Here is a 108905-nt window from a genome sequence, read left to right on the forward strand (position 1 = left end):
ATATATATACACATACACACACACACACACACACACATACCTCTAGGTGTGCAAAGGATGACCTGTTGTCTTTACCATCTGTTTCCTATTATCATTCTCGCTACTTTCCGTTTTGTCTATACTTGTTTTAAATGGAAGACTTAATCGTTGTTCATATGGTATGCATTTGAGAAGCCACAAAATGAGTGAATGGTTGCTATGGATGCTGGTCCTGTGGGATTGGGTCAGGAGTTGAAGCAAGAGTCAGACTCTCGTTGGGCCCAGATGGAGAGCTGAAACACTTCCTCTCCTTCTCACTCATCCTGTCTATTTCTCTCCCCCACCCTTCCAGGACTTACTGTCCACTCCCACACTCCTCTGACAGATGTGAGATACACCCCAGGGACTGGCCATTACAAGTTTTAACATCTGAGGTTTGGGTTTTCATTAGTACACTTGTCTGTGCGTGTATCCACATAGGAAAGTCTGCTTGTATGTATATGTCTAATAACATTAAAAATAAAAAACTAGAAAATTGAAATTTAATCTTAATTGCTACCAAAAAAACAACAACAACAACAACAACAAAAAAACATTATTTGTAAACCTTTCATGCTGGTCTGCAGCATGCATGACGAGATGCAAACGTAGCAAAACAAACAGTCTTTGTTTAAAATTTGTAAAATTTTGGAGAACCTGCAAAACCAACATTATTCATAAACAAGAACCGATAAAGGACTACACATGGCAAACATAAAAAGACACAGGTGATAATAAAAAGTAATGGTAGAAACAAACAAGGACCTAATCAGTAACAAAGGAAACCAAAACTAAACAGAGCAGAAAACAGGAACTAAAGGAAACAAGACAGAATATCACATTATGAGTCCATAGAATGGTACATAAACCTGACAAAACCAAAACATTAATTGAGGTATTTCGTGCAGCACAATCAGTACAGGATGATTTAGGTGTTGAAGTGTGATATTTTGCATTGTTCAAATCCCTAACTCTTAGTAGGAACAACAATAATGTTTCCTTAGCAAACATTGTTAACAAATCAAGACATTTTGAAGCCACAAGTTTCACACATTTTTAAAAAATACAACTATGAGAAGTAATGTCACAATTTTGAGATAATGTTCCAATTGTGAGATATAAAGTAATGTTTTGAAATATAATGTCCCAACAGAGTGCAACAGTCGGATTCTGGAAGAAAAAACTGCATTCATTTTCTCCATAGGGAAATTGATTTTTAACGCTAACTTAAACCTTTAAAGACAGACCTATTGTGAGCTAGAAAGTTGTTAATCCATGGTATTTGATTCTGCTTAAGCCATCAGCCTGCATTATTTCAACTTATTTTTAAAATAATTCTGTTTAACAGCGGAATGATGAAAAACTACATTATGCTATACACAAAATTACACCAATCAGAGAGTCTAAAAGAGCAACACGCTCCAAAATAGTTGTTTAGCTCTGCCCACTGCCACACACTCAAAATATTTAAATGTTTGTATATATGCAGTAAACTTAAAATATATATATTGCTTTTTTAATATATAATCAACATTTTTAAATGAGTAGTTTTTTTTTCCATTTTTTATTTTGATTATGCTATTCACAATGCTTCCCTCACTAAAACCGTTAAAAACATGTCTTGTACCTTTGTCTTTTTGTCCAATTTTCAGAAACTCTTTTGCTTCAACTCAAAGATTGTGCAGAGTTGTGATTCACATCACATTTAAAAAAAAAAAAAAAAATCCCTATGGGAAAAATGAATGGAAAAAATACTTCCGGAACCAGCGCAGCTGAAAAGGGGCGGGCACTGTTGCACTCTGTTATGATGAGAAATAAAGTCGCAATTATGAGCTAAAGTTGCAATTGTGAGATATAAAGTTGCATTTGTAAGATATACAGTCACAACTACGAGAAATAAAGTTGCAATTGTGAGATATTCAGTAACAATTACAAGGAATAAAGTACAATTTCAATTGTGAGATATAAAGTCACAATAACAAGAAACAGTCACAATTATTAGAAGTCACAACTGTGAAATGTAGAATCACAATTTCAAGAAATTAAATTGTGAGATATAAGAATGCTCTTTTTGTAAGGATGTTTGTGAACGTATGTAGAATTTTTTCATACTCCTAGTCACATACTCATTGAAATATTATGTTTATCATTACAGGTATTTCTCACCCTCGATGTGAATATGAGGCGGTTTTCTATCAGTCATTTTGGGGCTTGTAAAGAATCTGTTTTGATGTGCTATCATTAGAAAGATAAACAGAGCACTAGCAGATATAAAATGCTAGCATACTTGTTCTCCTAATTTAGTTGTCCATCACCTTGAACAGACAACATGATTACTTCAACAGGAGAATTAGTTTAATATTATATTGCTCTCCTCTGGGGAAATGACAGCTAATCGTTGCTCTACTATCATTTGCTTTGCCACGCAGCAGTTATGGTTGCATCTAGACACCCCCAACATAAATTAATCACGGCGAAATAATGCGAGATGTCACTAATTCCGTGAAAACCACGTGCGGCGATGACAGAGGAAATAATGTGTGCGCATTAACAGCATGATTGCGTTTAGCATGCTTTCGCTCGTGGTCATTCACCGTGCAAACTTCATTTCGACGGTCTGACAAGATTTTTCAAAATATCACTCGTGAGATTTAGGTATAACAAAACACGATGAAAAATGAAGGCCTTTTGGTAGAAGCACACAGTGTTGTGATGTTTTTCACATGTTCGAGCCACCGTGTTTGTTTACACGTTGATGTATTGATTTGTTTTTACTATTTGCTTCAAAGATATTTCCCGAATGCACCGATCATAGCAAAGGTAAGAGCGGTTTGAGCAGGGCTTTGTGCTTGTGTTTGGGGTCATTTCCTCATATTGATCACTTGTATCGGCAGAACTGGGAGCCACCTGACTAATTTCTATTCAGCAGAGCTGTTGAGCACCATAACAGTTTGGTCCGATATAGCATCCACAATCCCTATATCTCACAAAACAAGCACATATAACAAGCATGCATGACTCTAGGAAACTGCATTCAGGTTCAGACATTCAAAGGCTTCAGGGAGTTCAAATGAAAAAATGTGTGACGGGAATCAGGCTAATTATTTTTGAACAATGCCAGTGACTGGCTGACCTCCACTTGTATTAAGTGGCTACATTTCAGTGTAGCACAAAAATGAAACCTTGTTCTTCCATTCTCTCTCTCTCCTTTCCTCTATGCACCTACCCTTCTTGCCGCGATATCAAAAAACAATGACCCCGGGCTAATTATTAGCAAGCAAGTGCCAGCGCGGGGGTAGGAGCCTTTGTTTGTGGCTTGATTTTGACATTAATGATGGACTGGAGAACAAACAGAGGGAGTGTGTGTGCATGTGTGTATGTGTAAATGAGTGACTCGCTGTGGAGATACGGGACGCGGCCTCTAACCACAAGTCTAGCAGAAATAAACACGTTCAGCCTTGACTGAACAAACAGCCCCTTCAGCACTCTATAGTAGAGAGAAATACATTGTTAAAAACCAAATATAAGCAATACAGCTGTCATACGAAGAGGCCAAAATGTATAATTTTGCTGCCAGGATATATAAACATAATTACAACAATATTTAATTGCAGCACAGCTTGTAAAACGGAATTTTTTGAAAGAAAATAATACTTTTATTCAGCAAGGATGCATTAAATCGATCAAAAGTAACAGTAAAGACATTTATAATGTTAGAAAAAACTTCTATTTCATGTAAATGCTGTTTTTAATCTTCTATTCATGAAAGAATCCAACATTGACAATAAGAAATTAATAAGAAATAAGCAGCAAATCAGCATATTAGAATAATTTCTGAAGGATCATGTGGCACTGAATACTTAAGTAATGATGCTGAAAGTTCAGCTTTTAAAACATTTTAAAATAGCCTATATTAAAATAGAAAACAGTTATTATAAATTATAATATTTCACAATATTGGTGTATTTTTTGATCAAATAAATGCAGCCTTGGTGAGCATAAAAGACTACTTTAAAAAAAAAATTAAAAAATCTTACCCCAAATATTTGAATGATTTGAAGTGTATATAGCAATTATATATATACAGTATTTTGTATGTATACTGCAAGCAATGGAGTCAAAATGTATTCTGCCAATAAAAGAATTAAGAAACACAAAGCATGAAAAAACTATACTTGCAGATTTGAACTCTGCAAAAACGTTAATTTCAAAGGGTCTTCTGAAGTATTTCATTATTTTTGAGCACTGTTTGGAACAACACCAACATACACTATATTGCCAAAAGTATTGGGACACCCCTCCAAATCATTGAATTCAAGTGTTCCAATCACTTCCATGGCCACAGGTGTATAAAATCAAGCACCTAGACATGCAGACTGCTTCTACAAACATTTGTGAAAGAATAGGTCGATCTCAGGAGCTCAGTGAATTCAAGCGTGGTACCGTGATAGGTTGCCACCTGTGCAATAAGTCCATTTGTAAAATTTTCTCACTACTAAATATTCCACGGTCAACTGTTTTGGTATCATAGCAAAGTGGAAGCAATTGGGAACAACAGCAACTCAGCCATGAAGTGGTAGGCCACGTAAAGTCACAGAGCGGGGTCAGCGCATGCTGAGGCGCACAGTGCGGAGAAGTCGCCAACTTTCTGCAAAGTCAATAGCTACAGACCTCCAAACTTCCTGTGGCCTTCAGATTAGTTTAAGAACAGTGCTTAGAGAGCTTCATGACCGAGCAGCTGCATCCAAGCCTTACATCACCAAGTGCAATGCAAAGTGTCGGATGCAGTGGTGTAAAGCACGCCGCCACTGGACTCTAGAGCAATCCGATGGACGAGTCTGGGTTTGGCGGTTGCCATGAGAACGGTACTTGCCTGACTGCATTGTGCCAAGAGTAAAGTTTGGTGGAGGGGGGATTATGGTGTGGGGTTGTTTTTCAGGGGTTGGTCTTGGCCCCTTAGTTCCAGTGAAAGGAACTCTTACCAAGGCATACCAAGACATTTTGGACAATTTCATGCTCCCAACTTTGTGGGAACAGTTTGGGGATGGCCCCTTCCTGTTCCAACATGACTTGCGCACCAGTGCACAAAGCAAGGTCCATAAAGACATGAATGAATGAGTTTGGTGTGGAGGAACTTGACTGGCCTGCACAGAGTCCTGACCTCAACCCAATAGAACACCTTTGGGATGAATTAGAGCGGAGACTGTGAGCCAGGCCTTCTCGCCAACATCACTGCCTGACCTCACAAATGTGCTTCTAGAAGAATGGTCAAAAATTCCCATAAACACACTTTTCCTGTTTAGTTCCTGTTTCTTTGGTTGTCATAGTTATTCATTAGCTGCATCCCAATTCAGAGGCTGCATCCTTCGAAGGACACAGACTTCAAAGGCCACACATTTAAAGGCCATGAAGATCGGAACGAATGTTGTTAAATGGGACGGTCAGGCTACTGAGGATTGTTCTTGTTGTCTAGCAACTGTGACAGCTGCCGTTGATGAGTGGCAGTAACATTTGTACTGGACTTTTTTGAAAGTTATATTAAACTGTCTGAAAACAAAACAGTGCTCACAAACTGTCTAAATATATTCACCATGGACCATTTCTGTATATGATAAAGAATATAAACTATATACACTGCTCAAAAAAAAAAATTAAAGGAACACTTTGAAAACACATCAGATCTCAATGGGAGGGAAATACCATGCTGGATATCTATACTGATATTGACTGGGTAATGTGTTAAGAACGAAAGGATGCCACGTCGTTTGATGGAAATTAAAATGATCAACCTATAGAGGACTGAATTCAAAGACACCCCAAAAATCAAAGTGAAAAAATGATGCAGCAGGCTAGTCCATTTTGCTGAAATTTCATTGCAGCAACTCAAAATGGTACTCAGTAGTTTGTATGGCCCCCACGTGCTTGTATGCATGCCTGACAACATCAGGACATACTCCTAATGAGACAATCGATGGTGTCCTGGGGTATTTCCTCCCAGATCTGGACAAGGGCATCACTGAGCTCCTGGACAGTCTGAGGTGCAACCTGGCGGCGTCGGATTGACCAAAACAATGTCCCAGAGGTGTTCTATCGGATTTAGGTCAGGTGAGCGTGGGGGCCATTCAATGGTATCAATTCCTTCATCCTCCAGGAACTGCCTGCATACTCTCGCCACATGAGGCCGGGCATTGTCGTGCACCAGGAGGAACCCAGGACCCACCACGTAGGGTCTGACAATGGGTCCAAGGATTTCATCCCGATACTTAATGGCAGCCAGGGTGCCATTGTCTAGCCTGTAGAGGTCTGTACATCCTTCCATAAATATGCCTCCCCAGACCATCACTGACCCACCACCAAACTGGTTATGATGAACGATACAGGCAGCATAACGTTCTCCATGTCTTCTCCAGACCCTTTCACGTCTGTCACATGTGCTCAGGGTGAACCTGCTCTCATCTGTGAAAAGCACAGGGCGCCAGTGGCGGACCTGCCAATTCTGGTATTCAATGGCAAATGCCAATCGAGCTCCACGGTGCCGGGCAGTGAGCACAGGGCCCACTAGAGGACGTCGGGCCTTCAGGCCACCCTCATGTAGTCTGTTTCTGATTGTTTGGTCAGAGACATTCACACCAGTGGCCTGCTGGAGGTCATTTTGTAGGGCTCTGGCAGTGCTCATCCTGTTCCTCCTTGCACAAAGCAGATACCAGTCTTGCTGATGGGTTAAGGACCTTCTACTGCCCTGTCCAGCTCTCCTAGAGTAACTGCCTGTCTCCTGGAATCTCCTGAGACTGTGCTGGGAGACACAGCAAACCTTCTGGAAATGGCATATATTGATGTGCCATCCTGGAGAAGTTGGACTGCCTGTGCAACCTCTGTAGGGTCCAGGTATCACCTCATGCTACCAGTAGTGACACTGACTCTAGCCAAATGCAAAACTAGTGAAAAGCAGTCAGAAAAGATGAGTAGGGAAAAAAATGTCAGTGGCCTCCACCTGTAAAACCATTCCTGTTTTGAGGGTCATCTCATTGTTGCTCATCTAGTGCACCTGTTGTTAATTTCATTAACACTAAAGCAGCTGAAACTGATTAACAACCCCCTCTGCTACTTAACTGACCAAATCAATATCCCAGGAGTTTAACTGACTTGATGCTATTCTCTGATTAAAAAGTGTTCCTTTAATTTTTTTGAGCAGTGTATAATTGCATCTTAGTAAGATACAAGTCAACATTTGAACCGATTTAAAGTTGTTGTTTTTTTAGGGGTTTAAGCACATATCTGAAACCCTATTGTAATTGTAAGGATTTTTATTATTTTTCTTCTGCTGTAAAACTGATGCAGACCAAACCATAAGGCCTAGAGACTTGAAACTTGGCCAGATGATAGGTCTCAATTTGGGGAGAGACTGACAAGGTATGACCCCGATTGGCCACTAGGTGGCGCTACAGCAATCAAAAGCGCAAAACTGCTCATAACTCCTAGACCGCTTGTTGTAGACTCAAGTTGAAATCCCCTAGACTTATTGTTGGGATCCTTGGCTCAAGATGAACAAAACGTCTGCCTGGAAATAAAATAATAATTTTAATAATAATAAAAATAATAATTTTATTTCTACCTGGAATTTTCCGCCATTTTGAATTTTGTCCAAAACCTACTTTTGCGAACTAGTCCTAGGTTTTTCACCCGATCGGAACCAAACCAGCTATAACTATGCAACTGTTAGTCCGATTGATTTGAAAATTGGCATGCAGTGTCTTGGTCCAAGGAGCCATGATTGTCTATGAGGACATTGGCGTATCTCAAAAAACATGGCCCCCATTAGCCAATGAAATTTGAGCACCTATTAGACAAGGTTAACGGAGGCCGATCAGAATGAAACTCGGTGGGCATGTTCATCTCATGGTCCTAGAGGCCTGTAAGAATTCTGAAAGAAATCGGCCACTAGTTGGCGCTAATCAGTTTTACATCTCTGTAATCATGTGGTGTTTCACATCCACACAATATTCATATCATTTGATAGATTTCCTCATACTGAACAACCTAGAAGAACTACTGCTGTCAATCAAATCGTTCATTAAATATTCACAATTATGTAAAAAACTTACTTTTGCAAACTAGTTCTAGGTTTTTCGCCCAATTGGAACCAAACAAGTGCAGTACAATTCTCTGGACTCTCCAGATCAATAATTATTAAAAATTATTAAAAAGCTTTGGATAGCTATAACAGGGTCATTTAGAAAATAGGCATGGCAAAGTATACTCAATAGCCTATAAATCATATATATGGTAAATTGCCTGTATTGGCTGTAAATTGTCTTTTCCTTCTATGATTTAATGGTCACATGCTTGCTAAATAAAACATAATGCTTTTTTTATGCATTGGCTTAAAGGCCTTAAAACGCTTGAACCCCGATAATTGCTGCTCGCATCTATATTTTATATTTACATTTGTATCATTAGATATTTGAGTAAGTTGAAGCCCAATACTTGCGTTTAAAAGTGTAATTTGACAATTAGAATTGGGACAGCCTTTGTCACGCCATGTTGACGCAATCGGCCTTCAAAGGTTGCAGCTTCTGAATTGGGATGCAGCTATTGGTTTCAGTGATTAGAATCTCACCTGTTCCTCATCAGCTTAAACCCTCATTTATATTCTGTTCATGGGCTGTGTCCGAAATCGCCCCCTATACCCTTAAATAGGGCACTATTTGAGGGGTCAGCCATTTATAGTGGCGTCTGAAACCATAGTGGACGTTATTGAGTGCACTCATTCAATCCCACAATGCACTGCAATAACAAGAGTACAACTGATGTACACTCAACGTCTAGAGAATACTCATAATGCACTGAGGGTCGTGCCAAGTGAATTCCTGCGACGCCTGCAGCTGAATCATCCATCCATTTTCCAAACTGCTGGTCCAATGTGGCTACAGCGTAATATCATACAGGTAAAAAATCCTTTTTAATTGATTATTAAATTGTTTATTTAAGGTTTATACACGCTAGTTTCCATGACAGGGTTGAAGATAAATCTTTTCATTACTCTTTTCATGCAGCAGCCATATCACCCTGTAGCCCAAGACTGGTTGCCCACTGAAGCTAAGCAGGGTTGAGCCTTAGTGAGGCCAGCAGGGGGTGCTCACCCTGAGGTCTGTGTTGATCATAACGCCCCAGTATAGTGTTGGGGACACTATACTGTCAAAAAGCACTGTCCTTTGGATGAGACGTTAAACCGAGGTCCTGACCCTCTGTGGTCATAAAAAATCCCAGGATGTCCTTCGAAAAAGATTAGGTCAATTTGCCCATTGACCTCTGTCCATCATCATAGCCTCCTAATCATCCCAATATATACTGATTAGTTTCATCACTCTGTCTCCTCTCCACCAATAAGCTGGTGTGTGGTGGGCATTCTGGCGCAATATGGCTGCCATCGCATCATCCAGGTGGATGCTACACATTGGTGGTGGTTGAGGAGATTCCCCCCTTCCATATGTAAAGTGCTTTAAGTGCAGAGAAAAGCAATATATAAATGTCACAAACTATTATTACTACTGGAGCTGCCGGTTTCTCAAGTTTCAAATGATTATTAAACAGCAAGCACAAACTACGCCAAAACGGCAGCCCTTCCTACACACTCAGTGTCCGAATTCACTCACTTGTTTTCATTCACTCCTTCAAGTGGACGATATTAGTGGAGTAACGTAGGGAATAGTGAATGAGGGTATTGGGGGCGATTTCGAACACAAAGTGTTGAAGTTTTATGCTGGTGTTTATCTGTATTGTTCCTGGTGATAATTAAATAGAGAGTGAGTTTGTCGTTCTTCTGCGTCAAGCATCCTTGTTTGGATTCTCAACTCAAGCCTGCACATGACAGCCAGAGGAAGTGGTGAAGAGGAACAGAGGAAAGGAAATTCAAGTTTCAAGGTCAGCAAGACTCCAGTAGGTTATAGCAGAAGGGCAGAGAGCATGAAATCATACGTTATGCTGATAGGGCTCGGATTCTCTCAGGCCAGGCCACACAGCTCAGCTGGGACACAAGAGGAAAACACACAATCAAAATAATTGAGCCAGAGACCTCAGGTCGGCAAAAGATTATTTACATGCTCATTAATAATAAATAGGATAGACTGGCATGAAATATGGAGCTGTGTGAGGGTGTGTGAGTGTTGTTTGAAATCATGTACTTATGAAATGTGTGTTCAAGGTTAAACTCTAAGCCCTACTTGAACAGTATGTGTTTATTAACAGCAGGTGGTTACTCAGATTAACACACAGGTGCGTCTTAAAGGTGTAAGGAATGCAATCATCTCTATATCAACATGTGAATCTTTATCCTCATGTCTCCCCATACAAATAACATTCATAGATCATCTAAAAGTGTAAATGTTTTTGCAAATTGTCAGACACAAAAGCTAATTTCTTGTAGAAAGCTCATTTGCATATGCAATTCTCACCCACTGATACTTTTAAATAATAAAATATGTTGTTGAAACATTTGTTGAAAGTGTTTCTTCAACTATGGGCATTTTCTGAACTTTTTTTTTTTTTTTAAAACACACAGTATTTATATTCTGATCATTTTTTTTAATTGGTCTGCTAACAATGTCCAATTGTTTACATATAGGTATCACAGAAGAAATCTGTGATTTATCATTTTTCCCCCTTGAAATATCTTGAACATTATCACTACAATGTAATCTCCATCACATTTAAAATGATGTTAAATCCAATCCAAGGCAGTTTTAAATGTGAGAAGAAACAAAAGTTAATCAACCCCTGAGACAAAAAAAAAAATTAAGTTGAAAAAATACCCATAGTTTACATATTAACATGCCTAGCCAACATACGAAATGCTAATTATCAGTGAAAATGGCTATATTTATATATTTCAACACCTTATTGTATCCAGTTACTCAGCAACAGTTATTCTCTATCATCAGAGTTGTCAGAGTTATTTTCTATCATTATCATAACGTAATTATGGACGTATAATCTAATAAAAAATCCTGGACTCATTTAAGTTGTCTGATGCAAATTTTGTTTAGCCCTGCTCCTCCCCTAATTTAGTTGGACATCATGGGCAAATACTGACAGGATATTTTTAGATCCTGTTTGAACCCTTTTGACAGATTAAGAAGGAAAATCTGCCCTGATGTTTATCTGATGGAGAAAAGCATCCCAGAGATGTTAGAGTGAAACTGGCAAGGCCGTCTGGGCGGCGTTCAGAGAAATCTTTTGGTTAGCGGTAGGGCAGCCCTCTCTCGATCTCTCCTTGACCCAATAAAGCTGCTTTATCAGACATCAGCGGTGACCGTGTGAAAGTTGGCCTGGATAAAGCAAAGGAATGAAACCCTGGAGCCCCTGATTGATGGACTGGACACTTGTCAACGCTTGAGATTATAGAAACCCTGGCTCTCATCACGCGACGCCCCTTTTGGGCCGCAAACAGAAACATCCAGAAGCCTCCATGCCAATCCTGCTTCTCCTGTGAATTCCCCCCCAACTCCACACAGGAATTCCAGACTGTGGGGAAATTAATGTTCGGATCTGGCATAGAGGAGGGTAATGCAAAGCGCTGCCAAGTCATCTGAGATCTGCCTTTTTTTTTTTATTTTGTTTGCTCCGTCCGTGAAATGCGGCTGATTCCCAGCTCCGCGTTTTCGGCTCCCAGTCAAATCCCAGCCGTCTTTATGGATTCTCCAGATCTCATTACAGTCAATGAGCCTGCAAAGACTTTCAGATCAAAGTGAAAGACTTTTAGCACTGGTGAGAGAGAGCAAGAGTAAGCCAAATCAAGTAATTATAACCAAGGAAAAGCATATCAGGAATACCTGATAAATAAATATTGGTCAACAAAGTTTAGCCAAGGGAAAAAAAAAATCAGCCCCATGCAAACAATTTCAGGGTCCTAGATCTATAGCGGCTTCATCTGAATAACATTTATTATTCACAGCCAGACACAAATTTCCAAGTTGCAGAAGCCTGCGAGCCATTATGCGATAAGACAAACGAACGCACGGGCCTGACCTTGAATAAATCGGTAGGGCTGGAGGAGCTTCGGGTGAGCGTTCGCCACACGAGTGTCACATCTCGATGTCGGAATTGAAATGAGGTTTTGTTTATAGACTGAAGCTGTCGGGGTTACGGATGAACCCGAGGAGTCATCCGTCAGATTGCATATGCAAGGCCGAGCAGAAGGAACTGTAGCTTTTTACTGATTCATTGTGTTTTACCATGGGCTTAATCCTCTGATCTAAAATGTATGGCTTGTATCTGTTGGAGATTAGCCCGACGGGACGTGTTGCGAGATGCGAAACAGAGCGAAGGTCAGGAGGGAGCTTGTAAAGCAGAGGGCACAGCCAAACACACAGATATGTCGAGCACCTGAAAGAAAAAGAGAGAGCATCTTAAGACCGAATATCTCAACAGCCTGATAAAATGTTACATGGATCCGTTGGCTTCATTCCTCAGAGTCAAAATGCTAGTCAGTGTCAAAGCCAGACCTTCCGCCGTGTTGCCGTCAAATATTTGGATGCGAGAATGAAAAGCATTTTCTCATTACGTGTCAAGCACCTTGTAAATTTGTTTAAAAAGGTCTGCCAGACTGTTCCAGTGATTTTACAGAGCCAAGACAAACTCGAAATGTGCTGTGCAGACTGTTGAGTGATCGCTGAAAATAATAGACATTTGGCTCGAAGTCCAGAGATATATTTTCTTTAAGCTACAGAGCATTTCCTCCTTTCAAAAGAGGTGAGTTAATGTTATGTGTCTATGTTTTAGAGCTATTAAAGTTGGGTCCCTACACTCTGAGACACACTTTACGGGTCATTCCTGTTACACTGTACATTCTCATGCCCCCATTATATATGGTTTTACACATTGGAAAAAAATACTAAACTCATATTACTTAGTTTTCTTTTATCATACCACTATTAGTAAGTTATATATTATAAGTTCCAATTTGTTCCAAATTTGGTTCCAATTTTCTTGGGAATATAGTTTTATTTAATTTCAAGGTTTTCCTGTCATCAAAATCACTTTTCCTGTGAGTTGTTTGTAAAACCCCTCTAACTAAAAAAAAATCACTTCCTTAATATCATCCGACAGGAAGTTACATCATTTTTGGTGCAAACTATTAACAACAGATGTGGTCAATTGTGGAAAAAACCTCATTTGGATTTTCTGATAAAATTTGTGATTGCGATTTAAAATGCGATTTTAAAAAATGTGCTTGTTTTCTGTGCTTGTTTGTAGGGATGCACAATCTGGCCTACATTTTGTGATTAATATGACTATCATCATCATCAATATTATTATTATTATTCATATTTTTCAGTACAACTGTAAAATTTAAATAATAATATTTATGGCAGTCTTAATGTCTTAGCAGTAAACCATCAAGCTTTTATTTTGGCAAAAATTCTTCTCTATAAAGGCCCCGATATACTTCAAGCGAATTTCTTTTTCTTTCTTCGTTTAGAGGTAAAACGAAGTTCGAAATACGTGAGCAGTGATATACTGTAATCGAACATCTGACGCCGCCCACACTGCTAAAAGCGACGGTTAGATGAATATGTAAAAATGTTGCGCGCTTTCCTCTCAGTAACTAAATAAACACAACAAAATTGAGAAACTAGCAAGGATTTTTTAATAAAGCATAAGCATCTGATCATGACAACATCGATATGTTTGTTTGTTTTCCAAAAAGGTCTCTTTGGCAAGCTGTTCTGAACTTCCAAAACAAACTCCAAACAAACTTCGTTTCAGCCTGATTTTGTTCAAAATGACGTCACATCAGTTCGTTCTTTGGTTTCGCTTGAAATATATCGGGGCCTTTAAGCTTCTCTTTTTTTGATACCAGCCAGTTTATAAGCGCTTCTAATACAAGAATGGGAAGATGCTTGGCACATGCTGCGTTCAAAAAAGCACAATTTAAGTGTCCCAAACTCACAGCACATGCAGATTTGAGTTTGTGTGGAGCAGCATTTACTGCTAACCGAGCCACACTGAGACACCGAAAACACCAGATCATGAGCTGCTCACGTGTAAAAGAACATAGTGCCGCGCTTCGCTCTGAAACGTACATTTATTTAAAATCACAGCCTTAGCGGTTCAACAATTACACTGAGACATATCAAGATTTTTTTTTTCAGATTAACAGTGTGGCCTTAAAGTTTAAGGTAACTTAACCAGAATATTTCTAAAAGCCTGGTTTACCCTTTTAAAGAAATACTTCTTTAAATTGTAACACAGGCCTGTATGTTTAATTTACATTCAAACCGTGCTGCATCATAGGAATGACATTGCTATAGTACACTTGTCAAGTGAGCATGGGTAGTAAGCCCACAGTTGACCAATCACAAGTTAGACACACAACCTCACGGGCAGACTTACTGTACTGCACCAGCTCGCCTCATTGCTTTGTTTGGGCCTCTTCTTGAGGGGGAAAAAAAAAATAAAATAAAATTTCTGCACCAGCACACTAATAACAACCCACTACCAGACTGCAACCCACACACATACTGCACTCCTCTCCCTCACTGCCTTCATCTCTTAGATCCCCTTGCTTGCTTCATCTCCAAGTCCCTCCATCCAAACCCCCAATGCACTCAGCATCTGCTTGCAGGATGAATAAATCAGTGCTTCTTCCCGGCTGCGGTCCCCTGACTGACAGAGGCCCGTCTTAATTGTAGCTGAAAGCCGGCTTTCTCTGTGCTAATTAGCAGAATGCGCTGCTAAATGATTTAAAAACTCGGGGCTTATACGAGCCCTGCCGATCATCACTTATTCACATGGAGCGCGGCACTTTGTGAGAACATGGCGCCCGAGGTAAATTAATTTACTCCAATTAGCAGGCCCTGTCAGCGCGCATCAATGTCTCTTCCTAGACATGCCTCTGAAAAAATAATGCACTTGTTTTGTCCTCTGCTTTGGTTACATCTGGTGCGCAGTGGAGGGGAATCGGGTGAAGCAACCGTAGGAAAACATACAGCCCTCGTCTTGGACGACTAAATACCTCCATAATACCACCCGAGATGAAGTGGAACAAGAAGTGGTCACTCTAAAGGTGGGACTTTCAACCACATGCATGAAGAAATCAGAAAAATGTGGTATTTTACTATCTGTAAAAATGGACAAAGCAAAATAAGGCTTTAAAAAGTCTTTCTAAATGTGTAATTGCACCAAAAACACTTAGTTAGGGTGCATTTACACAGGACGTGCTCTTGCAGACGGGGTTTCGAGAGGTAAATTGAAAAAACTAAACTATTTTTTAACATGACAACATGCTAAAAAAGTAGGAGGATAGTAAAATTAATAAACTTACGGAATCTACCGCAGCAAATCTACAGTATTATTTTTTTCCTCATTATAATTACGTTGTGGTATGTATGCAATTTACATTTTCACATAGAACAATGTTTAAAGAATCAAATCTTAAAAAAGGCATTTTTTTTTTTTTTTACTTGGAATTAAAGTTATAGAAAATTACATGATAATAATAATAATAATAATAATAATAATATGATATATAATGTGCATATTAATAATAATAATTGTTGCACTTTATATCAAAGAATCCTGAAAAAAATGATCATGGTTTCCAAAAAACAATCAGCATATATGTATGTGTGCGTGTGTGTGTGTGTGTGTGCGAGAGAGAAAGAGAGACCCTGGACCACAAAACCAGTCATAAGGGAAAATGTTTTGAAATTGAGATTTATTCATCATCTGAAAGCTGAATAAATAAGCTTTTCATTGAAGTGTGGTTTGTTAGGATAGGACAATATATAGGATTTTCTCAATAATTTGATTTTTTTGCACCCTCAGATTCCAGATTTTCAAATAGTTGTATCTATTTGAAAATCTGGAATCTGAGGGTGCAAAAAAAATCAAAATATTGAGAAAATAGCCTTTAAAGTTATCCAAATGAAGTCCTTAGCAATGCATATCCACTCACAAAAATACATTTTTGATATATTAACGGTATGAAATTTACTAAATATCTTCATGGAACATGATCTTTACTTACTTAAAAATCGATAATTTTGACCCATACAATGTACTGTTGGCTATTGCTACAATATACCCGTGCTACTTTATATATATATATATATATATATATATTTTTTTTTTTTTTTTTTTTTTTTTGGAATTCAATAAAACAGAATCTAAAATATTATGTCTATGGAAAATAATGGAGTATAAATAAAAATGTAATAAGTATTACATTGAACTGAAGGATAAAAAGTAAGCCAAAAACACAGAAAAAAATAATAGACGAAGCATGAATGTCCCCTTTGCCAACAGTTGTTCTGCCAACAGTTGTAGTTACAGAAAGTATTGCCACATAGAATTTGTATACTCAAAAGGCAACAAAAACTTCCCCTAACCATTCATCATTAGGAAAAGAATAAGTTTTGTTCTTTTTTCTCTTTTTTTTTTGCCTGGCAGCGCACAACCCTTATATCTCAGTTACAGTCTTATCTCAAGAGACCATAATGCTGCTCACTTCCTGTACCGATTTTAATTTCTGCAAATGCATTGCAGAGGGCAAATTCCTCTTCCTTACACAGGGATTTGACATGTCACTGACAGCTGAAGCAGCAGAGATTAATCTAGAGTGAGTAGACTGTTGAAAGCTGCCTTTGCCTGCTAATGATCGAGGCGACTGCAGGTAAGGAGAAAGAGATGGAAAACACTACAAGGGCTCATCTTTTTCTCATCCTCCACTACTACTGAAAGAAAGTTGATGTACTTCTTCTCTTAAGAGAGAAGCCAGCACGCAGCGCAAAGGTAAGTGCCAAAAATGGCTTCATCCGGCAGGATTCAGACAAAGGCTCAGGACAGGTTTGCTTGGAATGCCTTCCAGATGATGTCAGACTTGAGCACAGGCAAACATACAAATCCAACCCGGGCGTTTTAGAGTTATTTATGATTCCACTACGACGAATCTTGTGAGTGGTGATTCTTTACGTGGCCCCAGGGATCTCAAAGCATTGTGGGAAGCCCACATGTTATATATTGCATCCTTGTTTTACGTGGAAATTATGTTTCAACAAATGCAGCGCCTGATTATGGCCCTACCCATGATGCATCAGAACCTAGCTGCATGTGCAGTGTTTCTCCAATTCTTTTTCTACACTAAAGTAGTGAAGTAGTAAAAGAACACAACAGTCAGAAGACCACAGCTGAAAGAGAAATAAGGGAGAAATCACTTTTAAATTAGGCACATATTTCACACCCCACTATAGCTTCCTGATCCTGCTGCTAAGGTGTGGACAGTGTGAATAAAACTGACATTGATAATATGTTCTCTTCAAATATGATTGCATCCAAGTATGGTGGAATTAATATTAGATCAACACCTTGAACTCTTCATCATGTTCTCCAACCATTCCTGAACAATGTGTGCATGTGGCAGGGTGCATTATCCTGCTGAAAGACACCACTGCCATCAGGAAATACTAGTGTCATGAAAGGGTGAACCTGGTCTGCAACAATGTTTAAGTAGATGGCACGTGTCAAATTTACTTCCACGTGAATAGCTGGACCCAGGGTTGCTCAGAACATCTCCCAGAGCATCACACTCCCTCCACCGGCTTGTCGTCATCCCACAGTGCATCTGGCCGTATACGGCCGTCTACGTGATTTACAAGAAAATGGTACTCAGTCGACCTTCTTCCACTTCTCAAAGGGTCCAGTTCCGACGCTCGTGTGTCCATTGTAGGCACTTTCGACAGTGAACAGGGGTCGTCATAGGCACTCAGATTGATCTGCAACTACACAGCCCCATACTCAGAAGAGTGTGATGAACTGTGTGTTGTGACACATTCCTCCCATAACATAAGGGCTGAAACGATTAGTCTACATTATCAACAACGCCGACAATAAAAAATTGTCAACAAATATTTTTGTTGTCGAATTGTCTTTTGATCTCATATGATCTATTTGAAGGGCCTGCAATGACGCAGTTTGACCAGTGGGGCGCTGTAGCGCAATACTGTAATGCAGCCCTCCTGGATCGAATCCAATCCACCTTATTCCTGACCAGCGTACTGCGTTACGAATTATGGATTCCACTTCCGGTTTGGGGAACTTCCATTTAAATAGACTGAAACGAATCGTTTCAAATCATAAGGTTGCCCTACAAATAAAGCTTATCCGTCAGTTTGACTGAATGAGCTGTCAATTTTTCTTTCATGTTTTATTTTCAGACATCATGAGAATAACGTAACGCTTGGTATTTTAACGTAACATGTTATAACAAGAATATCTATGGCAAGAGCTCTTTTCAGTCGCTGCTTTTTATATCCTCGTGATTATTTTCTTTTGTCCTTTTGCATACCGCTGTAATAGTATGAGGGACAACATACACTGTACATTTGTGGTCTGTTCTCCCGATATAATTTACAATATCCCATTAATAATTCACTGGAATGCACGAAGAATCTCTCGTTTTTCTCCTCAAAGCCTCACATCTCTTTCCAGGTTTGTTTCAGAGGTAAATACAATTTATTATCTGTAAAAATGATGGAAATCACTTTGAAATAGTATCACGCAATGCTGAAGTTCGTGAACATTTTTTATTAAGGCAACGTATATTACATAATGCAGATATATCACTATAGTTATTTAACCCGTCCGTTATTGCTGTGGAAAGAATCGCGCTTTTTCATGGCCTGTTGAAAATACCTTGTTGATGCTTTTACACTTTTAAATGTCCTTTTAATGTTCGTTGATTGAAGGGTGAGTAGAATAATGTCATCTCATTGTACCCAGTTTAAAAATAAAACGTATTATTGCATTCATAGAGCGAGCCTTTCACTGACTGTTTACAGCTTAACGGAAGTTACACTCATAATTCGCGCAAAGCGTCATATGGCGTAGGAATAAGGTGGATAGAAGAAGACACGGAGCTTCGGAGTGCATAGTGCAAACGAAGTCGAACCCGTAAATTTGTGGGAGTTTAACATAGCATAAAACATAATGTTTAGCATAACTACAAAAAATGCTGTCATGCAGGGTCACCAACTCTCATTCAAACTCACTGTTCGCGACACGTCCATTTTCTCACGCAGTGAAAGATACATAGCGGAGCATAGAGGACACAGACAGCGCGCCGACAGATAAGACAGATCAGGTTACTTTTTATATAAAACAAAGTCTTAACTTTTAAATTCTGTAAATTTTACTACGGGATTCAAACAATACATGTGGTTTTGGCGCTCTTTAATGTGGAGTGACAGATCGCTGTAGCTCTTCCTCTTTTCTGCTATTACAGCACGAAATAAACATGAATGAATATTAAAAAGTATGTTGAAAGATAAAGTACAATTTACTGAAATGAATCCATCTCTAATGTAATCACTTAATCAGAGTTTCAACCGCAGAAAGACCACAGTAAAACAGCGAGCAAACAAATATGTCACAAAATGTTACATTTACCTCAGGAAAGCCATTCAGTGACCATAAACTCGATAGTTAGTAAAAAGAAACAAAAGAAGAAATCTAGAGAGGAGCATTTTTCAGAAATTTTTGCACAATATTACATATTCATATTTTTACTCTCATTAAAAAGTTATTACAATTCCCAGACTTAATAAAAACAGTACGTCATTTTAACAGTATTTTTAACAAATTCATTAAAAATACACTTTCAAAAGCTGAAGTGATTTCCTTGTTTTAATTATTAGTTAAAGTATAACTCAGTATTTTAAATTGCTAGTGGAATAATCAAACAAAGCATACTGATTAACCAGTATAATAATTGATGATTAGTCAATTAATTGTTCCAATAATCGGTAGATTAATCGATTATCAAAATAATCGTTTGTTGCAGCCCTACATAACATCATTAAATTTTGTGTGACTTGTGCCACAGTAGACCTTCTGTTGGCTCTGACCAAGGCTACGTTCATACTGTCAGTTTTTGGGATTGACAACCACATTTACTTACAGGTATGAGTCTTGAAATGTCTCGTTCACACAGCAACTTACAGTAGCGTCTGGAACACTGCCTGTATGAACGTGTAACGAGTCTCAAGCCCGTATTCTCTTACTAGTAACCATAACGACAGTGACCAACGTAATATTAAATGGCGACGTCCATAAAACTGAAAAGTATTATCACTTTTGACATGACGAGACTAATTGAAATGCGAGTTCATCCATCAAAACTTCATTAACCAACAGCAGCATGTAAACACGCGCTAGCTGGAGTCATGCCTGTTGTGTCCTTTGCGCATTACACGTCATTTGAATTTGGAAAAGAAACACAAAAACTGATGGGAGCCGCTCCGGTGGAGAACAGTGACTGGATCTAACACCTTCAGATGACACAAAGCTCATAATTCTGTTGCAGCAAGTTACCGAAAGCGAAACAACACACAAAACACCTTGGAAGAACGGCTCTCTCGCACTATATAACGTGACAGAAAACTAGTTGTCCAGTGTGGAGAATGCAGGGTGTGAGTTCGGTTTTAGAATGCGGTTGTCACTCCCGTAAATAACCGTACTGTGTGTGAACGTAACCGTATTAAGGACTCAAATACAGTATATGTATACTTAACCGTATTAAGGACTGACAACTGTATTCTGCTGCTGTGTAAATGTGGCCCAAGTCCTGAAAAGTGAAGCCAAAGCATCTCGATCGCCCCCAGGTGGTTGGTCCCAGTATACGTCATAAACCCTCTCCATGTAATTTAATGGGACGTGAGACAAAATGAACAATTAAAATACACTTCAAATATTTTTTTCCAAAAATGGTTTCTATCATTATGTAGTTTTTATCACGCTGATGTAAGTTCAAGTGTTTGTTTTTTTAAATAAGTTTGGTTTTAGTTAGTTATTTGATGCTATTAAAACAGGGGTGTGAGGTCATGATTGACAGTTGTGATTGACAGCTTCTCTAAACGAAGTAGTCAATGACGCATCAACTGACTTTTTTCGGGATTTTCAGGAGGAGATTGGAGCTTTAATTTTAATTTCCACATTTCCATAACTGTTTATTTCACACCATACACATAATGAGTTGTTCTACAGTAAACTGTACTTAAACAATTCTGCGGGAGTGTGGGCGGGGTTTTGATAGTGCACGACTCCACTTCATGCTCACTACTGCGCACAATCAGGTCCCAAATCAGCACAAGATGTCAGCTCCATATTAGGACATTGGCGGCTTCACTTTTCCACAATGGAAGAGAGACGGGATAGCCTTCATTGCCCTGGTGCATTAATGAGCCTCCTCAGACCACTGTTGGTAAATTCTTACCACTGCTGACTGGAAGCAACACTCATCCTTTCCGTAACAGTTTGGCCCTCATCAAAGTCGCTCAGATTTTTATTCCTGCCCATTTCTCCTGCATCCAACACACTGATTTCAAGAACTGATTGTTTGCTTATCATCTAATCTACCCAGACGTGTTAGGAGACGTTCAACAATAATCGCTATTCACCTGTGACTGGTCATAATGTTTCGGCTCATCAGTGTATATAAAAACTAAAATTAAGTGAAACACTATCATAGGTTCTTTAATATTGTTCCGAAGCATAAAAAATTCAGAACGAACCTTCTTACTGTTGTCATTTCTTCTTGCCCTTTCCATAAAACAATCCAGTGTTCATTTTTGTCTGAAAAAAACTAATTATAATCATGTTATTTACAAATAAATGCAATTATATCATGATAAATGCCTCCAAATAATTTAATAAATGTAATAATAAAAAAGTGATAATCTATAAAAATTCGTAAAGAGAAATTTTATTGAAGTACAGCTTTGTCATATGGTATTGTTAATATTTTCTATAAATAAACTGTTCAGTAGACAGCAACATCTAATTAACCTATCAAAAATGCAGTAAAAAACAATCATAATGTAGAAAAAAATCATATGGCTACACTGTTCCATGTTTACTGATGCATCCTCCACAGTAATGGTGCTCCCTGTCTTGATGATCAACTGAGCAGAAATTAAATCATGGCTTGTTTTTGGCCAGCTAAACTCTGAGCAAACAAGCGTCCAAACATCTGCATTAGCATTTGGCAACTGTGGAGTTGCTGTTTTGTAACCATGATCGTCTTCTGGCCCATGGTGTCTTTGTTGTTAAGCACATTTGGCTTTATTCTAAGGGCAACACCTTACTCATCCTCTCATCTTCAACATGTTTGCAGATTTAGGGGTCTTTGGAGGAGCTGGTTGGATGTGGTAAGCAGCATGTGTGTCAGTCTGAGGGCTTGTTGAAACAGCGATGTAGAAAAAGATATGACACACTGACAGAGGAGGACTCACTAATAACATGAGAGTGGGAACATTGACTTATAACACATCCAAACCTAAATTACATGAATCAAAAGGACATTAAACATTACGAGGCACAGTCCAGATTCTTTATTTTAATGCCACCCAAAAAGTGTTGGCTAGAGAGACTTAGTTATATCTATTTTGAGACCAACATGAAAAACAATAATATGTATAAAAGGTTTGTGCAAAATTCAGAATTTAAACATTCTTTTGAATTAATGAGCATGAATTTAAATCAATTAGTCACACCCCATAGGATGTCGAATTGAAATTTTAATTGGTAGAACATTAAGGGGAATTTAATGATGTATTAATATTTGCAGATTCTTTGTTACATATGATATTGTTTGTCATGTGTTTTAATGCATTATACTTTCTCAAGGTGTAACAATGAATAGATAAGTATTATAATGTATTATAACTGTGGTTACAATTATTCATGAAACCAGACAATGCATTATTAACGCATTCAAAATACTTTTATAATGCATTATACACTGATAATTGAAGAGTAGTCAGGAACTCACCACGCCTTCAAACAAGTCCAAATGAGGTGCGTAGACAAAAACATCCAAATAGTGAATCATTTCAAAAGAGTCCGCACACTCCACCGAAGAAGAAAAAACATCAAATGCGAGACAAAAACAAGATTTTTACTGAAAAAAAAAAGAGCAAACGTTTCGGTCACATGCAAAAATTACAATGCTTAGTTCAGAAGCCATCTTAATTTAAGAAGTCACATGATCAATCGAACCAAACTATAACAAATAATCCAAACAAATTATTTACCGTTATATGAAAATAATCCGATGTAAAAGAAAAAAAAAAGGAAAATTGTTACAAAAAAAATTATGACTACAAAGTATATCAACTGCAAGTCTAAAAATATGTATATAAAATTACCACAACATATTTTTTAAATAATTATCATGATATGAATAAATTACATCAAGTTAGGGAACAATAACTGTATTTTGGAGTAACTAGAAGATATAATTCATAGAAAACATGATAATAGAAGTTCTTTATTTAATCCCTTTGGATGTACACAGTCCATATTAAATAAATTCACTTAGCATTACATTGTAATAATCTTTTGTTAGAGTCGCCACCTCTTCTTGATCTAGTCAGTCTCTGAATACCACAAAATCGCATGTCAGTAAGCTTGTGACCAGCATCTACAAAATGTCTGGCCACAGGAGAATGGATATCTGTCCTTCTTATAGAAATTCTGTGCTTATTGATGCGGGTCTTCAGTTGGCGGTTGGTCTTACCAATATATTGTAGACCACATGGACACATAATAAAACAGATATAAAAAAAAAATAAAAAAAGATGATGAGCAAGTAATAGTCTCTCTGATTTTGTCTGTTTTCTTAGTGGTGGTGCTCATAAAAGAGTTAGTTTTGATGGCATTTTCACAAGCTGAGCAAATCTTACATGGAAAAAAAACTGTGATAAGCTAAAACATTATGATTAGTTACAGGTGAAGTGAATATCATTGATCATCTCCTAACAAGGCCACTTATTAAGGTCGGGGTAGATTAGATGGTAAGCAAACAATCAGTTCTTGTAACATGTTGGCACTTTTTGTAGCCCCTGATGACCCCTGTCCACCGTAGAAAGAGCCTACAATGGGCACACAAGTGTTGGAACTGGACCTTGGAGCAGTAGAAGAAGGTCGCCTGGTCCAATGAGTCCCATTTTCTTTTACATCATGTGGACAGCCATGTACGTGTGCGCCATTTACCTGGGGAAGTGATGGCACTAGGATGCACTGTGGGACGACGACAAGCCGGTGAAGGTAGCGTGATGCTCTGGGCAATGTTCTGCTGGTAAACCCCGAGTCCGGCCATTTATGTGGACGTAAATTTGATACATGCCACCTACCTAAACATGGTTGCAGACTATGTACACCCCTTCATGACAATGGTGTTCCCTTGTGGAAGTGGCCTCTTTCAGCAGGATAATACACCCTGACACACTGCACACACTGTTCAGGAATGGACCAACAAGTTTGATCCACGGTGGCTCCACCTTGCAACCTACAGGACTGGAAGGATCTGCTGCTAATGTCTTGGTGCCAGATACCACAGCACACCTTCAGAGGCCTTGTAGAGTCTATTTATCGACACTGTTTTGGCAGCACATGGAGGACCAATAGCGTATTACGCAGGTGGTCATAATGTTTTGGCTCATCAGGCTTTAAATAAAGTGTTACCAAAATAAATTTATTTTATTACAAATTACAATTATATTTATTTAACAATTCAATTCACTTGACATAAAATATATTTGATTTTAAATTTTTTTGTGCATTCTAAAAATTCTACTTATAACTTAAATTTAAATTACACTTCGGCATGTTTGTTCAAATGGTAATTCAAATTCAGATACTCAACTGGAAATTAAAATGCATTCTCAATTGAATTCTGAACACTGCACAACTCCGATGTGCCCAACATAAGCATCACTCATCGCCTTCATCAAAGCTGCCCTTGCTGCAGCGCTTTCAAGAGCTCTCCAAGGTGCTGAAAAGGCCACTTCCTTTTACCTGCGAGGCCCACTGACTCCATGTAAGCCCGTCATAGCACTGCAGAACCTCTTTTGCACTCACTCTTCATCTCCTCCATCCTGAGCAGAGGACGAGGCTGAGCAGAGGGAGTCGCAAAAGACTCCGGGGTGTCTTTGTTTAGATTAATGACTTTTGAAAATGCAGCAGTCTCACGGATTCATGGCCAGTGCCCCACGTTGAGCTCTTAAGGGGCTGCTGCAGAAGCAGGCAGACTGACAGTTGGACTGTCAGCATCATTATCTGGCTTGAGTCCTGCCATTAAGGTGGCAAAGAGCTGAAGGGTGTCACCCTCCGGAGCAGAGATTTAGCCTAAAGCTCTCATCTGTGCAGACAGCAAGCGAAGAGGACCCTCCCAGGTGAGAGCGCCGGGGTGAACCCGGTTTCATTACCTTTCTGCACTAGTACATCGACCTGTTAGTAACCTTACCGTGACAGGGAAAGAGACTCTGTTAATGCTTCTCAGCTCTTTTGTCTCAGACTGACAGGCTAAACTGAAGTGAATATGTGGAATGTAGCAACAGTTTGTGTCCAAACAGGTCTTAAATTATGATTTCTAGTTGCATTAAAGGCACCTTTTCATGACAATAGGCAAACACCATCTATAACATTAATATTATTTTTCATGTTGCCAATACAATACACAATATGATTATGAAATATACTTCACTTAGATCATCCGACTGCAAACTGCAGGTTGTGAATCAGCCTTTAGTCATCGTTTCCGAGCTGTGGATCTTTTCATTGAGCAGTTGATTTAATTAGCACTTTTAAAAGTATCTCAAAGCATATTTGTTCACTTCCTTTAAGCAATTTAATTTGTGTTTCTCCTTAGTTTTGTATTTTACTATTATTTTACTCTACTGTTCAAAGGTCTGTGTTCAGTGGGGTTTTCTTTTCTTATCTTTTTTCTCTCTTTTGTGAATAGTCCTTTAGTTAATGGTGTTGTTCCACTGGTCTTAAACAAGCAGTGGTTTAAAAACCAGGCCTTGATTTTACAGAGCTGATTAATTTTCATCCAATTTCTAAATTTCCAAATTTTCATTAAAAAGGATCACATTACTCCAGTGTTATCCTCTCTCCATTGGCTGCCGGTTCAGTAGGATCAAGAATAAAATTTTAAGATTTTTTTATTAAGGAATTAAGGAATTAAATAAAGGAATTAAATAATTAAGAAAATAAAGAATATATATATATATATATATATATATTTATAGGATTTTTTAAAATATGCACACATTCACTCTTATTCGTATGTCTAATATGTACAAAATGCAAAATGGTTCTTGTCTCTTCACATTCAGTTATGATTTACATGAATCATGTAAATAATAGCATATTTTGATTGAAAATGGTGAAATTTGAACATTTCTATTATAAAACAGCTACTTACATCTTACGATGCACTCTTTCACTGCTAAAACTAATGCGTAGGAATTCGCACTTGTCTTCTGTGAACAGGAAGGCCCGCCATCTTTGATTTGATTGGCCATCTAAATCATTTTGACATTGTAACATTTAAAACTTTTTGTCCACCTAACAACATTTGGCCATTTCTAATTATTTGGGGGGACTTGTCTCCCTTAAGGTCTATGGTGGTTATGGTCTAATAAGAAGTCAAAGGGTGATCAAGCTTTCACAGTAGTTGCTCCTAAATTGTGGAACCGTCTTCCACTCTATATTCAGCAGGCTCCATCAATAGAAGTTTTTAGGTCTCAGTTGAAAATGTATCTGTTTAAAGGATTAGTTCACTTTCAAATGAATATTACCCCAAGCTTTACTCACCCTCATGCCATATTCAACTTATGGAACTGACACGATGCCAGTTCCGTTTTTTCCATAAGTTGAATACGGAAGGCAGTCAAGCTAGATATTTTACTTCATAACTTGTTAAATATGGATTTTTTATTTTTTTTTTTTACACAAACGCATCGCTTCACTTCAGAAGGCCTTTATTAACCCTCCAGAGCCATGTGAAGTACACGTTTATGATGCATGGATGGATGTGGATGGAGACATTTTCTTCAGCTCAGACTCGTTTGGTAACGCATAGTGCCATTATAAAGCTCGGATGTGTCAGGATATTTATTAATATTTCTACGATTGTGTTCATCAGAAAGAAGAAAGTCATATACACCTAGGGTGGCTTGAGGCTGAGTAAAGCTTGGGGTAATTTTCATTTGAAAGTGAACTAATCCTTTAACTTAACTTTTGAAGGAAGGGGTTGTATACATTATATACATGTATACAAATTGTATACATACGTCACTCAGTCGTGCGTGTCTCGTCATATCCGTAAATAGAGAAAAGTTGCTCAGGCTACTTTTGACATGTGTTTGGTGTTGGAGTTGCATAGGTTAGTTGCGAGAAAGGTTGACATGGAGCATCTAAATCTCCAACCTCCGGGGAATTAACCATTTTAAAAAACACAGAACAGAGGAGAGTCTGCTGGCAAATCAACATTGGCTTAGCTTTTTAGAGATGGCGAGAACTGAAGGATTTAAAAAATGTTATTACTCAACAGATAAGTTATTTTTTTGATAAGATAAATTGCCATATGTAGCTCTCTAACAGAGTTACATAGTGTACCTTTAAATATTGTGAGCTATAAAGCCAAAATTCCCAGTTTATTTTTAGGTTGAAATGGACTTCCATACTTCAGTTGGCATTATAACATATAGGCCCGGTTTCACAGACAAGGCTTAGCCTAAGTCAGGATTAAGCCTTAGTTCAATTAGGATATTTAAGTAGCTTTTATAAACGTACACTAGAAAAAAACATTACTGGTATGCATCTTGAGACAAAACAATGGCTCTAACATATTTTAAGATATGTCAGTGCAAGTTACTTTCAGTTAAAACAGCTCAAACATGCATTTTAGTCTATGACTAGCTTAAGCCTTGACTGTGAAACCGGAGGATAAAGTAGCAACTCTGAGAAAGGTGTAATTGTGAGATAAATTCAGATTATTCAAATTTAAGTTGAAATTTGTATATGTGAATCTTTATGTGCATATTTGTCTTTTGTAAAGCGCTTTGTAAACATTAAGAGTTGCTACATAAATAAAGTTTTACTTACTTTTACAGGTCTCAGCATAATTTCCAGTCATCTCTCACCTGTTAATTAAAAAGAGGAAGAGATATGAAAGGTTTACATTGTGAAGAAAACTACTTTCCAATCTCATTAACAAACACAAACTCATCCCTGCTTGATTTAACCAAATAGTTCAATTGTATCAATGTTTGTAACTGATTAGAATAAGCTCTAAGCTGTACAGATAATCCACAACAGCAGACAAACCATCAATTAAGTTCATTCTTGTAAATACTATGATCTTCTCAACTCACATATTCTTCTTGTCAGAAAAAGCAGCACTGATGTTTGCCACATATCAAGGCTGTGTTGAAATCAACACATTATCATACACTCCATAAACAAGTCACCTCTAATTAATCTTCTCCCTGTAAGACTCAATCACATTTATGGTAAGACTTTAAATGTTTCGCCGCAGCTCTACAGCACAAAGTAGTTTGAGGTGGTTGGTAGTGGGAGTCACAGCTATGTAAATCAGTGGCTCTGTGGTTTATTTTTGTTGGCAAGAACTCATGGAGGCACGGCCTATCCAAATGTGTGGCTTTACAGTTGGAAGTGGTCTCAATGAAGGCCTCTGTGAAAACCTACTCACCAGGAGTGGTCAGAATTAAGTGTAGAAAATGACACAAGCCAGTTAGCTTTTCCACAGGCCCGGCCACATATGGCAGCAGTTCAGATGCGAGGCTGCCGCCACCGCTGCCGCTGCTCGGGAACGGTCGATCCAGAGCAGCTGGGCTACACTGTTTAGATTAATAAGCTCAACGTGGAACACATTAAGCACTAAGCGCTGACCATGCCAACTCCGGAGAGGACCGTAATGGCTTCAATATTACCGGGGCATGTATGAAAGAAACCTTACATTAATTCATTTAAACAGCCATTTACATCCTGTGGAGAAGAAGGCGGGTGCGAGTGCAGGCCACGAGAGGGTCGGGCAGTGATCTAGTCTCGCTGTCATTGTAATAGGGTCACTTTGACGCATTGGGCCAAGACCAGTTTGTCTGATAATGGTCTCGTTTAGGATGAAAGCGTGGAGCAGATTGTGTCTGGAAAACTTAAAAACTATCAAAAGTGACATAAGTGTGAGTAGCAAAAACTAAAAGACATTTTTTTATAAAACTACAACAATGCTACAACTTCTGAATATTAATTTTGAAGCCAAATATTCTGGCTGAGTGAGATGCCAATGAGGAAACAGTGTTATTTTATTATCATTGAGATGCTATAATAGTTTTTATTGACATTTTGAATTATTTTTAATTTTAATATTTTTAATTTTAATTTTCGTTAAAGTTCTATTAATATTGTTTTTGTTATTTATTTGTATAAATATAGTTTTTATTCATTTTATTTTAGTACATCAAGTTAACCCAGGTGAAAAAAAAGTACACTTCCATAATGTACTTAAAGTGCTTTATTTTTCACACTAATTTTGTACTTAATATACTAAAAATTCTTGATTCTTAAGATAATCTTAAGAACCTCTAAGTGTACTTAACTGTGCTATTTTGAGACACCATGAATATGAACTAAAATGTGCTTTTAACATACTCTGTATTAAAATAATGCATTTAGTTACCACTTGTAGTACTCTTGAACCCATAGTGTACTACAAGTGGTAACTAAATAAATTTTTTAATACAGAGATAGTACTAAATAGAGCACTTTAAAGGGTTAGTTCACCCAATAATGAAAATTCTGTCATTAATTACTCACCCTCATGTCGTTCCACACCCGTAAGTTCATCTTCAGAACACAAATTAAGATATTTTTTAAAATCCGATGGCTCAGTGAGGCCTGCATTACCAGCAAGACCATTTCCTTTTTCAATGCCCAGAAAGCTACTAAAAACATATTTAAAACAGTTAATGTGACTACAGTGGTTCAACCTTTATATTTTAAAGCAACAAGAACACTTTTTGTGTGCCAAAAGACAAAATAACGACTTTATTCAACAATATCTAGTGATGGGCCATTTCAAAAGACTTCTTCATAAAGCTTCAAAGCTTAACGAATCTGTTGTTTTAAATCAGTGGTTCGAAACACCAAAATCACGTGATTTCAGTAAACAAGGCTTGGTTACATCATAAGCGTTTCGAAATTTCAATAGTTCACGTGACTTTGGCAGTTTGATATGTGCTCTGAACCACTGATTCGAAACAAACGATTCGTAAAGCTTTGAAGCTTCATGACGCAGTGTTTTGAGATCGCCCTTCACTAGATAATGTTGAATAAAGTCGTTATTTTGTGTTTTTGGAGCACAAAAAGTATTCTCGTCGCTTTATAACATTAAGGTAGAACCACTGTACTCACATGAACTGTTTTAAATATGTCTTTAGTACCTTTCTGGGCATTTAAAAAGGAAATGATCTTGCTGGCAATGCAGGCCTCACTGAGCCATCAGATTTTATCAAAAATATCTTAATTTGTGTTCCGAAGATGAACAAAGGTCTTACGGGTGTGGAACGACATGAGGGTTAGTATTTAATGACATAATTTCATTTTTGGGTGAACTAACCCTTTAAGTACATTATGGTGTACTTTTTTTTTTTTTTTCACCTGGGAAACTATATGTAAATTAAATGTTACCTTGGCAACTAGGTTAAATAACATTTATTTTTTTATTTTAAGTAACAAAATTGTTTAATTTAATGGTTTTAGTTAACTATAATAACCCAGCAAGGAAACAGTTGCAAAAGTAACAGGTTGCAAAACTAAACTCCTGTTCCAAAATGTTCTTTGCAGTCGCCCCCCAAAAACCACGCAAGAAATCCTCATTGTGTCGCAGTCTGCTTTGAACCGTTCTCTTGAAGGCGTCCCTTGCGTAATTGTCAAGATGTCCTTCAGCAGCGATCAATGGGGCATCCAGGCATAAATGGAAGGCAGTTTCGGAGTTTTGCGATGATATGAATTCTCCTCAACGTCCCATCTATCAAGATAAAACAAATGCTGCTCATTACTGAGGAAAAAAAATACACCAGCGTTCCAGCAAGGGCAATTTTGCCTCCCCAAAAACGTGTGGGAGTTTTTAATATTGTGGAGTGGAGCGTGTGTCACCCAGGGACCCACTTCAGCTCTTCATCAATCTGCCGTTCCCCCCCTCCATCCCTCTACCTCCACCCCCATGGACCTCGCCGGAGATCTACAGACAAATCTGTGCCTTATCGTTTTAGAACAATGCTTCTTACTGCTCACCAGAGAAATGTCCTATTTGATTTCAGGGGAAGTAAATGGTCTTTTATCTGTGGTATAAAATTGGTTAAGTTTTAGCACCAATTGTCTACCCTTGAAGAAAGAGAAAAAGAATATCTCACAGATTTAAAAAGACTAGGATTTTGAAAGTTTGATTGATGTTTCAGTCAAACAAAACCCACCGTTTTTATTTTAAATGTGCAGGCTGTTACTGTATTTATCAAGGTGGCGCATGGAGACAAGAAAACTCAAAAAGTGGGTACCCAGAAAACGAGGCAGGTTCATTTCACCTCTTATACTGGCCTACAGTTTGATTGATTTCATACAAATTTTCCGTTTAGATATTTCCATTTACTTTCCAAACCTAAGTGAATCATAGTCGAGTAAAACCCTTACCTGTCAAAAGAACAGACCATAGACTAAAACTGGGGTTTTCAAGGGGGGCCACAAGGGGGTGCTAGGGGTGCTGTGGAAAAGTTTAGAGAAATAGTAATAAAGCTTCTTCATATACACTGACTTTACATTATTGCCATTTCACAGAAAATTTAAAAATACATTTCAATTGGTGTATAACGTACGACAAAAGATAATGTCAACTTAATAGAAAGTAAACATTTTCCAAATATTTTACACATTTATACAATTTAGCTTTTTTTTTTTACAGTATAAATGGGTCTTTATAAATGGCTTTATATTTTATGAAGGAGTTCCTCACAAGAATATAATCATATTTGGGGGTCTGTTGCATCAGAAAGTTTAAACACTCGACATAAGGGACTTGATTTTGGTCATTACTCAAAAAGTGCTAGTTCCAGCACTTTGCTGTGTACTTGTACTCAATTTGATTAATCCAAATACATTCTCTTAAATCTCTACGATCCCTTATTATTTTTCTCAAACAGTTTCCTTACTATCTGCTGTTGAAGTCTAGGTATACTGATTTAGCTTAGTCCGGAACTATGCCTCATTCCCCTGGGCTTTTGGGATCTAAGCCATCTGGTTAGCGTTCTCACAGTCCATTTCCCCGTGCTCCGCTCTCCACAACACTGGTTGAGAGGAACTAATGTGAAAGTGAGGGAGAACCATTGAGCACAAAAGCTCATTATACATCTACACCAGGCCGAACAGCTTTTGCTGGGTCACACACCAACAAAAAAAGATAAACGTAGGTTTTATTTAACAACCAGAGGAAAGGACTGTTTCCCGTTGACAAGACTTCGCCTTAACCTTGTGCTTTTCTCCTTGGCTTGTCGTAAGTTTCCTATCACAATGTGGTGGAAAATAGCCCTGGAAAGAAAAGGATTAGAGATCCTTACAAAAAAAATCATTTCCATCTGGACAAAGAGAGGTGGGGGGTGGTGGGAGGGAGACATAGGGAGGGGTGGGGGATTTCTTCCCAAAAAAACATCTGGAGAAGCAATCTGGTGTAAATAAGGAGACAGCAACTCACTGCCCACCCAATAAATAACACACAGGGAAGGAGCTAGTTCACAATCTGGGCTTCCCCGGAACATGACACTGAATTAGACTCAGCCAGCAAGTATAGGGAAAGCTGGGAACGGGGTGGACACAAGTGCGCATACAGCGTGTGCTTGCGTGCATGTGTCCGATTTGCCTATCCTGGTTTTGGCTGCGCGACAGTAACTGGCTGGTAACGCACATCCTCCTCTCGTCCACACAAAAAAAGTATCCTGCCTTCTTGGGTGACTGCATGTGCCAACACTCTCAAGCAGAGGTAGCTGCAGAGGTACCATGCTGGAGAGAACACAGCTCCAGTCTGCCCCCGTGGGACTTTCAGCGCCTCTCTCAACTAGAAATATTTGTTTTCTCTGTTCAGATAGTGGTTTAGGTAAACAGCATATTGCCTGCTCAAGTTGGCACAAACATGGTTTGTTAATTACATTTTCCATGCCAGACAAATATTCAAAGTAAGGCACATATTTTTTTGTATGATTTGTGAACAAAAACAAATATTTTTGTATCACAACAGCAGTTTTTTAATCATTTATAACTGCTAAATGCTAAAATACGTTCTCATAACCTAGTTTAATATGCAAAGACGACTATAAGTAAACCGTCTGAAGGTTGTTTTACCTGAAACGTCTCAGTGCCACTGTCAAAACATGTTTGTTTGAGCATCCCGACCAGCACTACACGGCAACATTGGCTCAACCAATGGTGTGAGTTTGGGGGAGTGGCTATCTGTTTATACGACCAATGGTAGGTTCAGTTTGGGAATTCTGAGGAATTTCAGCTTTCCTATTTAAAAGTTTTGGGGGCAATAAGATTCATATTAAAAAAAAATTTAAATAAGTTTCTTATGCTCCCCATTTATTATGCACTTCAGTGTCACATGATCCTTCAGAAATTTTGTGGAAATCGTGATACTTTTTTTTCAAGATTCGCTGATGAATAGAAAGTTCAAAAGAACAGCATTTATTTGAAATCGGAATCTTTTATAACAATACAAAAGTCTTTACTGTCACTTTATCAATTTAATGCATTTTTGCTGAATAAAAATATTAATTTCCTAAAAAAAACTTTACTGGCCCCAAACGTTCGCAAGAGAGTGTATATTTACATATATTAGCAAATGCAAAACACTGATACAGTATGTAATAAATTGCACAAAGACACTCTTGCCGTAAAACATGATGCCGCATTCATGATGAATGAATTAAAAATTCTCTTTTCTATTTAAACTTAATATTGTTTCATAAACTTCAGTCACAAAAAAGTAAACTTTTAGTTTACCTATTGGCTGAAAAGCTTCAGCAGCCACAGCATGTGCTGGTTTCTTGCAGCAGAAGAGAGCTGTCTCATGCACACTGACTCCCAGTGCCCAGCGGTGGCAGAGACAGAGGCAGATGGCACAGGCCCGGGTCTAAGGAGAGGAGCACAGGGTGCCAGGGCTGCACGGGCAATCCAGGAGAGTCTCTCCAGGAGCAGTAGGGCACCTCTCTACATCTATCAGGGCCGGGGTGTTAATGAGAACGACGGAAGGAGGAACGCAAGGGAGGGAGGAGAAGAACAGAAGAAGGACGCATTGATAAAAATGACAAAAGAACAGATGCAGGTGAACAGGTAGAGAGAGAGGGAGGAGTGGAAGAGGACAGGTTAAATGTCACTAATGATAGCTGTGAGATTACTAGAAGTACGTGAGTTGGGAACATCAGGTGCATAATGTACAATGGGGGGAAAAACGTAAAAATTTCCAGACTTGGAGTTGAAATAAAAGGGAAAACTCAGAGCTGGTCTTCACCACAGGAGATCATGCTTATATATCCCATCATTCTTTGCTCTTGCAGCCAGGTGTGTGTTTTTGTGTGAGCAGGCCCAGCAGAACATCACACATGCATTATGGGATGCTGAGGGGGCGGGAGCAGGAAGGGGACAAGAATCATGAATATTTTATACAACATGAGAGGGACCAAACTGGGGTCGTCAGGAGATCATCAGCTGAGCCCATCAATATTACATGACACCTCCACATTTATTGTTCATGGAAGGGGTGAATGTCTTGGGAAGGGATTTCATCCATGTATTCTTTTCGGATGAATCAGTGGAAGTCGAGGGAGGAAAGTTTTATGGTAGGTTAAACTTTTTCTTGTAGATTTTTACATATACATGGCTGGTCAACTTGACATTTAGCAGAAACGCTCTGCTAGATATAAGATTACAACTTTCTAATTCTCAAAGTCGAAACTGCAGCATGCTGATGGCATAACGTGATGTCTAGGGAAGCCTTTGCCACCTGCTGATCACAGTTTCCCTTTCACTAAAACACACCAGATGTATTTCGCCTATTAATCTCGATTATGCAATGCTAAATATTGCAAGATTTTACTTCAAAGGCTTTACATGGGAGTTAAATAATAAAAACAAATGCCAAATTAGCATAAATCTACACATGCACAATCCTGCATTATTTTGTCAGAAAAATATCACATGCAATATAAAATAAATTTTACATGTTTAAATTTTACATTATATATATTATTGTTATAATATTAAAATAAATATTTTAAATGAATACATTTAAATAATGAGAAGTAATGCATAATGAATAAATATATTTTAATTAAACAACATCACATTTTCTAGAATTTACTTACCATTTGTTCCCCAAATTCTTCTGAACAATCCAGAGTTTCGATATTTTTATAAGCCTGCTGGAAATCAATAATTGAGCAGTGAAGTATAGCATGCTGTTAGATTTTCAGGTGAGGGGAAGAATGAATATTTATAATTCTGTATTCCTGTAGCGTTCAGGTAGTACACCGTGGTAATGAGAGGACACATCGAGCAGATCCCGGGAAAAAAAAAATAATGAAGCTGTACAAGAACATGAAAGAAACATCTGAAGGCACTTTACTCACCGAGTATGTCCTGTGTTTTATTTGCTGTTGTTCAAATCTCTGGTTTTAGGTCAGGACAGTGCGGTTTTCATCGGGAGGTTAAATTTCTCAGGCTGTGGAGGTCTATGACGAACTCCTGTGAACTGATACAGCTCACCTGCTGTATGAGCGATATTGTGGTTCATTTGAGTGATACAGTGAGCTGAAAATGAGAGCACAGAGTCAGTGTGTTTCCTCAAAATCTCTCTCCACTTCTTTGTGTGAAACAGAAACTTTGTGGCTGTGTGTAGTTTTATTAGAAAGAACATTGACTTTTCAATTCACACATAACTACGATTACAGACGTTAAGATGCAGAACTGAATAACAAACTCACTTAGAGCAAATCATAAAATGTACAAGAACTGATCAGAGAGTAGCATACCAAGCTATCAATAATTCAAACAACAATCGTGCCATAAAACTCCCCATACTCACACTCAAAGTCTTGTCCCCAGCTCTCTCTCTCTCTCTCTCTCTCTCTGTCTTGCAGGCTGAAGTGTGGGCCCCTCACCTGGCTTAGATCAACAGAAGTTGCTCAGCAGGTTCTCAGGTTCCCCGTGTATGGCCTGGGTCCACAGCTCTCATAGGTCATTAAAGGAGCGGCATGCTGCTAGCTCTCATACAACCGCTGCTGGGTCACTGTACAGGATGGACACACACACACACACACACACAGACTTAGACCTGCTCATAATGAAACTCAGAACTTACAAAACAAACCAGCTGAAGAGTGCAGGGACCCAGACATCATTTTAGAAACGGTATATATGTGTATATATGATGAATGATCTACTTAGATATTTTAAATGATTTTTTTTTTTAAAGTTTTTCCATATATATATATATTGTATTATATTTTAACTGCTTAGACCCCTAAACTTGTTTACAATCTGATATAAAAACCAGGAGGCTATATTTAATTGATCTGTACAATCAAAGTCTAATTAGTAACTCAATTTATAGAGCGATAATCACAACAACTATTGCCAAGCAGACCGCTGGGAGCAATACAGCATGTTTTCTTCCAGTTTCATTGCAGTTCCTTGTACCATCCAATTTCATATACGCCGCCTGATAAATTTATCACTTGCGGTTTGACATAAATAGTTCACAGAGTACTCCAGTTTTTACACTAGTAAAGATGACCTTAGACAGTGTTCAATGAAGTCATATTAACACCTATCCAGACAACATAACAGCACAACAGACACTATAGCACATATATATTTAAGGAGCGGAGCAGGTTATGAATATTTCGCAGTGTTAAGTTTCCTATTAAGCGTTGACATTTCACTCCTCACTGTAGGTGGTACTGGGGGAAAATGACAGGTTGAGGAAAGGAATTTCCATGCAAACTCTATGTTTTTTTTTTTTTTCCTTTTCTCACATCCGGTGTGTGCATGTGTTAGAGAGATGGGGGGGGGGAGCACATAGATCTTAATATATTTTAGTTTTAGCTTTGTTCTCATGCAGACACTAATAAATGCATTCAAAATTAAAAACACTTAAAAAGCACTATATATCATAGAAATAATCAAGTAATACATCTATTTCCACCCTCTGAGTTTACCTGTAGTAACATTCAATGCATAATGCCACTAAATTAAATTTATAATGTTAAAAGACACTGAACTATTTATATGAAAAAGAGAAACTAGACCAAGCATTACTTAAGAAAGAAAAGAAGAAAACAATCATTCAATAATTGATAGGACATAAAATGATAAAATGTTTTAAATGCTCAGAATTGTTTGTCTGTTTTTCACATGTCTGAAATGGTTGTATGAAGTTTATTGATGCGTGTAATGCATTAATAATTGATGGTGATGTGGTCTCTAACCTCGCTACTATAGTAAAGCACAGCGGGAGCTCAGATTGGACATGAATGCCATTCACCAGTGAAAATAACATCTTTCAAAGCATAAACAATATCTTATTGTTTTTAATTGATCAAGTTTGAGCATTTTATTTAGTTTTGTCCAATTTTTTTTTTTTTTTTTAAATAAAAAAAACTCTCCACAATATCAGTCGTGTTTTAAGCGTTCGAACTCTTTACGTCACATTAAAAAAATACACAGTGTTTTGTCGCCATCTAATGGAATATTTTAGGTAATCATATTCTTTACAAATTGTAGGTGTAAGTGTTGTGCGTCATGTTTGGAAGAATTGGATACATGTTACTTTGCTTATCGTTGTTATATTTACGATAAACACACACACACACACACACACACACACACACACACAGTCTGGTTCACTATCCTTGTAGGGACTCTCCATAGACGTAATGGTTTTTATACTGTACAAACTGTATATTCTATCCCCTAACCCTACCCCTAAACCTACCCATCACAGAAAACTTTTCTGCATTTTTACATTTTCAAAAAAAAAACATAATTTAGTATGTTTATTAATCCATTTCCCCCATGAGGACTGCTGGCCGGTCCCCACAATGTAGGTGATTTCAGGTTTTACTATCCTTGTGGGGACATTTCCTAATATAAACCTGTATACACACACACACACAAAATTGTTGTCATTCCTGACAATTAAATTCTGACAATGAATTATATGGAATTTTCTTGAAACTCTAATTTCCTGTAACTCTCTTATTTACAAACGATCAGTGAAAGAAGATGAACATCTTAAAATATTCATTGCTACAATGTTTTATTTTGTATTATTTTAATATGGGGGTTAGCAGCAAAATGCAAAGATGTAGCACAGGTTTTAAAGACCCTAATTTGTCATTTTGGAGTTTTTTTTGATTTATAATAAGTAGCCTATTAGTCAAAATTAAACGAATATTAAAATGAAATAGGCAATTGATGAATTATAAAAAATAAATCAATCAAAAGAACAGAACAATAGTCAACACTGTGTGTAAAAATTGGAGAGAATGGAACAAGATTTTTACTTCTCGCACTGCTGAAGGCGGCGTTCAAATGATGACTTCTTTCACATAACAAATTTACATTTCTGTAATTGGAATAAAATTACACTTTAACAGGGTAGCATGCAAAATATGGGACACACTGACAAAGCTAAATACTATGTTGTTAATTGCAATTAGTTGATTAAAAAAAATGTTTACTAGAATCAAATGAAGATTAATTCAACAGGTAGGTGGGACAGGCCAAAATGACCGTTTAAGTAGGATTCAGATATTAATGTCTCTTTTAGGTCTTTATACTAGGTATAAAGGTATAATTTATGTTAGGTAATAGTTTATTAGACATATCTAAAAGGTCTAGGTGTACAAAGCATGTGTTTTCCCAATGTTAACAGGCTCAACCATTCCAGTCAGACTGTGAAAAATCTGGTCTGTGATCGCCACTAGATGTCGCGCTGCTACAATTAATTGGGAGTACAAGCCTTCAACATTTTTTGAGTGGAAAAGTAGTACGAAATTCCACAGGTAATAGAATTAAAACAATAAATAACATTTGGCTTGATGCTCAAAATATGATTTTTTAACGAAAACATTCGTCCCTTGAGAGAAAAAAAACCGTCATTAAAGAAAATTAGCAAAGGAATGTGTATGGCACACATTTTCCCCTCAAATTCTCTCTCCCTCTATTCCAAGTAATATGGTCTCAAATTTGCTTTGCAACACGAGTGGCGCGTGATTTTGCAACATTACGGGGTTCATGTGTTCGGATATAGCAACATTTCTAGGGAAGATTTTACAGTAGGGACTAAACAGTAAACCATGGCACCAACCGTTATACTTTTATCTTTGTTAACTTTTATTGTTGTTTTAGTTGGAGGAGTAACTAATTCACCTTCTCTTAAAAAATCATCTGCTGCATCATATAATTTAAATGACACTCAGACAACCTCTGCAACTGCAAGCGCGAGAGCCCGTATTAAACACAGAACCACCGGCACTTATGGAAACATCTCACCTACTAAGGTAAGCAGATTCTCCAAGAAGGTCAAACCCACTGAGGCGACCACCAGAACTCTGAAACCCACTGAGGGTGGCACCAAAACTCTGAAAGCCACGACATTTAAACCCACCCAGGCGACCACCAGAGCTCTGAAACCCACGACAGTGAAACCATTCAAGTCAACTAAGGGAACCACAACAGCTCTGAAGCCCACAGTGAAATGGACTGAGGTGAGCACGAAAGCCCTGAAACCAACAACAGTGAAGCCAACAGTAACAGCCACAAGGTCGACGACCACCCCAGTGCGCTTGCACACAGAGGACCTGAATGAAAACATTGATAAAAACGTGGAACGGAGAGTTTGGAACACAAAAGAAAGTGAAGAACCACCGGTATTTGGTAAGTAAATGTGATTTATAATTACACTAATAATATAATGCAATTATAATTATATAAGTATTGCAATACAATTTGCAGTTACAATTTTATCAATATAAAAATATATAATTTGATCATAAACATGATAAAGTAGAAAGGAGAGTATCTATCTATCTATCTATCTATACATACATACCCCACCCATCCATCCATGCTAAAAAAAAAGATAAATAAATAAAAAAATAAACTCCAAGATTATCAGTTCATAAATATGCATGCAAGCATTGTTACATAATTCGGGCCATATTCAAACACAGCACTAATAGTCCTTTTCCTGTTTCAAAAGCCAATTAGGTCACTCAGTCAGTGAACTAGTTTTCTCCACTAAGGAAACAAACCACAGAGCTGAAGAGCATGATTTTCCATATATTATATTCAACTGCAGGAATTCTATGGTCAGAATTATGAGAAAATCTCTTGGTCATGTACCACATGTTCTATCAAGTTGACTAAAATGATGATGTGTGCAAAACATCTGCTAGAAATATAAAGCTACAGTTGAAGTGTTTATTATGAAGACAGACAACCCATTCAAGAACAAATCAATCATCTTAATGAAACGCCACAAGCAACAGCTCATCTTTTCAACTTCTCAATTGATCTTTTATGTTCTGCAGAAACAAACACAGCAGAATTGGGGTGTTTTAGCTGATTTGTAGGGGGAGGTGTTTGTGTAACAAGCCCAATTACAGTCAGACCTCTCCAAACACCTCTTAAATACAAGCCCAGTGGCATTTCACTCCACAGCCCTGCTTTCTGTCCACTTGGAGCATAAAACAATTTAAAGAGCAACAGGACAATAGTCCAGGTCAAAGTAATTGGCCATCTAAACATCAGCAGTGCCAGGAAATCTCCCCCCTTTCAGATGAATTGGTAAGGAATGCTGACTCCACAAACCATCAGACTGACTCACCCACAAGAACCAGATGTGCTTTTCTCTCACCGAGAGCCAGATCACTTTTACATGATGTCCGGATACAAAAGTTTAAATGCAACAGGCACAATCAGCTACAATAATGCTAACCAGTTACTAACAAGACATTTCTGGAAATGCTATCCAAGCATTTTGCTTATTAAACAGTTCACAAGGTTAACTGGGAGATCTACATATAAAGATAAGTTAGTGAAGAGAATCTTTAAAGTCCTTAAACTTGCATAAAAAGAGCATGAAGCCCCCACCAGCAGCAGTTAATGCATATGGAAATTATTCATATACAATACGAGCAGGATTTCCTGCACAAAGAATTTAAATGCATACTGTAACTGATTTGATTTGAGTTAAGGCATTTGTATACTATATATTACTGTACTGTAAATTGTATAAATACTGTATATTTATAATAAATATTATAAACTAAACATCCTGGCAGGATGTGGTACATCACATGCAGTTAGTAAGTGTTGCTTTTGAAAAAAAAAAACTTTGTTTACAAGACAAAGTTACGATGAACTAGTCAAATTGTTTATTATAGCATCATAAAGCTTCTGTATAAACTAAGGAAGGAAAGGGGGTTTCCAGTTCATTAGAGTAACACAAACCTGTTTAGAGAGGATGATTGTTGCAAGTATACATAAAAAATTAATACATAATGACAAATTAGTAAAATCTTCAGGGGTATTTTATTTAGGAAAAATTAACATAGGAATGAATACTTTTTTAATGAGAGTGCCCAAAGCAGCTGAGTCAACCCATGTTCATATTATGACCAGTTTTGTATTTAATTTCAAAAAGTTGTTTTAGAGGGCCTGTAAAGGATGTGACCTTCCAGTGGAAAGAATTATCAGAATATCAGAATTACGAGTTCCAAGCACATGAACTACCAAGCAAAGTCATGTTTACACGTGGGAAATCAGAATTCTATGATACACAAGTTGATGAGTTGTGGCATTGGAGGGGGTGTTTGAGACATGGCGGAAACACTGATCTGATATCACAAGACTCAACTAATCTCTGCAATTCTCCAGCTGTGATCCTTGGAGAGTCTTTGGCCACTCAAACTCTCCTCCTCACTGTGCATTAAGACAATATAGACACACGTCCTCTTCCAGGCAGATTCGTAACATTTTTAGTTGATTGGAACTTGGAATAGACTTGGAATGAAATGCTCGAGCATTTAAAACAGGAGACGACATCTCATTGATGATGGAAATGGTCATTTTCAATGCTTTAGCTATTTTCTTACATCCATTTTCTATCTTGTGAAGCTCAAAATAGAAAATGGCTGTAAATCGTCGTTATAATGAATGCCTGACTCAAACATAGATCCTCTCCTCTTACAAAGTTAAATTACAGGCCACATCCATCTCATTCTAAACCAATTTTGCAAGGGTTTTCACACATTGGAGTAGCAGTATACGGCAAGGATCCTAAAGGCTTCAAAAAGACACAGGACAACTACAAAAGACAATACAAAAAAAGAGAGAGAGAGAAAGTATTTGGAAAGCGGATGGGACAAGCTGAACTCCTCAAACAACAGTTTCCTGTCTGCCTTGCAGCTGCACCAACTGTAAAATCTTATGGATGGATTACTAAAATGTTTTTAGAAATTGCATTCAAAATCGACTTGGCTCAAAAATCTAAGGGGCACATGATGTGATGCTTCTGCTATCAAAATCATTTTCTCTGTTTCCTTGCTGCTCTTTAAATCATATCTCTTTTCTTTCTCAGAGTGTCCTCCTTTGGGTCTGGAGTCTCTGAAAGTTAAAGACTCGCAGATTCAGGCATCTTCTTACAAGCGCATGGGCCTGGGGCCACACAGGGGCCGACTCAACATACAGGTGGGACACACTGCAGAATAAACCTATATATAAACACACACTACTGTCTAAAAATTTGGGATCAGTTAAGTTAAATTAATCATTTTATTTAGCAAGGACACATTAAATTGATCAAAAGTGACAAAGACATTTATAATGTTACGAAAGATTGTAATAATATTTCACAATATTACAATATATTAACATAACCACTGTTTCATTGTTGTTTGTTTTGCAGTCTGGTGTGGAGGATGGGGATATCTATGACGGAGCTTGGTGTGCCCAGTATAAAGACCAGAACCAATGGTTACAGGTGGATGCCAAGAAGCTCACACGGTTCACAGCAGTGATACTACAGGGTCGCAGCTCTATATGGAGGTACTTCATATCACTATATATTTCTCTACCGTAATATCATAATTAAAACAAATAGTAAGTTGCAATAATAACAACATGTCACTCTTATTCTGTAGCTTGGACTATGTTGAAACCTTCAAGGTTCAGGTTAGCAATGACACCATTAAATGGAAGCCATGCATGAACGGGACAGAAGAGGCGGTATGTTGTTCTCTTTATCAACTGTATTTTTAAAAAAGAAAGAAAGAAAGAAAAAAAAAAAAGGTCTTATTTAACTTTCTTTATTTACTTTCTACACTGCCAGTCAAAAGTTTGGAATAATTTTTCATGTTTTTGCTCACCAACACTTTATTTGATGAAAAATACAGTAAAATAGTAATATTGTGAAATATTAATAGAATTTAAAAGAACCGTTTTCTATTTTAATATATTTTAAAATGTAATTTATTCCTGTGGTGTCGAAGATGAATTTTCAGCATCATTACTCCAGTCTTCAGTGTCACATGATTTCTCAGAAAAAAATTCTAATAACTTATTTTAAAAATCATTAAAAAAAAATCATAATTGTTCCAAACTTTTGACCAGTAGTGTATATTACCCAAAATAAGTTGCCATTTTTGCAGCTTAGTTTTAAAGTCCCCCTGTACTCAATAATTTCATCCATTAAAACTCATCTTTGATCACCAAAATGACATATTTAAACATTTTTTCCTATATATAAAACAAAAATTCCTTTATGCCTTAAAATAGCTTGAATGTAACTCTACACCCTTGCCTCATTTAATATACGCGGAATAATGAATATGCAAATTAGCCCCCCCTCCACTCTCTCACGCCAGCTCAGAGATCCACTCGGTCAACTTACTGAGGTAAACGCTGCACAATGGTATCACTCTTTACAGCGTCGAACACGTAATGGTAATTAATATGATTAGCCTTTTGCTTGACTGTTATCAAACAACCAATAATGTGTTGCTAATGTTACACAAACCATGTTCCCGTTCGCCATGTCAGAGACAGACAGCTGCCCTCTAACAATCAGTATCCTTAGAAATGCTTTGAACAACTCAGAACGTCAGTGGAAAGGCATATAGTTCATCATAACATCATAATATACATCATACACCCGTTATATTGCTAAATCTACCCGATTTTTCATATCAACAGAACAATATACTGGTATAATCTGGCTTCTCTTGAAACTCCCCTGCTAGTTCGCTGTTAATGATATGCTAAAGCCCACCAGCACGTTGACATGATTGGTTACAAGGTAGTTTGACATCACAGACACCAGAGATTTCAAACCACGGGTTTGAGACTCTTTTTTTCACTGTAATTAAGGAGAAAATACTCAGCAATGGTGTTTACATATGAATTTACACATGGTTTGTCTTAAAGCATATTAAAAACACCACATAGACATATAAACAACATTAAAAACTTGATTTTCATCACAGGGGGTCTTTAAATCATCTTTTTGGACTTGAAATTGAGTTATGAGAGTTAAAGTATTTTCAGGAAACACAGATCTCTGAAAAAAAAATGAAAAATACAATTGTTATTTTTCATTTTTTTCAGAGATCAGTGTTATATAACATAATTATGAGGCTACATTACAATTTTTATCTAAAATAAACCCCCTTTTCCTGACAGTAGGTCGTGCCATTCACCTCTGCTGGTGTATATTAGCCTCAGTATCTTTGTGACATCATTATATCCATTCAGTTTCCAGCTGGCACAGGGTCTTTTGTACAAACAGAAGTTGGAGGCAGGCGCTGGCAGTAGTTGGCAGGGTTAAGCGGCTCTTTTGAAAAGAATAGCCTGCCCACTGCGGACACCACTGTGCCAGCCTCTCGTGTGCCCTTCTTGGGCATAGACTGTGCCAGCTGCCACTGGCAAATGTCACTTGGATCACATCAATAGGATCACTCACCAGAAGTGATCTTGTATGCTAACAGGTGTTTGAGGGGAACAAGGACAGCGAAACACCAGTCTTGGCCATTTTGCCCGAACCGGCGGTGGCACAATACATACGCATTAACCCTCAGACCTGGTTTAAGAATGGGACCATCTGCCTGAGAGCTGAAATTATGGGCTGTGAGCTGCCAGGTATGCCAAACACAAATCTTTCACTGATCTCACATATGGAAGGTCTTTCTTTTACACATCATAAATCTCACTCCCCTGGCCTCAGGTGGTGCACTAGCAACTGATGCTAGAGACTGTGGTGTTTAGCATCCTTGATAAGGGCCGATTACATACTACTGCAAATCAAAAATGGCCACAGTAAAGGCCTGTTCACACCAAGGACATTAACTATAACGATAATGATAAGATATAAATCATAGAGGAATGATATAAATCACTTTCAGAATTATTTTTTTTTCCAGCTGATGAACGATAAAAACATTGACAGCCGATCAAAATCGATTAAAGGGTCAGTTCGCCCAAAAATGAAATTTCTGTCATTAAGTACTCATTCTCATGTCATTCCACACCCGTAAGACCTTTGTTCATCTTCAGAACACAATGGAACAAAAAGTATTTGTCGCTTCATAACATAAAAGGGATAGTTCACCCAAAAATGAAAGTTATCCCATGATTTACTTACCCTCAAGCCATCTTAGGTGTATATGACTATCTTCTTTCAGACGAACACAATCGGAGATATATTTAAAATTATCCTCAGTCCTCCAAGGTTTATAATGGTTGTGAATGGCTGCCCAAATTTTGAAGACAAGACAAATGCATCCATCAATAAAAAAAAATTAATCCACACAACTCCAGAGGGTTAATAAAGGCCTTCTGAAGCGAATTGATGCGTTTGTGTAAGACAATTATCCTTAATTAAAACTTTATAAAGTAAAATAAAGAGCTTCCGGCGCGACAGCCATGTGCATTCGACGTACATCCAAAAAGCGCTAACTTCCATGACGTAGTACACAATGCCATGACGTTCTACACTACGCCATGACGTACTACGCGTTATAGTGTAGAAAGTCATGACATTGTGTACTACGTCACTGAAGTTAACGCCTTTTGGACATACGTCGAATATACTTTATAAAGTTTTAAATAAGGATAGTTGTCTTACACAAACACATCGATTCGCTCCAGAAGGCCTTTATTAACCCCATGGAGTCATATGTATTCAGGACTAAGGATATTTTTAAATATACTGTATCTCCGATTGTGTTTGTCTAAAAGAAGATAGTCATATTCACCTAGGATGGCTTGAGGATGAGTAAATCATGGAATCATTTTAATTTTTGGGTGAACTATCCCTTTAAGGTTGAACCACTGTAGTCACATGGACTATTTTAACAATGTCTTTACTATTTTTCTGGACCTTGAATGTGGTAATTATGTTGCTTTCTCTTGGGGATCGGAAACATCTCGGATTTCATCAAAAATATCTTAATTTGTGTTCAGAAGATGAACGAAGGTCTTACAGGTGAGGAATGACATGAGGGTGAGTAATTAATGAGAGAAATTCAACATTTTTGGGTGAACTAACCCTTTAAGCTTTAAAGATCTCTAGCATTTAAAGGAGAAGATGACAAAACTGCAGTTACTTTATCGTTCGTTGGTGTGGATGCTAATATAGTTATCATTATGGTTATCTTTATAGTTAACATTCTTGGTGTGAACGGCCTTAATGTTAATGAACTGTACATTGTGTTTTAAGATCCAAACAATATCTACCCATGGCAAGCTGAGGAAGGCACCAAGGACAAACTGGACTTCAGACATCATAACTACAACGAGATGAGGAAGGTGAGAAAGATGAAGCCTTTAGTTAGCATGAAATGGTGCAAAACACTGACATACTGACCATTAAAAACAAACATTTTCCAAGATTGTCACATCAGTATGTGAGTGCTGCCTTGCGGATCACTTGCGGTCAGTCTGACCACCATTATGCAACAGTGTCTACATTAGCACAAGCCTGTGGGCAGGTAACAAAAACCACATTTATATACACACAGAAAGTTAAAAGCAAGGAATGTTTTAATATATTCTCCAGTCCTGGATCCTTGTTTCCTCTGCTTTGTCATACACTCCTGTTCAGAAGTTTGAGATCTGTAAGATTTTTTTTAATGGTACTGAAAGAAGTCTCTTATGCTCAATGCTTATGCTGTGTGCATTTAATCAAAAACCAGTAATGTGAAATATTATTACAATTTAAAATAATTTTGTTTTAATACATTTTAAAATGTAGTTTATTCCTGTGTTGGCAAAGCTGAATTTCCAGCATCATTACTACAGTCTTCAGTGTCACATGATCCTTCAGAAATCATAATTTGCTGATTTAGTGCTCAAGAAACATTTCTTATTATTATAAACGTTGAAAATGGTTATGCTGCTTAAGATTTTTGTGGAAAATGTGATATATTTTTTTCAAGATTTTGATGAATGGAAAGTTCAAAAGAACAGCATTTATTTGAAATAAAGATATTTACAATGTTACAAAACATTTCTACTATCACTTTTAATTGAATTAATGTGTCCTTAGTGTACATTATGTGCATCATCATTTTTCTTTCAGCTCATGAAGTCTGTGAACGAGATGTGTCCTGATATCACCCGCATTTACAGCATTGGCAAAAGCTACATGGGCCTTAAACTGTATGTGATGGAAATCTCAGACAATCCAGGCAAACACGAGCTGGGTGAGTTTGAGTCCCACACAAGTTAACCTACCATTAACTATAGAGGGTATGCATTGATGTTACTTTCCTGCTGGAACACACCCCCTCAGCTGGACTGAGTGACAAAAGAGCCTGCTGCATGACTGGATGTAATGCGTAAACACGAGTAAAACAAACGATTATCAGTTTAAACCAAAGGTTGGACTTGATATAGTGTTCCTTACAACTTACCAAAGATCCAGTGATCCATTGATATTGACATGCAGCCAGGAATCTTGTTTCCAGACATTTATATGTGCCTGATTTCGACGCCGGGAAAATACATAAAGCAAATTTGCCTGTGAACGCTTTATATAAATACAATATAGGTAGGTTTAAATCTGGGTGATCACTTATATCAATATCAATGAATATATGCACATATCGTCATATTGTCTAGCCCTAAAACTCACATAGTTTCTGTCAGTGTTTATTTAAAAACATCCAATTATGCAGAATATAAGATGGTAAATATTTAATTGATGAGTTGTCAATACAATATATAACAATACAACATATAGGGTATGATTTTACCTCAAAATTCAACATATTGACACAAAATGATAACTGCAAATCCACGTTTCGCTGCCTGGAGTGCAGTTGTTTCTGTGAACTGCATTTGCGTCTCTTTTTTTTTTTAAGCTTTCGGCAGTCTGTAAAAATTGACCTCAGGTTTCTTGTCAAATCTATTTGTACTGTCAATCGCACAGCTCTTTCCTGTCTTAGGTGTGTTTTTCGCTGCATTTAGACTAAAAACCAATGCTGCCACTCAGTCTTTTTGCCACTCAGTGGGCGTAACCGCAGTCACTCCCGCCGATGGTGACGTCACGTGCATACCCCTTATACAGTGTTTAATCATGCATTAACCTAGCTAATTTAAATTGCAAACATTTATGATAAATCTAATAATTTAATTTTTGAATTTGAAACTTTCATCTGCTTTAAAATAATGTAACCTTTTATGGGATAAAACTTTCTTTAAAAAAAAACATTTTCTTTTCTTTAGCTCACTTTTTCTAAGTGTTTGAACTATACTGATAAAAAAAAAAAAAAAAAAAACTCAGTAAACTTGTTTTGTAAGTAAATTTAACGGCAGACAACACCAGCCCTCTTTAAGCTATAGGATTTTAATGTTATAATTCTTTGTACCTAAAACAGAATTATCAAATACCCTGGTGGAATATGCAGACTTTTGAATTTTCAATGCAGATTTTGGGAAAATCTGTGGAATTCCGGAATGTCTCAATGGATTCAAACATGGTAAAATATGTTGAACTAAATAAACATGTAACAACAAAGAGTATGTGGAATTTTGTGAATAACTGGAGTTCAGATTCTGTAGAAATCTGTAGAGTTTTCTGTGGCGATCTTTAGGCACAAATTCGACGTGGGCGCAGTTATCAGTTTTTATGCTGTAATGAGAGCAATTGGAACATAGCCCGAAAACCCTCTGCCTCTCTTTCACTCACTCTCATTCAGTCTGATTTGCCCTGTCTATTTACACTGGGCAACTCTAGTGTTTGCATTGGCCTGTGGGCTAGAGGTTGGTTCCTCGGTGAGTGAGGTTGCCAGCTCTGGCAGTGGTATACTCGTCTCCTGCCAGCACTCATAATGCAGGCTGGAGCCAGGGATGCAATCGCAGAAGGCCATGGCGGCAGACCTCAAAAAGCGTCTACAGAATGAAAGTGGGAAGAAATAACCTCACCCGGTGTTATAAAATCATAGAGCATTTCACAATTGGATCAAAGCATGTGGCGATTCTGTTTAAGAGGAAATTTGACTTGATTAATCTAAAGTCTCTACGGGAACAGTGGAGAAATGCCAGCCTACAAGAAACCACAAGTTATGGCCTCTTTGGAAATAGGTTAGCTTTATGTTGGCTGTGCTTATGAAATGAGAACAGTATGAAAGTGCATTGGTGTGCTCTAGTGTTACAAGCCACATGCATCATGTCTGAGGTCAAATAACACACCTAAATGTCATTATTGTTATAACTGCTTTTTCGCAAGACATTGACAGTCCTTTCGTATTCAATTTCATTGTCTGATCTCCACCCAAATGAACCATTCATCTTTTCAAATCTGTTTTGATATATAAATATAAAGAGACAAAATGAATGCAACAGTGACTAAACACATCCTTGATTCTCGAGTTCTATGCCTCAAACCAAATCGACCAGCTCCGTCAATGAATCACAATATGAAAAAGTACAAAAAGGTATAAAACTGTGTCCTTAACATCTGATGGAATGAACTACAATGGATCACTGTGAATGAATGATAACTGAATCAAAAATGATGGTATTTCAAACAACTGATAAATAAACTCAGTAAACTTGTTTTCGAGTAAATTTAAGGGCAGACGACACCAGCGCTCTTCAAGCTATAGGATTTTAATGGTATAAATCTTTGTGCCAAAAGCAGAATTATCATTTGATATTATTTGATATGCTATAAGCTGTATAAACACACACACACAAATATATGAGTCATTTGAGATAGACTAACTCGGTTACATCATGCACAGTGCTCAGTGCATGGTGCACTGTTTTCCGTTTTCAGATCTGCTTTATAGATGAATTGAAGTCATTTCATATTTGATGATCTTTACACAGTTATTGAACAGAACTGAATCAACACTGAACTGACATGAGCAGAGCAATGACACGATTTTCTTTTTAGAGCTGCTTTACAGCAGAAATGAACTCTGTTTGCATCATTGAACCATTATTTTCCTGTTTATCCCTGTAAAACTGCTTTGAAACCATCTGTATTTTATAAACCTTTATTTATATATAAATAAAGGTGATTTGACTCAAAAAAATTAGGCTGAAATTAAATTAAATAAAGGAAAAAGCAAATTAACAAACCATCAAATAATAAAAACCTGAGTTCATGACACATGTCTTGAAAGGTTTATAAGTTATTGGTCCTTTTTTTTTTCTTCTATGGAGAATGATATTTTACTTGAATGATATTTTACTACACAGGAGAGGAGACATTCTCATTTTTTCCTAGCCTGTCTGATGGGTATATCATCTTTTTTTGGTTGCACACTCGATACGAATCAGTCGCTTGTTGTTTCAGGGTTTTCCAGACTTGTGCGTTTCCTGTCTGCATTTAAAGGGATAGTTCACACAAAAATGAAAATTCTGTCATAATTTACTCCCCCTCAAGTTGTTCCAAACCTGTATAAATTTCTGTGTTCTACTGCACACAAAGAAAGATATTTGGAAGAATGTTTGTAACCAAGCAGATCTCGCCCCCCCATTGACTGCCATAGTATTTTTACTATAGTAGTCAATGGGGGGCGAGATCTGCTTGGTTACATTCTTCCAAATATCTTTCTTTGTGTAAAGCAGAACAAAGAAATTTATACAGGTTTGGAACAACTTGAGGGGGCGTAAATGCTGACAGAATTTTCATTTTTGGGTGAACTATCCCTTTAAATCAATGGCATATCAATGCTGTGTTCTGGATGTGGGGGTCAAAGTTCAGTTAGTTACTCCTCTGGAAATTCCTCCTCTTTGGCGGGATGGATGATGTTTTCTCAGTGAGGCTAACGAGAGCCAGATTGCTAAGACTGAATGGGTCAACTGTTAGCCAGATAGTGCAGAGAAAGAGGAGGGGGAATTTAACCTTGCAGAGGACCTGAACCTAATGACACTCTGTTTCACTGTCAAAACAGACACAACTTGTGCTTCTCTTGACTGACAAAGCAGCAGCAAGCTGCAAGCAGAATCAATATTTATAGAAATAAATCAGCCAAGCTTGGTCAGATATGCACAGATGCAGCTCAGAAGCACATAAGCTATTTCCTGTTTTTGCTTAAAAATTCAGAGAGAGGGCACAGTAAATGTGCCTATTTTTTCATTGTATCCTAAATTTCAAGGTATTATTAATGAAAAAGGCCATGAATCCCTAAATCTTTCTTTATCATCATGTAAGCATGGCTTTTCTGAGACAGATTGACTACATATTCATTTTTATGTTTTAGCAAGCTACTAATTTATCAGCATTCTCAAACATGTTCCATGTTCTACCACATTAAAAAGCATTTTCCCCCACTTCCAGTTTTACACCAAAAAGAAATGCATGATACTTTTGACAAATGTCTAAAATGGTAAACTTACACTGGATCAAGCCTCCAGTCATATCACTGGCTTAAAAATAGTTGCTTTCATTTTACATAATGGTAAACTACTGAATGCTACTCACTTTCTCTCTGTAGACCAGCTATCAAAACTGTCATTTGCGAAATACATTAATCAGTGGTGGCAAATACGGTTGCAAAAAGGGTGTTTCTACAATATAATCAGAAACTGAAATGAAGTTTTTACTTTTAAATTATCCACTCCAATAAATGTCACTAAAGTCCGTGGCTGCAGTCCCTTTTCACAGACTGTGATGATGCATTTCCAGTTATTAACAATGCAAATCTAGTCATTTTTTCTTTTCTTTTATGTATATTTATAACACTACACTTTGTGTTATATTACCTGGTCATTAATGCCTGCTGTGTGTTTCTAATACAATACTGAGGGAGTGATGGCAAATTTGATGTCTTTCTCCCTCTTTTGTAAAGTCATAGAAACACTATCATTTATTTTTTTCTTTTTCTATTGGAGCAAATTGAAATGCAAAAATTATATTTGTTGTCTTCCACTTCTTAGAACCCCAGAAATGTGAGAATTGCCCACTGCCAATAAAGCAAAAACAATTGTGTACCTTTAATCACAAGCTAAATAAGTGAAATTTAATATTGGTTGCACTTATGTAAAGGACAATATGTAAAAGCTTTGACTCTTTTCTAACATTTAAGGCACTTTTTTTTTTTTTGTTCTCCCCACCAGAGAGCACTAATAAATAACCCTTAAATTTTAAAACAAAATGTTGGTCTGACAAATTATAAAAAGAAAACGTTTAACAGACAAGCAGAGATTTCTGCCTCTCTGAGCTGCTAGAGAGAGGGTGCCAGATTTCAGACACCTCTGTTAGCACACTGTATAGAGGAGGTGGATAGAATCTGGGCAAAGCATGGAGTTACTTTTCAAAACAGAGCCCCACATCTGTATATCTAAGTACCATAACACTCCTAATAACTGCACACACCTAATCTAACTTCTGTGAAGGAGCATAACAATCTAAAAACAGTTTGGCTCCCCCTGCAGGTGAACCTGAGTTCCGCTATGTGGCCGGTATGCATGGAAACGAAGTGCTTGGGAGGGAAGTACTGCTCAACCTGATGGAGTACATATGCCAGGAGTACAAACGTGGAAATCAGCGCATAGTTCACCTAGTCAAAGAGACACGCATTCATCTTCTACCCTCGATGAACCCTGATGGCTATGAAATGGCTTACAAAAAGGTAGAGTGGGGAATATTCTGGTGTTTCCAAAATATTTCTCTACCAATACACTACCGTTCAGATGTTTGGGGATGGTTTTTATGTTTTTTAAATAAACCTCTTAAGCTCACCAAAGCTGCATATTTTTGATCAGTAAAATGGTAATATTGTGAAATATTATTACAGTTTAAAACAACGGTTTTCATTTGAATATATTTTAAAATGTAAGTTATTCCTATGATGGCAAAGCTAATTTTTCAGAAATCATTCTAATATACTGAATTGATGCTCAAGAAACATTTATTATTATCAGTGTCAAAAACAGTTGTGCTGCTTAATTTTTTTGTAAAAACAATGATACATTTTTTCAGGATTCTTTAATGAATACAAAGTAACAAAATAACAGCTTTTATTTGAAATAGAAATCTTTTGTAAAATTATAAATGTCTTTTCTGTCACTTTTAAACAATTTAATTTGTCTTTCCCGAATACTTCATTTTTATTCATTTCTTTCCAAATAATTAAAAAAAAAATCTTACTGACCCCAAATGTTTGAACCGTACTGTACATGTACCATATAACCATCATATCATTATTCACTGCACACTAAATAACCTTTATAATATATAAGTAATCTTAAATATTTTAAACAAGCTCAATAAATCAACAACTTCATAACGTTTGTGTTTTGTTTTACAGGGTTCAGAGCTGGCCGGATGGGCGCTGGGTCGCTATAGTTATGAAGGCATTGACATGAATCACAACTTTGCAGATCTGAACACAGTGATGTGGGATGCCATTGAGCTAGAATCAGACAAGTCTAAACTAATCAATCACTACTTTCCCATTCCAGAGCACTACACTTCAGAAGATGCTATGGTAAAGTAGTACTGTTAAAGATCATATATGGGATCTCACTGATTAAAACTGACACCCCTCCCATCTTTAAATGACTTAAAATGATCATTCATGTAATTTTACCATAATATTTTAGATAAATCACATTATTTTGGTCTTTATATTGAAGGTGGCTCCAGAAACGAGAGCTGTCATCAGCTGGATGCAGACTATACCATTTGTTCTCAGCGCTAACCTGCATGGAGGAGAGCTGGTGGTCACCTACCCGTTTGACATGACCAAAGACTGGGCCCCTAAAGAGCACACGCCCACCCCCGATGACAGCTTTTTCCGCTGGCTGGCCACCGCTTATGCCAGCACCAACCATGTGATGTCCAACCCAGACCGAAGGCCCTGCCACAATGAGGATTTCCTTCGTTATAATAACATTATTAATGGAGCGAACTGGCACACTGTGCCAGGCAGTGAGTACTGCTGCTATTGTGGCTTTTGGGATCATGCTCTTTGCTGAAATCTGAGAAATAGGTCAAAGGGAAATACAATAATCAGATTCAATTCAATTCAATTCACATTTATTTGTATAGCGCTTTTCACGATACATATCGTTTCAAAGCAGCTTTACAGAGAATGCATATCAACATCACAATTTGGAGACTGCAGTTAGCTAATAATGTAATAATTTAGGCGATTAACATACAATCACTGTTAGCAATTTAATTGGAGGTAGAAGCAAAGAGCTCCTGGAAAAATGAATTACATATTAACAATAATTAGGATTTAGATGCAAGCTACTTAACCCACCAGGCTTCATGTGGCATTGATTGAATTGTATAAATATATTGATTGATTGAATTTCTTCCTATCCTATCCCGATTGTTTCCACCGTCCGTTGAGGTAAAGACCACATGTCCCAAGATTCCACGCTCAAACTTGCCGTCATCAAGCTACGCCTTTGTTTTGAATATGCCTCTAGCAGACAAATATTTTACATATTGCACCTTTAAGTGGCTTTTTAAAAGCCTGCCTCAGCACCACTGCAGATGCATCATGCCAGTAATTGGTAGTGTTACTTAATGAAGCACTCTCATTGGTGCAGACATATACCTCCAGCATATAAGAAACAAACTAACATATATTTTGGAACAAAATCAAGATTTTAAAATTCAGGCAGGCAGCAAGAATTCAGCATATTCTATTCAAATCTTTCATTTTATTCATAATCTGAACAGGAAAAAAACTTGATTTAAACCATAATTGTAGTTTGAAATGTGGTTAAAAATGATTTTTGGAAATGCATTTCAGTCTGAATGGTCAGATTATTATAAGTTATTTCTTCACACAGAATGCAGTATGTATGTAATCCTATATTGTAGTATCTATAGCTAGAATTTCCTCATTTTCACTCACTGTTTCCCAAGGAAATATAGTAATATCATTTTAACGCCACTTAAAAAATTTTATCTTTAACATTACATCCAGGGCCCATAATATATACACAAGTTTCTTTAAAAAAAAAAAAAACCTTTGTGTTTTTAAAGTAATTAATATTTTTATTCAGCAAGGATGCATAAAATTGATCAAAAGTGAGAGTAAAGACATTTATAATGTCACAAAATATTTCTGTTTCAAAAAAACGCTGATCTTTTGAAATATCTATTCATCAATATTTACAATAATAAGAAATGTTTAAGCAGCAAATCAGCATATTAGTTTGATTTCTGAAGACTGGAGTAATGATGCTGAAAATTCAGCTTTGACATAACAGGAATAAATTACATTTTAAAATATATTCAGATGGAAAACTGTTACCTTAAATTGTAATAATTCACAATATTAGTTTTTACTGTATTTTTGATCAAATAAATGCAGCCTTGGTGAGCATTAGAGACTTCTTTCTAAAACATTACAAAAATCTTACCGAGCCCAAACCTTCGAACTGTAGTGTGTGTGTGTGTGTGTGTGTGTGTGTGTGTGTGTGTGTGTTTGTTAACCCTGATTACATGCATTAAACGCTTCATGTAACCTGTGTCTTTATCTGTAGGTATGAATGACTTCAGTTACCTGCACACCAACTGTTTTGAGGTGACCGTGGAGCTGTCCTGTGATAAGTTCCCTCATGTCAGTGAGCTGCCTATAGAATGGGAGAACAATAAAGAATCTCTCCTTGTCTACATGGAGCAGGTACAACATATCGCATACAAAAACCCAGCAACCACTAAACATTTAGCTAATGATCTAATACATGTCTAAACACCTGAATGTGTCAGGACAATGTGCAAACAATGCATTTGTCAATATTTGTCATCAGGTGCACAGAGGAATCAAAGGAGTGGTTAGGGACAAAGACACTGAAGCCGGCATCGCTGATGCCATCATTAAAGTGGATGACATCGACCATCACATAAGATCAGGTAATACTACTCAGAATAATTAAAACGATCAAACAAATATGCATTGCTTTGATAAAAAAAAACAAAAAAAACATCATAAACAGTCTAACTTGTTCAATCTGTAAAATTAAAAAGATCCTCCTATCATTTTTCAGCTTTTGATGGGGACTTCTGGCGTCTGTTGAACCCTGGTGACTATGACATCACAGTGACCGCAGAGGGATATTTCCCTGCCACTCGAAGTTGCAGGGTCGAGTATGAACATTACCCCACTATCTGCGACTTCCACCTTACCAAGACACCAAAACAGCGGCTGAGAGAGATCCTGGCCAAGGGCGGCAAGATTCCAAAAGACCTGCAGCTTAGACTCCGGCAGCTGCGCATAAGGAAACTACGTGCCAGTACTAAGCTTATTAACCAACGCAGGATGTCACAGCAGCGCAGGGCTAGGGGGGCCCACAACTAGACTGACCTTTAACCTCTGACCTGCTGGCCAAGTACAGAATTAAACTGTATCAATGTCCAGGGCAAATGCAATTTAGATGGGCCTGTAAGTAGATTTGCCCTTTTCTGTGGTAACATACATTTTATATTATAGATTTGAGGATTTGTAAATTAAATTTCACACAAAAATGTCTCAAAACTGTTTTATACTTTTATACTTGACACTGTTATTGATAATGTCAATTAAAAATGATGCTGTTGTTGGAAAGTTTGATTTTTATGTTAATCTGTGCCCACATTTGTGCATAGAGGCGCAAATACAACATCTCAGTCTGGAACTGATGTCTTGTCAAATGGTTTCTTTAGCTGTTCAATGTTTATATTTTGTCTGCTATATATTCGTCAAGAGCTGATATCTGCTGAAATATATACCGAATATAATGCTCATAAAAGCACTTGGATGTTTTGTTTTTAAGGAAACTGTTGCCCAAAATAATTTAAATAACAGCAATAACACCACTGGTATTAAGATAAACATACAAAAAACAACATACCTCAATATGACAAGCACTCCTAATATCTAAATATAAGTAGTTACAGAGATCCGAATGAAATGGGAATCATTTGTAAATAACTAAACTTTTGTAATAAAATACTTATCGAAGTGAACAAAGATGAATGAACTTGGCCGAGTGCCGTTTATATGGACGCCACTGTCTCTGTTTAACCTGTGACTGTCAACAGATGGCGCCGTGGTGCTTTTGGAGATTTCAGAATTATAGAAAAATAAATAAATACGATTTCAGGATACATTGACTCTACTCTGTATTTTGTAATACTTGTGATACATTCCTAACTATTTGTTTTAAATAAAAAGTGAGCGATTCAGTGACGCAAATGTTTTGCGAAATACATGACGTCATATTCAAGCGACTTGTCATGCCTTTATCATTTTGACATTCCGAATGAAAAGGATGAATGTGTACATACTGTGAAAAATAAATTATCTTTCACTAAATATTCAACGCGCAAATGATGTGATAAACAACTTGACTATCTAAAGTTTGGAATCGCAAGCAAAGGTGAAGATTTTGTTACGTTTCTTCTAGGTGACCAGCAGCCGGTAACTTCACTGTAACATTCTGACCAGGTTAAAGGTGTTACGACTGGTGATTATATATATATAAGCATTTTAATATATTTATATTTTTTAATTATTTTAATATTTTTTTCCATAGGTTGAGTTTTATTATAATATGACTGGCCTGTTTAATTATAATATTATTTGATTTTTTAACACAAAAAGGTGAATTATCTAATATATGGCATGTAGTTTGTATCAAGATAAAGATAAAGTATATAAAACGTAAAAGATTATAATATATATATATATATATATATAATCATAGTTTGAAATGTGTTCAATAAAAATGACACTAACTAATCTTTAATCATAAACAGGCAACGAGCAATCAATACTTACATGTTGTTAACATTATGTCTTTATACAATTAAACGTGCACAAACAAAAGCAGGATGTTTTCTACAGAGAAGTACAAACACAGGATATACAATTAAGGTGATGCTAGCTAGAATAGTTTGATCTAGAAACTAGAAACAAAAGGGTTTAGCTTTTGTGTGCAGACATTTCCGAGATTTCTTCTTGATCCTTCACTGTTATTTTTTTCATAGGTTCATCCATAATGATGTGGCCGAAGCTTACCAGGTCAGCGACATTTGTGACTCTACGGATATGTCGCCAAAGCAACCTATCAACGCTGAGGCCTGACATCAGAAGCATCTCTCATGGTTCCTCCTGCCTGGACAGCAGAACTCAAATCATCCTGCCTCTCTGCAGCAGGTCACCCCTCTTAGCTGGCCATCCCTCCATCACATTGGCCCTGTGGCTTCAACCCAGAAGAACTATAACTACAGACCGATCAAGCTGGTATGAGAGCATTGCAGACTCCACGCCCATATACCTCACAGAGCAGCTCCTTGTGTCCGCTCAACAGATGACAGGACTGCCGTGGTGGGCCAGCATTGTGTGCACTACGCTGGCACTGCGTACCGCCATCACTCTCCCCCTGGGAATCTATCAGTCGATCATCATTGCAAAGGTGCAGCCAGATCATTGCAGCAAGAGGCTGTTGTAGTCGTTGTCCATGTCTGGATCTTTGGTTGCGTTAAATCTTGTTAGCAATGGCGTTTTGTTTTTTGTTTTAGCTATACACAACCATTCAAATGTTTGGGGACTTCTTTTGAAAGAAGCCTGTTATGATCACCAAGGCTGCATTTATTTGATCAAAAATACAATAAAAAGTGGAATATTATTACAATTTAAAGTAACTGTTTTCTATTTAAATATGTTTAAAAAAAATTATTTTTGTAATGCAAAGCTGAATTTTCAGCATCAGTACACCAGTCTTCTCTGTCACATGATCCTTCAGAAATCATTCTAATATGCTGATTTGGTGCTCAAGGAATATTTATTATAATTATTATTATTATTATTGTCAATGTTGAAAACAGTTGTGCTTGCTTAGTGTTTGTATGGAAACCATGATAGAAAAAATTCAGGACTCTTTGAATAAAAAGTTTTAAAGAAGAGCATTTATTTGAAATAGAAATGTTTTATAACATTATAAATGTTTTTACTTTCACGTTTGATAAATTTTATGCATCCTTGCGAAATAAAAGTATTAATTTCTTTTAAAGAAATCTCACTAACCCCAAACTTCTGAATGGTAGTGTATGTTGTGATGAGTGTTTTGTCATCAAATATTTTTTTCACCTATTTCTGCGCATTCACAGGCCCATTTTGTCTTTTCTTAATGAGGATATATTCTTTGTTTGTAGAATTTCATTATCCCTTTTTATAATCCCTTTTTTGAAGTCTACTTATGGCCATTTTCCACCTCATTTCTGACAGTATGTCCTAACCAGATGCGATAAACAACAAAAATGGGCAGTCGTGGCCTAATGGCTAGAAAGTCGGACTGGTAACCCGAAAATTGTGGGTTCGATTCTCAATACCGACAGGAAATGACTGAGGTGCCCTTAAGCAAGGCACCTAACCCCCAATCACTCCCCAGGCGCCACAGCAAATGGCTGCCCACTGCTCCGGGTGTGTGTGTGTTCACTACTCACTGCTCCTAATGTGTCGCCACTATCTTGGATGGGTTAACTCAGGTTCCATCCCAGCTCCAACAGACATACCTATAGTTTTCAAACTTGATTAGCTGGATCAGGTGCGTTTAATGTCATGTCACTGTCACTTAAAGCTTCTCTTCCAAGATACACTTCTGGTTGTGGTGATTTCTGAATATTTTTAATTTTCATAAATGGTCTGAGTGGGCTAGGGATGGAGCTTGTTAATGGATGGTACATCAAAAACAGATTTTAAATGCTTACAAAAACTATTTTCCTTTTAATAAGGATGCAACATGACTAGGTTTAAAGTGAATCATTGAGTAAACAGCCCGTTCTCATGTGAATTTCTTTGTTTGTCTGCACTTAGTGCAGTATGGGAGGCACATCTTGGAGGTCAGCAGATATCACAGAGTAAACACTGGAGATCATGTGCCTTATTGAGAGACTCTCCGTCTCTCTCGTCCACTCTCCCAGCTGTGGGATGTTTCTCTTGCCAAGAAGGAGGATTGAAACAAAAAGAATGTGCCCCCCCCCCCCCCCCCCTCCCCCTCCTTCCTTCTCTACTGATGTCCCACAGTGTGAGAACATTAGCTGTAGAATGTCAGATCATCTCTTTAAACTGATGTCTTGGTATCTAAACAAGCAGAGATGAGGCCAAATCATTTGTCCCTTTTAATTCAAGTTTGATCTGTAGTCATTGAAAATATGTGTGCTGGTGTGTGTATCTGAAAAATTTAGTAATTTTATTAAACTTATTCACTGAATACTGGTCCATCCAGGCTGTATTTCCATTTTTAGTACCAGTGGTAGTGTCCAGTGAATTACTGCTTTCATAGGCCAGGGACTTTGTTGAAAATACTTAAAAAGGAGTTCAGGCTGGAAAAAAGTAAACACTGTGCCCTTTTGCCTCAGCTAGGTTGAAGCTCTGCAGAAGGAGATCGCTGTGTTAGCCCACCAGTTACGCTTTGAAATCTCTGTGAAAGCCAAAGAGAAGGGCTGGTCAGAGAAAACATGCAGGTAGGAGATCATTTTTTCATGCCATCTACTATGGCATGAAATATACCAAAATCACATACTCTCGAGTAGTTCTTTGTGAGCGCTAAAAAGTATGTTTTATATAGTATGCATGTATGTACTACATTCTCCATGTTGTCATTGTCATGTGACCTACCAGCATCAGTTGTGTCGCTTCACTGGCATTCACAAACCCTCATGGGATAGTAAAGTGTCCATCGTATGCTCACTTCAGAATCTCACCGCAAGCAGTAGGTCATCCGGGTACTTTTTGCCTACTCTTTTATGAGTGCTGTGAATTTGGACATACTTCTTTTGTCACATACTGTTTTTCACCTACTATATAGTAGGGAAGTATGTGATTTGGGATGCAGTCTCTGTCTTGGGTTAAAGTCTTTATGTCATATGAAAAGCCCATATTAATTTTCTCAGAAAATGAGTCTCATTTCACTGCAAAATTATTTTGTTTCAATTTACTTGAAGCAAAACTGCATAAGATATTAAGACTTGTTTTCAGAGAATACATCTTATTAAATGTATTTTTTTTTTTTTTTTTTTACTTTATTTTACTTGAGATCTGAATAAAATGAAAAAAATGATCTGTCAATGGTGAAAAAAAATAAACAATACATTTTTAAAAATATTAAAATATATTTATTTTAACGTTTTAAATATTTCTAAACTTAAACATAATATAATATAATGAAAGGTATATTCAGCATTTTTTAAGCTGTTTATATATTTTTTACTGCAAAACAAGAATAACTTCCCTCACAACGACATGGCCTGATTAAAAAAAAATAAAAAAATTAATATTTCATTTCTCAGCTACACTTAAACTTTGAAGGATTCAATCAACCGTTTGCTTAATTACAACAACTGCATCCACAGGTTTCATTTTAAGAAGAATCTGAAGCGAATCGTGTCTGAGCTTTATGTCCGAGATAACTGCCACCCATTCAAGGCCAGTTTACTGATCTGGGTCCAGCTGCCCATGTGGGTGTGTCTGTCTCTGGCCCTGCGTAATCTCAGCCTGGGAATGGGACATGTTCCCCTAGGTGAGTCACATCCTTTGGTCTATTACGTTTTCCAAGTGTGCTCTTTAGTTGCTTGTATTTAGCAATGCATCCAACATAATCACCTGTAGAGAGGATTTTAATGAACTAACAAACATATTTCTGCTCATTCATCAGCATCAGAAGCAGGTTTGGCAACAGGGGGCGCACTGTGGTTCCCAGACCTGACTCTCCCAGACTCTACCTGGATCATGCCCATTTCTCTTGGCCTTATCAACTTGCTCATCACAGAGGCAAGGCACTTCTACAAAATTAGGCTTGCTACCTAGCACTAGAAACTTGGCCAGGATGAAAATTGACTATTTATAGAGTCAAAAAAAAAAAAAAAAATTTCTGTCAGCATACAAATTTACGAGAAAGTTTGAATTTTATATATATATATATATATATAATTATGTTTATATGTTTACCCAAAAATCACCAATACTCCAACAGAAGTAAGACTTTTCAGTTGAAATTTGCACCACTTTTTGGTTGTAAATTGGTTAAAGAGTTACTTCACACAAAAATGAAGATTCTGTCATCAGTTACTCACCCTCATGTTGTTCCAAACGTTCCTCAGAACACAAATGACGATATTTTTGTTTAAATATGAGAGCTTTCTGTCTCTCCATAGACAGCTATGCAACTACCAGATCGTAAAAGATCGTAAAACTAATCCATATTAATCGGGTGGTTTAGACCAAATTTTCTGAAGAGACTTGATCACTTTACATGATGAACAGATTTAATTTAGGCTTTTATTCACATATTCACAAGCAAGCATGCTTGAGCTTCCGTTTACCACAACTGATGTGTGCGTTGATCAATGTTTATATGTGAATAAAAGTCTAAATTCAATCTGTTCATCATATAAAGCAATCGCATCTCTTCAGAAAATTTAGACTAAACCGCTCAATACATATCGATTAGTTTTAAAATCTCCTTATGAACTTTTTGAAGCGTCAAAGTGGTAGTTGTGTAGACTGTCAATGGAGGGACAGAAATTTCTCTGATTTCATAGAAAATATCATCATTTGTGTTCTGAAGATGAACGAAAGTCTTACTGGTTTGAAACGACAGAGTAAATGATGACAGAATTTAAATTTTTGGGTGAACTAACCCTTTAACTAATATAGGTAACCAATTTTATTTTTCTCATTTTTATTTATTTATTTATATTTAAAAATTGGGGTGAAATATGACTTGTTCTTGGCAGGGTTTATGAGGTTCATCTATTATTCGCCCGTGAATATTTTGCTTGTTTCTTATCTTTTTCTTTTGAACTGTTTTTCCAGATATTCGCCTTGAGACAACTAGAGCCTTCAAAGTTCCAGAAGTATGTGACACACTTCATCAGAGGAATATCTCTGCTGATGATCCCTATAGCCGCCACAGTCCCGTCAGTAAGTATCCCGGCACATTCAACCATTATCTGCTGTATCTGTATACAGTAACTTTACATGTTTCAACATGTATGACATGAATATATATCACTCACGTTTTCAAGTGATGATGTTTTTCCAAAAGAGAAGACAACAGTGGTACATCATGTCTTCTGTACCATGACAGATATGCTCTGTGGCTTTTGATTTTGGGACAAAATGGGCGTATGAAGGGTTGTGTTTTTGAAGCCCACCTGATACTGGTTACAAAGGAAAGAGATGTTGTACAACTTTCCTGTGATATCTCTAGCAGATTTAAAAATCGATGTCTCGTGCTTATCTATCTGTCATAGACGTATTTGTGTTGTGTCTCCAGTCCTTTCTTACGTAAGAGCAATAGATGAGAAGTTTCTCAAGATGTTGGTCATGAGAATGCTTCATAAAAAAAAAACAGCACAATGAATTTAAAAATTCAAATCGAATTAAAATATTTTAAGGATTCCTGATGACTCGTTTTGTTCTTTCTGTTTTCCTAATTCATAGTCCATGTCTCTGTACTGGCTCAGCTCTAGTTGTGTTGGACTGGCACATAACCTGCTCCTGAGATCCCCTCGCTTCCGGGGCGTCTGTCGGATCCCTCCAACACGTTCGGATTCTGAAACTCCATACAAGGACATTGCAGCTGCCTTTGTAGCCAAATACATCATATAGATGGATCCAGACATTGCAGATTAGAGCATCAGCTTCTGAAAATGTGGAATTGAACATGTGGATGTGTGCAAACAGGTTGATTCATCCAACATGACACTGTAACCAAAGGAGTATGGCAAAACAAAGGCCTTTCTGTCAGGAATCTCAGTATAAAGTCAGGAATGTTAATGAACAAAAGCATTTGGAAAGAGACTCCAATAGTAGTAGATGTTGTTAAAAATAAAAATTATTTGTGAAAAAATAAATAGTTCTCCATTTTGTTATTAGAGTTGTTGCTCACACTGGGGTTTATGATTCTGGCCTGGCATGAGCCATGTAACTACAATATCATAAAACAGTATTTCAGATTGGGTTTTCACATTTTTTTATAGGAAAAAGTGCACGTGGTTTAAAAAAGGTCAAAATGACATTCATCTTTCATGCTTATTTCTAAAGATTGATCATCATGAGATTATTTGTTATTTTATTTATTTATTTTTAATCTGCACAACGTATTTTGCAGCTTATTTTTTTAATATTTTTAAAAAAAGTATTTTATGCTCACTAAGGCATATTGGAAAATACAGTAATATTGTTACATTTTTAACTGTTTTCTATTTGAATATATTTTAAAATGTAATTTATTCCTGTGATGGCAGCTGAATTTTCAGCATCATTACTCCAGTCTTCAGTGTCACATGGTCCTTCAGAAATCACTCTAATATGCTGATTTGATGAACAAGAATCATTTATTATCAATGTTAAAATCCTTTGTTCTGGTTAATATTTTTGTGGAAACTGTGATGTATTTTTTTCAGGATTCTTTGATGAATAGAAAGTTCAAACAGTCTTTAATATTACTTTAAAAGGTTAGTTCACCCAAAAATGAAAATAATGTAATTTATTACTCAGCCTCATGCCGTTCCACACCCGTAAGACCTTCGTTAATCTTCGGAACGCAAATTAAGATATTTTTGATTAAATCCGATGGCTCAGCGAGGCCTGCATAGCCAGCAATGACATTTCCTCTTTCAAGATCCATTAATGTACTAAAAACATATTTAAATCAGTTCATGTGAGTACAGTGGTTCAATATTAGTATTATAAAGCAACGAGAATATTTTTGGTGCGCCAAAAAAAACAAAATAACGACTTACATAGTGATGGCAGATTTCAAAACACTGCTTCAGGAAGCTTTGGAGCGTTATGAATCAGTGTGTCGAATCAGCGGTTCGGAGCGCCAAAGTCACGTGATTTCAGCAGTATAGCGGTTTGACACACGATCCGAATCATGATTCAACACGCTGATTCATAGCGCTCCGAAGCTTCCTGAAGCAGTGTTTTGAAATCGGCCATCACTATAAGTCGGTATTTTGTTTTTTTTGGCGCACCAAAAATATTCTCGTCGATTTATAATATTAATATTGAACCACTGTACTCACATGAACTGATTTAAATATGTTTTTAGTACATTAAAGGATCTTGAGAGAGGAAATGTCATTGCTGGCTATGCAGGCCTCACTGAGCCATCAGATTTCAACAAAAATATCTTCATTTGTGTTCCGAAGATTAACGAAGGTCTTACGGGTGTGGAACGGCATGAGGGTGAGTAATAAATGACATTATTTTCATGTTTGGGTGAACTAACCCTTTAAATCAATTTAAAGGATTAGTTCACTTTAAAATGAAAATTACCCCAAGCTTTTCTCACCCTCAAGCCATCCTAGGTGTATATGACATTCTTCTTTCTGATAAACACAATCAGAGTTATATTACTAAATATCCTGACGCATCCAAGCTTTATAATAGCAGTGAACGGAACCGACAAGTACTGTAATAGACATGAGCTGTAAAATGATTCCTGATTGTCAAAAAGAGGTTTCTGTACCAGTGTTTTGAATTCTCACTAGTGTTCTCAGGCAGTGGATTAGTTTGTGTATTTGTTGGGCTTTGTGTGTCATATGAGGCCAAAGTTTGATTTTGACAAAAGAGGATATGTTTTTGACTAAAATATTTGAATTTGACCTGGAAGTTTGAGGTTTGTACAAGCTGGAGTGGAGTTTTGAGATTGTGTTTATAGTTGTGAGAAAATGGTGAATTGTTTCTTGAACTGTGTGTTAGCAATCGAGAAAAACTGTATTCTTACATGATATAAATGTGTCTTTATTCATCACATATCTGTTAGGGAAAGGGAAATGTTTGAGAATCCTTGTCATATAGACACTTGAAAGTGGGTTCTTTTGACTTGGGAAACTTTAACACCCTAGCAATACCATAGCACACACTAAAATCTTCTCATCTAGCTAAATCCATCAGTAAACACAATCCATTCCATTGTATCCACAAATAATACCAACAACAATAGAACCACAAAATCATTGCCAAAAAAAAAGAGGATATGCTTGTGTTATTGTAAGTTTATTTCCCTGCTGGGCGGGGTCTAGTACCTCAATCCTAAGCAGAGAGAAGCAGCAGACTCCGAACCAGCCAGAAACCCTTCACACCTCACCATGCTCTGCTTTCTGCTATTAACACTGTTCGTTGTGGCGTCAGCGGACCGGCTACCCCGCAGCTGCGGCACCTGCGACCCGAGCCAGTGTACGCCGCTGCCGGCCGAGGGCTGCTCATCCGGGACGCTGCTGGACGCGTGCGGCTGCTGCGAGCTCTGTGCGTCTGGAATGGGAGAGCCGTGCGGGGGACGCGGACCCTCAGCCAAGCGCTGCGCGTCCGGACTCGAGTGCGTCAAGAGCAACAAAGACAAGAAGAGTAAATCAGGGGTCTGCGTGTGCAAGAGCAACTATCCTGTGTGCGGCACTGATGGCGTGAACTATAACAGTGGCTGTGAGCTGAAAGCAGCTAGTGTGAAAGCAGTGAAGGAGGAAAAACAGGAGATTAAGATTCAGAACAAGGGCAAATGTGCTCAAGGTGAGATGTCTTAAACATAGTAAGACCCTCTCTGCATTTATCATTCAACACTTTTATAACTTTAATTAATAAATAAGCATTTTATCAGTAGTGCATATATGGGCTACAACTGAATAGAAATGTCATGAAAGTAGTATTTATATATTATCATAGACTATATGGGATACCGCCAGTGGATAAGAGTAGGGTTATATTTAAAATTTCTGTTTAGTCACATATACAGTCAAAATTTTGTAACAACATGCCCCAATGGCTGTCAAACTATGGGGTAAGTTGTCACAATAGAGCTTGTCACTAGGAAGCCTATTATAGGCTTTTTAGCTCAAAAATTAAACAAATCATGTGGAAACGGCAAATATATCAATTTTACCATACAAAATAAACCAAAAATATTTTAATTAATAAAGTGTATAAGTAATTCATAATATTTAAAGCACACATGACTTACCCTGATAACGGAGGACAAAAGTCAGTTCCACAATTCAAATTCTGAAATAGATTCTGCTGTTTTGATATGGGTGTTTAAATATAACACAAAGCATGTGTATGCAGTGGATGTAATGCATTTTGTATTTATGAATACAGACATTTTTGAGTGTGATTTTAAGTGTCCAGAAATGTTTTGGGGCCACTGTAAACTGTTGCCATGTTTTGTAAACATGGATGTTGGTTATTTCATCTTTCATTAATTAATTATGTTTCTGTACTTAATGAGCCCGAAACCAGAAGCTAAAAAATCATGTGCGTGTGGTTAATGTATTTATAATGGCTCACTGTTTGAATTCAGATGGACTGTTTCTGTAGAAAGAACATTAATTGTTTTGAAGTAATCACCCGCAGCCATTTAAAGGACAGTTTTTTGATGTCATCCAGTGTAGAATTTGACCGTGAGGCCTGATAATATGTGCAGAGAAATGAAATGCTGGCCTTTATGCACAGCTGCATCAACAACTTTGCTATTTTAGAATAATTGTTGCTTTGTTAATGCCCTACGTGATCCAGTCGCTCACATGATTCAGCTGTCATGTGTTTTGTATTTGGGTTTCTTTTCTCCCGGGATCACTAATACACTGACCTGTACGTTCTCCCCGGGACAAATAAATTGTACACACACATATACATTGACGGTGTGTGTGTTAAGGCAACAACGGAACAGGCCAGAGGCCATTGTTTTCATATAGGGTGGAAACACACTATCCCTGAACAGACATGTCTGAAATTCCAGCCTCTCGGGTGGATTTTCAATACTGAAAAGGGAGATCAGCCCTGATCAAATAGCAATGTCTCGCTTAGCAAAACACAAGGCAGACTGTTGTTTTAAAACTTGAATCAGTGAACCTGCATGTAATTCATTATACCAGCATTCTGGCATGGGGTTAATAGAGCCAGAGGAGTTCTCTAGCAGAGACCTTTGGCTTCTGCTAATCAACCCATAAGTTGACAATATAACAGAACTCAGCAGGAGCAAAGAAGGGCTGCAACCAGTGCACAGTGATTTGTTTTACCTTCACTGTAAGAAAAATCCAGTCATTTTTATGGAGAAAAACTGGTAGCTGTGGCTGCCAGAATAAATACTTTATAACTTGTGTTTCCAGTTTACAGTGGGACAAGTTTTAATTAAGGTAGCTAAATGTAAACAAATTGGTATTTTTGTTGTTGTTGTTGTTTGCATGGATGAGAATCCTGTGAGCACCCTTGGCAAGACATTATCTCACCTAAAGTAATCTCAGTCCATGTGGGTTCTTACTGGTTTAACACTAGGCCTACATATCGGAATATTTCATAGCCTACTTGAGGGATTTGTGTACATATTTTAGTGTTGATGGTATTATCACTCAGATTCTTAGGGTTCAGAGCATTAATAAACGTGGACAAGAGATACTGATTAGAGTTAAATTTATTTTTATAATTTTATATTTTTTCATTTAATATTTTAATGCTGTTAAATAGTTTCCTCTGAAGTCATTTTAATACAGTAAATGAACGAGAGACTATGGAAGCTTGTTTCCGCCACAGAATAAAAAAGGTAATTGCAACATTTTCAGTTTTGAAAAGTCAAAATTGTGAGATATAAACTCAAAATTGCGAGTTATAAAGTCCAATTCGGAGAAAAAAAAACTTTTTTTTTCAGAACTGCATGATATAAACTCACAATGGCGTGTTATAATGTCAAACAATTATATTTGTTATAACTGCAAATTATTTAAAAATATAAAAATGTCAGAATTGCACGATATAAACTGGATTAAAAATATTAACCACTGAATAAAAAAAATAAAAAAGATAATTGCGATTTTTTTAATTGCAATTCTGACTTTTTTTCTCGCAATTACGACTTTATATCTCACAATTCTGACTTTAAAAAAAAAGGTCAGAATTGCGATTAAGAAAAATTTGCAATTATCTTTTACATTTTTTTATTTATAAATTTATAAATATATACATTATTTATAAATATATACAACATATACATATTTATATACATTTATAAATATTTGACCGCTGAATGCCGCGATTGACCATTCAGACTATGGCAGAGAGCAGTGTAGAAAAAATCAATAGATTTGACCTGCAACATTTTCTCATTTTATGAAATGAGAAAATTTTGTCATTTACTTACCCTGTTGTTCCAAACCTTTCTTCTGTAACAGTGAAGCACAGAATATGAGTTTCTCACAAATCCTGGCCACCATTTCAACAACATGAAAGTCCATGAGGACTCACTGGCTCCAGAGTAACAAACACTATCAAAAAGAAACATAAAAGTTCATGAGAGTTCACAAGAGCGATGTAGGCCTACGATTTGTAAACGAATAATTTGTTTGAGTTGGATCTTTTCAATGTACGCTATCGGTTGATCCAGTTTACAAAACACGTCTAAATGATCCATCAACGAGTCTTGAGTTCATTAATCCGGTGAAAATGTCATCTGTTCCTCAACGCTACCATTCACAACCCCCATTCACTGTAATTTTTATTAAATAATTAATTTAAAGTCACCATGAAATCAAAATTATTGGTGCGCATGTGTGATATATGACAGGAATGTGTCCTTAAGGTGGATTTAAGTGCATCCAGACAGAACGAGCATTTCGCAGTAAGAGATTTATTAATAAAGTCAAGTAAATGCAGTTTACTTGCGTTGTCGGGTTATTGGTTTGCATGTAAACCCGTACAACGGGTTATTTCAATAAGCTGATTTTTGAGTTATCAGCGTACATGTAAACGTGCTTAATGAGGCCGTTGTCTGTATCTGTCCATCACAACCTAGAATTCCTCACTCTTCCAGGCATGATGATAGGCTAACCTTAGCATGGCATGATGTTTATATATGCAACTTCTAAATCATTTTGTCTTTCTGTCCAATGTAGGACCAGTTATAGTGACAGCTCCAGGAGAGGTCTGGAATGTGACAGGTTCACAGGTCTTCCTAAGCTGTGAAGCTACCGGGATACCAACACCTGTGCTCACCTGGAGAAAGGTACAAAATAAATTTAAAAAGGCAGTGAATCTGTCTATATTGCTTTTGTATATAACATCTGAACTGTTATTTTTTCATGTATCAGATCCTATAGCACAGGCCTAAGTCCCATATAAAAGAGGAAGGATGTGTTTGTGCGTACAGTACTGCTCCAGCTATGTCAAAGGATGTCCACCTCTATGAATAACACAGTGCAGAAACAATAGCACCACAAACAAGGGAGGGATCAGGGCAGGAAGCAGTTTATCAAGCATGTCATCAGCTATCACATTTTTCCATTCTAGACCTAAAAGGAGACAGGATTTCTCCTTAAAGATAGAATCAAAGAATTCCATGGGTCTGGAATCTGCTTTGTACTAGCTGTCACTAATATGAAAAGCCACAAATAAAAAAATGCAAAAAATGACTTGGTGATTTCCCAGGAAAAACCTCATAATTAACCCCTCTCAGCTACAGGAAATCTGAAACCCTGGGAAATATTAGTATTTAAAAATAAATGTTTGCTGTAACTCATATTTTCTGTCCATAAATTAGTTTGAGAGTTATTTAAACAGGAGGAAATGCAGGCTGTATTTTCTTATGGGGTTTCTGATGATCAGGTTAGTCATGCTTCATAAATGGTGGAAACTAGATTAAGTCCTGGCTACAGAATTTCAGCCTATCCCTGGGATATTTTTATTACGGCAATGAAGCACTGTAGACCCACACTCTCTCAAAATACTTTTAGCATCTCTTGAGATCAAGGAAGGAGATTAAAAAGTTTAAGCAATAAAAAACAAAGTCTGGTGGACAGGAAAGAGAAAGAGTGAGAGGATTTTGAAAAGTAAGATAAATTTGCATTTCTTTCATTTATTTTATTCAATTTAATATTGTCATCACATACAACAACAACAACAATTATTATTATTATTATTATGTTTTTATAAGTAATAATAACAAAACTAATATCAATTATAATACAATTATTATTATTAAGAATTCAGATAATTTTTCACTGAAATTGATATGCAGATAATGAAAAATGTTTATTCAATTAGAAAAATTCAAAATAGAAGCATTTCAGTCTTTTAGACCTTACTGTAACTTAAGTAGGCCTATAATCATATGTTTATATCAGAAAATGTGTTTATGAACTTTCACTGTTGTTAGTTTCACTCAAATCATCCTTGTTCGCATTATTTAAAAAACTCATGTAACTACATGAACGTAATTTAACTGAGTTGTTTCTACTTTTCACTGTAAAGGGAAAGATGTTAGTTTATGTTAGTGTTTAATGTTCAGTTATGCTGGACATTTAGAGTAGTTTCTGTAATGTTTTTGAATTTTGTGGTTACCATTATGCAGAAGAGTGTCGCCTGTGTTTAGGCTGTGCGCACTCATATACGCATGATTATAGGATAGAATTCCTGCGCTCAATTCAACTGAGTTTGTTCAATGAGTTATTTTTTGAGTTCATTTTGGGGTGGGGGGCTGCATTCTGATATGTTGTATCCTTTTCATTTAAAATGATTTTTCAATAAAAACAATTGTTCACAAAAATAAAAAATAAAAATAAAGTCACCTTACGTAATCAACATAACATTATTAAGTAAACTGCACATATAAATATTATGTAACAGTGACATTCAAATGATTTGTATTTACGCAAAGAAATTTTGTCAGCTTTACTTGAATTTTTTTGTTCATTCAACTAAAAACTGTTTTTTGTACAAATTACTCAATATAGTTGCGTGGAACCACTTGACACTTCTTTTTTAAGTAAATCCAACAATTCATTTTTTTGAGTGCATTTACCACGTTAAACATTTCAAAAAAATGGTCCTGAGTTTAAAGGGATAGTTCAACCAAAAATGAAAATTCTGTCATTTACTCACCCTCAAGTACTTCCAAACCTGTATGAATTTCTGTCTTCTGCATAACACAAAGGAAGATATTTTGTAGAATGTCAGAAAACAAACAGTTGATGGACCCCATTGCCTTCCATAGTATTTTTTCCCATTCTATGGAAGGCAATAGGGCCCATCAACTAAGTAAATGGTGACAGAATTCTCATTTTTGGGTGAACTATCCTGATTTCAGATGGCTGTTGTTTACCATGAAAGCATACACCATTTGCTTGTTTAAGATCTACTGTGTTTGGTTCCACATGTGGTCATAGTTTAGAGGAAAAACTCAAAAAAAAATCTTTGCTTATCTGTACGAATAGAGTCTGGTGAAACTTAATCACGGATAACCACAGAACTAACAAAAAAAAATTATGTGTTTAGCGATTTATATTGTGAAATTTGTTCTGAATTAACCTATAGAGTGTAAAAGTAAAAGTCTTTATTGCTGTTGTGTTTCTCATTAGGTATCTGATAGCAAAGAAAAGACTGTGCCGCTCCCAGGAGACAAAGACAACCTGGCCATCCAGACCCGCGGAGGCCCGGAAAAACATGAGGTTACTGGCTGGGTGCTAGTAAGTGTTTTAACTAAATATAAACTCTTTAGTTTTTCTCTCCACATATAACTACAAGCTTTCTGCTACAAGTTATGAGTGTTGTTTATTGTGCAACGCAAAACCGTTTCTTGTTGGCAGGGCTGCTCTGAAAGCACTCTAGGCTCCTCTCAAATTACATTTGTTTGGAGTTCTCTGAACTTATCAAAACATTCAGAACAGATTGGGTGAAAATTATGGCTGATGGCCATCTGTTGCAGATATCTCCTCTTACCAAGGATGAGGACGGCTCCTACGAGTGTCACGCCAGTAACGTCGAGGGCGAAGCATCAGCTGTGGGCACAATCCATGTGGTGGATTCCATCAATGACATTCCTCCCAAGAAGGGTGAGTGAGTGCGGTTGAACCATAGTTGACTGATCTGCAATAAATCAGTCCATCTGCACATACTTCAGGTTACATAAAAGACCCTTGCATTTGTAGAGAATTGTGTGTGCATTTGTACGGGACTTTATAGAACATGTCCCATCATGCCAAGCTGTGTTTTCTTGGCCCACATCACCTGCCAGTTCCCTGTCAGCAAGATAGTTGCAGTGACATGTTTGTACTGTTCCATGCTGACAGCCCATAAACCAACTTGCTAAGGAACATACTCTGGTTTTCAGTCAATTAAAATGTTGTTACACTTAAGGCATGCTCTGAAATTCCAGCTTAGATGAGATTGATTGAATGATTTCTAAAGAAGCTCTTGGATAATCCTCATTTACTCACCCTCATGTTGTTCCAAATCCGCATTTTTTTTATCCGTATCCAACTTTCTTTTCTTTTTTTCACGGAACACAAAAAAGAGATGTTTAGTGGAATGTCCAAGCTGCTGTTTTCCATACAACAAAATAGAGCTGTCAAAAGTACCGACTTCAGTACCAAGTCGGTACTGAAATTTTAAAAATGTGATGCTTTGAGCGCTGTTGAGCAGATTCGTAAACACCTCATTGGCCATTGGGTTCACGTGCTTATCGGATATGTCTGTGATTGGATACAATTATCATCGCACGGGAGAGTTTGAAAGCACACGGAAGTGTTTGAATTGCTCAAAGCGTCATATTTTTAAAATTTCAGTACCGACTTGGTACCGAAGTCAGTACTTTTGACAACTCTACAACAAATCATTATGTGACTACAGTGCTTCCAAAATTACAAAAGGCAGCATAAAAGTACCATAATGAGTCTATTTGACTCGTATGCTGTATAGAGTGCAACAGTCGGGTTCCGGAAGTAAGAACTTTTTTTTACTCTAAGTCTTTGTAGGCATGTATTTTATTGATGCACACAAGAACCAATGATGTCAAATCTGACTTTTTTAATCTGAATGCAGATGCAAATGAGATTTCAAATCTTTAAAGTGTACTTAAATCCAGTGCTATTTTTAAATCAAAACTATTAACTCTTTCCCCACCAGCATTTTTTTTAAGTTGCTAGCCACCGCCAGCGTTTTTGATCATTTTCACAAAATGTTATGGCCCTCCAGAATATTTTGTTGTATGAATATAAAAAAGTTTTATTCTAGCTTCATGCATTCTTTTTTATCAACACTTGATTGACTAAGTTTCATAAAAAAAAAGCTAAATTTTAAACAAAAAGCTGAAAAAAAATCGCGTTTTTTTTTTTTTTTCAAAGACTACAACATGCATAAGCAATGCTTTTATAGCTAGTTTCTACTTCTCTTTGCCTGTGTTTTGATCCTGAGATTCTCTACTCTTTCAGAAGTTATACTTTATAACAGTGAAAACATGGAAAGTCGGACAATTCCGTCAATTGCCGGGAAGTGTTGTCTCATAAATGATGTAAAATTCTGTTAATGGCGGGGAAAGAGTAAAAATTATTTTCGTTAATTGAAAAGCTGAAATTAAATAATAATATTAGGTGAAAATTTTAAACCTTAATGAAAATTAGAAATGTTGCCTTGGAAACTAACTGAAATAAGTTGAAGTACTTATACTAAAACTGAAAGAGAATTAAATTCAAGCTAAATGGAAATATAAAAAAAATAAAAACCAATAATAAACAGAGCAATTCCAAGAGGGTCCTCGCACCTTGGTGCTCGGGCCCTAATAAAAAGCACATAACAAAATTACTAAAAAATACAACGTTCGGTCACGAAACTCTAGATGGCGCAGGCTGACCCTTAACTCAACCTGCTTGCAATCACATCATTCTCTATAGAGCACAGCTGACTGGTTCCTGCTGTATCAGTAGCCAATGAGCTCACGTGCTCAACCTTCAAATACAGTGCCCTCCACTAATATTGGCACCCTTGATAAATATGAGCAAAGGTGGCTGTGAAAATAAATCTGCATTGTTTATCCTTTTGATCTTTTATTTAAAAAAAATTCACAAAATTCTAACCTTTCATTGAAGTAAAACAATTGAAAGTGAGGAAAACTCACATTTTAAAATAATTGCATATTGGCCACAATTATTGGCACCCCTAGAAATTCTTATGAGTAAAATATCTCTGAAGTATATCCCCATTCATATTTACGTTTTTTTTTTTTTTTTGCACATCAGGGTGACTAGGAGCATGAAAATATCCAGCCATGACTTCCTGTTCCACAGGAGTACAAATATGAGGAAACACAAAGGCCAGATTACCTTAATCATTGATCACAATGAGTAAAACCAAAGAATATAGTTCTGATGTGCAACAAAAGATTGTTGAGCTTCACAAAATAAAAAGTGGCTGTAAGAAAATAGCTAAAGCATTGAAAATCCCCATTTCCATCATCAGAGCAATAATTAAGAAGTTCCAATCAACTAAAGATGTTACAAATCTGCCTGGAAGAGGACATGTGTCTAAATCGTCCTCTATACAGTGAGGAGGAGAGTTTGAGTGACCGAAGACTCTCCAAGGATCACAGCTGGAGAATTACAGAGGAAACAGTGAGGCACTCTGTCACCATTTGAGTCTTGGGTCAGAAAGCCTAAAAAAAAATGATCAAACAGCACCTACATCACCACATGTTGTTTGGGAGGGTTTGAAGAAAAATCGTCCTTGTTCATCCAAAAGCAATCTCCAGCATATTCAGTTGTCAGACACGACTGGAACTTCAAAAGGGACCTGGTTCTATGGTCGGATGAAACTTTAAAAAAAAAAAAAAAAAAAAGAGCTTTTTGGCAGCAAACTCACCAGATGGGTTTGGTGCACACATGGATAAAAAGTACCCCATGCCCACGGTTAAATATACTGCTGGATCTTTAATGTTGTGGGAATATTTTTCTGCTGGAGGTCCTGGACATCTTGTTCAGATACATGGTATAATGGATTCTAGCAAATACCAACAGATAAAAAAAATCAAAACCTGACCACTTCTGCTAGAAATCTTATAATAGGCAGTGTTTGGATCTTCCATCAGGATAATGATCCAAAACAAACATCAAAATCAACACAAAAATGGGTCACTGAGCACAAAATGAAGCTTCTGTCATGGCCGTCCCAGTTCCCTGACCTGATCCCTAGAAATAAGTGAGGTGAACTGAAGCGAAGAAGCACCAACATGGAGCTGGGAATCTGAAAGATCTGGAGAGATTCTGTAAAGAGGAATGATTTCTGATCTCTTGTCAGGGTGTTCTCCAAACTCATCAGGCATTATAGAAGAAGACTCAGAGCTGTTATCTTGGGAAAAGGGCATTGCAATAATTGTGTGCCAATAACTGTGGCCAACATGAACTAGAGAAAAACATTTATTTCATGAGATATTTCTGATATTTTTTAAATATAAGATCAAAAGGATAAACAATGCAGATTTATTTTCACAGCCACCTTTGCTCATATTTACCAAGGGTGCCAATATTAGTGGAGGGCGGTGTACCTGTATAGATCTGCTACAGGTAATTCATGAATGCTATTTTGTACAGCAGCAGCATGTTTACTTGCTCACAGCAACATGTTGTGTATGTATTGTATGTATGTACAGTAGCAAGTCACGTACTTGCTCTGCAGCAGCAGCAATAATCAATAGTAGCAGCAGCATAGCAGATATTCCGCCAAGACCAAACATATCAACGCTGTCATATCCATTAACATTCCAAACACTCCGAGAGTTGTCATGAAAAAACTAAATTTAAACTGAAAACTAGAAATATAAAAATAAAAGCAAGTTCAAAATATTAATACATACTATAATAGTATATAAATAATACTAAAATAACACTGCTTCAATAATCTGTTAGTCACCAGTGTTGGGGAAAGTTACTTTTAAAAGTAATGCATTACAATATTATGTTACTCCCTAAAAAAGTAACTAATTGCATTTCTTAGTTATTTTTTATGAAAAGTTTATTACATTACATTACTTTTGCGTTACTTTTTCTCACCTGGGCTTGTTTGTTTTTAAAAAGCAACAACAACAAAAAAAGTTCTATTTTTGGCAAATGTTAAGGCTCTTTCACACCAAAAGTGAAATGAATAAGCCTCTAAACTGAAGGAAATCTATATTTACACCTGTACAGTACAGGGCGCAGCTCATACAAACCTTTCAGCTGTGCTGCCATTCTGGATCAAAGACTAATAGGATACAGGAGAAGGAAGTTCAACACTCTAAATCTAAATTTCTAAATCTAATCTAATGTAATTTTTACTTAGTATGGTTGAATTGGATCATTGAAGGTCAGCAGCAAAGACTTTGGTTAATAAAGTGAGATTAAATACATGAAGTATATTTGTGTAATTTAATATAGTTAATTATTACAGGTTTGCGTAAAATTTTGAAATTGCATTTCACTGTTTTTATTCATTTTGAGGAATACTGAATGTTTTTGTGCAAGTAAGATGAGGAAATGCATGTTCAGATTTAGTCTAGAACTACAATAGCCATCATAGAACTACATCAACGCACACAACTCCTCTGCACTTTATTTCTCTCAACATGGGGACAGGAGAGCTGTCACTCAATAAATGTGAAATAGTAATTTGCGTTACTTATTTGAAAAAGTAACTTAGATATTTTGTTGTAAATTAAAAAAGTAATCTGATTATGTAACTCAAGTTACTTGTAATGCGTCACCCCTAACACTGTTCGTCACACATAAGACTTGGAATATAACACACAAGTCATATGAACTACTTTTATTGTGGTTTTTGGAGCAGAATTTTCATATTTAGGCGAACTATTTAATGCCAGAATACTTTATTGGCTATGTAACACTTACACTACACTCCTTTTTGTGCAGCAAACTAAAAAACTGTAAGACTTCATTGGTGTCTCTTGTCTGTTTGTATGCAGTGAAGGATAGCGAGCTGTAAGAGGGCATGGACTCTGACTGAGATGATGAATCTCACTACGCCTGTGCACTGAGGACAAGCACGTAGCATCTAGTGTAATCACTGCTCACGCACACTGCCTGAACCACAAACAGCACCTCGCATGTGGGCACTTATTCTATAGAAGTTGTTCAGGCACACTCACAAAAAAACAGACCCTGACATTTCTCCATTCATATTGTTTACCTAATTCTACAATCTGTCTGCCCGCAGAACAACTTTGATACTGTAAAGCGCCAACCGGGACGACCATCAGATTGATTTTCCAAGAGATACTCGCACTCATACACGTGAATACATATCTCCACGCAAACATTCAGGCATGCATACACACACTTCATACAGCACATCAAATCATTCACACTTGCTTGCATTTGAGGCACTCAAATATCTTGTCTCCACGTATATGCATGCTTTGCTTCTCTTTGTTATTTTTCAAGATAAGTTTGAGGATACAAATATTGTACTCATTCCTTTATTTTCTATTTTGTTTTTGGTTGACGTCTATGGTGCTGAACGAACAACTTATTTTGAACGTCAACTCTTTTTGTGCACAAACTTTCAGATGCTGTCCCTCCTAGGTTTAGTTAAAACAAAAAGGTTTAAGACTACTTAATCCAAATCAGAGTTGCCCAAACTTTTTGCAATAAAGGGCCAAAACTCAAACTTGATTGAGGGCCATGGGCCAAAAGTATGTTACATTTTATATTTAAATACATTATATTAAAATGTACAATTTATAAATCAAATTCTCTTATATTCTCTGCATTTAAAATGCAAAAAAAAAAAAAAAAAAAAAAAAAGTTAAAACAAAAAGATAAATTAGAAAATTAAGATATGGATTACATTTTATTAATCTAAATCAAACCAACAGTTTATGACATGACAAGTTCACTTAACAACAAATCACAAATACTGTAGGTCAGAGGTTTAGATTAGGTTAAGAATTAACAGCTCATTTATCACTGCCATAGAAGTTTCCACAGATTTCCTTCTATTCTGTTGGTTCCTAAATTGCAGTAGAATTAAGTGTTGTTCTCTAAAAGTCTGAGCATCTAATGCATTTGTTTGTTTGTTGATATTTGTATAACACCAATGAATAAAGATGTACTTTGAGAGGCATGGAGTTTGTTGTGTCTGCGAAAAACTAAGCAATTAAATTGAGAAATTAACTTTTTTTCCTTTTTTAAAAAAAGCTTTATTTTATTTTGGGCTGAACAGCCAAAACATATGTTTCAGAACAATAGCAACACATGAAAATCAACAAAAACATAAAAAGTACACAAGCCCAGCAGCTACCTCAGGAAGTGCGGTTGGGATCTATTCAAAATCATTTTCCCTATGATTTGCTCCTGGTTCCTGTTTTCCATTATTCATCTAAGTGGCCGTTTAGCTGGTCATCATCCGTGGGGCAATGCTCATAGACATAAGCTCCTGAAATAAGAGCTTACAGGCATACGGCATCCTCACCAAAGAGATCTGAAAGAGCAAAGGGAAGGAGTCATGAAAGAGCTCATTTTAACATCCTGAATAGGAGTTCTATATTATGCTCATTAGACCATTTAAGGTAAAAGCTCATGGCTTGCTACTTGTGGGAATTGAACCAACAACCATTCCCAAGCCTTTAAAGTCACAATGAAATAGTAGACATTTTTTTCTTCTGTATAGTGATGAACAGTGAAAATGATTATCAAAAAAGAACGAAATTATAGGGTGGGGTATGGTTCTATCCTTGGGTTGTTGATTGGATTGAGGTAGATGTGAATGCAAGCTTTTACTAGGTTGTGAAAAAGGGGCAGGGTTTAAGCAGACTAAATGATTGGAGAAGTCCAGCATAAGTCACCGGAGAGAAGTCTCAAAAGAGTTAAGAGTTAATGCATGGATGAATCATTCACTATAAAATCAATAACATATATTTAGAAAATTGAAAGCGTGACATTTCATTTCATGGTGACTTTTATGACTACCTGACCCACTCAGACCAGATATCAGTGCTTGCTTACCTGTGTCTTGTTGCGGCAGCCCCTGCACTCATAGGTGTGTGTGCGGGTGTTTGCGATGGCCATTAGGCCGCACAAGTTGCAGACATGGACCTGGTATGGGTCAGAGGCCTCAAAAAGCCTCTCTTTCAGGAACTGAGCGGCACCGTGAGCGATCTGACAGTCACGTTCCATCTCTCCAAAACGCAGCCCACCATCACTGGAGGAAAGAAAATTGTGTTAAGACCGGATAGGTGATTTATGCATTAAAAATTGCAAGCAGAATAGTGCTGCCATCTCACCGTGATCTACCCTCCATGGGCTGTCTGTTGAGGATCTGGACCGGACCACGGGCTCTGGAGTGAATTTTATCGTCCACCATGTGTTTTAGACGTTGGTAGTATGTGGGTCCGATGAAGATCTGTGAGGTGAGCTTACGGCCAGTGAAGCCATTATACAAAACCTGCAAGAATAAATACTACCATTAGAACAGTGTTTCAACACCTTTTGTAGGTGGACGATTTCTTTATTTATTCACCCTCACCACAATGCAAACCTGTATGACTTCTGTGGAACATGAAAGACAGATATTTTAAAGAATGTTGGCAACCAAACAGTTTCCGTTCCCATTTATTTCCAGTGTATTTTTGTCCACACAATAGAAGTCAATGGGAACCAAAACTGTTTGGTTACCAACATCACAACTTATCTTCATTTATGTTCCCCAGAAGAAAGTCATACAGATTTGGAACTACATGAGGGTGAAGTAAATGATGACAGAATGTTCATTTTTGGGTGGACTATCCCTTTAACAGTGCTGTCACATTGGCAGGTAGGAGCTCTTCACCTCATTGCCTCTTAGATGGTAACCATATTCTGACAGCAGGTTGGAGACCTTTTGTACATTCACAGCATCGTTGAACGGTGTGGCATCACCAATCTCCCCTTTGTTAGCAGACACCTGAATAGAAAAGGAAATAAAGTGTTCAGAACTGCTGCATATTTAACACAAATGACTAGGGTTGTGAATTAAGTATTGGTTCTTATTCATTGAAATGGAACAGAATGGTTTCATTAACACATCTTTCTAATGATTGTTGAATTGCATGAAACAAAAAATATGACTAGTATAGTTTGATTCCCAAACGATTGGCTCTTATGAGTTACCAGTCACAAAGACTCTCAAACCAAGTCTCAAATTTATGAGTTTTTTGGTACAAATCAGTATAAAAATTGAGTGTGTGTTCAATTTTTCAACTGTGTGTTCGACTTGAAGCGGCGCATTAATGCATTAACTAACATTAAGTAACGGGAATTTATTGTAAAGGGTTATCAAGAAGTCCATGTGCATAAATATGCATAAAAACACCTTTGTTTTGTGTGTATATAGGATTAACTGTGGAAGGTGTAATCCTTACCAAAAAAAGAATCATTAAGATACCAGAATCATTAAGTGGAATCGGAAATTGAAGTATTCTGTAAAATTTACAAAGAACCAAACATGCCAACATGATTCAGTGTTAGAATTTTTGTAGTGCACTTGTAGTAAACATCTGTCACTAGTGTAGATGAGTTGGAAAGATAAGCACGACACGCAGGATTAGGAGCAGAAAACCAAAGTACCTTCCCTTGCAGACACTCGATCAAATGGCCGACTGTCATTCTGGAAGGGATGGCGTGAGGGTTGATGATGATATCTGGGGTGATTCCTTCACATGTGAACGGCATGTCCTAAAGAGAGGAAAATTCACAACTCAGGTCAGACATACACTGCATCTGCGTTTGGGTTTCACAGAGACTGTTTACAATGCCTTCTGCTGTGAGAGTCTCTCTGCTATCAGGAGCTGTTTAAGAGCCACATCCTGTGTACAGACCTTCAGCTGCAGGCTAGACTAAACAATGCTAGCATACACATTCAATCACACATTAAAAATGAGCTCTACAACATTACATTTCCCATTATGGAAGTTGAGTCAGAAAGATTTTTTTTTTTTTTTTTTTTTTTAACACAAAGTACCATGGCTTCCACAAAAATATTAAGCAGCACAACTGTTTCAGCATTAATAAGAAATGTTTCTTGAGCAGCAAATAAGCATATTAGAATGATTTCTGAAGGATCATGTGAAACTGAAGACTTGAGTAATGATGCTGAAAATTCAGTAGCCACCACAGGAATAAATTACATTTTAAAATTAGGACTGCCCCTTACGATAATCCATATTTAAGGTTGATGGATGATAGGCAAACATTTGGATTTCCTTGTCCTTGTGGTAATTGCAGTATGTCGGGCAAGAAATGCAAACGTTTGCCTATCATCCATTGACCTCAAATATGGATTATCATTTGAAACACTTAAGTTGTAGCAACTTTACATGGCTGCTCTCTCTAACGATAACCGATAAATGTGCGTTATTATTAGGCTCATATAATGAGGCTAATTGCCTCACAGACATGAGAAATTATATCTATAGAAAGCTTGAAATGTCTACTTTTAAACAAACCAATTCAAATCGAAAACAAATACTCTGATTATGTAATCCATACAAAAGCTGCATTTCTCTCTAAATGCACGTCCAACGTACAGAGATGTCGAGTCAGCATCGTCAACTTCATCTTTGCTGCGACTCAGAAAACATTATTTTATTAATAAACAATTAAAATGTCTCCTTGCTATTATTTCCAACACATTCATAATCATTACTTTTGCCAGTGCTTTGCAGCAAGCTTTATGGGATGCTTGAGCGCGGAATAGGCTATATTACACACTCCCCATATATTTAAGTAATTATATTAATATAAATGTACCTAAGCCAAACTTTTGAACTGTAGTGTACACTTACCTCTTGTCTGTACTGGATACCACAGGTACCCTTCTGACCGTGACGACTGGCAAACTTGTCTCCAATTTGTGGTATACGAACTGAACGGACCTGCACAAAGACAATTTACATTTATGAACTCCACTAACAGTGTTTATTAATAAACAAATGATTATGTTGGTCTTTGAAGTTCAGAAAATAAACAAGAGTATGTAGGATTGGAACATATTGAAGGTAAATAATGCTCATGTTTGAATGAAAAATTCCTTAAAGATTGTCAAAAAAAAAAAAAAAAAAGCAGCTCATTCAGATTGAAATCAGTACATACTCTGATTTTGCAGAACTTGTAGCCCTCTTGGTTTAGCGTGACCATGACTTGGTCAACGATTCCAGTTTCACTGGTGCGCAGGAACGTGCTGCAGTCTCTCTTAGTGTAGCGACGATTGGTGCTATCCAGCTCATCGTCATTCTCAGGAAGTGTTACAGTTTTGCCAATGATGACGTCCTCACCAGACACACGCACACCGGGAGCAATCAAACCATCGTCATCCAACTTGTCATAGATGGCATGTCGCATGCCTTTAGAAAAAAGAAACAGAAATAGTAAGAACACAGTTTGCAAAAAGGTTCTGTAACACCATGTTCTAGCCAAGCATGATGTGACACCCAGCAATAAATCACATCTCCATTTTAATCTGAAGGTTTTCAGCAAATATTAACAGCATTACACAAGATTTTCAAACTGAAAACTTATTGGACCACAAATGTAGAAAAATATATAATCATATACCTTCTGACTGGCTGTGATTTTGTTGCTTCATGCAGTAGAGGACAGAATAATAATAATATGATGCTACATGATGCATTGTCACTAGCTAGGATGAAAAGAAGAGTAAAATTGCACCTTGACAGGTCTCTCGGGTGGGTTTCTCAAAGATCTCTTCCTGGTCAAAGCCTTTCTTAGATTCCTGTTCCTTGTACGAGCGGTAGAACACAGACCTGAGATAACAGACAGTTTAATCAAAACTTGAACTTTGTGAAAAAGAATTTTAAACATAGATTCACATTGATTTTGCCAGCTAAAAATCTAGTATCAGATACCTGAAGAATCCACGATCCACAGCCGAGCGGTTCATGATGACAGAATCTTCCTGGTTGTATCCAGTATATGATGCAATAGCCACAATGGAATTGATACCTTTTAAGAAATGGGTATATATTATGGTTTTTGAAGTAAAATATCTGAATCATTGATACACTACTGTTCAAAAGTTTGAGGTTGGTGACTTTTTTTCCTTGCTGAAAGTATTAATTTTTTTTTTATTTAAAAAAAAATAAATAAAACTTACTAACTCCAAACCTTTGAATGTTAGTGTAGAAACAGATGCAGTGCTACTGTTCAGTGTAAGAAATAGATTACCTGCCGGCAGCTCTCTGAAACGCAGATACTCCATGGAACGAGTTGTGACTAAGGGCTTCTGGGGGTAGTAGAGCACATGTGCCAGGGTATCCATTCGCACATGGAAGTTAGTGATGTAAACTCCCATAGCTTGTTTACCCATAGCAGACTGGTACGTGTTTCTGGGAGACTGTAAACAGGAGATCATTTATACGCTACATTATGAAAGTTCTTCAATTACAAATAGTTATGCTATAGAATTTCAAACTGAAATATCATATTTGTGTTTGCAGATGTTAAAATCAACCAAAATGTTAATATATTCACAATTTTGCATGTTGTAAATAGGTATTATATGAGGCGGTACCTGGTTGTGATCAGGGAAGGGAATAATGGATGCACAGACTCCCAAAATCATGGATGGGTGGATCTCACAATGTGTGTAGGTGGAGCAATAAGCCACGCCCTTCTCCTGTAGGTCATCAGGGGTCATGGCCAACATTACAGTTTCCTCCTCTAGTGTGTCAATATATTCAACCACACCACTGGCTACCAGATCCTGCCAACTACATAAGAGACAGATACTCCATTATAGAGGAACAGGAGGAATCTGAAACCAGCCTGAGATGATACTCTTCACAAATGTATGTACCTGTAGTTGTTGTACTCTCTCTCTTTGAGCTGGTCAATGTGTCGTCTCTTCAGCAGAAGTTTCTGTTTTTCCACAATAAGCAGCGGACGGCAGATCCTCCCAGCGTCTGTATAGATCCTGATCTCCCTCTCACGAATATCTCTGATCATTGACACCTGGACCACGATGAAAACAAGATCACAATTAGGTGTTGTACACCAAATAAATGTTAAACTGGAGTGGTGCAAAAACAAAAGGGCTAAGTGATGTCACACCTCAGACACGATGATGTCCATCTGTCTCCTCAGCTTCCGTAGAGTGTTCATCAGCTGCTCAGGGTCTTTGTGAATACCCACCCAGCAACCATTCACAAAAATCTTAGTTGCACTAAAGAAACAAACAAATTATATTGTATTAATTTAATAAAGATTCACTAAAAAAAGTTAAAATAAAAAAAAATGAACAGCATTGTGCAATCACAAAATGTTTTGCTTGTGAAGGGTGTCGATTTCAACAGTGTGGTGCTGCCCCCTATAGAACAGGATGACACTCACTCAGCAATTGCAGCAGGGGAGATTTCCTCCAGGTTCTCCATGCTCCACTCCTCCAAGAACTCCAGGATGGGGGATGGCTGAGATCCCACAGAGATGTAGGCCATGAGAGCTAGATTCTTCACCAAACCTACAGCATGGCCCTGCAACAAAACAATTTCACTCCATCTTAATCACCTCACAGAAAACTTGAGCTGAAGGTCACATGCATATTAGTGTTAAAAAGGTCCTACCTCTGGGGTCTCAGCAGGGCACACCATACCCCACAGTGTGTTATGAAGCTGCCTGGGTTTGGCCAGTTTGCCATCTCGTCCTATAGGTGAGTTTACGCGGCGCAGGTGGGAAAGAGTGGAGGCGAAAGTCAACCTGTTCAACACCTATAAATGAAATAATAATGTCAATGAGGATAGTGTGTAACCTGTTAGCAAAAAAAAAAAGTTTAATAAATGTATGCATTTGTACATAGTAGAGCAAAAGAAGGAAAACAGACATAAACCGAACAAAAAGCACATCACCTGAGATACTCCAGCTCTGGCCTGATGGGCTTTCTTCACATCCCCCCAGTTGCCTGTGGCCAGGGAGTACTTGAGCCCGTCAGAAATGATGCGGGTCTTAATGGCCAGCTCAAGATTAAAGTCCTTCCCCCTGTCAATAAACTTCTGTGCATAGATCCTGATCTCCTTCAGCAGGTTCTTGAACATTCTGGGAAAAACAGACATATTGGATGTGATGTCATCTTGAAACATGCAGAAGTATTATTTTATTAAAGCACCTTTAAATGCTTAATAGAAGGTTTTTTTTTTTATTCTTACCCTCTGAAAAGGAACGCAAGCAAAGGTCCAGCGAGATCAAGCCTCTTGTTGCCATAGTGATCTCTGTCATCCAGCTCTCGTCTGCCCAGAGCAGCCAACAGTAGTCTGTGAACCATGTAACTAAAAGAGAAAGCAATCAGTTTTTACATATTACACAAAATATTTTTAAAAATTAAATAGATAAATTTGTGGAGCCTTTTTGCCACACCTGGCCACACAATGGCTGGTGACTTAAGAAAATTTACCGTCCATAAATATTTTTTTTTTACCAGCCATTAAACCTAGATTAATCCTTATTAAAGTTACAAAAGTTATCCAGTCAAGACCAATGAGTGATTGTTCTTTGTCTTCTGTCATTTAATTAATATCAAAAACAGACAGCGGCAGGGATATTAGGCTGCTGTCACTTTAAGAGCTAATGCACAGATCCAACATACTGTTACACACGCATTTTATTTCTCAAATGTTTAAGTTCAGTTAAGACATAACGGACTATGTTTACAAGGATACTTACCTGTTCAAGCACAAGACGATGCAAAAAAGTTTGATTCATTATTCGCACGTCTGTGACAGCTCTGTGACAGCTCTGTTACTCAATTCGCACAGCTTAATTGAGTAACAGCAACGAATTGAGTTCCCTTTCATGTTTTCTTCAGCTTTAATATTTAAATTGGCAAGGCTTACTCTTTTGTAATGACAACACTGCCCCGAGCATCGTTCATGTTTGTTCATGTTCCTACAATTTTGCATTATTAGAATTCATATAAATGTTCCAGCCAACTGACACCATCTCATAAACTCACCAACACCAATTTTTACTTACATTTGGTGCTTGGAGAGTGTTAATTTTAGGTCCTGTATCACACAGACTACTACTATTTTTCTAAAAAAAAAAAATAAATAAATAAAATAATAATGGGATGAGCCACTCTGACTTTCTGCTTCAGTGGAAATTACATCAACACACCGAATAACACCTTGCATTTCAAGGCACTTTAGTGGGACTTTAAAATAGAAAACGTTATTTTAAATTGTAATAATATTTCACAGTATATTATTACAATTTAAACCATTTTTCATTAAAAATTCAGTAAAAAAAAAAAAACAATGTACAATTTAAACCAGTTTTTTTTTTTTTTTTTTTTTTTTTACTGTATTTTGTGGAAGTTTAAGATACAGCCAACAGGATAAAATTATAAAGCTATTTTACCCTAGAAAATATGCTTTCTTAGTCTCGCAGAAATCTGATACACCAACATGTGGCAACACCTCCTTCTGCAAAACCTCTTTAGCATATTTGATTCTTCTTTCTTTGGTGACACCAGGTTTAGCCCCTCTGGAGCCAATGAAGTTCAGAGCCACATTCTGTTCCTGAATCACAAAGGCCTCGTCCAAAGATGGCTTCACCTGGAGGGAAAAAAAAAAAAAAAAAAAAAGCAGAGTACACCGTTATTAATCTCGAGCTGAATCACAAATTAAATCGCGCTTCAAAATTAAAACTACTAAATCAAAAGATTGCTTAATTTGTACATTTAAGGTGACATACCATCTCCATCATCTCAGGATCATCAAAGTCATAGATGATGTGTTCCAAAATGTCTCTATCAGACACAAATCCCAAAGCACGGAACACAATTATGATGGGAACTTCCTGCCGGATGTACGGCAGAGTGGATACAATCCTCTGGCCGATGGCACTTTTCTTTACTCCCTGGACAGAAGAAAAATAAATACAAGAAAATGTTAGCATGAGATTCAAAAAGTTAATGAATCCAAAAACCATACAACTTGGCTCAATCTACAAGCGAAATACTTGCTCACAGTCAGCAGATACTGACCTGTCCTCCACGGGCCATCATGCTAACCCAGATGGTGCTGGTGGGTCTGGAGGAGTTCTCCAGACATGACCTGCACTCTCCAGTGTAAGCATACTTGGAGTCTTTCTTGGCAAACACATACACTGTGTTAGTGGCCATCTTCTCTTGAGCAATCAGGACCTGGACAAATGACAGAACATATTATTTTGAATTTAAATCAGACCGTGACAAAACTCAAAAGATTTAAAATACAACAATTTATGTTATACTGCAAATGACCAATTATTTGCACAAGAAAAAAAAAAATGTCACTAACAAAATAATTCTGTGATTGTGTGTGTAATTCTGTGTTTTTGAAACAAAACTGACCTTCTCTGAACCATTGATGATGAAGTAGCCTCCAGGGTCCAGTGGGCACTCGTTCAACTCACAAAGATCACGATCTGTCAGGCCGCTCAGCAGACAGTATGTGGAACGGAGCATGATGGGAATTTTGCCGATAAACGTTTTCTGATGCTGGGTCTGCTGTTGCTCTTCCCCATCCTTTATGATGGTCTTTGTAATGTCCACATACAGAGGAGCAGAATACCTGCAAGTCACAATGGCCATACAGATACAGCATGTGATAAAAGTTATCATGTATAGGTATGAAAGATTCACAAACAGTCTTTTCAACCACACAGTACCATTCTGGGTTACAATAATTCAGATTATCACATAAGTACTGGGATAAAAATTATAGTTCAGATAAAAATAATTTTGAAATTTTGAAAATAATTTGATGCCTCAAATAAAAGTTGTATCTATTACATCGTTATGGCGACAAGTGACTTAAATCTATTTGCCATTGAATCATTCATTCAATAGATTTGTTCAAAAACACTGATTCAACCAGTCATAAAACAAGTGAAGTATTTACATTGAATCATTCATTCAAACAGATTTTTTTTTTTTTTTTTTTAAGATTTATTTTTGGCATTTTTGCCTTTATTATGATAGGACAGTGATTAGACAGGAAGCGAAGTGGGAGAGAGAGAGGGGGACGGGAGGTCATCCCCCATGAGGCCATCGGCGCCAACAAACCGATTTTTCTTAAACACAAATTTAAACATTTTAGACTGTAGACTGCAGAAGTTAACATTTTGTCAGAACCTCTAGAAAATTAGTTGTCTGTTCAGAATCATGGGGGAATTGTGATCTCTATTTTAAATTGTGCGATTGTGATTCTCAATTTACCCAGAATCATGCAGCTCAAATAAAGGCTACTGTAGAATATTTAATGCTCAAATTTCTAAGGTCTCAAAATTATGAACATGGTCAAAAGTTTGCTGTTGTACAAAATCTACTACATGCTTTCTGTCATCTGACTCAGAGTTCATCCTCTTTCAGCAAGTAAATGGGCTTTTAGTATAATTCTAAAAAAAAAAAAAAAAAAAAAAAAAAAGTCCCTTTTCAGGTTTCAGGTTCAGGTTTACACGTTTTTACTGTGACATCTTTACTGATTTGTATAGTTAACTTAGTAATATTTCAAGATGAACACTGGACTGAAGCAACTTAGGTTTACATGATTACCTATACATATTTTTAGGGCTGTCACTAACAATTATTTTGGTAATCAAGTAATCAGTCGATTATTTTGACTAATGGATTAATCGAGTAATCGGATATAAGCCTTTAAAATGACTTAAAATAATAACAACGAGGCAATAATATTTGGTTCAAATAAAGTATCAAAATCAAGTAATCGTATGGTTTTATAGAACAACACTTAAAATACATAATATACACCATCATCTTATGTACATTATGTATTGTAACAAATGCACTTTATGAGAGCAGTCAGCTATACAGTTATAAAGATCTCATTTATTTATTTTACAAACTTTCAGAACTTTATCTTACTTTCTGGCCATACATATATCAGCAACAAATTGTATATTTTTGCTCAGTTTGGGTTCTCTGGATAAAAATTAGGTGTTTTATAGGGTTTATAGGGTTAAACTGCTCTCAAACACTGAAGGACATCACTCACGTGAGATTTCGGAGTCTGGCTTCGTTTGGCATCATAGGTGAGGGAGCACCATCTCTTTCCCAGTGAGTGGGTTTGGACAGGTAGATTTGCTCAAACTTCAGCAAGTACCGAGGCTGCAGGAAATAAATCAAATGAAAATCAGTCAATTCATTTTAGAGAGTCTCATAAACAAATATGATATCAGGCACCGAATCAAGTCACTCACCGGTTCCTCCACCTCTCCAGATGTGTGCTGGGCCTCAGCCTGCAGGTCAATGGGTGGAGCATCCTCCACAATCCTCTGCACAGACATCTGGATGAACTCATCGAATGAGTCCAGCTGCTGTCGCACCAAACCTTTTTCGTCAAAATATGAGCTAGAAAGAGAAATGTGACAAAAAACAAGCAAAGCAACGTCAATAAAGTTTAAGATTTCTCATATTAGTTTAAAGACTGCATAATATATTATGTGCGTGTGTGTGTATATATGTATGAAGACTTCAGATCCAAAAGCCTCTAAATGCTGAAATTTTCTTCTAAAAATAGCATTTTTATCGATCTCAAATGTTCAGTGATTTAAATACCACAACATACAAATAACTGAAACTAAACATACAAGGTTGACAAAAATGCTAATTTTAGAAGAAAATTTCAGATGGCGCTTTTGCATCTGAAGTCTTCAGACAGATACGTAGATAATAAAGTTACAGCACAAAAGCAATGATAACAGTTATTCAACAGATTTTTTTTTACCTGATAACAATCCAACAGGCCTCCTGCCACAGATCAGGGGTGATTTCATCATCATCTTCATCATACTGGATATCTACAGTAATTATATAACTTAAAGTTATTTACTTACACAAAGAGTGAACACAATGAGTGAAACAACAACATTGCTGCTAACAAATTATGCTTACTAACAAATTCAATACCTTCACTCTATTAGTCTAAAACGGAAAACTCGCATTAAATATTGTTCTAGATACACAATTTAGAATTTTTATAATATTAAGTTAATTTGTTTTGCATAACCTGCCCATTTGCGACAAAGCTAAGCTTAGCCTGTTAGCCCATAACGTTGTGTTAACGCTTGAAACTACTGTATCTAACCACACATATCACTGTAATAAACCTATAAATAAACACAAATTGCACTTATATTCCCAACACATACCTTCGTCTTGATCATACATGATATTTACCGGTGAATAACTCTATTTCTGATTAAACTACAAGGAGTTTATCCGCGCACCCCACTAAACGGCGCTTTTATGTCTGCGGCTGCGCCGCTATGAACAACACAAACGTCTACTGAATTATACGTCACTTCCGAAGCAAGTGTTTTTATTTTATTTATTCACTAACATTTACACGTTTATGATTTAGTAAATCATAGTTTGAATGTTGAATAAAATATGTTACATAAAAACTAAAATGTTTTACGTAATATTCTTTGCCCAAAAAATGTTTCCGGTGACGTATATTGTAAGCGTGGCTCCCTGTATTCACTCACGTGGGTTCGTTGTTTTCAAGGTTGTAGTAATTGTAATGATGTGATTGTTATTTTAACATATAATAATGTACAAGTTATTAAGAGCATCGACATTCCAGTTCTACTCTCTTTCCTGCTTAAAACATGTTTCAAGACCGCAGCTGTCAACGGAACATGAAGGGATGTGGCGGTTTCCACGGTCATTTGTTTCCAGCTTAATATCAAAAGACTGTGCAGCCCATTTGGGCACAAACCAGAGATGCAGATCATCCAGATGTGGGGTTTCAAGTGTGAGATGTTACAGCAGTCAAAAAGGAGCTAGAGCACCAGCATCAAATCAACCTCAGAAATTATACACATTAGTTGAGCCAGAGAAACAAGAACAATTTGTTTTCCCCGACTTTGATGAACGACTGGACAATAAAGATGAGAAACTGCCAGATCATCTTCTTTTACATGAGCTCACAAGTAATGCAGAAGGAAAGCCAGTGCATGAAAAGCCTGGCAAAGACACGCACCTTAAAGGACTGGAAATGCAACTGAAGCATTTAAAGGGCTCTGCAAAGTCTGATTTGGAGGAAAACTCATTGATTGAGTTCCATGATGAAGGATGCCCACTGGACAGAGGCACCAAATCGAAGAGGGTTAAAAAGCAGCAAAAGATCTATGGCACACCTGATGTGGAGGTGGCAGTCAGCAATTCCTGTTGCTCTGGCTGCGGGGCCCTCATGCACTGCACCGACCCTGAAATCCCAGGTTACCTGCCAAGTGAGAAATTCAAAGTGTTTGTTGAAGAGGACAAACTGAAGAAAGCAATATGTCAGAGATGCTTTTTAATCAATCACCACCAGAAGGCTTTGAACGTCACTATGTCCAAAGAGGAGTACAGAGCGATTGTCAAGAGAATTCAGTCAGAGAAGGCTTTGGTGCTGCTGATAGTGGATCTTCTGGATCTCCCCGACTCCATCATCCCAGACCTTCCAGAGCTTGTTGGGAAGAATAAGCACATTGTGATTTTAGGAAATAAAATAGACTTGCTGCCTGGAGATGCAGAGAATTACCTGCAACGTATCAGACGTCAGCTGGCGGCATACTGTGCCAGCATGGGCATTTCTACCACTGATCCCAAAGACATCCACCTCATCAGTGCCAAAACAGGATATGGTATAGAAAACCTTATATCAAGACTGCAGTCAACCTGGAAGTACAAGGGAGATGTGTATTTGGTCGGCACGGCCAATGCTGGCAAATCCACGCTGTTTAATACTCTACTGGAATCTGATTATTGCAAATCCAGAGCCTCAGATGTGATCCATAAAGCTACTATATCTCCATGGCCTGGTGAGATATTGCATTTAAGTGAATTGGTTGCTAAATAATGATGGATACCATGTATAAACGATATGTAATATGTTGACTAATGTAATGTTTGCAATCCTGTTTCACAAGAATATAAGAACGGAATGTTTCAAGGCACAACAATGAGAACAAACAGCTTTTTAATTAGTGTGTTTGACCCTTTTAGGACCTTGTTTAGAAATGTGTTGGCATTCCTGAATGATTAAGCTATTTAATGTGTGATATTGCTGCCCCAAGTTATTTAAACTGTTAAATATCTAAAGACATATCTATCTGTCCTCTGTAAATCTAGGAACAACATTAAACCTGCTGAAGTTTCCCATCATCAACCCGACCCCCTACCGGATGTTCAGGCGGGCGGAGAGACTTAAACAGGCATCTCTTTTGACTGAGGACGACATGAATCCTCAAGAGCTGAATAGAATCAAACAATTCAGCAAGCAGGGATACTTGGTTGGTGAGTTTGAAAGTTTTGTTTTTTTAGGGATCCACAATATATCTGTTCCATATGGGTTATCGGCTGATATTAGAGACTTTTAATTTATCTCTGTTGGCTGATATTGGAAATTTAATTGTGCATGCTCATTTCCATTTAAAATAAAATCATATTATTATATTGTATTTTTAAATAAAATTATAGATTTTAAACTGGATGCAATTTTTTCATTTCATCCATTGTTTTTTTTTTTGTTTGTTTGTTTTTTTTAGGTCATATTGGAAGGACATTCCAAACAAATCAGTCACTCAAGAAAGCCCTTGTGGAGTTTGATCCTGACAGTCTGAGCTTTGGAGAAGATGCGGAGGAAGTTGTTAAACAGAATCCGTCCTTGGACTCCTCCACAGATGCAGAGCTCACCTATAATGAAATTAAAGATGCACATTGGTTCTATGACACCCCAGGCATCATGAAAGAACATGACGTGAGTCTCCCCATTCAAACTGTACTCATATAATGTGATATAATTGCATTCATATTAATTACAACCATTTCTATGTAACCATATTTTAAAACATCTATCATTATGAATAATGTGCCACAAAGGGTATTAAACAACATGCAACTTTCCAGGTTCTCAGCCTGTTGAATGAGCAGGAAGTGAAACTGGTGGTCCCTACACATGCCATTACACCAAGAACGTATGTAATGAACCCTGGTATGGTTTTGTTTTTGGGGGCTTTGGCGCGCATTGATTATTTGGAGGTGAGAGACTGCTTGACTTAGGAATACTGAATGTTTTGTTGCATCTGCTCTGCACCAAGATAGTTTCAATTTTCTGTTACTCTCTCTAGGGGAAAAACTCATGCTGGTTAACAGTTGTTGCTTCATCTCGCATCCCGATTCACATCACCAATTTGGACAAGGCTGACACAATCTACCAGAAACATGCTGGGAATACCCTTCTTGCAGTATGTACAGTATATAACTATATATATATGTGTGTGTGTGTGTGTGTGTGTGTGTGCTTTATCAGTAAAATTAATTCTACATGATACTACATTGTTTTGTGATAAGGTCCCATCTGGTGGTGAGGAGCGCATGAAAACTTTTCCACCACTTATTGCTCAAGACTTTGAACTCAAGGGGCAGGGCTGCAACACTGCAATTACTGACATCAAAATCTCATCAGCAGGTAATTTTCTGGAATGATTTTCAAACAAAAAAGCTAAGCAATGTGTTGAATAAATCTTGTGATTCTTTAAAATTCTTTCGATCTTGGTGCCTTTCCAGGTGAGAGACAAATCTGAAATTTGATTATTTTTTTACAGTTTTTTTTTTTTTTTTAATATTGGTACTAATGGTATTTTTTCAGTGATACTGACACCACTACTTTTGTAAGGGTTTATAGTAAGTCTTTTAACCAAACCACATGGTTAAGTCTTAAATATGTGGCCAGTCAGGCCCCATAAAAAATATTAAATACAGTCAAACCAAAACTTTAGACATTTTTGATGAATGTGGGTGCTAGTGGGTGCAGGACACTATAGTTCATTTATGTAAGTGAGGACAGCAAAATAAAGTAAACTGTGACATATTATACCCAAAAATTCTTCATACAATGGACTACCAGTAAAATTGATAAAAATTTGGAACCAAAAATTATTCAGACACTTTGACCTGACCATGTTTTGCTTAAGTGTTATCTGACATAATTCAGATTTTTTTCTGACAGTTTAACTCTGAGATCTTGTCATATTTTATTACCATTTTTTTTTAAACTATAGTGAATAAACTGTATTAATGAATGAAATCATCTTCTCAGGCTGGGTTGCCGTGACAGCAGCTGAAGGAGATCAGCTGTTTTTGAGGACTCACGCCCCTGAAGCAGCAGGACTTTGTTTGCGCACTCCACCTTTACTGCCCCACATTGTGAATCTAAAAGGACAGCGAATCAAAAAGTCTCCCGCCTACAAGACTAAAAAGCCACAGGCGCTGGTGGACATCGGTCTCTCTGTGAAAGCAGCAGAGAGGCTCAAAGTGAGAAGAAAAAAATGAACAAGACATTTAAGTGCTATTTGATTTTCAAAATATCATTGTTCTGATTTACCAATGTACTGCTTGTATGCTACAAATATTTTCTAATAATGTATTATTTTTATACTAAAAATGTCTAAATGTTTATGAATTTACCTGGTAATGTAATGTATATATTCTGCCATTTAAAATGTTCTTTAAATGAAAAAGCAGAAAACGACAAAACTGTGGCAATAGTTTTTTCTTTTTTTATTGAAACATATTTTGCTAAACATACAGGTCGCGTAGTAAACTGTTTTCAGATCATTCATAAAAAGCCAAATTAAGGGGACAATATTATATAATTTTTCAACTGATATAATTTGACTGCTATTACTAGGAAATGAAGAAGACAGTTACACATGTCATTACAAAGATGTGTAAATGACAACGATCTTGAGTTGTGAATTGGCAACATGCTATTCTAAAAAAGAAAAGGGAGAAAAAAAAGCAGTGCTTAACAAATGATAAAAAAAAACAAGTTATAAAAGACAAATTTTTACAGTGATAAAGTATCCAACCGTCCAAGAGTTTTTCAGGGGCACTGGGGTACCTGTGGATAGTTTTCAAGGAGCACCACACCTCTGTCTGAAGCATGTGATTTTGCCCCTACAACTCTACCAACTACATCTTGCTTTGGTAATATATCCAAAAATTCAATATTGCACTTAATGCACTAAAGGCAATTTATTTCTATATCTTTTACAGTATTTTTTCCTTTTTAGACAGAATAACATGACAAATTTAAAGGTTTGTGACAACAACACATTCACACACATGCAAAAAACAAAACAAAAGAAAGTCAGTTGATATCAGTCGAAAGTCATGATTAGATAAACTTTGGATAAACAGATTTGATGCAGATAATCTATTTGATATGGAAGGGAATGTTGCATGGGTAAGATACAGAGAAAAGACAAGCCATTCTTTCATTTGATGGTAAAGAAGATCTAAATATCTGAGAAATTAATTAAAATGCTGAAATTGATTGTCTGAGGCACTGAAGAGCAAGTAAAGAAAAATATATACAGTTTATACACAGACAAAAGCAACAAAATCTTTGGACTGAGGATGAAATTGAAATATTGACAAAAAAAGAATCTACAAACTCAAGAAGTGAGAAATTCAGCCTCAGAGGCAGCTGACAAGTGTAAAAATCCTTGAAAGCCAATTTACAACGCAAGAAAATAACCTACTACTCTTCAAACATTACAAACTACACACTACTTTCCTTAAAAGGCAGAGCAGCCTAATCAAAGAAAGACCTCTAGGAAGTGTACAGAAATGTTTTTGTGTTTAAATGAAATGTTCAGCTTACGTGAAACAGAGCCTCAAAGGTAAGATTATGGTTAGTTGTCAAGTGCTCTCTAAACTGTAAAAGGGAACAAAGAAACAGTTGAAATACAATGACATTAGCCAGCTTTAAACACACACTCCGTCTCTTGCTGACCAAAGATGGAGGCGCTTCAGTGGAGTGGAACAGCACAAAGACACTGAAAGCCCCATTATCTTCAGGGCTATTCAGTGCTGGACCACCTGGGTCTGGCTAATCTGAGCTCTCCGCAGGGATGGAGGGAGAAAGTGTACTTGCTTTTAGAGCAGCCCTCCTTTTTGTTGTCGAAGTAGTGTGACAAAAAAACGCGGGAAAACGATGATCATTTCGTCACGGAGCACATGACTAAGCAAAGATTCAGTTAGTTTGGAATTCAATAGACAACAGGATCCTACCACAAGTTTACAATGGATTTCACTCTCAAAACTAAAGGAATACTGTGGTAAGAAATCTATTAGTTTGACGTTTCATGTTGCATCATGTCATGGCAAGCTAAAAACTAGAAAGCATTGATGTGGGCGTCTGTCATGAGCTGTAAATCCAACAAGAACAAACAAACCTTTTTTTTTTTTCTTTTTTTTTACAACTTGAACAAGCTTTGAACCTCATAAACTGCCTTGGACACAAAAAAAGATACTCCTCACTTGTCACCCTGAGCCGCCCCTTCCAAGTAATACACATTTACTAAATGGCGGTTCAAGTGGCGACGGTAGTCCATCTCTAAAGAGAATGTACGGTCACAGAAGATACACGTGTGACTGAGCAGTTTGGTTGGAGATGGGAGCTCTTCTGTCAGAGTCTCTGGAAGTTTCTCTCCACCCTCGGTGGCAGCAGCCAGTCCGTTAAGACCAGAGTCGTAGCTTCCTTCAGAGGCACTATCGCTGATGTCACTTCCCCCATCATTACTGTGGATACCCTCGTCATCCTCTGCGTCAGTGGATTTGTGACCAGGCGGACAAGGAAGTTCAAGAGATGGGCTGAAAACAGGCTGCTGTTGGCTGAAACCTGGAGAGCTCTCGCTGTCAGTAGGTGACGGCATCTCACTTCCACTGTCTACTTCTGGAATTTCTTTTGGTTCATGTGAGATCTTATTCTCGGTTTCTTTAGATCGTTCTGAGTCTGGATCTTGAGGTTTGCACGAGACTGTGGGTTCCTCCACAACAGGAGTAGTCTCCTTGTGATTTCCGTCATCTTGATTGGTCACCACAGTAGGTGCCTGCTCGTCTGGTTGGGTAAGTACCTCCTGTGTTTCTGTGGTGAGTCGTTTTTCAGCTTCTGGGAGGCTTAGCTTCTCTGGGACTTTATTGATCTTCTCGGGTTCAATGGCACAACTCTCAGGTTTGTTTGTACTTGCCTCAGCACTCTTGGTTTTGCTCTTCATGGCCTGTAGGACCTCAGGTATGGTGCGATTTCTCTCTGGAGCACAAGAACTTGTTGATGGCTTGGCTGTATCTTTCTTTGTGCGCTTGACCCGCTTTGACGGACAGGTTGGTTTTGAAGAAGCAGTCGTTAGTACATTCAGGTTCTCTGCTTTTCTTTTGACTGGTTTAGTCTTGACTTCTTGCATTACCTCTGTACTCTGGGCATCACTGTTGACCTTTGACAATTTTGTCTGCCTCTTGCATGGTTTCTTGGTTGGCGATTTCCTGCAATCCTTTGCACTTTCTTCCTCTTCGGTCTCCTTCACTTTATCATTCAGCAATCTGTTTTCCTTTTCTAGCCACTCTCTTTCTTCCTTGTCTTTGTGCTGCTGCTGTTTATCTCCAAGGTCTTTCTCCACTCTTTCGTTGTCCAAATCCAACCTTTGCTCTTCAACAATGGGTTGATGTTTTGCAGTAACTTCATTGGCAGTCTCCTTTAATGGCTTCTCTTTCTTAGGACGACCTTTCGTTACTTTCTCCACAGATTTGGTGGATTTCTCTACCTTCTTCACCTCCTTTTTATTAACTTGTTTGTCACTGCAGCCCTCTATTTGTGTCGCAGCAATGTCCACAGCTTTTACCAAATTCTTTCCTTTAACCTTCTTACTGTTTTTCTCTTTACCCTCATTTTTCAGCATGGCCTTTTTCTCTGCAGTTTTCTCACTGGGTTGCTGGCTTGGCTTTCCAGATTTTTCTTTCACAATGACATCTGGATTTTTCTTTGAGGTCTTGTCAGTCAGCTCAGTCTCCACAGCAGGGGTGGGTTTGCTGGGTTTCTTAATGGAGAGGTTGATGGGGCCTGATTCAACATCATTCAATTCTCCCAACTGCTTTTCCTCACTTCGCCTCGTTCCGACCTGGTCTGTCGCAAGCTTATTAGGTGAAACATCATCGACATCAGTCCTTTTGACACGCAGTCTTACCTTTGACACGTCCATCGAGATATCAGTGCATCCTGGGTGTCTGGACTTGATGTGATACTGTAAGTTGCACTTCTTGGATGCAGCATACTTGCAGACCGGGCAAAGAAATTGTCGAGGGTTGACATGGAGCTCAACATGCTTTTTAAAGTTGCTGCGGTCGGCTGTCTTGTATTGGCAGTAAGGGCAGCTTAGGGGCTTGGGTCCATTGTGGACCTGTCTGGCATGGCGGGTCACCTCATGCTGGTTGGCTGCCAGGTAGCTGCAGTTGTCACATTTGAAAGGCCTCTCACCTATTGTGGACAGACCATAAGGAGAAGGTCAAGACAGAACAATCAGTCTTTTATTTTAACATTTTGAGAGAAACACATGCAAATCTCATGCGGGGGATACAGATAAAAGACAGGCAAACGCATCACAATACAGAACCACATTCTAATTCACTCTGTATACCACAAACCGTGTACCATTTTATCCAAAGCCATCTGGCTCCAAGGAGAGCAACAAAAGAGAGAAACGTCATTGACAAGATGAAAACACAGGCCTTGAGTCATAGCTGATGAACAGCACATTTGCTTTGTCCCAAAACCCAGAGAGCTCCCTTATAGAGGTTTACACAATTCCCATGACTTTTCCCAAACTTAGAAACCACAATTTTAAAACCTAATGCAGCTTCAAAATACTCCTCAGAGAACGCATTCCAGAATGCACTGTGACAGGTTCAAAGAAAAAATAAATCCAAGATGAATTTTGCCAATCATGTCAAATGATTAAAAATGTATTTAATAACAATATTTATTTTTCTAAATAATTAATCATTGTAATTAAAATTATTGCTATTGCTTAATAGATTTGTGCATGCTATGTAATTTCATTCATATTAAAATATACTGTTAGCTGTTATTGGATAAATATATTGAAATTTCTTGGAACAAGGCAGCTCAGAAGGTTTTGGAATTATTAAATGAAAATGTGGACTGGAATTTAACATGAACTACATTATAAATCCTAAAATATAACTATATACAATCTAGATCAATTTCAGCACAAAAATGTTTCAACAGACAGACATGAGACTCACCTGAATGGGTTCTCATGTGTCTGGTCAGATGAGTTTTTTGGGAACTGGAGTACTCACAGTATATGCACTGAAATGGACGCTCACCTAAAAGAAGAGTTTGATTTTCACATATATTTATGGTAATATAAAAGGACACTGAAACGTGAACTCAAATCCTTTAGATATTAGACGTACCAGTGTGGGTCCGGATGTGCTGTATGTAGTTATTTTTGCGGTCAGAAAAATATGAACACTGGTTGCAAGTGAAAAGCTTGCTGGGAAAGTGATTCCTCAGATGTTTCTTCCAGTGGTACTGACTGATGGTGGTATAAGCACAAATGGTGCACTTGAAAACTCTCTGATCTTCACCCTCCTTAGTATGATGTTTAAGGTGAGCCATGTAGTGGTCATAACGGTTGGTGTTGTATCCACAGCGCTCACAGCGGATCACACCTTTGGAGTTACTCAAACTTTCACTATTCTCTGGGTTCGGTGTCTGAGATTGGCCTGACTCACTGGCCAGATCGTCATCAGAGTCAGCCGCACCATTTACCACCGTCATTTTCTTGGCGCTGTGAACGCGGATATGGTGAATAAAGTCCTCCTCATTTTCGGCCTGGTACTGGCAGGGTTTACAAAAGAAGGGCTTCTTCTTCTTTTTGTTGGATTCGAAAATGACGACCGGGGTACGCTTACGTTTTTCTGCTGGCGATGACTCAGATGGGGTTTTTTCGGATGGGTTTGAGAGGTCTTCTACTCGCTCTATTTCAGCTTGCTCCAACACTCTTTCTGTCACATCTGCCTCAACCCGAGTTACCTGTTCAGCGTACGTGACCTCAGACATCTCTGAATTGTCAAGGCTGTATCTAATAACACCTTCTTCCTCACTGTCAGAGTAGTTGTTGCATCCAACAGTCTTGAGTTCAACCATTTGTTTCTCTTCTGCATTGTAGTCTGAGGAAGACGTCTCTGATGATACTACCACATTAGCAAGCATCACTAGCTGAGGGGCGGCCACATCATTCCGAGACAGCTCAGGAAGGTCATGGCCCACTTCTGGTAGTGGTATGCCTACAGGCATGAAGATACCAGAAGTAGCTGGATACACCGTCTGAGCAGACATGCTCAACCAGCTGAAATGCAAATAGAAACACTGATTTTAGAGAACACAATCAGAAAATACAATCAGTAACTTAAACTGTAAATTGCATCTTAAATTTTATCTTTAAAAATTGTGTATGTAAAAATGAAAGAAGAAGTTTCGAAGGATGTGAGAACTGTGATCTTTTGAGAGCAAGTCATCTAACTATGACAAAACAAACAATGCATTTTCATTTAAGTTCTAGCAGGGGTGATTGATTAAATCAAATGCCATCATTTTCTGAGCCATTCTCTGATTGATTAACCCCACAATGAAAAAGCAGATTGTTTGATTTCATGCTCCCAAACACATTTAAAAAGAACCAAACAAAGCCTAAATCACCACATCTATATAGAGCCAATAAATGGTTCTTTCTTGTATGAAGTCCACTAAAGCAATTAGCAGCTTTAACTCTGGGTTATTTTAGGGAATTACAGCAGAAAGGCGTCTATATTGCAAAAGTTCCAACAATCCTGACAATGTATGGTAATGTTCCTCAAAAGTAATGATTCAATTCTCAAGGCATGACTTGTTTAAGATGCAATCACGAAATATATTCAGAGCAACAATAACAAAACAATCAATGTTTACTGATTTGCATTATTTCACAAAACTATAATTTCCACACAAACAAAAAAAAAAAAAAAAAAAAAAAAAAAAAAAGACTTGCCTTTGTGTGCCCATTAAGGAAAAACAAAACAAAAATGTATTAAAATCTATGCAGTTCATACATTCATTTCAAACATATATATTATATATTATATATATATATATATATATATATATATATATACACACACACACACACACACACTAGGCCTATATGTACCATATTTCATATAATATTTAGAGACACTAAATATTAATTGAATTTTAGTTCAAAATGTTATTATATAGTAACTAAAAATTAAATACTATATATAGTATTCATACAATAGTGCGTGAGTGTGCGAGAGAGAGTGAGAATATTTAAAAACACTAAATGCTACATACGACATACAAAATATACTGCTTTAAAATTGTTTTTGTTTTGCGTGTTGACAAAATAAAAATCACAAAAAAATTCTCCAGTTAAAGTTTAATTAAATCTGTTCAAGGGTAAGAAATATGATCAAACAAAAAAAGAAATGTGGCATACAGAGTCATGCATGTGTGTGATGAGGGCCTGTGAGCTTTGCATGCTCAGAAATGTGTTCGGCCATTTTAAAACAGCACCACCAACTTTAGCCAGCGGAGGAGGGAAAAAAAATATAGACGATGTGTGAACTGAAGCAGCTTTACATGAAAGTTTACTGAGATCAACTAATTCAATAAGCAAAGTACTAAACATTTTGTGCTAAAATGCGCAGGCGGGCTTTGCGTGAAAAGATACAGTGATTGTGTTAAATCAAAATTGTCAAAATAACGAGTGAAAAACTTTGACCTTGTTGGACAGCTCCAAACACGACCCATCTGAATCAGACGAAGAGCGAACTACACATTACACGAAGACATAATCAAAAATCACTCGGTTTAAATTCACTACATAAAAGTTTAACATGACTAAAACCAAATGAACACGTTCAACAGGCATTTCACAGAAATATTGGTGATTTTCGAATAAACAAAAGCTCAAAAAGACACCAAACATATGTGATTTAGTGTAAAAGCGAAAGGAATATCTTTTTCCTGGTTGAATAATAGTATAAAATTAAAATTCTAATCAATCTGACAGCACAAGTTGCGTTACGAACCTTCACTAAGAAGAAAAAAACACTTTTCCGGAAACTGCATGCATGCAACAACACCAACACACACCACACACAACCCAACAAAGTTACACTTTTTATTCAGCATAGTCGATCGAAGATCATTGTGAGGTTTTTGTGTTTCATTTCTCATTATATTTACGTACTTTTACGCTTTTAATTTGGTCAGCGTGAGTGTGTTAGCCGTGGTCCTGATCTGATCTCTCTCCGTGCTGAAATCAGCCCTGGACAGCGCCTCTCCCTTTCAATGCAACCCTCCATTTTCACTCCACTTACTTTAACTTAGTTGGGCTCGTGCGCGACACAAAACAACACAAAACCACACCCTTATGAGCACGAAACCCCACGGAATCAATCCCACGTACTTACCGGAGACGTTCGCTCGTTGTTTAGCGATGTTGCTGTATAAACAAGCTTCGGGAGAAGTTAGTTCCAAACTCTCAAATCGGTCGAGGAAGTACGCGAGACTCACGCATTCCAGCACATCGCTCTCGCGCAGCGATCGCTGGGGAGGTGTGACGTCAGCGCGCTCGCTCACACAGAGCACGCTCATGTTCTCGCGCTCTCAAAGTTTACTATTGATTGTTTTGTGTTAGTGTTGATAGTGACAGACACATTTTAACAAACGAAAATATAGCGACGATATTTTGAACGGGTCTGAACTATATTGTAGTAGGTCAGACTCAGTAGTGTACAAGGCAAGATTGCATTTGTGTTTGTTAACTTCCAAAGCCACACGTGGCAAACAGGCAGCAACAATAGTAAATTTGTTTTTAAAGGAATATTTGTACAGTTATTAGGCAGCTGAACCCACTGGATCAACATGTGCTAGGCAAAGAACTAGGAAAGATGGGTGGGGAATGCTGTTTATTTTCCATGGTTTTGTCCACACTTTTAACCCTTGAGGTGCTTTGAACAAATTAGACCCATATTTAAAGTCTTACATTTTAATAAAAGTAGCTATACAGTGGGTCTAATGACTAGGAAAAGTTTATTTTAATCTCCCAAAGTGTATTAACATTAAAGTGATTATTTTAGTTGAAAATTGATGGAATCACTTGGTCCAATCACTTGGTATTTCATTATCTTATGTATTTTAGAACAGCTTAACTTACATATTATTATGCTATTAGTTGAACAATATCTTACAGCTACAACTGTATTTTTATTTAATGCATATTTCATGTGTATTTCTCTACATTGTGACAGGATTATTCGCTATATAGGCTCATTTGGCACAACCATTGCAACAAACCATTCTTCCACATTACACTCACTACAGATGTTTATGAAAGTGCTGTAGTAATGTTTGCTGCCATGAGGTGTTTAAAGTTCATCCAAATGGGCCTGTGTGGCCTTTAGTCCCATTTTACTTAGAGAACAGTATGGGAGACTAAATCTGAATGTGAAATATTTTGGGATCAAATTTCATATTTCCAAGAAAATGATTGAAAGATGCATAAAATCATTAAAGGTCATTGTTTTTGTCATGTACCAAGGACCACTTAAAAAAGCAATTGGCTTTTATGAAGTTTTTTTGTTTTTTTTTGTTTGTTTGTTTGTTTGTTACTGCTAGTTTCAACAGCAGATACACATGGTATTTATAGCATTCTTTACAGAAATAAATACTCAAAGACAAAAGAAGATTTGATAAAAGGTGCATTTTTGGCTTGCAGAAGTATTTTTTAGCCCTTTCTTGAAGGTTGTGATGGTCGCAGTGTGGTCAAAAGTCAAAATATTGTGTATGTATATGAGAGTGTATTGAGTAAAAATGTTGAGTGTCTGCATCATTCCTGGTGTGGAATTCTTGGTTGTGCTGAACTAGTGATCTACTAAGGCCCTAAATGATGTTCTGTTACAGCTTTTAACAAGCTAAACCTCACTTAAGTAAATATGCTCAACAGGGGTATAGCAACTGTTTGTTTGTCATGCATTCAGAAAGGACACTTTTCATGGCTTGCTCTGAAGTTTGCAGTTTTAAGGATGGCTGCATCAGAGGTGTGTGCAAAGAGAAGGGGACCTGACAGTTTAGGTTCATTTATTTTGCTCAATTATGGTCATTTTACACAAAGATATAAAGAACTTATAAGCAGTCATAAAGGCACCAGCCAAGGTCAGTTACAATGGAACAGGTTAGAAGGTCTAAAATTAGACCTTGATGCCAGGGGGGTATTTTCTTGAAAGGTATTTTCTTAAATCAAATGTTACTTACCCTGTAAAACAATACGGTTTCTGGATTGCTTACGCAATCAATTCACCATTTTGTTCACAACTACAGACACAACCTCCAAACACCACACAAACTTGTACAAACCTGAACCGATCACATCAAAATCAAATATTCTTGTCAAAAACCATCTCTTGTCAGAATCAAACCTCGGCCTCTGATGATACACAAAAACTAACAGATACAGAATACTTTCCTTCCTAGTGAGATCAATTCATAACACTAACTACTAACACCAGCAACAGCCAAGACATTTCTTGAAACCTTCTCTCATTCTTACGCTAAACAAAACCAAATCTTCAAATTATTCACAAAACCCCAAACCCCAGCCTCTAAACTATTTCACCTGTTCTCAAACGATGCTTTCATACAGGTCACAGAAAATAAAGATGACAAAATGTATCTATATGAAGCAGCTAGATTTCATTTACACAAGAACTCAAACTTGGTAGGAACAGAAATCAACTAAGCCAAACGTGATGACAACGAACAAAGAACTTAGGCCACATCCACACGAAGCCAGAGCTTTCCCCATCTAATCTTGTTTTCAGATTAATCCACTCTGGGACCCAGTTTAAAAAGAAAATATAAAAATAAAAATGGCGGTTTCAGGCTCCCAAAATGGCAGATCCATCTGGACTAAACGCCGATATGATCGAATATTTTTACATATACATCTAAACGCATCTCCGTGTGGACAGCTCTGAAATGAACGAAGCTTAAATACACTGAAACAAACCAATGAACTAGATGAACATCAGGTGCAAACACTAATTAACCCATGAGTAACCATAGTAACTAACAAACAGATGAAAGGAAACTGATCTAGAAACAGTGAAAACCAACTCAAAGTCAAACTCAAGCAAACGCATAGTCAAGGGAGGGAGGATCCATGAAGGTGGTTTGGCAGGCCTTTCCAGGGTGAGGAGTGATCAAGACTGAGCCCCTATTGGTGGAGAGCCAGACAGAGCTGAAGAGCTGACGGGACCAGGCACAGCAGAAGGCCCGGAAGTCTGTGGCAATGGTAGAGTGATGACTGACCAAGGTGGACGAGGGAGCCCGGTGGAGCCATAGTGACGATGGTCCCAGGTTGAGCCAAAGGAGCGAGGAGCAAACAGTGAGCCGACTAGGTCAAAGGCCGAGATGGAGTGACAGGCATGGAAGATCTGGGCAGAGCAATGTGGTTGACACTCCAGGGCTGGGCTGGCGAACCCAAAGACCATGGCACATCCTGGTGGGAAAGCGGAACTAGCATGGGAGGAGCTGAAGGGCTGAGAGGAGAGTGCGGGCAGGGCAGCAGAACTAGGCAGTGCAGACAGGAATTTCACAATTAACACTTTAGGCTGACATGAGACAGACAAGTTTCTCAGCAGTCTCATTCTTGACTGACACAGGACAGGCAGTTTCTCTCTGAACGATCCTCTTGGCTGACATGGGACAGGCAGATACTTCACATTTATCAGACTTGAAACAGGCAGGAGGCAGGAGTGGGAGGCAAGGCAGGAAGAAAACATCTAACAGTTTGGTGCTGGCTGGGGAAACAGGCAAGGAGTAGGAAAACGAGACAGGCAGGACACGGTCACTGTCAAAGTCTATTAGCGCTCCCTCCAGAGCAGAAACCATTTCATCCCCTCATACTCCACCAGTAGTTCTTCGATGACTTAAGTTGCCGGCTCATGTACCTGGTCAGATGTTACATTGAGCTCGGGCTCCGGAATTATCCTTGGCTCAGTCTTCTCTGCTGGCATTACGGTTATGGTGAGCTCTGGCTTATCAGTCGTTGGGGTGTTGGCAGCAGGCTGGCTCACTGTCGTTCTCCTCATTCTCCAAAATGATAAAGGGGAATCTGTTGTGGACAAACACTCATTCCACAAAATCCTGGATGATCCCGAGGCCCATTTCAAATACACAAAAGCTGGTGTCATAGTAATTGGTGAAAGGGACCAGATCCAAATACCTCTGAGTGTGGGCCTCAAGGGACAGATCCTGGGAGGGGAGAAGAAACTTTACTGCTGCTAGATCCATTGTAGAAAATCTGTTGTTCTGTCAAAGCTTATTGAAAATAAAGATGAATGAAAAGGATCTAAATACAGCAGCTAGACTTTATTTACACAAAAACTAAAAAAAAAAAAAAAAAACACTAGGCAGGAACAGAATCAACTAAGTTAAATGTAATGATTACAGACAAAAAACTGAAATGAACAGAGCTTAAATACACTGAAACAAATCAATGAACTAAATGAACATCAGGTGCAAAACACCAATTAACCCATGAGTAACCATAGTAACTAATGAACACAAACAAAGGAAACTGATCTAGAAACACTGAAAACCAACTCAGGGTACGTTTACATGACGACTATGTACTAAAAATGGAAGAGTTTTTCTTTGTACAGATGGCTACGTTATCGAAACTATCCACGTTCACACGGATCCGCGAAAATGACTAAAAACTCTGTATTATGCATGCCAGACAAGTAGTAGGCAATGTCACTTTGTAAAGAAAGACTACGCGCCTGCACATACTAGGCTACGCATTCTTTTACAGAGCACTCACGCCAAATACCTGTCCACCTTATTTTTACAGTTTACTGCACTTTGATATCCTTCTCATTATTTCCCTAATAAATCGGAAGTCTCGCACATTCACAGAAAACACGTTGAAAAAGAAGGCTGATCAACTAAAAACGTAATACGCATATGCATTACGTCGCCGTTTTCGCAGATTCGTGTTTTTGCAGTTTACACGGAGATGACAACGGAAGTGTTTTCAAAAACTTGCATTTTGAAACCCGTTTTCAGGCCACCAAAACGGTGTTGTCGTCTAAATGAACGGACAATTTACACAACAACGGCGTTTTGGTGGCCTGAAAACGCAAACTTTTGAAAACAGGTTTCAAAGTGCAAGTTTTTGATAACGGTCTCCGAGTAAACAACAAAAACGACAATCTGTTAAAACGATGACGTCATGCACATGCACATGCGCATTACATGTTCAGTCTATAGTGTTTCATCGCCATCTAATGGCCTGCGAGCAGAATACAGCGTATTTAGTCATTTTCACGGATTCGTATGAATGGGCATCGTTTTGACAATGGTTTCGTCTGTACGCAGAAAACTCAAAGGAAAAACTTCTCCGTTTTAACCATATCGTTGTCGTGTAAACGTACCCTCAGTCAAATTCAAGCAAACACAAACACATAAACGAGACATAACCCTGACAACACACAGCCAGTCAATATATAAATGCTGCAGAACATTCATTAGACACTACATAAAAAAATGGAGAACACTCAGATCATGTAGTTACAGAAATAAATGTATATTGTATACAGTAAACCAATTTTGCAATTACATAAAAAGTATAGGCTAGTAATTGCAATTTAGTAAGGTGAAAATATTGTATACTGTATGTATTGCAAGTATAGTATTGTATTGAAAATTGTATGGTATTGAATGCCTGC

The 108905-nt window shown here is 37.4% G+C and overlaps 6 protein-coding genes and 1 long non-coding RNA gene across 8 annotated transcripts; 4 read left to right on the forward strand and 3 right to left on the reverse strand.

Moving 5' to 3' along the window:
- Window positions 1–39204: 39204 nt before the first annotated feature.
- cpxm1b (carboxypeptidase X (M14 family), member 1b) lies at window positions 39205–57014 on the forward strand. The gene is made up of 13 exons (XM_051860436.1): window positions 39205–39864; window positions 42572–42681; window positions 42899–43038; window positions 43134–43218; window positions 44976–45126; window positions 46706–46794; window positions 47567–47690; window positions 52879–53075; window positions 53754–53933; window positions 54082–54376; window positions 55954–56093; window positions 56221–56323; window positions 56458–57014. The coding sequence occupies exons 1-13, from the start codon at window positions 39285–39287 to the stop codon at window positions 56766–56768; spliced, it is 2505 nt and encodes an 834-aa protein (XP_051716396.1). The 5' UTR covers window positions 39205–39284; the 3' UTR covers window positions 56769–57014.
- A 639-nt stretch (window positions 57015–57653) lies between these two features.
- Window positions 57654–64290, forward strand: LOC127494503 (cytochrome c oxidase assembly protein COX18, mitochondrial). Of its 2 annotated transcripts, XM_051860437.1 has the most exons (7): window positions 57654–57828; window positions 58439–58866; window positions 60816–60916; window positions 61805–61971; window positions 62107–62222; window positions 63267–63374; window positions 63897–64290. In XM_051860437.1, the coding sequence occupies exons 2-7, from the start codon at window positions 58450–58452 to the stop codon at window positions 64062–64064; spliced, it is 1077 nt and encodes a 358-aa protein (XP_051716397.1). In that variant the 5' UTR covers window positions 57654–57828; window positions 58439–58449; the 3' UTR covers window positions 64065–64290. The 2 variants fall into 2 exon arrangements, with proteins under 2 accessions (XP_051716397.1, XP_051716398.1); XM_051860438.1 differs by lacking the exon at window positions 57654–57828 and having other exon boundaries at window positions 58656–58866; window positions 60812–60916.
- A 2205-nt stretch (window positions 64291–66495) lies between these two features.
- On the forward strand, window positions 66496–79328 carry igfbp7 (insulin-like growth factor binding protein 7). Its single transcript, XM_051918320.1, has 5 exons — window positions 66496–66968; window positions 70340–70449; window positions 72800–72907; window positions 73147–73273; window positions 78169–79328. Exons 1-5 carry the CDS (start codon window positions 66554–66556, stop codon window positions 78186–78188), a joined length of 780 nt encoding a protein of 259 aa, XP_051774280.1. The 5' UTR covers window positions 66496–66553; the 3' UTR covers window positions 78189–79328.
- Window positions 79329–79379: 51 nt separating this feature from the next.
- polr2b (RNA polymerase II subunit B) lies at window positions 79380–91553 on the reverse strand. Its single transcript, XM_051918317.1, has 25 exons — window positions 91403–91553; window positions 90979–91051; window positions 90452–90602; window positions 90247–90359; window positions 88584–88803; window positions 88236–88394; window positions 87944–88108; window positions 87608–87804; window positions 86398–86517; window positions 86101–86287; window positions 85819–85962; window positions 85589–85728; window positions 85310–85421; window positions 85056–85210; window positions 84771–84969; window positions 84425–84593; window positions 84106–84202; window positions 83909–84003; window positions 83333–83583; window positions 83026–83115; window positions 81809–81916; window positions 81033–81146; window positions 80488–80648; window positions 80210–80405; window positions 79380–79685 (listed from the first exon to the last, which is right to left on the reverse strand). The coding sequence occupies exons 1-25, from the start codon at window positions 91419–91421 to the stop codon at window positions 79596–79598; spliced, it is 3525 nt and encodes a 1174-aa protein (XP_051774277.1). The 5' UTR covers window positions 91422–91553; the 3' UTR covers window positions 79380–79595.
- Window positions 91554–91705: 152 nt separating this feature from the next.
- Window positions 91706–95777, forward strand: noa1 (nitric oxide associated 1). Its single transcript, XM_051918319.1, has 7 exons — window positions 91706–93061; window positions 93372–93536; window positions 93788–93999; window positions 94149–94280; window positions 94370–94486; window positions 94593–94710; window positions 95341–95777. Exons 1-7 carry the CDS (start codon window positions 91807–91809, stop codon window positions 95571–95573), a joined length of 2232 nt encoding a protein of 743 aa, XP_051774279.1. The 5' UTR covers window positions 91706–91806; the 3' UTR covers window positions 95574–95777.
- A 9-nt stretch (window positions 95778–95786) lies between these two features.
- rest (RE1-silencing transcription factor) lies at window positions 95787–103762 on the reverse strand. The gene is made up of 4 exons (XM_051918318.1): window positions 103584–103762; window positions 100521–101458; window positions 100347–100430; window positions 95787–99558 (listed from the first exon to the last, which is right to left on the reverse strand). Exons 2-4 carry the CDS (start codon window positions 101446–101448, stop codon window positions 97565–97567), a joined length of 3006 nt encoding a protein of 1001 aa, XP_051774278.1. The 5' UTR covers window positions 101449–101458; window positions 103584–103762; the 3' UTR covers window positions 95787–97564.
- A 2246-nt stretch (window positions 103763–106008) lies between these two features.
- Window positions 106009–107874, reverse strand: LOC127494268 (uncharacterized). The gene is made up of 2 exons (XR_007924836.1): window positions 107399–107874; window positions 106009–107287 (listed from the first exon to the last, which is right to left on the reverse strand). It is a non-coding gene; the product is annotated as an uncharacterized LOC127494268 (long non-coding RNA).
- Between the last annotated feature and the right edge of the window lie 1031 nt (window positions 107875–108905).

The sequence above is a fragment of the Ctenopharyngodon idella genome, chromosome 14 (genome assembly GCF_019924925.1).
Source record: "Ctenopharyngodon idella isolate HZGC_01 chromosome 14, HZGC01, whole genome shotgun sequence".
In the NCBI taxonomy this organism is placed as follows: Eukaryota; Metazoa; Chordata; class Actinopteri; order Cypriniformes; family Xenocyprididae; genus Ctenopharyngodon; species Ctenopharyngodon idella.

Bases quoted from the DNA above. Each gene is read 5' to 3' on its own strand.
- igfbp7 (XM_051918320.1), top strand. From the start codon at position 66,554: ATGCTCTGCTTTCTGCTATTAACACTGTTCGTTGTGGCGTCAGCGGAC. The intron at 66,969-70,339 runs GTGAGATGTCTT...TGTCCAATGTAG, and splicing joins CAAGGGCAAATGTGCTCAAG to GACCAGTTATAGTGACAGCT. The intron at 70,450-72,799 runs GTACAAAATAAA...GTTTCTCATTAG, and splicing joins CTGTGCTCACCTGGAGAAAG to GTATCTGATAGCAAAGAAAA.
- noa1 (XM_051918319.1), top strand. From the start codon at position 91,807: ATGTACAAGTTATTAAGAGCATCGACATTCCAGTTCTACTCTCTTTCC. The intron at 93,537-93,787 runs GTGAGTTTGAAA...TGTTTTTTTTAG, and splicing joins CAAGCAGGGATACTTGGTTG to GTCATATTGGAAGGACATTC. The intron at 94,281-94,369 runs GTGAGAGACTGC...TACTCTCTCTAG, and splicing joins CGCGCATTGATTATTTGGAG to GGGAAAAACTCATGCTGGTT.
- polr2b (XM_051918317.1), bottom strand. The intron at 83,116-83,332 runs GTATGTACTGAT...GTCTTTGTGCAG, and splicing joins ACAAGTTCTGCAAAATCAGA to GTCCGTTCAGTTCGTATACC. The intron at 79,686-80,209 runs GTAAGCAAGCAC...TTGCTCTTTCAG, and splicing joins GCTGCCGCAACAAGACACAG to ATCTCTTTGGTGAGGATGCC.
- LOC127494503 (XM_051860437.1), top strand. From the start codon at position 58,450: ATGATGTGGCCGAAGCTTACCAGGTCAGCGACATTTGTGACTCTACGG. The intron at 60,917-61,804 runs GTAGGAGATCAT...CTGCATCCACAG, and splicing joins TGGTCAGAGAAAACATGCAG to GTTTCATTTTAAGAAGAATC. The intron at 62,223-63,266 runs GCAAGGCACTTC...CTGTTTTTCCAG, and splicing joins TCAACTTGCTCATCACAGAG to ATATTCGCCTTGAGACAACT.
- rest (XM_051918318.1), bottom strand. From the start codon at position 101,448: ATGTCTGCTCAGACGGTGTATCCAGCTACTTCTGGTATCTTCATGCCT. The intron at 100,431-100,520 runs GTACGTCTAATA...CTCTTCTTTTAG, and splicing joins GCACATCCGGACCCACACTG to GTGAGCGTCCATTTCAGTGC. The intron at 99,559-100,346 runs GTGAGTCTCATG...TGTCCACAATAG, and splicing joins ACACATGAGAACCCATTCAG to GTGAGAGGCCTTTCAAATGT.
- cpxm1b (XM_051860436.1), top strand. From the start codon at position 39,285: ATGGCACCAACCGTTATACTTTTATCTTTGTTAACTTTTATTGTTGTT. The intron at 43,219-44,975 runs GTATGTTGTTCT...GTATGCTAACAG, and splicing joins TGAACGGGACAGAAGAGGCG to GTGTTTGAGGGGAACAAGGA. The intron at 45,127-46,705 runs GTATGCCAAACA...TTGTGTTTTAAG, and splicing joins TATGGGCTGTGAGCTGCCAG to ATCCAAACAATATCTACCCA.